We start from the raw sequence: 144179 nt of genomic DNA on the forward strand, positions 1-144179 counted from the left end.
GTTAATGTTAATTTTGAATTGTTTGAAGTACGGGTACAAATCGTTTTGTAGCCATCGCTAGATTTTGCTGACATGAAAAACAGATTATGAGCTATCTCCCTTCCATCGATTTGCATTCGCAAAACATCGGTGATTTCCGTACATCATACGTGATTCAATGTAATTCGCGGTAAAGAATTACTACCACGAAATGCCAAATGAGTTGCCATTGACAGCGAAATGTTACTCGCTTGTAAGTGGGGTACATTGAAAATAATAGAAGAGCGCTCAGCCAATCAGAAAGCGACATTTATGTGTGAGGTATGATAAGAACCAACGTGTCTCTTGCAAGTGAATACTATGTGGCTGTGACAACACAATAGACACCAAGAGAAACAAAATACTAAACATGCGCACAGCATAAGTGTGATAGTCAAGCAGGTCAGTTTGAGTGATTGGTCTTGGATTAGAACTTGAGGATTAAAACAGACACTTGATAATATGTGACATACTACTCCCGGCGCGACTGTAGTTTCTCAATGTCACCTTCTGTTTTATATTGTCCATTTTGAAAGACAATTTGATGTGTTTGGGGTAGCATAACTCAGCATAACTGATGAACTCCTGCTGCTGGGCAGAGTATATAGAGACTATTACACGAGCAAGTGTGTCATACGAAAAGAGTGTGAAATTTTGAATACGCTTCGTATACGTCATATACTACACATGCTGTAATAATTTCTTTATTATCCATTTGGTTCATGAACACTTTGTGCAGTAAAACACTGTAAGCAAGAGTGACGGCCCTCTTCATTGACGTCACGTTCAATTGTTTAATGGCGTCACAGACGACGAAACTCAGAAACCATGGTTGCAAGGCAAAAGTGATACGTACACATATGGTATATATGACATTAGTTTATGTTTCACCATATGGGTAATAAGGTTCATTACATGACAGGACTTCGTCAACTATATAGTAATACACTTTTGAAGGATGAAATCGGTAATAACGCCTGCGACTATTAACGCATTATGACGAAAACTGAGCTCTTTAATGCTGACTGTTATGTTGTGAATTCATATTACTAAAACTGTATTCGGTCTGGTTTAATCTTTGTATTCAGTGCTTTTATTGACCCCTCTAACTAAGACAATCACTGTGTTGGAATGCAACTTCTGATGTCAGTTCGAATCTATAGATGAACTTTATACAAACCAAGCTTTCAGTTTAGATGGTGGAATTTTAGAAAATAATGTCATTTTTGTCTTTTTGCCATGTTACAATTTCTCTTTGATTTCAAATAATCGTTAAAGATATTGTTTTCGTTTGTACATCAAACATTTTGAAGATTCCCCATATGCATTATTTATGCTACTTACTGTGTTTTATCTGTCACCTTGTCTTAACAACGTGGGATTATTCGTATTTACCTTTTGTTATGTGTGTGTATCACACTAACATGAAAACATCCTCTAACTTGTGATGCAACAAAACGTTGTTGTATTTAACTAAATCTTGTGAGCTCACCGACAGCGGAACAGAGTTATGCTCACATTACGTAAATTAATTATATGGTCTGAGAAATATGCTCATAGTGGTAGATGGCATAGATGGCATATCAACATGTTGCAACCAAATATAATCATATCCACTTTCGTGTGATAGGTTTCAACTTTTGATGTCTGGTGTATTCTCCCATGGCTGAAGAAGTGCGATATTATCACATCTACTTGAGTGTAGATTGCACATTAAAAAGTATTACCCACAAATCCATAGGCTTTACATAATTAGAGGTAGATGGAAAAACTTCCCCATTAATCATATACCCTTGCGTTTTGCGCTTTAGAACCCCCAAAAAAAAAAAAAAAAAAATAAATAAATAAATAAAGGAAAAAAAGAAGGCATCCCCCAACAATACAAAAAACAAACAAAAAAGTACATGTACATGTTGTTAAAAATGTTCTTGCCTAAATATATCTGATCCATAGATTGGAATCCAACTTATCTTTGTATCAGATATATGAATGTAAACACGTTTAATTTACTCATACACACCAAAGAGTTTTTATATGCCAACCAACTTTATTTTTTAAATATACACCAATGTATTTTTAACATAAGTCACCATCTTTGGCATTTCCTTTATACAGCTCGCTTTTAACTTTCTTGATAAGTTAAAAAAATATTTAAAACCTGCAGTAATGCTTATCCATATTTACAGTGACTATAGCTTCGAATGCAATGATTGCTTCACAGCCCGAACAGAGATGGCCGAGGTAGTGTAAATATGTGGGCGGATCTCACCAACAGGTGGATCACACCTATTGCCTATTAAGCCTAACTTGTAGGAAACGGCAATAATTACTGTTTAGTTCAGATGATCAGTATCTACAATGAGTTCTGAAATACACATCTTATAGTTTGGATGGAATTATATTTAATGGAAATACAACAACCGGACGCCGTATGGTAAATAGGGCTGCCTTCTTGCTTGCTATTGCAATATACGGGATGTGTTTACAAGGGCGTTTATCTCACTTACTTCCAACTGTCATATAATTAGATGTTAATCTGTATGTACATTTCATTTTATATTGCTTAATACATGCAACCAATGAAGCCACCCCTAGTATTTCTTAGGCTTCGTCGAGTTACACTACACATGCTATTTGCTGTATTATAATTGAATGTTTCACTATCTTAACTATTTAATGATCCGTCATAAACACTGGTGTCTGATATAGTCGGAATCGTACAAAGAACTGATTCAGCTTCATCGTATTTGTCATATAGGAAGGGTTTTGTTGTTTTGATATACCGAAGATGAACGGGAGTTAACCTGGCGCTATCAGTCAATCTTTATTCGGTACTTAAACTCCAGAGGAGTATAGTACATTCATATACACAATATTTACAACTGAGCAGCAGAATAGCATGTCAAATATTTACAGATTACAAATTTAAAATAGATATACTTGTACATTGACAGGTTCTGCAATTCAATAGTATGTTCATTTCTTTATTATTCCAATATAAGCTGTGTAAATAGTTCCGTCAGACATGCGTACTTTCTCAAGTGGGATATTGAATGGTTATGAGTTCCTTACACTTCAAGGGAAAGTCATCAAACGTCAAAAGAAAAGTTACCCTCTTTTCTTAATGAATTTCTTAAAATCTACTCAAGTGAGGATGAACATTTGTGCTGCATTGTGGTGCGTGGACGTCCACTGCTTGGTCTGTCTACGGTGACCCCAGTCTGTCTGTAGCGCTGAATAAGTTTATAACCGTGATACGGTGGCATCCCAGGGCGTTGGCAACATCATTGTATGTCGACCCCAATAGCTCTTTCTCTCTCTTCCGCTGTTACTCGTGGCACATTTCTCGTGCTTGTGTATCATATCATGCATTCTTGGCTCTCTTTATACCCTATAGAATCATTCTACACGGGAAATTGATGCAAAATTCTGTTTGAATATTGCTACGATTTGGCGACAGATATTGCTATGTGTAAACAGAAAATAGAAAATGTTACTTTGCAAGCACAAATGTTAACAAAGGTTGTTTTAGGTGTTCCTAAACACTTTCTCACAATATCAAAGGCACTTTGTACTTGTTTTCACTAATGCAAATCAGCAAAAAATGGTTTGAAAGACTGTTACATTTTTAAACATTCTACAACAGTTGTTTCTTGTCTTAATAGTTGAAAAATAGTGACTTTAAATGGTTCAGAATTTTATTTCAACCTTTCTTTTGAACATTTAAATAGTAATAGTCCGCTATTAAGGCACTCATATCCAGGCACATTACCTGCACACGGCACTACGTATATTACTATCCCCAGTCATAGGACACCACTGTTATTGGTTTATTTCGGCTTGGTCGAAAATAGGAATAAGATGCATTTCATTTAAATATCAATGCATTTGAGAATTGTTTTTCGTGATTTGCATAAAGCTGTGCTGTTAAGCTTTCTTGTATACAAATACCTTGTAACATATCTTTGATAGTTTTTAAGTAATTCATTAAGGTAGGAGTGTTACGTATCTTTTGGCGTTTCGTGTATGTCTGCCTAATGGCGGTACCTGTCGGGAGACTGTACGAGAACTTGGGGTAGCCTAGCAAGTTAAAGCGTTCGCTCGTCACACCGAAGACCCGGGCTCGATTCCCCACATGGGTACAATGTATGAAGCCCATTTCTGGCGTTCCCCGCCGTGATATTGCTGGAATATTACTAAAAGCGGTGAGACACTAAAATCACTAAAATATAATAGTGGCTGCATTATAGTGTTTGCTTCCACGTTTGAATTGACAGTTTGTCAAAAGTAGTACTTCTCAGTTTACAGTTAAGCTGTTTGCTTTACCTCGATATTTCATATAGTTCTTCAGTTTATTCATTTTTCTTATTTGTATTTAATAAAAACGATTACTTGACGTGTTAACCCTTGAGAAACAAAATCCATGCTCCTTTACAACATAACAAGCATAACGTCCGCATCTAAAACTCCAATGACGTTGGTTTGCAATGAATACAGGAGGAAATAGGTCATAGCGAGGGTACACGCTTTGATCTTGACTTTCGCTTTACATGACACGATATGCTATAGCTGAAATACTTCACTGAATTAACAACAACAAAACCGATCACTCCCTCTGAATGAGACGTGCCATTTCTTCAAACCTGAATATTATTCCGGATTGATAATGATTTTGAATAACAATGCCATTTGTCTCTATGACAAAAAGCGTAAAACTGGTCTATTCACGCCCTGTATTCACACCCTGTATTCACACCCTGTATTCACTTGGAAGATACTGTAATACCTTATACTTAAATAGGGACGGTGGTGTAGCCTAGTAGTTAAAGCGTTCGCTCGTCACGCCGAAGACCCGGGTTCGATTCCCCAGATGGGCACAATGTGTGAAACCCATTTCTGGTGTCCCCCTGCCGTGATATTGCTGGAATATTGATAAAAGTGGCGTAAAACTCACTCACTCACTCACTCACCCACTCACCCACTCACCCACTCACTCACTGATACTTAAATAGATTTCAACCGTATTCAAACAATCCGCGAAGAGTAATCTCTTTGTAAGGCATGACCGGGCGTGAAGTTTTCAAACTCAAATTTACTTTTACTAACGATAAAAAAGTAAAGTTTTTCAAGTCAATTTGCACATTGTGCTCAAAACAAATTAGTTACGGTGACATGAACCCCCGTAAAGCTTCCAGGTGTAAAACAAACAAACTACATACACACTTAATCATGACTGATAAGAAGGTCACACTGATAACTAAACCGTTGCACTAATCAAACACCCAAGCCAAGAGATGCAAGTATGCAAGTGTGCAAATATACAGCTACGAATACAATGGAACATGTTCCACATTAATCACTTGCATAAAGGGACAACCTGTTGAAATGTTTTCGATTCATAGCCTTACGGTCCTGTAATATCCATACATGTGAAGCACACTTCAATGGTGCTATTTTTCGTGACTGGGGCAGATCGCAGTCCAGGATATACGCACGAATCTCCGGTCGCCAGTGTAATCCGAAGTCTACGCCGCTACAAAGCTCTGTTTATCAATAGCGATCTCAGGTGTGAGGACTTCAACCATGGACTTGAAAAATGTTACCGACGAGAAGGAAGTGTTGCTGGTGAGTTTGTTTAACTTCTCGCAACAAAATAGCAAGAGCATATGACCCGTAGCGATCCATATTTAATAGCGTTAATAACAGTTAAAACAACACTGTCTCATCCTTATACTGTCGCCATTACAGAGATTATTAGAGGTTGGGACACGTTCTACCCAATATCGTTATAATTTGGGAGTGAGAGGCAAGTCACATAGCACACAACCTTGTCCCTCATTATTGCTATGTCACACAAACGTTATCGCTACGGTAATGGAGGTACGTGACACATCTTGATATCCTGTTACATACGGAACGAAAACAACTGACACAGTACACAACCCTGTCCCACCCACACCCGCATGTCTACTAAGGCACGTGTTATCGGCATATGGATATACTCACTGTCCACAATGAGGGCAATCACGGATCTAATTACATTCTGTAGAAATGTCACCCTTAGAAGCTGTCGTGTGAACGTTTTACTTCAATGGCTTCAATTATAATTCACAGTGAGCAATAGTTGAATAGCTTTCCATTTTAAAAGCTACGTATACTGCCTGGCTTGTTAATAATAACCTGGCATTAAAGCTGTGCACTTCACTGTGGCTCAGCAATTGTTCCCAATCAATACAAAGCATGCTATACCGACGAGCTGTCACACTGTGTGATACGCTCTATGTCATCCTACTGTATGGAGAAATATGCATGGGTTTATCTACCGTAGAGCGGTCGATGCTAGAACGACGCAGCCATGATCGGAGTCCGGGATTACGGAATACTGAATGAATAGGTTATTTAAATCCACGCCTGTGTAATGACACTGAAATATCAATGTTTGTGCACCCCTATGCAGGTTGAAGGGCGGTACGCGGGTTGAAGGGCGGTACACGGGTTGAAGGGCGGTACGCGGGTAGAAGGGACGGAGTTAGGCTAATGCATTGTCTGTGAAAGATATAATTTTGAAAGAAACGTGTATCTACTGAAAAAAGATCCTCAAACAGGCTGTTGAAGTTGTTGACAACCTAGAGCCCAGGAATACAGTGATGAGTAAGTGAGTGTAGTTTTACGCCGCACTCAACAATATTCCAGCTATATGGAGGCGGTCTGTAAATAATCGAGCCTGGACCAGACAATCCAGTGATGAACTGCAGGAGCATCGATCTACGAAATTGGGAACCGATGACATGTTTCAACCAAGTCCTGACCACCCGACCCCGTTAGTCGCCTCTTACGACAAGCATGGGTTACTGAAGATCGATTTTCACGGGTCAGTGAGGAGTTAGGAAGAGAAAGTAACATTGGTCAGGGCGGGAGCAACAGATTAGCATGGACAGTAACCGTCGTGTGTCTGTATGGATGGGGAATTTCTAAATGATTTTAGTTTCACGCCGCGTTTAGCAATATTCAAGCAATATCATGGCGGGATACCCCAGAAATGGGCATCACACATTGTACCCATGTGGGGCATCGAACCCCGGGCTTCGGCGTGACGGACGAACGCTTTAACCACTGAACTACCCTCACACCCCAATTATAATTGACTACATTCGACGTTCATGATACAACCAATTGTTGGTATTCCGTTTACATCAGGAACCTTTGCTTGTCGTGGGAGGCGAGACTAAAGCGAACGGGTTGTCAAACTCGCCGTGTCATCGTTACAAATGATATCTGGCACGATTTGTAAACAACAAACAAGTTATGTTATTGACTATATCATAATTATAACGGAGAATCGTGCTTAGGGATGGAATGGTCTTGCAAATACTTTGTATGATCACTATTTGATGATGATTCATATAGATATGCTTGAGGTATTTCCTAACAAGCAATGTTCTTTGACGAGATTTCGTATAAATATGGAAAGGTTTTGACGCCTGTATTTACAGTTCAGGACAAAGCTAACGCTGAGAGTGGTTTGAGTGCCACAGGGTGAAACGTGTATTCAAGAAAACCTACGTTTTGCAGTTTATTGTATGTTCGTTTTCACTTTTCCACCCAGAGATGTTGACAGATACATCTAGGTATATTGAAACAGTGACAGTATCCCCCAGTAACAGTAGATGTTCATCACATCAGTGATTGACGCTTTACACTATATACGTTACCATGTCACTCACCATACGTATTCACGTATAATCAAGCCCATGTATAACTGAAAAAATATAATAAATAAATAAAATAGGTTATTTTCATTCTTTAAACAAAACAAAATTCTTTAAACATCCATCAGATTTTTATGAACAAGAGACATATATAGCCCCTAAACATTAAAAACAAATATGATCTTAAAATAAAATCCCCACTGCTGTCAACCCCACTGAAAAAGAAATTAGTCTTCCCTAATATGTCTCATGTCTCATGCTCTAAACGTGTCAGTGACTTACATTGTATTGTCCGGGTTCAAATCCCACATTCCTTGGTTCAGCAACACAATACTCGTGTTGCCATAGCAATAAACGTGACCTGCATCACTTAAGTCTTTCCTCTCACAGCAAACTGCACGATGTGATGTAAATAACTCACTCACTCACACTCAAACAAACTCATATATTCAATTCTACCATGACTTCAGTAAATACTGGATTGTGATTGGTTAATCAAAGTCATTCAGAGGTATATAATCACGTTATATACCTCTGATTTTCCAAACAGTATGTATTTTTGCAAAATCTTAATAACGCGATTATGGTAGAATGGAGATAAACATACTGTGTTGGAAAATCAGAGGTATATAACGAAATTATAATAGCTCTAAATTTGATTTAATACCGAACGCGTAGCGTGAGGTTTAAAATCAAAAATTTTAGAGCTATTATTATATATACCTCTGATTTTCCAACACAGTATGTTTATCTCCTAATTTTACAATGCCTAATCAAAAACAGTGCTGTTAATTTATCGGCACGAAAGCTAAGGACAACGATAATACAACTCGCATTTCTACTGCAATATGACTAACTTCATGCTTATGGAGGTCTATGGAGGTATACTCGTGTTTAATCAGTACGAATTCCCATGTGCGTGAATCAAACTCTGCTTACTAGGCATAATATGTAAAGGAATATAATCGGTCACCGTTACAGCTGCAATCCCTTATGGACGAATCAAGTTCAAGGACTCTCGGTGTAAGGTTCAAAGATAACAGCTACTCAAGGAACAGATAACGCACATTTGTTCTAATTAAAGTCCAGATGTGGCAAGCTGGATTCACCTCAGGTAAGGTTGTCCTGAAGTCGACATTCTGGAGGACCGTTTGGTAAGACATTCAGCTTGCAAAATGCGTCCAGGACTGCTGTTGCTCCTGATTGTCTGTTGCTTTGTCCCGTCAAGCAACGGTCGAAAGAATGTTCTGTTCCTTGTGTCCGATGATATGAGACCGAACATCGGAGCGTATGAAGGGAAAGAGTATCCTGCCCCAGTGTCACCCAAGATGCACACTCCACATTTGAATGCTCTTGCCAAGAAGAGCCTGCTCTTGGAGAGAGCATATGTGTCCCAGGCGCTGTGTTCTCCGTCCAGGACTGCCTTGCTGAGCAGCAGACGCCCAGATACTACTCATGTGTACGATCTACAGCATTACTTCAGGATAGTTGGGGGAAACTTTACTACCCTCCCTCAGTACTTCAAACAGAATGGGTACAGGACCATGGGTTTGGGAAAGATATTCCATCCTGGGATGGCAGCGTCTGGTAATGATGACCCAATTTCCTGGACAGACCCTTACTTCCACGCTACTGATTCATATAGAGGTATGAAAGATATATGGTATGCTGTGCCGGAGAGCAGAGCCAAGAATGAGCCGCTTCAAGATACGATTTTAGCCAATCATGCTATAAAGGTACTTCAGGAAGTGGCACCAAAGGCGAAGTCAGGTGAGCAACCGTTCTTCGTAGCTGTTGGGTTCCATAAGCCTCATTTGCCGTGGATCTTCCCAATGCGCTTTCTCGACTATTATCCTCTGTCATCTGTGAGAGAACCAGAGAACTATTACGTTCCCGAAGATATGCCACCTGTTGCTTGGCACAATTTCAGCAACTTCGATAGCTTTAGCGATATAAAGAAGTTTCATTTTAAAGACGTTGGTTACATTAATTTCACATTCCCTCGTGAGTTGACTCTGGAACTGCGACGAGCGTACTACTCGGCACTCAGCTGCCACACAGACTCGGAAGTCGGAAGAGTTATTGCTGAGCTGGACAAACTCGGATTGGCAGACAACACAATTATATCCTTCTGGGGTGATCATGGTTGGCAGCTCGGAGAGCATTCAGAATGGGAAAAGCACACTAACTTTGAACTAGCTACACATGCTCCCATGATGATTCATGTTCCGGGGCTAACGGACCATGGTGTCAAATCGCAGCATCTTACCGAATTTGTAGACCTGTTCCCTACTTTAGCAGAGGCTGCGGAACTACCACCGGTTCCACTTTGTCCAGAAGATTCAACATCTGTGGAGTTGTGTACTGAAGGAATGAGCATGGTGCCTTTGATGAAGAACCCGAATGATCCCAATTGGAAGACAGCTGCATTCTCGCAGTACCCCCGAGAAGTCGGACAAAACAGAGTGATGGGATACTCAATCAGGACCGATCAATACAGGTACACAGAATGGCCAGAATTCCAAGGAAGCCCCCAATACCAACCACAATGGAATATAGAATTCGGGGCAGAGTTATATGATCATCACGTAGATCCTCAGGAGAATGTGAACAGAGCCAATGATCCAGCTTACCAATCGGTGAGAGATGAGCTCCGAGCTAAACTCATTGCTGGCTGGAGGCAAGCTCTGCCGCCTGGATATAAATAGCCACTGATGTTAAGATGTGTAAGACGGACAAACATGAAGCTCTGACTGAGAATCTGAACAGTGTATATGCTGCTTGGGTCAGATAGTAGGAGACATGTTGCTGTCCCTCTTGTGTATTCCATCATTGCTGTAATAAATATGAAGGGAATGATATCCGAACCGTGAGCACGGTAATTCTGAGACTAGTGACTCTTTGCAGTATGTTGAAGTGATTATTTTTATCTTAAACAAGATAACCAGGCTCCAGATATTTTGAACCACTTTTCACGTTGGTAGACATACTCATATATTTAACAATATTTTGAAATATTTGGTTGTTTAAAGCCAATACATTGGACATAAATTTTCTTCTTCCGAGAGTGTTCCTCTGTGTTCAGTGCTTCAGAACAGAAAGAGGTAAAACCCGAAGACCTGAGTCCACATTTGAGACGTTGAACGCTGGGATTGATTAGACTAAGGTGATGTCGACTTTGCATGTACTGTGATCCAGGTAGTGAGTTAGGTTTACTGCTGCATTTATTAGTATTTCGGGGAGGTCAGAGTGTCAGCTCATTGTGGGAGAAAAACCAAGGTGCATGTAGTGGAAGTTACGTTCAAGTCATTGCACAATAAACCCAGGAATATTGGGGAATATCTTATTTGGAACATTCCCTCTTTGTGCTTTCCAACATTCCTTGGTTTGGCAAAACATCCCTTGTTGGCAAAGTGATAAAGGTTTGGGGCTTGCATCACTTTAGGCTTTCCTTTCAGAGCAAACTTATACGCTGATATGTAACTGAAATCACCCACTCAAACTTACTTAAATATTCTCTATTAAAATACCCAATCAAATCTAAACAACATTGGTGTTAATTTATAGACAGTTTAGAATGAAAGATGATATCACAAGATATTTAAGAAATTTATCATATTTATTCCATGTTACATATGTTATATTTGGGATTACACTGTGTTAGTAAAGTACAGATTCTAGTACTTTTTGGGTTGAGTCCCATCCGGGATTCGAACCCGCACCCTCAGAGTCAGGCACCTAATCGCCAGCACTTTCTAAAATGGTATTGTGTATTTCATATTCCATGTTAATAAATTACTGACAGAGACACCTTTGGGCTAAGTAAGTGAGTGAACGAACAAGATTTCACGTGGCTTTGTATCACGGCATATGAACTTAATGTATGAGGAAAGCCCCAAGTAACGGGTCAGACATTTACCACTTGGTGAAACCCTCGATCGTGGATGTGGTGTGGCAAACCTAGAAACATAATCGTGCTGAATTACAAACCCACAATCATTGGTGTCTGGCGTGCTAAAGGGACGCAACTCTGCACTCCAGTGTCTTGGTTAGGATGAAGGTAAATGTGTCAGCAATAGAGGATACTAAACGACCTTGTTAATACTGTTATTTATTAAACGAGTTAATGATTTAGTATCAAACGAGCGAAAGCACAATGTGTAATAACATTGTAGATTTATTAAACAGTGATATCTTCAATGGGCGAGGAATACATTGCAAAATCGGATAGTAACTTCTTATCATCTACAAGCACACTAGCAGATTTGTTTCTTTTAAGACAGCTACCGCAACTATAATACGAATCGCATTTCTTCTGCAATATGACTAACTTCATGGTCATGAGGGTCAGTGAGGTAGACTAGTGTTTGAGGAGTTCGAATCCCCATGTGTGTGAATCAAACACTGCATACTGGACACAATATACAAAGGAATATACGTTTCTGTGCAGCTGCAGTCCCTTATGGACAAACAATTTCAAGGACTCACGGGGATAGGTAAAAGATAACAGCTATTTAAGGAACAGATAAGGCACATTTGTTCTATTAAAAGCCAAAACGTGGTGCGCTGGATTTCAGCTCAGGTAAGGTTATCGGGAAGTCGACATTCTGGAGGACCGTTTGGTAAGACATTCAGCTTGCAAAATGCGTCCAGGACTGCTGTTGCTCCTGATTGTCTGTTGCTTTGTCCCGTCAAGCAACGGTCGAAAGAATGTTCTGTTCCTTGTGTCCGATGATATGAGACCGAACATCGGCGCTTATGAGGGGAAAGAGTATCCTGCCCCAGTGTCACCCAAGATGCACACTCCACATTTGAATGCTCTTGCCAAGAAGAGCCTGCTCTTGGAGAGAGCATATGTGTCCCAGGCGCTGTGTTCTCCGTCCAGGACTGCCTTGCTGAGCAGCAGACGCCCAGATACTACTCATGTGTACGATCTACAGCATTACTTCAGGATAGTTGGGGGAAACTTTACTACCCTCCCTCAGTACTTCAAACAGAATGGTTACAGGACTATGGGTTTGGGAAAGATATTCCATCCTGGGATGGCAGCGTCTGGTAATGATGACCCAATTTCCTGGACAGACCCTTACTTCCACGCTACTGATTCATATAGTGGTATGAAAGATATATGGTATGCTGTGCCGGAGAGCAGAGCCAAGAATGAGCCGCTTCAAGATACGATTTTGGCCAATCATGCTATAAAGGTACTTCAGGAAGTGGCACCAAAGGCGAAGTCAGGTGAGCAACCGTTCTTCGTAGCTGTTGGGTTCCATAAGCCTCATTTGCCGTGGATCTTCCCAATGCGCTTTCTCGACTATTACCCTCTGTCATCTGTGAGAGAACCAGAGAACTATTACGTTCCCGAAGATATGCCACCTGTTGCTTGGCACAATTTCAGCAACTTCGATAGCTTTAGCGATATAAAGAAGTTTCATTTTAAAGACGTTGGTTACATTAATTTCACATTCCCTCGTGAGTTGACACTGGAACTGCGACGAGCGTACTACTCGGCACTCAGCTACACAGACTCGGAAGTCGGAAGAGTTATTGCTGAGCTGGACAAACTCGGATTGGCAGACAACACAATTATATCCTTCTGGGGTGATCATGGTTGGCAGCTCGGGGAGCATTCAGAATGGGAAAAGCACACTAACTTTGAACTAGCTACACATGCTCCCATGATGATTCATGTTCCGGGGCTAACGGACCATGGTGTCAAATCGCAGCATCTTACCGAATTTGTAGACCTGTTCCCTACTTTAGCAGAGGCTGCGGAACTACCACCGGTTCCACTTTGTCCAGAAGATTCAACATCTGTGGAGTTGTGTACTGAAGGAATGAGCATGGTGCCTTTGATGAAGAACCCGAATGATCCCAATTGGAAGACAGCTGCATTCTCTCAGAGTACCCCCGAGAAGTCGGACAAAACAGAGTGATGGGATACTCAATCAGGACCGATCAATACAGGTACACAGAATGGCCAGAATTCCAAGGAAGCCCCCAATACCAACCACAATGGAATATAGAATTCGGGGCAGAGTTATATGATCATCACGTAGATCCTCAGGAGAATGTGAACAGAGCCAATGATCCAGCTTACCAATCGGTGAGAGATGAGCTCCGAGCTAAACTCATTGCTGGCTGGAGGCAAGCTCTGCCGCCTGGATATAAATAGCCACTGATGTTAAGATGTGTAAGACGGACAAACATGAAGCTCTGACTGAGAATCTGAACAGTGTATATGCTCCTTGGGTCAGATAGTAGGAGACATGTTGCTGTCCCTCTTGTGTATTCCATCATTGCTGTAATAAATATGAAGGGAATGATATCCGAACCGTGAGCACGGTAATTCTGAGACTAGTGACTCTTTGCAGTATGTTGAAGTGATTATTTTATCTTAAACAAGATAACCAGGCTCCAGATATTTTGAACCACTTTTCACGTTGGTAGACATACTCATATATTTAACAATATTTTTGAAATATTTGGTTGTTTAAAGCCAATACATTGGACATAAAATTTCTTCTTCCGAGAGTGTTCCTCTGTGTTCAGTGCTTCAGAACAGAAAGAGGTAAAACCCGAAGACCTGAGTCCACATTTGAGACGTTGAACGCTGGGATTGATTAGACTAAGGTGATGTCGACTTTGCATGTACTGTGATCCAGGTAGTGAGTTAGGTTTACTGCTGCATTTAATAGTATTTCGGGGACGTCAGAGTGTCAGCTCATTGTGGGAGGAAGACCCAAGGTGCATGTAGTGGAAGTTACGTTCAAGTCATTGCACAATAAACCCAGGAATATTGGGGAATATCTTATTTGGAACATTCCCCTCTTTGTGCTTTCCCACATTCCTTGGGTTGGCAAAACATCCCTTGTTGGCAAAGTGATAAAGGTTTGGGGCTTGCATCACTTTAGGCTTTCCTTTCAGAGCAAACTTATACGCTGATATGTAACTGAAATCACTCACTCAAACTTACTTAAATATTCTCTATTAAAATACCCAATCAAATCTAAACAACATTGGTGTTAATTTATAGACAGTTTAGAATGAAAGATGATATCACAAGATATTTAAGAAATTTATCATATTTATTCCTTGTTAAATATGTTATATTTGGGATTACACTGTGTTAGTAAAGTACAGATTCTAGTACTTTTTTGGGTTGAGTCCCATCCGGGATTCGAACCCGCACCCTCAGAGTCAGGCACCTAATCGCCAGCACTTTCTAAAATGGTATTGTGTATTTCATATTCCATGTTAATAAATTACTGACAGAGACACCTTTGGGCTAAGTAAGTGAGTGAACGAACAAGATTTCACGTGGCTTTGTATCATGGCATATGAACTTAATGTATGAGGAAAGCCCCAAGTAACGGGTCAGACATTTACCACTTGGTGAAACCCTCGATCGTGGATGTGGTGTGGCAAACCTAGAAACATAATCGTGCTGAATTACAAACCCACAATCATTGGTGTCTGGCGTGCTAAAGGGACGCAACTCTGCACTCCAGTGTCTTGGTTAGGATGAAGGAAAATGTGTCAGCAATAGAGGATACTAAACGACCTTGTTAATACTGTTATTTATTAAACGAGTTAATGATTTAGTATCAAACGAGCGAAAGCACAATGTGTAATAACATTGTAGATTTATTAAACAGTGATATCTTCAATGGGCGAGGAATACATTGCAAAATCGGATAGTAACTTCTTATCATCTACAAGCAAACTAGCAGATTTGTTTCTTTTAAGACAGCTCCCGCAACTATAATACGAATCGCATTTCTTCTGCAATATGACTAACTTCATGGTCATGAGGTAGGGTAGACTAGTGTTTGAGGAGTTCGAATCCCCATGTGTGTGAATCAAACACTGCATACTGGACATAATATACAAAGGAATATACGTTTCTGTGCAGCTGCAGTCAGTTATGGACAAACAATTTCAAGGACTCACGGGGATAGGTAAAAGATAACAGCTATTCAAGGAACAGATAAGGCACATTTGTTCTATTAAAAGGCAAAACGTGGTGCGCTGGATTTCAGCTCAGGTAAGGTTATCGGGAAGTCGACATTCTGGAGGACCGTTTGGTAAGACATTCAGCTTGCAAAATGCGTCCAGGACTGCTGTTGCTCCTGATTGTCTGTTGCTTTGTCCCGTCAAGCAACGGTCGAAAGAATGTTCTGTTCCTTGTGTCCGATGATATGAGACCGAACATCGGCGCTTATGAGGGGAAAGAGTATCCTGCCCCAGTGTCACCCAAGATGCACACTCCACATTTGAATGCTCTTGCCAAGAAGAGCCTGCTCTTGGAGAGAGCATATGTGTCCCAGGCGCTGTGTTCTCCGTCCAGGACTGCCTTGCTGAGCAGCAGACGCCCAGATACTACTCATGTGTACGATCTACAGCATTACTTCAGGATAGTTGGGGGAAACTTTACTACCCTCCCTCAGTACTTCAAACAGAACGGGTACAGGACCATAGGAATGGGAAAGATATTCCATCCTGGGATGGCAGCGTCTGGTAATGATGACCCAATTTCCTGGACAGACCCTTACTTCCACGCTACTGATTCATATAGTGGTATGAAAGATATATGGCATGCTGTGCCAGAGACCAAAGCCAAGAATGAGCCGCTTCAAGATACGATTTTAGCCTGATCATGCCATTCAGGTACTTCAGGAAGTGGCACCAAAGGCGAAGTCAGGTGAGCAACCGTTCTTCGTAGCTGTTGGGTTCCATAAGCCTCATTGGCCGTGGATCTTCCCAGAGGGCTTTCTCGACTATTACCCTCTGTCATCTGTGAGAGAACCAGAGAACTATTACGTTCCCGAAGATATGCCAGTTGCTGCTTGGCACGATTTCAGCTACCTGGAGATGTTTAGGGATATAGAAAAGCGACATTTTAAAGACTTTGGTCATATCAATTTCACATTCCCTCGTGGGTTAACACTGAAACTGCGACGAGCGTACTACTCGGCACTTAGCTACACAGACTCGGAAGTCGGAAGAGTTATTGCTGAGCTGGACAAACTCGGATTGGCAGACAACACAATTATATCCTTCTTTGGAGATCATGGTTACCAACTCGGGGAGCATTCAGAATGGGAGAAGCAGACTAACTTTGAAATAGCCACACATGCTCCCATGATGATTCATGTCCCGGGGCTAACGGACCATGGTGTCAAATCGCAGCATCTTACCGAATTTGTAGACCTGTTCCCTACTTTAGCAGAGCTTGCGGAACTACCACCGGTTCCACTTTGTCCAGAAGATTCAACATCTGTGGAGTTGTGTACTGAAGGAATGAGCATGGTGCCTTTGATGAAGAACCCGAATGATCCCAATTGGAAGACAGCTGCATTCTCTCAGAACCCTCGGGAAGTGGGAGAAAATAGTGTGATGGGATACTCAATCAGGACCGATCAATACAGGTACACAGAATGGCCAGAATTCCAAGGAAGCCCCCAATACCAACCACAATGGAATATAGAATTCGGGGCAGAGTTATATGATCATCACGTAGATCCTCAGGAGAATGTGAACAGAGCCAATGATCCAGCTTACCAATCGGTGAGAGATGAGCTCCGAGCTAAACTCATTGCTGGCTGGAGGCAAGCTCTGCCGCCTGGATATTAATAGCCACTGATATTAAGATGTGTAAGACGGACAAACATGAAGCTCTGACTGAGAATCTGAACAGTGTATATGCTCCTTGGGTCAGATAGTAGGAGACATGTGTATGTCCCCATCTTGTGTATTCCATCATTGCCGTAATAAATATGAAGGGAATGATATCTATAGCTCGTTCACGTCGGTAGTTCAGGGGTTTATCAGTCGAAAATGTTGAAGTACTATTTTTGGCTTTAACAAAGGCGACAATTTCCAAATGCATGGTTTACTGACATATGAAATCAACCACTTTGTTAAACCTTATCAATAGATGATACAAGGGAGAGTATGTACGTATATGCTAAATACAGGTTTGTTAGTGAGTGAGTTTAGTTTTATGCCACACTCAGCAATATCCCAGCTATATGACGGCGGTCTGCAAAATAATCGAGTCTGGACCAGACAATCCTGTGATCAACAGCATGAACATCGATCTACGCAATTGGGAACCGATGACATGTGTCAACCAAGTCAGCGAGCCTGATCCAGGTTTGTGAGTATCGATGGCAACGTTAGCGCATGGACGGCTATTGCAAGTTTTACTTTGTTAAAGAACAGCCTTCATGCTCTGGCGCGTTTAAATGGCGACGTTAAAGGGATTTACGTAAATATGTCTTGGTAGTCGAATCTTGACACAATCAAAACTGATGAATAAAGAAGGAATCGAGACTAATTTTTACTTTGAGACAGGAAAATTGACTGTATGTCGTCGATTTTATCAATATTCCGAAAATTATATTTCGGCCTGAATGCACCTTCTCCAGGTTAGGGTGTCTACTGGTCTGGATCAAAACCAAGTTTAGACGTGAAAAGTAAGCTTTGATATGAACTAATGGACCCGCTCGATCCGGATAATGTCTGGTAATTAGGTAAAAGTGTACTTTATCTTTTAAGGCTGTTGATAAAATGGGGTCATGGTAACCAATCACTCTGTCGTTAAGCAGGGATGGGGTGTTGGGGATAGCTGTGTCGTGGTATGATGTACTAGGTATGTCACTGGTGCTTAGAACGAACGTCCCACTTCCATACAGCCACAACGCAGTGCAGGCACAGTGAGTGAGTTAGGCTTTACGTCGCTTTTAGCAATATTCCAGCAATATCACGGCGGAGGACACAGGAAATAGGCTTCACACATTGTAACCATGTGAGGAATGGAACCCGGATCTTCGTCGTGACGAGCGAATGCTTTAACCACCAGGCTACCCCACCGCCGTAGGGTGCAGCCACCACAGCAACTAACACGCACGTTGAGACCATTCAGATGGTTTTTGTTGTTGTTGCTGTTGGTTTCAGTCTTTCTTAAAAGAATTAAAAAGTGAAAACAAAGTAAAAAGTTACAGTGGTATTCAAAGTAATGCTGGTCTCTTGGCAAATATCATTAACTGCAGCAGGCAGTTAAATTAGTTAATCGTCATTTTCAACGTTAAGCTCAGTTTCAATGTCAGAGGTCGGTTGGTTGTAAATAATCAAAACCAGACCCGACAAATCGTTTGTAAAATACAACTAATGTATTGTTATTGAATTTGATATTTGCGAAATTGTAAACAAGGTGATTCTTTAGCATTCATTATTTTCGAGATGCACACCGGTGTTAAAAAATTATAGAATTATGAATGGGTTTTTATTCAAATAAACTTATGATAAATTACATTTACCCAGTACATATTTACTTTGAAGCATCACACCTCCCGATGGGCTCACACCTCCCGTTGAGAGTTTACTTGAGTAGTTCATGTTTGTATTTACTTTATTATTTAAGTGTGGCTAATACTGTATAAGTGTTATGGTGTGTTTTTATAAAGGGGCGTTTGTGGTACCCTCCCTCTCTTATGGCAAACTGATTCAGTCATACACAATGATCTAGTGTTCATCAGAATATATCATTCAGATGAATGTCACGTTATTCCTAAACATGTACATTGTATCTTGTTTTTACTTGGTAATATAGAGTTTGTAGGGTGAAACGTAACGCCCGAGATCTTTGAGACGTTCGTGCGCGTGCGTGCGTGCGTGCGTTAGCGTGTCTTACAGACCTGGGTGCCGTTGTACAAAGCGATGTTAGCGCTAAGGTGACCTTAACTCCCATACCTTAAGATAGACTTAATTAAGGTAGCCTTAGCGCTAAGGTTGTGAACAACGGCACCCAGAGCAACTACAAACCCCAGTTTGAAATAAAATAGAATTAATATGCCACACCTCCCTTCTTTAGAACAAGTCATGCTATCACTCGCAGAATCATTCTCATCACCATCCATCACTCATTCTTTCTCCCATCTATCATCTGATCGCGCACCTAACACCCAACTGTTCACCCGCTCTCACACAAACAGTTAATGCAAGTATATATCATACACAGCTTAGGGGAATGTCATGACCCCTGAAGATTCGGGTTAGAATTGATTTTCAGTAACCATGCTTGTCGTAAGAGGCAACTGACTGGATCGGGTGGACAGGCTCGCTGACTTGGTTGACATATGTCATCGTATCCCAATTGCGTAGATCAATGCTCTTGCTGTTGATCACTGGTTTGTCTGCTTCAGAGTCGGTTTTTTACAGACCGCCGCCATATGGCTGGAATATTGCGGAATGCGGCGTAAAACTAACCTCACTCTTTGTTTGAAGCTTCCCAGACTCCTAGTTAAACCTCATATTATGCACCAGATTTCTTTTATTTTTCAATTTTTATTGTACTAGCCCAGTCATGTCTGTCTGATATCCAGACTCGATTCTGTACAGACCACCGCCATATAGCTGGGATACTGCTGATTGCGGCGTAAAACAACAACCAACCGACTAATTTTGTCGTATCATTATGGACACATACATCATAAGAAGTATGTTTTAAACTCTTCAAAAAAAAAAAAGAATCTCACTGACCCAAACTAAGGTCAGTACCTGGTGATATCATCCCGTCACTGCTAGACACCGCCTTGGAAGGGATTGCATAAGTCGTCGGAGTTTGCTTGGGGAATTCTTCGCCATTCCTCCCGCAACGCGTTGTCAAGTTCTGCAAGTGTCTGAGAACAATAGTGACATTTACGGACGCGTCGATCAAATTAGTCCCTTAGATGCTCAATCTGGTTCAGATCAGGAGATTTGGGAAGCCAGAGAAGGACATTGACGTTTGCATTGGCGAGATAGGCACTTGTTACACGAGTTGTGTGGGGACAAGCGTTGTTGAAACAGCCCCTCTGGCGGTTAAAAAGTGGGAGGAGGTGAGGTCGCAGGATTTGTTCGATTTTGCGATTTGCTGTAAGATTGCCTTGCACCACCATTAGCTCTGAACTACCCGTGTAGGATATGGTTCCCCACACCATGACGCTCTCTCCACCAAAACGTTCGTGTCGACGTCGATAGACCGTTGTCTCCCACCCCGTCGTTGCAGGTGGAAATGCGATTCATCGCTGAACCAAACGTGTCGCCAGTTCCCCAGGGTCCATGCCTGTACCCTGTTGCACCTTTGGACACGTCGTTGTCGGTGTAGTCGTGTCAGGACAGGTCCAACTTTTGGACGATATGCTCGAATTCCCACTTTTCTCACATGATTTCTGATGGTTTGGTCGGAAATTCTTAGAAGACCAAACAGCTGTCCTGCAGTGTCCGCTGCTGTAGCAAATCGGTGACGTAGGTGAAACACCCGGGGGAACCGGTCCTGAGCAGGAGTGGTCACTCATGGGACGATCTTGGGTCAAATTGCAGAGGGTATATCGATGCCATAATCGAGATACGGTGCTGTGGTGGGCGTTGAAGTATCTTGCAACTGCAGACTAGGCTTCCCCTGCTTTCAAACGACCAATGGCGATATTTCGGCCAGTAGCATTCAATCTTAACATTTTCTTTATCTTTGTGTACGTCGTAAATTTCGTAATGAAATGATGAATTTGGTTTGGCCTTTTATGGTCGATGTCTCTACTCATGTTCCGACACATTGCACTTGGATCACGTGGAATACTTTTTCTGCTTGCACTTTTCGTGCATCGTTTTCCTCTGTTATGACAAACGTTTACTTACACATTTTGGGATGCGTTTGCGCCCAATACACAAAAGGCACACCATCATTAACGGGATTCAAACATAGGACGATTGCTGCCAAATTGTATTGTAATGAACTGCTGCAAACGGCTTTGCCTTTCTTTTGTTTTGAGAATGTATTTATAAGGGAGTACATTATCATCGCGCCAAAATATTAACAGATTGATATGATTTAGATTGTTATACTAAAATTTTGGCATTTTGTAGTTATTCCGTTTATCACTGGTGCTGATACGTTCCGTGTAACTCTTCCCATCAAACGAGGGTTATAAGTACACCATCAATTGTTGCATACAACCGGAAGTCGCTAAACATTACTTCCTGAGTTGGAGATAAGTCGGAAGTATGACAATGAAGTCCTTCCAGCTCTGGTCAGGGAGCCCTTGATTTTCCACTTAATACAGTGCACTATAAATACATACACACATAAATGCACAGTTTTACATTATTCCAGTATCTTTTGTCACAAGCTTGGGCTCAGTATGGTAAAGTAAACATTTTTATATTTACGCTCTCTTTATTTATGTATCGCTATGGTCATAGGATATACGGATATACGGAAAAAGTCAAAATAAGACTAATAGGTGTGCTGTTTACTATTTTTATACGTACTGATATTTGATACTTTTGAGCCATCAGACGAGAAAGACAAAAGTGCATGCAGTCTGGATTATATACGATCTCTTAGTTTTGCTCATTGTCAGCCTGGTTGTGTACTCCCCAAGGAGTTAAAAATGAATATCGAGTTCTACATTGATCCATTGACTGGGTAAATAGTGTTAGCGCTTTGAGTATACACCTTTCCGCAATTTAAGTTCCATATCATGATGAAGCTTATGATGATGGTGGTGGTAATGATGATGATTACGACGTTGATGATGATTATTATTGTTACTAGTGCTACTACCACCTTAGTTTAGAATAGAATAAGAGGGGAGCAGCAGCAAACAGCAAGGGGCGAATGATAGTTGTGCTCAAATTTCCCGAGCATGACGAATATGACGGACAATGTCATCTAATAATGTAAATATTTACCATCGTCGTGTTTTTCAAATTCTTGACATCAGGCAAAACGATCTCATACAACACGCTCAACACTGGCGACACAACGTAAGTCCGATGAACTGCGATACTGAATCCGCATGCTTAGTGTTAACTTGGGGGAAGTCTGTTCACGTTTAAGGCGATGTCCTAATTCTCGACACGTGCATCTCCTGACTGACTCTCTTTGATGGTGATTTCAGTGTGGCTTTGAGATTGTATAGGGTGTTAATATATTTGAGCAGGTTTAAGATAGAATGTCCTCTCGTGTTCATCTTGACATGTCACCGAGTAAAAATGATGTACAAGACGACAAACTGGCTAGTATTACATTGATTACGAAATGCCCAATTAGTACATAGTAACGTGATTACAAAATAACCAACAAATCCGTGCAGACTTGATAACAAAATAACCAACAACCACGTATTGGCTAGTTACGATATGACCAACATGTCCGTAGTGAGTTGTGACGTAATGACCAAAACGATTTGATTACGATAAAGCCAGCAAGTACGTAGTGACCTGATTACAAAATGGCCAACAAATACGTAGCGACTTGATAAAGAAATGACCAACAGGTACGTAAAGACTTGACAAAAAAATGACCAATAAGTGCGTAGTGACCTGATTACAAAATGGCCACAAAGTACGTAGTGACTTGATTACAAAATGGCCAACAAGTACGTAGTGACCTGAGTACAAAATGGCCAACAAATACGTAGCGACTTGACAAAGAACTGACCAACAAGTACGTAACGACTTGGCAAAGAAATGGCCAACAAGTACGTAGTGACCTGATTACAAAATGGCCAACAAGTACGTAGCGACTTTACAAAGAAATGACCAACGTGTACGTAGTGACTTGACAACGAAATGGGCAACAAGCACCTAGCGACTTGACAACAAAATGACCAACAAGTACGTAGTGACTTGATTACAAAATGGCCAACAAGTACGTAGTGACTTGGTTACACAATAGCCAACAAGTACGAAGCGACTTGACAACGAAATGACCAACAAGTACGTAGTGATTGACAACGAAATGGCCAACAAGTACGTAGTGACTTGACAACGAAATGACCAACAAGTACGAAGTGATTTGACAACGAAATGACCAACAAGTACGTAGTGATTTGACAACGAAATGACCAACAAGTACGAGGTGACTTGACAACGAAATGACCAACAAGTACGTAGTGATTTGACAACAAAATGACCAACAAGTACGTAGTGATTTGACAACGAAATGACCAACATGTACGAGGTGACTTGGATACAAGATAACCAACAAGTACGAAATGTCTTGACAACGAAATGACAAACATGTACGTAGTAACTTGACAACGAAATGGCGAACAAGTTCGAAGTGAATTGATACCGAAATGACTAAACGTTTGTTCAAAAGAGACCTAACCTATTGGCAAATAGTTGTTTTCGTACACACCTTCTTCCTTTTTAAGCAATAAACACGTGTGAACTGTAGCGAAAGAGAATAAGTTCAACTTGTCACATAAGATATGAATTGGCAAAACAGGGTGGTGGGGCAGCTCAGTGGTTAAAGCACCTGGGCCTCCTTTCACAAAGCAATAAGGTGATCGTAAGTCTCTACGTTAGCCTTAGTGCAATGTTAAAGAATGGGAGCTAAGGTTAACCTTAGTAAAGGGTGCTTCGTGAAAGGAGCCCCTGGTCCTTATGCTCGCTTCCCTGTATCGATAGAGTATTGCTGTAGCCGACGTTAGGGGCGGTGGGATAGCCTTGTGGTTAAAGCGTTCGCTCGTCACGCCGAAGACCCGGGTTCGATTCCCCACGTGGGTACAATTTGTGAAGCCCATTTCTGGTGCACCCTGTCGTGATATTACTGGAATATTGCTAAAAGCACAAAACTCAACTCACTCACTCATTCACTGTAGCCGACCTAAAGCACAATTTCACTCACATTAGAGAAGCACCACCCTGATGGTGTCAAACATCTAAAACACGCATCACTCCGATGTATCATTCCGTATCGACCTGGTCCCTAGACACTCACTTTGTAAACCATTAATTCAAAGCCCAAACAGACAAAACAAACAATTCAATGTAGTAAAGCGACACACAAATCTAAAAGAAATTGAAAGTACAGATACCAATAAATCGATTAACTGGGGAGGAGTTACAGCCGTGTGTTGAGGAGAGGGAAACCCTAGAAAAGGTTCTCATGATTCTCGACCCATGTGGCAATTTACGATGACAGAACTCAATGATAATCACCTCGTGTGTCAGAAAGAGCTGCTTGTGGCACAACACGGCTGAGAGGTCATTCACAGTAAGACGTTTCGTCCAGTGTAACATGTGTCAGCAAAAAGTGACGTATTGACCGTTCAATAAAGGACTTCCGAAGACGTTCCTATTCGACGCAAGCATATATATATATGATTTACATACTCTTCCAAAGAGCCAGTGTCCCATAGTTTGAAAGGCCATAACAGATGAAAGGCATCATTTGTAGCTGTTCATGGTTCGTGCTATTTACACAAATCTTGAAGCTTTTTGTGTATTCGAACTCCGTGTCTAAAAATAGGTCAACAATTTGTTCCGGTCGCATTTTATGACATTTAATCAACAAATGATACAAGTGTTACATTTAATGCAATAAGTATATTAGTTTACCTGCGGACATTTTTTCATGACCTCGTTTTTTAAACTGAACTGTGCCATCCTTTCGTTCCAATTGAGTTAAAAAGAGGCATTAATAAGTCTCATTCACAGTTTAGGCCAATGGAAATATGCAGAGTCACGAAGGTTTTCAATGCATTTTGGAGAACCACACTAGCATGAGGTGAATAGTCGCCCTGTCGTTTGTTATAAAGAGGTTGCCTTAAGAGGACAGTAAGCGTGCATACCCGATGGACTCGCGACTGGTGCTTGTATAGTACTCCGGTATATTATAAAACATCTTAATCAGAAAGACTGCTTTAATTTGGAGGTAAGTTGTCCATATTTTAATTATTAGTTCTTCATTTTGGGTCTGACACTTAGAGACATTCTGTCGCTTTTTTCTGTAGATATTATCTAAAACATCCAACTTTCAATCATCGAATTTTATTTCTCTCATAATGTAATAACTCAATTCTGGAGACAATATTTCTTAAAAATTAAAGTTATTCAGAATAGTGGAAATTATATTTGTAATGGGAAAAAATTATCCGGTTGGTCGGGTAAAGTTTGATTTTATGATTTTTTTTCTACATCTCCTACAACATTTTACGCTGAAGATCGTAAGAAAGATATATAATATAGAAGTATATTTCTAAAACAAAATACTGCGCCACTCAGATAAGGTTATGAGTAGCCAAAAACGAGAAACGGAATAGACAGCAAAGGCAGTTATCTATATAATAACTTATATCTGCGGTGTACTATTAAAAAGATGGTTTTTTTTCAGTATGATAAATCTCACCTTTGCATAAACAAATATTCTCATAACTTGACAGGTTTTGAAAAATGGGGATGGTGTTTTTTTAACTCTGTAACAAAATTATACCCAGGTATATATGACTAATTTCAGAACTTTCTGACCATTTTTATTTTACACGGGGAATAGTTGAGATTTGTTGACATGCCTTAGAAATCAGAAATCAGAGCGTGTTTTGAATAAATTGTGTTAATGTTAGCGGTACAATAAATATTTTTAGATGTTTCCATCTTGTGAAATACTGGTTACGTGGTACGATGTAATTTTGGTTGTTATTTTTTTAAAAATCAACTTACTTATGGTTTTACAAAATGTTCCCCTTCAAGGACCATTTACTTTGTTTCATAACTAGCTATATGTATCAATATCGCCATATCGTATCGCTGTGTGGAGAAGCCGGGTGGATATCTCACAGGATATCATAATAGCTTTGGCCTTTTCAGTTAGTGTATTATCAGTTGTGGGAGTTTCAGTTGGGAGACACATTGTACAATGTATGTGGTTTTATACGTCCCGCGTTTTTTTACCAAGAGCCGAGGAATGCATAAGGCAACATATACCCAGAGTGATACTGCTACAAGGAATTTCCCCTACCGATATGTTTCAATCTGCCGTTGTAAATGAAAAAGAGACAGAAAACAACTGTTCTATTGATCAATGAGCTTAGGGTTAACTTTCACCGCCGAGTAGAGAACGCAAAACGTTTTGATTCGCTGTACGATGTGAACGATTTTTGGTATGTTATGAAGATGACGTGAATTAGTGAGATCACATTTATCAAAACATTGATTACACAACAGTCTCGTTTTCTGCTGACCGGGTTCAGTCCTATTGCGCAACTTAGTACAATAACCAGTCCAGGATTTTGAGACCAAATCATTGAACTGGATGCATAAATATTAATCAGTATTATTTGATACATCTGTATATTGCAACACTACGCTCCTTATAATCCTTGCAAACATGTCGTGCAGCGTGCTCTGTCGTACAGCGAGCACTGACAAACAGAAACCTGGAAATCGTGGAAATCTCAAAACGAGGCTCTGCCGCTAGAAATGTTTGGCGGTCTGGTTCGGACTTGATATTATATCAATCACATTGTGCGTTACAGGACTACACCAAAAAACACATAACAGGTGTAACCAGTGAGCCAGATGCATTGTGAATCAGTTTACGACCTCATCAAACAGGGGCAGTCTGTGACGTCTTAGTTAAGGTCATGCTGCCTGCACCTCGCCATAAAATGTAGAAATACAATGTTATTAAAGTTTAAAATTAAAATCCATTTGTTAATACCATTTTCTTATAAAATAAGGAATTGGAATCCAGTGTAACCATAGTTTGAGATGTCTATTTCCACTTTCACACAGGAAAATTCGGAGACTCATGTTTCGGTTTGGGCATGAAGGCAACATTAATATCTACACAAAATATTTATTACTTTCATTTATGTCTGGAAGTTCATCAAAGATTAGGGGCGGCTGGGTAGCCCAGTGGTTAAAGCTTTCGCTCTTAAGACCCGTATCGATTCCCCACATGGGAACAAGGTCTGAAGCCAATTTCTGTGTCCTCAGCCGTGATATTGTTGGAATATTGCTAAAAGCGGCGTGAAACCATACTCACTCACTCATCATGGATTATCTTGCTCAGTTGTTCGATCAAGGTTACAACAATCAAGCCCTCAATGGAGCTTTCAAAACGTTTTATGGTAGACATGTACAGGACACTTCCAAATGTGACGCCTCAGTGGCAGAACATCACGTCCGAAACAATTCCTTAGTTTGATTTGGGGGGATATACAGTGACCACGTGCAACCACTCAGCTGTGGTCAGTCGTTTTATTGACCGTTTTCGAAATAGATTTAATCAATCGTGTATGCAATGCTGTTGCTTTATCCGTCACAATATACACCATGTCTCGCTGTCTCGAATGTCCGGAAGTTACAGTCCTCTAGGTTTGCGTTACCAGGGCAGAGACGGAAACAACTTTTTTGAGAAAGGGGGTGCACACTGGGGAGGGGGGAGAGAGGAGGGGGACACACTTCATTTTTCACAAGAGTTACGGTGGTCAGTTAATAAACTTTCGGGACAAAAAAGTGTGTGTGTGTGTGTGTGTGTGTGTGTGTGTGTGTGTGTGTGTGTGTGTGTGTGTGTGTGTGTGTGTGTGTGTGTGTGTGTGTGTGTGTGTTTGGAGGTGTATGTGTGTGCGCACCCCTGCACCCCATCTCTGGATCTGCCTATGCAGGGTCCGACTGTAGTGTTTTTCCGTAGCATTTACATTGCATTGGGTTGTGCAGTAGCACTCCAGGCAGGTGCTTGCATTTCAACAGAAGCATTTGTCTGACCCCCGGGCTATGACGTGACCCCCCAGGCTGCATGTTGCATGTTGACACAGTGAGACACCTGGCTTTCGGTTAAGTTTAAACGCATTTTATTCACAATGGGATTGCATACAATTTGTACAGCTTAGGACACATTCTCCCAGGTATTTACACCACAGATTTAAGTGTAGCGTTGTACTGGGACGGGGCGATACTTCAAGACACAATAGGAAAGGTAAGTGAACAGCGAGACCGATTTAGTCCACGCTAGTCTATGTATTACACACATATATCGGTTCAATCTGATTTGTTTTCTACGATTTCTAGTTATTGCAAATCATCTTTTCAATTTAATATCAGTTTGGACGTTTTGGCGTAGATGCTTACACCGTCATCAAGCAAGTGATATATCATCTACACCGAGACGTCCCATCTATTGCAATAAAAAAGAGGTGTGTCCATAAAAAAAATTGTTTATCTTCATCATATCAGCTTGAAATACCACTTAAATGAATAAAGATCAGTTGATGTATTTTCGGTCATGCTACACGTATTTTCAGTCAGTTTCTAAGAACAAATTCCTTTAGAGTACGTTTATAACGAACACCTGTATAACGAGTTGACGGATACAGCTAAATGTTTGGTGGGTCCTGGTCACCTTAAGTGAGTGAGTGACTTTAGTTTTACGCCGCTTTTAGCAATATTCCAGCAATATCACGGCAGGGGACACCAGAAATGAGCTTCACACATTGTGCCCATGTGGGGAATCGAACTTGGATCTTCGGCGTGACGAGCGAACGCTTTAACCACTTGACCACCCCACCGCCTCGGTCACCCTAATTAACAATTTAGCTGCTTATTATTGCAGTCTCTCAAGTTTAGTCTGTCATATTATTCAAACCGTAATTTGTGAAAATTCTAATTCGACTCTATTATAGCGGCAACTGGAGGCTGAACCGACACCGTGTGAACACAGGTCGCTTTCCCGACGGAGCATGTCAAATGCCAGTGTTGTGTGCCGTACAAATGTTGTTCGGGTTATGAAAACATTTACAGTTTCTGCAATATCATGTTTAGATAGCAAGAGTCATCGTTATTTTTTATTTAATGACTGTAGGGTTACTTAATAGGCAATAGAATATGAGACAATGAAATAACAAACAGGAAAGTTAAAATTAGCTGAAACGTGTTAAAGAATTCCCTTGTCAGAAGTTTGCTGAATAGGCGAAGTTACCTCTGTGACTGTGTCGTCGTTCCACGTCAAAGAGGAAATGTATTTATTATTTCATGGAAAGCTTTTTGCGTGTCGAATGTATGACGTTATACCCAGTAAGCATCCAAATTCATATGACGGGCGTATTCTTCAAATATTGGGCGTTATTTTGTTCTCGCACAGTTTCCACAAAGCTACAAATTAGAACAAGAATGTTGCACACTACGTTTTGCTTTTTTACGCAAAACGAATTCTCGGAAAGCATAGACTGTTTGTTATTCAAACCAGTAAAATATTTTACTCCCCGAAATTTTTATATTCAACAACTCTGCTCAATATCAGAGCCCAAGATAAGCCGCGATTCGCCCACAATTACAGTTACATTTTCCGCACTTTCAGGCCACACTGTTTTAAATACTTCGTTTACAGATCTTTTACAGCAATATTCCTGTCAGTAGGTGGTAAAATAAAATAAAATAAAAATGCTATTTCAGATTTTTTTAAAATGTCAGTCAAAAGAAAGAGTAGCCTCCCTTTACCTACCGTTTTTTTCCATCATTTTCACTCCGTAACGTTAATTCGGCGATTTTATTTGTTTGAATATTGAAAATTTTGCTTTGCAACGATGCTAAATTCGTAACAGAAAGTCGATTTTAATAAAATAGAATTTTAATTTATTTATTTTGATTTTATTTAGCGGTGGTATTTTAAAAACGTTTGAAACTTTAGGAAAAATTACGGTCGGCGGATCCGTAAACCAAGTAATAAAAAAGATGTGTCCTTAGCAACCCTTGCCGATGGATTCAAGGACAAAACCGAAATATCAGGAAATACAGCTATAAATTTGTTCCGATACATGCAATAATATATCAGTATATATTGAAATAAAAAAATTTTAATTGTTTTCAGATGAAACAGACATTAAGTCTCTAAGGCCTCCTTTTTGTGCTTCACAAAACTTCAATTCTAAAAATACTCAAAGAAAATTCTTATGTAAATTTTACCGGATAAGAAACATATACTCTTACACACTAACAGTTAAAATTTCCTAAAACAAGTTACACTCACGGTGAAACACAAATGAAATGTGTCTTTGTTTAGATTTTCGCCTTTTAGGTTTAGGTTGGGGATGAAAAATACGTGAATACACCGAAGGACAAACATGAACAAAACTACCCTTCCCAAAAATAATCCGGTCACTTTTACCAAGTCGGCAGACTGGGCCACAGTGGTTCAACGACCGGTGTTGACGCTGAACGATATTTGAGATTTTAATGAGGTTACTGAAAGACACGGGCGTTGTACAAATTCTAGAAACCAACATTCAACTGACGGTAATCAAACGAATGTTGAGGTAAGGTCTGGTCACCTAAATAAACGAAAATATCATTTAGTGGCAAATGCATACTTTGGAACTGACTTTCATTTCGCGCGACACATTTAGAGATTTAACCTTCAAAGCGTCAAACTGTATAACCGTCGGAGCTTTCTAGTGTCTGTTTTTCAAACGAGTCTTTTTTCAGTTTATTTTACTTCAGATAACGACATTAAATGTCTTATCTCTGTGTGATCCCAAATAGCGTTTTTACATAGCGTTCACTTTTCGAAAAGTACATTAATACTGTGAAGTAAAATACGTGAGAAAAATAACTGGGTATTCAGAGGTTGAAAACTACTCCGTGGGAAACCGATTATTTAATGCAGTTGACCGTCGACAAGATCCACCCCAGTGATTGAAATAACGGCGTGCCCGCCTGCCCGCCTGCCCGCCTGCCCGAGGCTGCCAACTTTCGTGTCGGGCTGCCTGAAAAAATCTCCACAAGCCCGATTGTCTGAATGATATTTTTAAATACCTCCCTTTTGGAAGCTACGTATGAATAACACGCGAGAAGATATATATATTTGAAGCGGGTATCGCTCTAAACATTCACTGTTAAAGTTTTTCAGAAAATATATCATTTTGATGATATAAACCGATAAGGTGAATTGCAAGTTTAACGGGCTCTTTTCAAATGTCACAGGCTGGGGATGTGACAGAGTATTTATTTCAAGCTTGTTGTTTTTAATTTGCTGAATTAATTCACATTTGAAACAATGATAAATGCAATTTATGAGTCAAACGTACGGACAGGCAACTTTCAAGATGGGCGGCAACATTTATGGGTCACCTGCCCGACTGTCTGGTTGAATGTGAAAATTATTTCGATCACTGATCCATCCCGCTATCAAATGTCATTATAACATTTTGGCCGAAACAGAATTCGAAATCCAAATTTCATGCAACTGCGATGTACATCTAAATCTGTTTCCCTGTCCAGCGCAACAACCTAACACTTAAGCTGCTTCCCGCCTCTCATATCGCCGTATAACCCAGTTTTGGTGCAAATTGACAACGTGCAAAGGGGAGCCGGGGACCGGCATAGGAGAACCGCGAATGAGCTATCGGAATGTGCTCAGCTAAGCTTGTTCCCTGCTCTCTTTGCGCGCTATATTGCAATATGCGAGACGAGGCCCAGCTTAGTGCTAAGCGACCTTGTTACGTCATGTTCTTCTGAATATTGTGACGTCACAATAACGACGTCATACCATCTGAAAATGGAGGACATAATGCAATGATTTGGATGTTTATGCCTGAGAAACACAGCCCAAACAAAGTGACACATTTGATGTAAGTAACAGTATATTGAACAGTTACAGGCCGACAACATTTGACTACGACAACATTTGACTGTACAGACTGTCGGTCTTGTGAATGTGATCAATGCGGAAGACGTCAGCTTCGCACCCAGTCACCAGCAACAAGTGGACAGCCCCGTAGATCACAGTGTTATTTCAGCCAATCATATGTCTTTTGGGAAATCCACAGCTGAAAACCTTTGCATTGCAGGCAATTAGGGAAATTGAGATTGTGAGCTGTGTAAGGCATCGAGATGGTGGAAGGTATCCGGTATTCTGTAATCTTACCGATGGTTCACGCAAAAAGAGAGCACAAAAGATTCGTTGGCAAAACAGATTGTTGCAAAAACCATGGAGGGCAGTTTATCCCTAAATTGAAATGTTGCCACCCTTTTCGTCATACCGCGACTTCTAAAGGTTCTGTACAAATATAACAATCGTTTTGAAATGTGCTTTAAACCGATATGCACCCTCTCTAACGAATGGATGGCGATGGATTTTTCATTAACTCAGCAATGATTATAACTCGCCACAGATATCAGGGATCACTAAAAGGCTGCGCAGTTCAACAAATAAATATCCTACATTTACATTTCAAAACATTTTCGAAATGTGTAAAACATGGCGACATTTTACAATGTACTGTATTTTCATCACATTTGTTTTGCCTAAAATGGCATTGGGCGATATCAAGAAACAGGAAATTTCCTGAATTTCCAAACTCAAAAACCGTTTAGATCACTTTGGTGCGTTATATATTTCGATTTTTATTCGTCTTCAAATTGGAGGAAGCATATGTAAGTCCCTCTGGTATTAAGAGGGTTAATCCGGTTAAGGAAACCTATGACACCATTCAACGCAGTACCTTGACGCAAGCCCCTCCAAGTTTTTGTCATGAAATAGCAGTGGGCGTTGCCTGTTTTTCCGGTTTGTTGAGTGAGTGAGTGAGTGAGTTTAGTTTTACGTTGAGCCATACAAGATATGCCTCTCAGGCAAATGCCATACAGGAACTTGTAATTTAACTAATTCAGATTGACATATATTTCTCAAATAATCGCCCCATTGACTTCTTGACATCCAGCACGTATAATGGTACACGCTTTGGCTTGTGCCACATCATAGCGCTTTTTTGATAAAAGAATATGTTTGCTTCTTGTATGTCCACGTGGCGGTTGGTAGCTTGTCAGACACCTTATGAGTGAGTGAGTGAATTTAGTTTTACACCGCACTCAGCAATATTCCAGCTTTGTGGCGGCGGTCTGTAAATAATCGAGTCTGAACCAGACAGTCCAGTGATCAACAGCATGAGTATCGATCTACGCAATTGGGATACGATGACATGTGTCAACCAAGTCAGCGAACCTGACCACCCGATCCCGTTAGTCGCCTCATACGACAAGCATGTGTTACTGAAGATCAGTTCTAGCCCGGATCTTCACAGGTCGCAGTGTGGCACTCAAAATGTTTAGAAGATAATTGAAGCATGGAAAAAATAATCGAAGCAACGAGAAAAAAGTTCATTAAACCTTCCTTGAAAGAAAATACTTAAACCTTTTGAGTGTTTCTCGTTATGTCGGTTATTTCCTTGTAGTTTCAATTATTTTTTCGTTGGTTTTTTGCTAATTTATAATCACGAGTAAATTATCAATTACAAAATATATAATCGTAGTAACGTGAAATAACTAATAATTGAAATAACGTGAAATTTGGTATAAAGCGGATTATTTTCTTCAGTAAAAGTTGGTCTGTAAGATATATGTACTTGCGAAGGTGACGTGACATCTGGAGATACTGATACAAGCTTCGTAAAATCATGCTGTTACGAGCGTGTTGATACCGAAGTCAGTTTTGTTGACGTGCTTATGCTAATACTTGGTATCATAATCAAAAGGTGCCATATACCCACAACATTCGTCACCACTCGCCCCTTTCCGTAATGTCCAAGAAGGCTCGTCCCTTCTCAATGAATTTTATTTGTGCGAAAAGACGAGAAACATAATTGAAGTACTTTGATAAAAATAATCCCAAATTAAATCGGTTATGGCATTTTGTGATTGTTAAAAAAATTGTGAAAACAATATATATCGTTGTTTTGTCATTATAAAGAACACAGCTAACAGAATAGGGCCATGAAGGGTGAGAGATTCAAATAAACACGTGCGTATGCTTACATAACGGCTCTGAGACGTTTCCAATTGAGTGTTTTCGCGGATGGTCTTGCCGACATACTTGCGATATTTTACGTGCGCTTTCCGCTTTTAGGGTATATAATTATAGGAGCTCCAAATTTCAAAACAATATATTTATGTGTGACTAATCATCTTTAATCTTAAGCACTGTATTTAAATTTCACTTCAATGGGCATATTTTAGGCTCACGATTCTTGGGGTCCTCATACGTTTTCAGCGTATTCACTTTAGATTGTATCTTTGACCGAGCAATGATTCCAAACGGCATTAGCCATTCAGAAAGCAGATGTACGACAGGAGATTCAAACTGGCTACCTTTCCGCGCTTCGCTCTGATATACATATTAACAAAATGTCCGGAAATCCAACTTGAGCGAACGCCCTTTACCCAAGGGAATCTACTCTAGTGTTTGTAACGTGAGTTAAGCTGCTATAACGTTACCTAACGTAGCGACAACATGGATAAAGGTAAAACCTCTGCACAAGTTTTTCAATTTGGGAAAAGTCCCCAAACCACTGAGGTTTACAAGCTTGTAACTAATAACGGGGTCACAAGTACAGATAAAGAAAACTGATTCCGCTGTCGTCCTCTCAACTCTGGCTGTTAATGATCGTTAATTCCTCCTGGCTGGTATGTTTTCTCTTAATATTCCGATCTGGATATTGATCGAGGTATGGGTGAAGTTAGTTCTGCATGACTGTAATCCAAAATATGACCATTTAATCGATCGTTAAATTAAATAAATATTTTCTTTCTTTTCATCTAGTCCAACGACAGCGTGTCACTGCCGGCTTCCTACATGGCAGACACACCCGCTTCTCCGCCTCCACAGGACGACGTCGTCACCAGCCTCACCCTCAAGCGCCGTGTTTACACGAGGCTGGAAATTGACGAAGCCTACAAAGACGAGACTCCTCCTTGGACCTTCGCTGGCTACTTCAAGTCGGCGTGCAGATGCTCCAAAGAAAAAGCCATCTCTGGCCTCCTGAGCGTCTTCCCTATCGTCACCGTCATCAGGAAGTATCAACTACGTCGGTACATCCTCGATGACTTCCTGTCAGGCCTCTCCACTGCTTTCCTTCATCTGCCACAAGGGCTGGGTTTCGGACTGCTTGCCTCTTTAGCCCCCCATCAACGGCCTGTATGCCACCTTCTTCCCAATCCTCCTGTATACGCTCTTTGGAACCTCTCAGCATGTAAGCATGGGAACAAATGCGGTTATTGCCCTCATGACGGCTAATATCGTTGAACGTGAGGGGGACATGTTCAAAGCATCGTTTGTCAATGGGACAGTTCCTGATGCGGAGTTTCTGAATCATAAAGTGGGGGTGGCAATGGCCGCGGCGTTCTTCAGCGGACTGATACTGTTAGTGATGGGAACTTTGCGCCTTGGCTTTCTTACCATGTATTTATCCGTGTCGTTCGTCGGTGGGTTCACCACTGCATCTGCTGTTCACATCGCCACAAGTCAGGTCAGCAAGATGCTCAATATCAAAGTAAAGGCGTTCTCTGGAGCAGGAAAAGTCATCCTTACGTACGTGGCCATCTTCACCAACATCGCAGACACCAACGCGGCCGACATCATCATTGCCCTCATTAGTGTGGCTATTCTTCTGGCTGTCAAAATAGGCATCAATGAACGATACGCGCGTAAACTGAAGATTCCAATACCCATTGATCTCATAGTAGTTGTAGTAGGGACAATAATATCTCATTTCGCAGAACTCAACCGACACTTCAACATCGCCATTGTTGGTGATGTACCGACAGGACTGCCTGTGCCCATGCTGCCGAATTTAGAAGTTATTCCCAGGATAGCAACAGATGGGTTCGTCATTGCAATCATAATATTTGCCATGACGATATCAATGGCGAAGCTGATGGCACGACAACATGACTACGAGCTTGACTACAACCAGGAACTAATAGCATATGGCATGAATAATTTTGCCTCCTCTTTCTTCCACTGCTTCCCATCCTGCACAGCTCCACCCAGAACAATGATCCTCAGCTCTTTAGGATCCAAGACAACCCTGAACGGTATCCCGTCAGCCCTCTTCATCCTCATCGTCCTGCTGGTCGCTGGTCAGCTGTTCGTCTCCCTACCGATCGCTGTCCTGGCTGCTATGATTGTTGTTGCTATGAAGAACCTCCTGCTGCAGATACGGCAGCTCCCAGGATTGTGGAGGTCAAGCAAGGCCGACTTCACCATCTGGCTCTTTACCTTCCTAGTCGGGGTGCTGGCAGATCTGGACCTCGGAATCATCGTTGGCATAGGAATATCTGTCCTTACCGTTGTCGTCCACACGCAGCTCACCGCGGGATTTGTCACGGGTGTCTCGACAAAGGAGGACGTGATGGTGTCTGAGGGAATCCGGGACGGGACAAGACCGATTCCTGGCATCTCGGTGTTCTTCTTCAACTCAATGTTGTATTTTGCCAACGCGGAGAAGTTCAAGAAGGAGATATTTGAGAAGGTGTACCATCCTGCTACAAGGGAAAACATCAAGAGAGATATCAATGCAAAAGCATCGGGTAAAGGTGAAACCTCTGACGGCGACGATGGCACGGAAGTCGACCATGCCGATGTTGTGGCTGTCGTGTCGGATGACGCTCACGTCCACAGCATCATCATTGACTGTTCCGCCATGTCCTTCATTGACATCGGTGGTGTGAATATGCTCCAGGTAATTGCGTCGAAGTATGGAAAGGTAGATACAAAGGTCTACCTGGCCTGTGTTGGGCAGTATATGTGGAAGACACTCCAGAGAGCTGGCTTCTTTGACAACTTCCCAAAGGAAAATGTATTTTTGATGTATGGGATGCCGTGACCGCTATTCAAAAGAAAGGTTCCAGAGGAACCACTTACCTCTGAACGCATGAGTCTTGTATCAAGACCTTCCTTGTTTTAGATTCTGGTATGGTAGATCCGTCTTTTACTGAGACAGTTCTGTTCTATACATTGTAAGGCTATAGGGGCGGTGGGATAGCCTATTGGTTAAAGAGTCCCTCACATGGGTACAATGTCTGAAGCCCATTTCTAGTGTAACATTAGTGGAATATTGCTAAAAGCGGCGTAGAACCTTACTCACTGACTGTAGTGCTGTAGCTAGTAGAACTGGCGTTGAAAAAGGTTTTCAAACAAGAGGTGCAGTCTCGATCCGATAGGGAAACCAGGGCCTAGATTTTCGAAGCTCTCTTAGCGCTAAGATAGTCGTAACTTCCATATATTAACATTAACTTACGACGATCTTAGCGCTAAGAGAGCTTCGAAAATCTAGGCCCAGGTCGACTAACATAGACAGATCATCATGATGTTCTCTTATTAACTGGAATGTAAGAAAATGGTCATGCGTGGAGTTTTAGCTCCCGAACAATCGGACAATTACATTGTAACAGGTATTTGGATAGGTGGTATAATGAGGAATAAACTTCCTAAAGTAAACGTACCTTATGTATGATTGTATGCATTTATGTTTGCTGTAACTTTGTGACAACAGTTCAGCTTTAGCGACTTCTAAGGCATATATCAGCTCTAGCGCTAGAATAAGTTTGTGGGACTGAATTCAGTTGAACATGCTGATCTATGCGCTAAGACTATCGTAACTGCCGTACTTGAACAAAGACTCTGAGTCCCAATACGTCCGTAATACTACAACATTCGTAAGGTTATGTTTACTATAGAGTTGCGACAGGTCGTAACCTAATGAACGCTCGGTTGATCGGGACCCAAGATAGTTTGGGCGCTCAGATAGCTTTGTGGGACGGGATCCTGGACCCAGTTCTGTTATTAACCCAAGATCACATGGTCCCGATTTCTCGAAACAAACTGAGTTTTGACTTAATTTAACGTTTTTACTCACATTTGAGAAAACGCAGGAAAACGCATTTCCCAGAATAAACTGAAATCGAGATTTAACTCAAACATAGTAGACAATTTAAGTCTAGTAGATATTTTATTTGAATTGTTTTGGCTTTTTTATTTTAGAAATGCAGTTGAGTTAGAAATTAAGCTATTTCAAATTGTCAAACTCAGTTTCGAGAAATCGGGTCCTGGGCCTAGATTTTCGAAGCTCTCTTGGCGCTAAGATCGTAGTAAGTTAATGTTAATGTATGGCACTTATGACTATCTTAGCGCTAAGAGAGCTTCGAAAATCTAGGCCCAGGACAGCTATTCTCGAAACGTTCGTAGCCCTACGAACTTCTCAAGCACATTCTCAACACATTGGCTACGATCAAAGTTAAGAATTCTTAGGGCTACGAACGTTTCGAGAATAAGGGCCCAGGACAGTTATTCTGCCTTATAGATAGAAAGTTTGATGTTACATTTCTTGTATGATTTGAGGAAAATGTGACATAAATTTCTAATGTATATGAAAACTCTGAACCATATTCACCTATAAGTCAGCTACTGGTATTGACTAAAAGCGAGGCGTTTTTCGTGTTCAGATGGTGCATAGCATATACTTATATTTTTGTTAGAAAAACCCAATAAATACATTACAAAATAACACTTGCGATTTTTGTAATCATTATGCACACGTTCCTGTTCTTAATCTGGGGATACTTCTCGTTATTACCTGAAGTTTCCAAAGAAACGGTGTTAATTCAACAGAGGGTACACTTTCTATAAATCTCATGAACTGATGCTTGGGATCTAGGGCCAGTCAGATGTAAAGTTTCTCAATACAAACTGGCTGGATTTCTTTGGCCCCCTGATGCGGGTACATTTTTACAATGGGGAAACCCTCAAAACAAATATTTCTTGGATGGACCTCCAGCTCAAGTGTAGATACCATGGCGCTCAGAAACGACCGGGTGTATAAAAGTCCACAACGATGAAATTCAGCGGTATTAGTTTACTTTCGGAACGGGTCGATCGGTTAGTTTTTTGAGATACAGCAATCAAAATTAATATGCGTTACATAATAACAATTGGCTTGATGTGGTCTCCAGCAGCCCATGCCTGACGTAAGAGGCGAAAAAACGGGACTGAGTGAACAGTGACGTAACGATGCATGTCATGATCATGTCACAACTGCGTACAGCAATCGATGCTCATGATGTTAATCTCTGGTCTGGTTCATGTTTATATATATCGCAATCATATACCTGGAATATTGCCGAGCGGGCGATACAGCCATCTTAATCTAGGTCACGCATTGTCGCTATTCGATCCTCGTTTTTCGGACGGGGCGGTGGGGCAGCCTATTGGTTATAAGGCGTTCACTCGTCACGCTGAACACCCGGGTTCGATTCCCCACATGGGTACAATGTTTGAAGCCCATTTCTGGTGTCCCCCTCCGTGATATTGCTGGAATATTGCTAAAAGCGGCGTAAAACCCAACTTACTCGTTATTCACCCTAGAAGAATACTAGTAGTGGGTCTGGCATTGATACTACCCCGGAATATTCACATGCAACTCCACCACTTACCCCAACATACTCCAAACAACCACACAGCTTTCGAAACTTACTGAAACGCTAATAAAATATAGAGAAAATTTTTTTTCAGTGAACACAGTTTCATGCTGCCAGTTTTCACAGCCATTATTTCATTCTGCGATCATATCCCAGATCGGCTCATGAATACAAGACCGCCTCCGTGGTGTAGTGGTTAGAGCGTCCGCCCGCGTCACACCAAAAGACGTTAAAATATGGTACTTGTTGGTCCCTGCCTGGCGCTCGGCATTAATGGGTACAACAAGGACTGGTCGGCTCGGAGTCAGTATAATGTGTCTGAGTGGGGTATTCATGCTTCACTGCGGCATGGTATCTCAGTGGGCTAGCACTATAAAACCAGCTTAAGTCTGGGCTAGTACAAGCAGCCGCACCTACACATACACACTCATGCACGTCGTCATATGAGCGAAATATTCCCCAGCGCGACGTTAAACCCAATTTCACCTCAACTCATGAATACAAGATTTTAGCTTCGCAAATGTTCCCAGGACAATCGAAGTACTTTATTGATTCATTGAAGGGTTCTGTGGACGGGAGAAAATATGGATACGTGGTCATTGATGACTCCCCATAATTTGATCAGCAACCCGTCAAGATCCGGGTTAGAATTGGTTCAGAAACCCAAGAGGCAACTAACGGGGTCGGGTGGGCAGGCTTGCTGACTTGGTTGACTCATGTCATCGTATCTCAATTATGTAGATCGGTGCCCATGTTGATGAGCACTGGATTTTCTGGTCCAGACACGGTTATTTAGCTTTTTAGCTGGAATATTGCTAATATTTTACGTACAGGGACATTTCCCGATGATGTGTGCACTGTGTACTTATATAACCTGTTGGAGCATGCAGCTTACACACCGAGAAAATCGGAAACTACATCACCGGAAAGTGTGGTATTCTCAGACTGTTGGTGAACTTCAATGTGTTTTAGCACGTGGCATTGACATTCCTAATTGTTGCAGTGGACCGTAATTATTTTGTGCTTAAGCGAACTAGGGCATTCAATGACTAATCTTATTCAATGTGACAAAAACATTGCATAAATATTCCTACTGGTTAATTGGGTTTTATTGCGCAGTTTACATGCGCCAAGACACCTGTGAAACATTCTGATTATAAAAAGATATTGTACGTAAAAGATAAACCAGTACATCTTGTACATGGATAAGTGAACTTCAATAAAATTGGATTCTTTGTAAATGTCCATTTTCACTGTAATAACATGTTTAACATTATTGAATATAAATTTTTGATTTGTCACATATCTTTTGTGTTGCTTCTTCACAACTATTTGGGGCGGTGGGGTAGCCTAGTGGTTTAAGCGTTCGCTCGTCACGCTGAAGACCCGGGTTCGGTTCCCCACAGGGGCACAATGTGTGAAGCCCATTTCTTGTGTCCCCCGCCGTGATATTGCTGGAATATTGCTAAAATCGGCGTAAAACTGATGTCACTCACTCACAACTATTTGATAAAGAAAAACAAATCCCATGCATGAAGGATGATAATAAGGGGAGAAAACTCATGTCACCTTGTCACACGTCCAAAAACCTTCAAAAAGAAACCAACAAAGAGCTTCGTTCGTTATTCAATGATGCTGTCATTCATAGCAATTCATAGACTTGCGGACCTTAACTAGCACTAATATATGGAATCCTGGAAGGGACATTGTCGCGTTGTCGCATTGTCGCGTTGTCGCCCTCTCAAATACAAGCAACATGAAGCAAAATTAACCAAAGGCGACACGCGACATCGCGACAACGCGACATTTCGCCCATTTGTCGCATTGTCGCGATGTCGCGTGTCGCGTTTTGAATAATATCTTTTTTTATTCCTCCAAAGGGCGACCCACGACATAGCGACAATGTCCCTTCTCGGATTCCATACTAATACCACGTCCAAGGTTTAACTTGTTCTAATATTGTACTGTTAATGCGTTATGCTGTATCACACGATATAAACTCTAAAACCAACAGGGTATAGACATTTCCCCTGCATTATGGAAACCTTGAATGTGCTTGGTTAGACACAACAAACACGGGTAAAGGATCAACCATGTAATCGATAAGCTATACAAGGACTTAAGAAAATTCCTTTAAACAATCCAGAAAGTCACTGGAAGTGTATTGGTGAAAATACAATAGTTATTACAAAAGCATGTTCGTAATAATTATATTAAAAATAATCAAAGAACGCTTGTTGTTATCATATTGTTTTTATAGTTAACTTGTGCATTTGTAGCAGGAGAACAATCTAGTGTCCATACAAAACCTCAAGAGTTAACATTATAGTTCAGCCTGTCTCTGTTTCGATGATGCGAATATTAACTAAACCCTTGATAAACCAAAACAGAATAATTGCACAGTGTCCATTATCTCTCCCACCCACTCTCTCTCTCTCTCTCCTCCGTCTCTCTCTCTATCCCCCCCTCTCTCGCACACACACAATTCATATGCAGCTGTTTTCTCTTGCCGATATAATAACGTCTTCAGTATTACTTTTTGTCACAATCTTTCTCACGCATCTGATGCTTTTTTCCCTTTTTGGAGGTGTTTTTTCTACTCTCTGATAAACCTGATAAAATCTTGAGATGTATCACTGCTATGTACACACATGCAAGCACATGATAACGCTGCTGCAGATGATGTATAGTATCTGCAACATAGAAACAAGTAATCGTAGATAGATTGAAACATCTACATGAAGAGGTTACTATCGCTCACAAAGAAAGGATGAGTAGAATCTGTGCATTATATATATATACTAGTGTGTGAATATATGGTAAATGAAGCTGATACCTGTATAGTTTGTGTTCACGTCCTAATTGTGACTGTATTGATTACGTTGTTTTGTCCGAATACATGATGAAGCCAGTGGTTATTATTTAATATAATTTCTAAATGAATATTGAAATGTTCAGCCTCGAAACTGACAAAATTGTTGGCGCAAGCATAAAGTACTTAGGGAAATATGTTTCACGAATTGAAAAAATTCGATCAGACATAAAAAAAACCCCGTAATTGCTCATTTCCCTTGCATGAGTCCAATACACATGGTTTACAACATAATCTACATTCTTCACTTAAATATCTGTTGGTAATGCATCTTAAGTCATAAAAAGGTAAATGGCAATTTTAGTTAGAATGGTGGAATCCTGAAAATGAAATAAAACAGACGAGACAACAAGAAAATCACTAAAACGATGTATAATTCTTTCTTGAAGTGATGAATTGTGAGGTGGGCTAATTTTTAGCATATTTTAGTGGATTCCAAAATCATATTCATAAAATCCCACACAAAGTACACTTTTACCCCTCCTTTTTCCAATTTTATGTGTTACTCTTCCAGAAAAGAAACACATAGGTGATTTTGAGAATATTGACTCGTGTAGCTGCAGATTAAACAACACAAATATACTATTTCCTTCCAAAACGTCATCTGTGTGTGATTGTAAACAGCTTCAGCGCCCAAACCCGGCAATTTTATCATTTGCTCTTGTTATAGAAGCGTTTGAAGGAATATTTGCCAAAACGTCACCTAGTAAACATGCAAAGCAAAATGCACGTGCAAGTAGGCGGAAAAGCATGCGGTATCGATCACTATACAAAGGCAAACATTGTGTTTAATTTTGTCATTCGTTTTGGCCTGGAAAAGAGGAAATTATCATGCCACGACTGACAGCCGCCAATCGAAACAACGCCAAAGGCCGCCTTGAAGCTGGGGAGTCGCAGTCTGCAGGCAAAGGTCATTCGACCATAAACAGTTCACACGGGTGTTGATTTAGTTCAAGGTCAAGGAAAAGTGCACTCAAGCAAAAGTCATTACAGCTTGTTCACCTTGACCTGACCAAGTGAATACTAATGCAATGCGTGACCGTGTCACAACTAGTTGGGTCTATTATTGTGAAGGGGTGCACCTTTGTCAGTTGAGTCTCAACATGTCAAGGTCTGCGTTTGACATCTCAGTGTCGAGAATTCGTCAGCAATGTCCCAACTTTCTTTAAATATATATATATGAAGCTACAGATGGATTAATGTTTCCGATTCGGGCTTTTAGGCGACTACTGGGACAGCAATATTCCAGTTGAACATGAAATAGAAAAAGTGATAATTGAACTGGGTGTAGAGAGTGGTAGCGAGAGTGAATCAGATTGTGAAAGTAACTGACGTCTGTACGTTGTAGGTGAGGTGAGGTGAAATTGGGTTTAACGTCGTGCTTGAGAATATTTCGCTCATATGACGACGTGCATGCGTGTGTATGTGTAGGTGCGGCTGCTTGTACTAGCCCAGACTTAAGCTGGTTTTATAGTGCTAGCCCACTGAGATACCATGCCGCAGTGAAGCATGAATACCCCACTCAGACACATTATACTGACTCCGAGTCGACCAGTCCTTATTGTACCCATTAATGCCGAGTGAGAGGCAGGGACCAACAAGTACCATATTTTAACGTCTTTTGGTATGACGCGGTCGGGGATGGAACCCGCGACCTTCCGCTCTCCGGGCGGACGCTCTAACCGCTCCACTACGGAGGCGGTCCTGTACGTTGTTAAGCTGTAAACCAAACTAGATAGAATATGACTGTGTAAACAATTCAATTAAACATGACATTATTGCTTTTTAGAAGTGTTGTTTTCCGGGACAAGTTCTGTAACGAATTCATGCATGCATGCTTCGCACAAACGCCACATTAATCACATTCTCTGCCTCCCTATTTAATGAAGTTAACTCGACCTGCCGTTTGTGCCATTTGACCTCCCGGGTCATGCATATGTAGAGTAGCTCAGGTCAAGCTGAACAAGCTGTAGACTATAGTACCACAATTGCTACTTTTAACGCCCTTGTTAAATTATATATGTGCATGTCTGTCTGTCCGTCTGTGTAATAAATATATTATACAAATCAGCTTTCTGTTGTTTTTGCAAGGAGCGTTTTAAACATGCCATGTCTGTTTATGGAGCCGAGCGTGTCAACGAGTCAATGCTTGGGTGAAGCATTGTTTACCATCCCCGCTATACGGCGCTCGCTATACGATGACTGAACACACCTGTGTCATGCTACCTATCTGTTGTTTAAAAATGCAGCTTAATAATGGAATGCCACATGCTAGCAGTTATCAAAACAGTTTACCTGACCTATTGCAAATGTGCTTCCTGTGTGCGTGTGTGCGTGCGTGCGTACGTACGTCTATTGCAGTGGCAGTTTTAGAGCTCTTTGGCCCCTGATATCACAGCTCGGGACAAGAAATAGCTTCATTGCACCCAATTAGGGAATAGAAAACGGGTCTCCGGCGTGACTAGCTAGTATTGCAACCACATGGCTAAACCCCACCACACACACCCCTACTCACGGAGGGGAAACAACAAGTTCCACATTTTAACGTAGGCCTACTTTGTACTGACGCGAACCAGGATCGAGCCCCTGACCTCCGGACCCCGGGATAGTACATGTTTTCCTTCAGCGGCTTTGTAGTACAGACTGAGTTGATATACTGCTGTGTACCAGAGCTCATCTGCGCCGGGCTACACTTACAAATTGTATTGATCACATCCTGTACCGTTGTGACGCATGGACTAGCAATCGACAAGAGATGCACAACTCGTACCAGGACAGGAACTACGTGCCGTTTTCGCCTTGGGTGACCTACGTCGCCCACAGTCCGACGCTAGTCGGGCACGTTGTTTATTTAAGGTGTAAGAGTTCAGTTATTACATTGCTGTTCTCCATACAGAAGAAGAAGAAAGAAGAAAAATATTTTATTAGAGTGTCACACACTTCATAAAAGTGTCCGGCCAACATTGACCTACGAGACACTAAATACAACGTTGTATATAAAATTAATATATTAAAAGGTTAATACTGTAAAATATCATAAAAGGTAAAAGATACATAAAATACAGTACGACCCAGTGAGATGATATTAAGTGGCTCATTTGTGAACATTCCTATAGGAAAACATGGACAAACCCGTTGCGGCTATGGATTTTATATGGCATTCGTTGGATAATATGTAAATTTGCATGTGCGATTTTCTAATGGAGTTATGGGTCGGGTAAAACGTCCCACTTCCACTTCCAGTGGCAATGATCCGCATCGTAACTTGATTTTTGAGTTGAATTGTTTTCATTTCCATGTATGGAGAACAGCAATAATTAACAATGTAAGGTATATTAGGTGCCATGTCGACCCAGAAAACGAAAATACATAGAACTTAACGATAGACTACGGAGAGAAAAAGACTATGATAGAGTATGGAGATGCTGTTTCTCATCTTGTTGGACTTTAAAGTCAATTGTGTATGAACCCATAGGCGGATCCAGAAGGGGGATGCAGGGGTGCGCAACCCCCCTTTTGTACTGAAAGTTTATTCAATGACCATTGAAACTCGGACGAAAATGACATGTGCACCCTCCCTTTTCTCAATAGTATGCACCCCCCCTTTTTAAAAAAGCTGTATCCGCCCCTGGAACCATCATTGTGGACATGATTGTGAATAGAACTTTATCAATTTACGCTCAGTTACATAATGCTACACATTGTGTGCAGTTATGTATTATGTATGATTGTGATAAGTAATTTATCAATTTATGTATGCTGAACATAAAAATACAAATGATAGTCCACTTGTGTCTATCCGTCCGACTTTCAAAATAAATAATATTGCTTCAGTTTGTTCATGTGTTTTTATTTTGACTATTTCATTATAATATGTAGGTAACAGGTAGTAGATAATCTGTTCACTGAACCGTAAATGTTATTGTTTTAAGGTGTCTGCGAACTGGCTGTCTGCGTAATGGGAGGACATCCGTCCGGCGGGCGGTGGGGTAGACTAGTGGTTACTCGTCACGCCGAAGACCCGGGTTCGATTCCCCACTAGGGTACAATTTGTGAAGCCCATATCTGGTGTCCCTTGTCGTGATATTGCTCGAATATTGTAAAATTAAATGCACTCACTCATCCTACACTCCGAAGTGCACATCGTGACTAATAAATATTTAATCTGAACAGTTTTGCACAGCTTTGTGTACGAAGCTTCCTCGTTAACTGACTTCCTCGTCCCGGTATTTGTATGGTTTCATTCTGTTTGTACATGGGTGTGTAACCCTTACTCATATTTTATCCTTATTTAGATGCAAGTGTTTCACGTGATCTTGATAGACTAAGTATGGTTATTACCTGGGTGGGATATATATTCCAGCCACGTGACACAGGGCAAGTTAACCTATAGCTTTTCTTTCTGTGTGTATCACACCATGAGCCGGTGGTGTAAGATTACACCCAGTCAGTTCCTGCTCACAGGTGTGTGTATTATGTCACTTGTGGGGTAGCCTAGTGGGTAAAGCGTTCGCTCGTCACACCGGTGACCCTGGTTTTATTCTCCAAATGGGTACAATGTATGAAGCCCAATTCTATTGTCCCCCTCTGTGATATTGCTGGACTATTGCTAAAAGCGACGTAAAACGAAACTCACTCACCCCCTTACATTCAAAGAACACAACGTCTAACATCCAATTGTTGATGGTGAAAAAAGAGTGAAGTCAGCGAAGTTATTGTTGTTTTTATTTACAAGAATTGACTGCAATGTGGTTGAACAACAGTTCCTAATTTCAATCTCGTCATATTGTGCTATACATATTTATGACGCACTTATGTGTTTGAACAACAGTTCCTAATTTCAATCTCGTCATATTGTGCTATACATATTTATGACGCACTTATCAAGACATCTGTACTCAAAAGGGGTATCCCTTTCCAGTGAATCCGAATGTAGTCATTCTCAACACCCTTGCCAACAGGCTTTTGGAGATGTTTTACTTCCACCCATTTCCTGTTGGTCGAACATAGGTATAATGAACTAAGTCACGTGCCCACTGTGCCCACCGGATAGCACGTTCGAGTTATGCGTGGTATGAACACACACTCCCCCAGATAGCATTCGGATGTAGGCCCAACGTTGGCAATGTTGGCAAAACCATTGCCAACGTTGGGCCAACGTCTGAATGCTATCTAAACCACCCCAGCATGACGCCCTGTCCTGTTTTCAGCCGAGTAATGCTTTGATGATTTTTTATATTTTTTTAAGGCCACATAAAATAATTTCTTGCTTCTCATTACCGTCCGACTCTAAAATTTGTCCCGACCCTAATCTGTAAAATATTATTTTCACTGGTAAATTTCCGTGTATAAAGCCGGCAGACTTCAGAAATCCGTCCCAGCTTCCGGCGTTCCAAGTTTTCGACTAATACATTTCCCCTGAATGTCAAAATATAAAAATAAAATCCACCCTGCCTACCCAGTTTTTAAAAATTGATGAGAAACAAGACATTTATTTTACGTGGCCTAAACCATGTATAGTTTCTTTTACCCGCTAGTATGTAGGTTTGGAGTCGATATGCAAAAATATTGCCTTTCAGAGATGTATTTCATACTCCAGTTGCTAGCGTTCGCTTAAAAACAACTTGGAAATGGAATTGCTTTTGATGAGTCTACACAGCTAGGGTCATTTCTTTATCAATCCTCTACAAATAAAGCCACGCAACGATAGTCATGAGTAAAAGTCCTTTTTCTCCGCTCTGAATGTTAGCGAGTGCGCCACATGAAATACTCATACAGACTACACATTGGAATTTCAACGCTTGGTTGAAGCACTGTTTACCATCCCCGCTATACAGCGCTCGCTATACGATGACAGAAGACACCTGTGTCATACCACCACCTGTTTTAACATAGCACGCTAAACACTGGAATGTTACATGCTAGCAGTCATGTTATCAAAACAGTTTACCTGGCCTATTGCAAACACGCAGGCTTTCGACTGGGGACAGTCTGAACGAGGAAATAGTTGCGTCTAGGTGTGTGCGCCAGTGGGTTACACACACAGGTATGGCGCATTCCAACAAGGGACTGTCTCAAGCCCAAATCACTAACAACATACATCACTCGCCCATTCGCATATCTAAGGAAATTATGAATTTTCAGTGCAAAACATGGTTACGGATACATGAAGCAATGACTTTATTACTAAATCATCTGAATGATATGGTTTTTAATATATGTATTTGAATCCATTATTAACACAACGTCTACTTGATAACAATTCACATTCAGTTATAATATATGAAAAACTTTACTTACAGAGTCATAGGTAGTGCCAAATGTTTTATAACGGAGGTGATGGTTCAGACAAGACCTTTGATATTGCAGAAAGTGAATACAAATGATAATATTGTTCAGCATACAAAGTCAACATGTTCTCCGCCGAGCATCACATCCTGGTAATGGTTGTCCCTTATCAGATGAGGAAACGTGAACGTATACCAGTGATGAAGATTATACACTAATGGCATTCAAATTAGTTAACACTTAGGAATCCGTAGAAAAGTAAAGTTTGTTCTGTCACAGTTACCCCTAATTCGAAAGCTTTTTCTGTGGATCTTCTGCTTGAAATATGTCCTGTGGATACTGGAATTCGTCTTCAAGCATCAGCTTCGTTAATTTACCTCCAAGTCTGTTTCGTATGACATTCTCGGATGATGCATAAACCATCCGGATGTTAACTTTAGCATCTGGTCCTAACCTGGAAAACATTATATGAGGAAAAAGGTGTAACGAACAATTAAACGTATTCCCTGCATGAAACAGCCATGGCCTTCCTGAGAGAGAGAGAGAGAGAGAGAGAGAGAGAGAGAGAGAGAGAGAGAGAGAGAGAGAGAGAAGAGAGAGAGAGAGAGAGAGAGAGAGAGAGAGAGAGAGAGAGAGAGAACAATGGACACTGTGCAATTATTCCTTGTTTTGGTGTATTTAATAGGGTTTAGTTAATATTCGCATCATCAAGACTGAAATAGAGACAAACAGAACTATAATGTTAACTCTTGAGGTTTTGTATGGACACTAGATTGTACTTCAGCTACAAATGCACAAGAAACTATACAAAAAAACACCACTATTTATATTGAAAAAAATATGCAACTATGTATTTTGTGTGATTTTTAGTGAGTTAGACGAATGTATCAAAAGTACTACTATCGAACTCTCTTTGATCTCTGGCTCCCTCTCCCAAATAAAAACAACAACATATCAGCTTTATAATTACTATAACCATCAAATGATTTGTACTACTGCTCCCTAAAAGCGGCGTAAAACCATACTCACTCACTTCTTACTTACAACCCTCACTCACTTATTCACCCATGTCAGTACTAAAAGTATTTACCACCTTATCATCTTTAATCTCTCTCTCTCTCATTCAAGCTCTCAATCAATCAAATATATACGTACTATACTTACCATCTAATGAGACTCCTCTGGTAGTTATTGGTCTGATCAACGTAGGTGTACATGATATATCGCATGTTGTCTTTCGGCACGATCTCGCCTAAACGCTTAAACTCCTCCTTGTCTGCCTCGACTGTTTTACAGTCAGCGCCCAAATCAGAAATCAGTCGTATCTGGTCCAAGCAAATCTTTGTTTTCTTGTCATTAATTTTGAAAATCACATATTTGTAAACATGTCCCTTGGTATCTTTGGCGATAAAGTCGAGAGCTTCCTCATCCAGAGTGATGCCAGATGCCATAATTGAGTCGATTTAGGATACACGAAGCGAAGAGATGAATGTCCGCCCTAGTCGTCCACCTCACCGTAGCTTACAACGGGTTGCTTTTGCACACGGAACAGTCTCATTATGCTATGACTAATACAGCGATTGGTCTTCCTTATAAGGCCTCAGGAAGAGCTGGATATATTTAGCTTACAACTGGTTGCTGTTGGACACGGAGCAGTCTCATTATGCTAGACTAATACAGCGATTGGTCTTCCTTATACGGCCCCAGGAAGAGCTGGATATATTTAGCTGCAAATGTAAAACTGGTTTCAAACTCCCCTCATACTGAGTGACTGTTCAAAGCTTCCCTATTTCATACTGTCTTTGTCGAGCAGATATTTAAGACCGAGAAGTCCTGACGCCATGTATGCACATGACAATATAGATTTTTGAGTAAGTGCGTTCAGTGTAGTATAGTTGCGCTACCTAACGAGAATAGAGATCCATGGCGCAGAGTTGTGTTTTTGCTTGTGGGCGTGGAAGCTGCTTCGGACCTTCACGCAACGCAACCCATCATATAACGTGTGACTATCGCTCGTGTGTAACAGTGCCAAGTAGAGTGTAATGTCATGTGTAATGTCATGCTGATAGAAAGATTGAAATGGTTGCTGGTTTGGAAAGTGCACACAGGTTGAGAAAATACGTATATTCATGAAGGTATGGGGTCACGAGTCCCAAGCTGGATCACCACGAGAGTAACTGACACAGTGTAAATCGCGATAAAGCCGATACGATATGCCGATTACAATAGTGGTGGAGGAAGAGTGCTATCAAGCCCACGTTTCTCAGACTCATGGAAACGCCCAATGGACCGTGTACAGGATCGCCAACGATAACAGAATTGTAGTGGAGAGTCAAAAACCAAGATCTGTTTCTTTGGAGGATACAATTGGCAAAGCTGCGGACAGTATCAACGCTTCTGTAAAGACACTGTGGTACGAGCTGATCCATAGCATGCCCGACCATGATGGACGTTATGCTGTGTTTGACTATGTGAAACTCCAGAAGGATGGTACATGGACCTCGGCATCATCTTTCGTGTTTTGGTAAGTTGGTCCTTTGGCAGACCGGTGCCTCATGTCAGATTAATGCTGCCATGTGATATATAAACGATATCGTTATCATACATTTGGCCGTTTAACTCCGAATATACCCTCATTTTATTCGTTGTCTAATTTCGCACTCTCCCTCCCAACCACTCCCCACCCCCAAATTTGACTGTCGTCTGTAAATAATCAAATCTGAACCTGAAGATCCAGTGTTGGACATGGGCATCGACCTACGGAATTGGGATACCATGACATGCATAAGCCAAGAAAACGGACCTGATCATTCAGTCTCGTTTACCACCGCTTACGACCCGGATCTTCACAGGTTCACATTTTCTTTGAATCTGGAAAAGGCAAATCAAACATATCATTGCTCTGACACTTTTAGTTTTGTTCACATCCAGCATGTCCAGAGAACAAGTAGTTACAGCTTTGGGGTTAAAGCCAAAAACAACAATGCAATACATGCAGTCCCTGTCAACAGTGGCATATATATCCATGGTAGAAAGACAGGTTCGTTATTACATAGACATGCAGTGTATATCTACATTATTGTCTTCATTAGTTAATGATACATTCAGCAGCACCTACTGATATGTACACATGTACACGTTTGCCAACAGTGATATAAACCTTGTCATCCTCATGATCATTCATCTCAGTTGTTGGTCAAAAAACGTACATCCATGTAATGTGATCGCACGAAATATTCCTACTCTCTCTCTTTGCGATTTGTTTACACAGAAACCATCTTCTGACTTTTGGTCTTTTTATGCTCATGCGAACATCATAATTTGAATATGGTATCTTTATATCTGGACCTGACCTCGTCGTGTTTGATAACACAAATGCAATTTATTTATATCACTGAATTAAATTTGCTGTCTCTTTTGTCACAAATTTAATAAATGGTAATAATACAATAAGTATTTATATGGCGCCTTTTCGAACATCTTTGCTCAGAGGCGTTCAGGCAAAGGCACTGTTAAATAAGTGAGGTTTCCAGACACGTTTGAATAGTTCAAGATCTTCGATGTTTTGAATGTTTGGTGGCAAGTTATTCCACAGACATGGTCCTGCTTTGGAAAAAGCTCAGTCACCGAGATTCTTTTCTCTCGTCAGTGGAATGTCTAGTACTCGCGAGTATCAAGATTCAGGACAAACAAAGCACATATCCGGACCTCGCTTGAAATGACACGCTTGCATCAAATGTACCAAGTTGTCCGACTCCCAAATGTTCTTGGTGCCTTAGGTTTGGTACCGCCCTTTCATTTTGAGACTACCCGGTATTGCTGCCAGGAACACAGCCCTTCTGATACCCTGGGTAATGCAGAATGCTGTGGTGTTGTGGAGTCTTTACATCTTCCGAAAAGTTCTCGTTGGGCTCGACTAGGCAGCGCCTCTTTTGAAAAATCCCATTTACTGTCTTGGCTGCGTGAAGAGGAATCAAGGGCCCTGAGCACATTATGAGCCCATCTAGTCAGAATGTGCCAGGATCACCCGCACCATGTTTACCGCATCACTGTGTTTTCCACAGTTCAGTATTACCCCGGTAAACCCAAGCTGCTAGAGGCGCTAGAAGGTTATAGTCACGTGACTTATCCCACCGGGTACCCATTTTCTCCTGGGTGAACAGGGGAAATTTTGAACAAACTCACTTGCCTAAGGTGAGACCACATGTATAACATGTGGTTCGTTGTGGACCAGGACTGAATCCTAGAAACTCTCAGGAGTCAAACTGTCAAACTCGGTCACCCATCAAAGGACTCTTCGAGCCCAAAGTTGCTTAACTTCAACTGATTAGTGTCCTGAGCTCTTGGAATAGGACCACACACCAAAATGACAAAACCTGCAGGGACGGTACTCGGAGGCGGTATTCACAAAGTAATATTAAATCAACCAGTGGAATAGCCATAATTGTATCAGAAATATGAAACCGTTATAATTGTGATATCTATTTTCAGGTTGCCGGAGGAAGCCAGTCCGGAAACGAAAAGTATATATACTGCTGGCAAGGATACACTGAAAACAGCCCTGGATATATCTTGACATCGTGCATGTTCGTGAGCCTTGACCTACTCCTTAATGGGTGACAATTTACCCCTTCTTCTCAAAAAGATGCATTTATTCATTCGTAGTATGGCGTTCTTTCTGGGGGCCTTTTTACGCACATTTTTCCACAGAACCGCTCACATCTAAATAACGTTTTAACTACAATTTACCTCTCTGGACTGAAGAGGTTTTATTTTTTTGAGAGAGAGAGAGAGAGAGAGAGAGAGAGAGAGAGAGAGAGAGAGAGAGAGAGAGAGAGAGAGAGAGAGAGAGAGAGAGAGAGAGAGAGAGAGAGAGAGAGAGAGAGAGAGAGAGAGAGAGATTCCGGGGGGTATACAGTGGCCATTTCCCTTGTCACTGAGGTAGATATGTGGGGAATCGAACCCAGGTCTTCGGCGTGACGAGCGAACGCTTTAACCTCTAGGCTACCCCACCGCCCCTGATACATGTATGTAACAACACTTACAGGTATGGAGAGAGAGAGGGGGGGGAGAGTGTGTGTGTGTGGGGGGAAAATAATGGACACTGTGCATTTATTCTTTGTTTTGGTGTATCAAGGGTTTAGTTAATATTCGCATCATCAAGACTAAAATAGAGACAGACAGAACTATAATGTTAACTCTTGAGGTCTTGTATGGACACTAGATTGTTCTTCAGCTTCAAATGCACAACAAACTATACAAAAAGTATAGAAGGCATTCGTAAGCCTTTGATAAACTTTACGTTTACGATAACAGGTAAGCTACGAATCCTTTTTGGATCGGGGCCCAGGCCGTTGATTCTTCCCGGTGGATGGTGTGAATTTGATATTTGATGAATAAATATCCTGTTTTAACAACTGAAAATATGTTCGTAATCAAGTGTTGCCAAACAAATTAAATTGAGTGTGTATGGTCAAATATCGTTATGTTTGACAGCCATTGTACATTTATTTTCATAAATATTATTCAATAAACTATTGTGCACATAATTGATTGTATCGTGAATGCTATTTTAGAACATGTTCGGCGTTTATACAATACGAATATTGATATTTAGACAAATATACAATACAATATTGATTAAGAGATTATTATTCCCTCACTGAAGAATGATATATCTATGTATGTTTTAATAAATGGGGTTACTCGGTGGTGAGTTATATAGTGTAGCGGTCAACATGTCTGCAGCAAGCAATATCGTTCCTCCATGCATGTGAGGACAGCCCAGTGGTTAAAGCGTTCGCCCGTCACGCCGAAGACCCGGGTTCGATTCCCCACATGGGTACAATGTGTGAAGCCCGTTTCTGGTGTCCCCGCCATAATATTGCTGAGATATTGCTAAAAGGGCGTAAAACCATACTCACTCACTCCTCCCTGCTTAAGCAAAGATCCTCACCATGGCACAGGACGACACACAACTAACTACCAACATACTATACCTCAAACCCAATGTTTTGTGGTGACTGTGGATTTATTCTGAAATCTCAATCGGGTAACTGTTTGATCTAGCTCAATGACAAATGGCCACTGCAACCTCGCGATGACTTTACCATGCACGTAGGGGCGGTGGGGTAGCCTAGTGGTTAAGCGTTCGTTCGTCACGCTTGAAGGCTCGAGTTCGATTCCCCACATGGGTACAATGTATGAAGCCTATTTCCGGTGTCCCCGCCGTGATATTGCTGGAATATTGCTAAAAGTGGAGTAAAACCAAACTCACTCACTCACCATCCCCGTAATATATACTATAGGTAACGTTGCTGCTTCTGGGGAATAAAACAGGGATTTACTGCTGTAGCAGGCTTAACACGGGCTTAGTTCATCCATATGGTACTTGTTGGTCCCTGCCTGGCGCTCGGCATTAATGGGTACAACAAGGTCTGGTCGGCTCGGAGTCAGTATAATGTGTCTGAGTGGGGTATTCATGCTTCACTGCGGCCTGGTATCTCAGTGGGCTAGCACTATAAAACCAGCTTAAGTCTGGGCTAGTACAAGCAGCCGCACATACACATACACACGCATGCACGTCGTCATATGAGCGAAATATTCTCCAGCGCGACGTAAAACCCAATTTCACATCACATCACATAGTTCATCCATAGTTACAATCAATCTTGAGTGCATTCAGCCTTGTTTTGGTCGATTCTCAGTCTTTGGCCCAAAACACTCAGATCAGCCTCATCTCAATTCCATTCCCAAGGAGCATCAAGTCGACCCCTTCAAAATTTCAGACCAGGGGCTGTTTCACGAAGCAACCTTCACTAAGGTTAACCTTAAGGTTATCTTAGTGACTTACGATCAACTTAGTGCTTTGTGAAAGGAGGCCCAGGATGATCTAATCCTAAATTGCAAGCACTCAAGAGTGCATTCAGCCTAGGCTTGGGCCAGTCCTACTGGTTTCCTACACACACAGTGCTATCAAAGTTCAAAGTCAAGTCTTTTTATTGTCTATAGGTCACAGGCCGTATACAACATATGTACAAACTTTACATACATTTACACATGTATACAATAACAAAGATTGAGTTTACAACACATATATATAACGACATAGTACACGAAGAAATCATACAAAAATATATATCTTACTAAATTGGCAGGTATTTTTATTCACTTAGTTCATATGCATGGTATACATATGTACATAATTTTCTTAGAAGTGTTTCGTTATTAGTAGTTAATAGGGATTTCAACTTATCCAACACCGCCTATGGCAAAATGTTTTCGAATATGTGCCTGTTGTGAAGGAAATCTCGATAATTGGTATTGTAAACATGGCAACTCTGTCCGATCGTATCAGGTACTAGACAATACATACCACTTGATATCTCTTAATGTAACACAAGAGGTCGTTTGCATTTCAGATGCAAGTGAAGCAGATATTAGCTTCAGAGACTTACTGCTCAGTATATGCTGCATTGCGCTTATACGAATTAAAAAAACACAAGTACTGTTTTGAGGTGAGGTGAAATTGGGTTTAACGTCGTGCTTGAGAATATTTCGCTCATATGACGACGTGCATGCGTGTGTATGTGTATGTGCGGCTGCTTGTACTAGCCCAGACTGAAGCTGGTTTTATAGTGCTAGCCCACTGAGATACCATGCCGCAGTGAAGCATGAATACCCCACTCAGACACATTATACTGACTCCGAGCCGACCAGTCCTTGTTGTACCCATTAATGCCGAGCGCCAGGCAGGGACAAACAAGTACCATATTTAAACGTCTTTTGGTATGACGCGGTCGGGGATCGAACCCGCGACCTTCGGCTCTCCGGGCGGACGCTCTAACCACTACACCATGGAGGCGGTCTACATGTTTTGAGGGATGAAAGGCATAGCAGTTATTGTTTGTTGGGCATAACCTTCCCTTTTATGCATGGGAGAAAGGAAAACGGAGAAAGTGCATACGATGCAAGACGTTTGGTTAACCCGATCCTAAACATGCAATCATAGAGAAAATATGTTGTGCAATTTTGTTATTCAGTTATGGGAAAACGTACATTTTACAAATCAATTAGGCAACAAAACACATCACTCAGTGACAACATAAAGACAACTTTAGGATAAAATTGGTTGGTTGCTTTGTTGTTTAACGCTGAACTCAGCAATATTCCAGCTATATGGCGGCGGTATGTAAATAATCGAGTCTGGACCAGACCATCCAGTGATCATCATCATGAGTATCGATCTACGCAATTTGGATACGATGACATGTATCAACCAAGTCAGCGAGCCTGACCACCCGATCCCGTTAATCGACCGTTAATTCTGAAACTTCGAAGCCATCTCCGAAACGAAAGCCCGAAGTTCAGCTGATCTTGGTGGCAAAGTAGAGCAGCAGTGTTTGGAACCAAAATAATGATAAAAATCAACTGAGAACTAGGAAAATATTATTTAAAACCCCAGTCTATTGAACATTACTATTTTATATAACTTGTATATATATAATTACTTGTAACAGTATAATTACATATACGCTAATATTTACCTCCAAAAGCATGTCATCTCTTTATTGTTTGTTAATTCACTGATAAAATGAAAAACATGCTGTCGTCCAATTCGTTCCACATATACAGTAACTGAGACAGTTTTTTTGGTATCCATTTTAAAACCGGATGGTGAAACCATCCACTCGTTCATAAAACTAGAAACCATGTATCCGAAACTAGACACTCGTTTATAACAGGAGAAACCAGTTTCAAAAACCAAAACCAGTTTCGCAATAATCGAACAGGCCCTAAGTGTCCTTGGCCTACACAGCATTCTTTTCCACAGCACAAGCTTCATAATAGGCTTCAAGTTAGTGAGTGAGTGTAGTTTTACGCCGCTTTTAGCAATACCAGAGCAATATCACGGCAGGGGACACCAGAAATGGGCTTCACACATTGTGTCCATGTAGGGAAACGAACCCGGGTCTTCGGCGTGACGAGCGAACGCCTTAACCACTAGGTTACCCCACCGTCCCGAATAGGCTTCGATGTATGGCTGATTGGTGTACATCTCATTTGAAGCGTTAACTGCATTTTTGTTGAATGATTTAGAAAATGGTAAAATGTAGCATATCATATTTGGGATTACACTTTCTCAGTAAAGTACAGATTCTAATTTTGGGGTTGAGATCCCATCCGGGATTCGAATCCACGCTCTCTGAGTTGCGCACCTAAATTGCCAGCACACAAAGATTTTAGGGTCACTGCATCCTTGGAGTCAATAGCTGCTGTGAAGCGATTTGTTTGCGGATGCATCTGTGCGTAACATGAGATTAAAATGTATCTGTAAGGAGGCCGGACGAACACTTTGACACAACGCATATACACAAACCAAAAGGCGCGGGTTAATTTAGTTCGTATAACTAAACAAGCAGACAAAACGAACGCTGGATGCCCATCAAATGGTGTTATTTGTTTATATCCCTGGTGGGTTAAGCTTGATTTTAAAAAAGGTATCCAAGCTGCGGATGATATGGTGATGGGAGATTGATTTGGATCCCATTAAGTTCTGTAGGGCGGTGGGGTAGCCTAGTGGTTAAAGTGTTGGCTCGTCACCACATGGATACAATGTGTAAAGCCCATTTCTGGTGTCCCCCGCCGTGATGTTGCTGGGATATTGCTAAAAGCGGCATAAAACCAAACTCAGTCAGTCAATCAGTCCTAGTTCTGTATGATGATACATAATCATGACATGTTATTGACCTATAATATTAAAACACAAACATTTGATCTATTAAGGACTTAAATAGAACCGACAAAACCCTTTTTCATAAGAAACATCCACCAAAGGCAGATTGTACAATTGTGCCTATATCATGAGCAGATATTTGTTTCAGCAGTATTACAGCTGTATGATATTGTTTGGTCTGAACCAGACAATCGAGTGATTGTCACATGCGATGCGATGACAAAGCATGAATAACTATAAAATAGTGATGATACCAGGTGTTCGCGAAAAGGTGAGCGTATCCTGCCCCGTCGGTGGCACCCGTCATAAACCTATGCTGAGTCTAGTCATTTGTTCACCTGAAATAATTCGGGAACTAATTCATCCTCATTTTTCCTTTGCTGTAATTAAAATTTCAATTAAGTAAATATGTATACACAATTATAAGCTTTAGTATACATACAATGCGTATACATGTTATTTCTACAACAATGAAAATCCGTTCGTATTCTCAAAACAGGCAACTAAATTTCATACAGTCTAACGATGAATACTCCCTTATTGCCATCCACGTTTGATGGTATGAACCGTCACTTGTTTTTTGTGCTTATCTTTATGGGTTTCAATGTAAGAATTCACTTCTAAATGGCGTTCAAAGACACTTTGTAAGTTTACTTATGCAGACGTTAAACACCATTATTAAATTATCCTGTCATAAAGTGCCTATGTAAAAATAACGTCCTTTGTTCTAAGGATTAACCAACAACACGTTGATTGATCGTTCATTGTTGTCTAAATATTAAGAAGCATTGACATCATGAAAATGTATACACAGGTCTGCTATCATGGATGACCAATGAGAATCTTCGTAAAAACTGAAAAAATAAGTTGAGAAACTATCACCAGTTATGATACCCCAAAACGTACTATACATAGGACACATGGCATTGTACACGTTTCTTTGTCAGATACAGGTGTATTGGATATAGTTCCTTTATGTTTATATCATTGGACATTCTTCGAACAGGTAACTGTTAGATATTACTGAGACAAATTTTGTTTTCATTCAATTGTTGGTATTGTCTGGTATACAAACTCCAGCGTGCAGCTGTATTACTGCTGACACAAATACATACTCGTGGTATTGTCAGAATTGTACAATCGACTCTGCTTTTAGCAGATATTTCTTATGGATGTGGAAAGGGTTTTGTCGCTACTATTGCAACATTTGACCTCACTTCATTTACGTCGTCGTTGGGAATTTCTTTGATGTGTTTTGTCTCCAGAAATTGTATTCTGGAGTATTTGTTCAAAATGTCAACAATGAACATGGTATAAAAGGAAGGGGAGCGATGTGACCATGGAGAATCGATTGGAGCGAAATGAGTGGAGTGCTCTGAGCTTACATGGAGGTGATCCATCTAGGTAGGCCCAAAACGCCTAAGAGTGATATCAGCAGACGTTTCCTTGACCTGGGCCTTCCCTGAAGCAAGGCCCTTCAGTCCGCTAGTCCAGTAACCACGCCATACGCCCGAACACACGCACGCACGCACGCACGCACACACACACAGAGAAAGAGAGAGAGAGAGACACACACAGACAGACACGTACGCGCACGCACGCACGCACACACACACGTACACGTACGCACGGACAGGCACGGACACGTACACGCACGCACACAGAGGCGCATTAGCTCTCCCGGGATATGTGAAATTTTAAGCCTTCGGCCACGACACCTACATGGTCCTGATGATATACCGCAGTGCTGGCATCTTGCCAACAATGGTGCAATACTATACCGACCCACTGCCTGGTGACATGAGGCGGAATATATTCAACACCTTACAGTGAATACCAACGTCGGTAATGCCCGTCAACTGCAACAACTCCAACCTAGATCAGATTAGCATAAAGAAATAGTTTGCAAACTGCCATTCGGATAAGCAACATGAACTTAGAAACGGATTGGGGATTCGAATCTCCAAATCCCAATCCCGAATCCGTTTCTAACTTCATGTTGCCATTCGGATAAGGGATCGGATGCAATAGGCTACTGGTGTAACAGCCCCTGCCAAGACGGTCCATCCGATAGTGGCATTGGTATTGCCGTCAGTGGTATTGGGCACTAAACGACATTTGAATCAGAGTGAGTGAGTGAGTTCAGCAATAGTCCAGCTATATGGCGGCGGTCTGTAAATACTCGAGTCTGGACCCGACAATCGAGTGATCAACAGCATGAGCATCGATCTGCGTTATTTACATTGGCACATGGTGTTGGTATGGATGACGTAATGAGTCAGAGAGTGAGTTTAGTTTTACGCCGCTTTTAGCAATATTCCAGCAATATCATGGCGCGGGACACCAGAAATCTGCTTCACATATTGCACCCATGTGGGGAATCGAACTTGGCTCTCCGGCGTGATTAGCAAACGCTTTAACCACTAGGCCACCCACCGCCCCAAAGGATTTTCTAGACTTTGTATACAGCACTGATGAAATGACATCTATCTTGATTACTATGTAATCGTATTTACGTAAAGTTTGTCGTTATTGATTCATTATCCTCATTACTGCTGACGAACTGAAAACAATTTTGAGGCGAGCAGTCTCCATGGTACAAACATCTTCTAACTTGCTCATGAGGTTTGCTTGGCTGTCCCTAGGCTAGCAGTTGTCCTCTCTGTGCTTCCAATGTATTCTTAAACATTGGTCTGACATTGTTTCTATGTCCGCTCAAGGTTTATATTGAGAGAGAAATTGTTTAGTGTATTCTCACCCAACACATTTACAGATATACAGAATGCTGCCTTAGTAAAATGCATTGGCCACCATAAAAGGTTATGAGAGAATTTTAAAACATAGTAGGCCATATTAAAATATAATATAAAAGATACACTTTTACCCCATAAGTAAAATGTTTTGTTTCAATCTTTCAAATTCTTTCATCCGGTTAATATAAAGATATCAAAACCATTCACACTTCAACAGTGAGTGAGTGAGTGAGTTATTAGTTATTAGTCAGCGTCACACAGGCCCTATTTCAGCCATATTGTGACGAGAACAATCTAATTGATATCAAAATTAAGATCAATAAAGTTAGAACATAAAAATCCTATCATCGAAGGACAGTAAAAATACTAGAGTATCACAGATGTATAGTAAACTAGTACACTATCGTAAAATTAAATATTTTTCGTGTTTAATTAATTCCAGTTCATCATCCCACAGGGAGGCTGCTGACTTTTTGGTTGACCATTGTAACCGGACAGTCTTTTGATGTATTCTGCAGCGTTTGGATAAATAACTGACAATAAAGGTTACTGTTGTAGATCAGTATTGGCCAACTGGGAGATATATTCATATTGCTCTAATAACACATGCTCAAACTGGTGCACGGTGTCCTTCACTTCTCCCAGATGTTTCCATCTTCCTTTTCCGTATTACAGTCAGATTCACAATGGTTGGAGCGATTCTTTGTACCTATCCCAGCGTTGGAGAAATATGAAAGAGAGAGGATGAGGCAATCATATAATCAACAACACTAGATCCATTATGTGTAAAACATGCGAATTCACCACTTTTACCTTTAAATATTCTGTCATTTAATGTGTGAATACCAAAGGTCCTACACAAATCAACAAGGCGTTTACCTCCGGTAACGCTGTCCCATAAAATCTTATATATACTGAGTCAAAAAAGAAACTTCACAAAATGTAATTTGAAAAATAATGAATATTTTTTTTCTCTGATGATACATCTATGTATCCGAAATGGGATCCCTATCTTTCGACTCTAGAAAAACGTTAGCAAAACCCACTCAAACCCATCCATTCGTCGTGCAAATGACGTTAGTGCCAAATCAGGTTTTGCACGTGCAGTCGATCACGTGATCTTCGCATCGAAGTTTTCTTCATATGCACGTGTTTGCACTGGCCTCAAGAATTGAAAAAACACTTTTAAACCACAGTTCTAACGGTACTTGAAATGCCACGATTGTCAGATGTGCAACGTGAACGTGCCGTTGGCATGTTGCAAGCGGGAAGATCAGTTATTGACGTCGCAAGAGCAATGGGATGCAGCCGTCGTACTGTGTATGACTTGCGAGGTCGTCTACAACAAACTGGCACCACTTCTGATCGCCCAAGGTCGGGTCGTCCACGTGTGACGTCACGAGCAGAAGACCGTCAAATCGTCCTACGTCACCTACGTGACAGATTTCTGCCGGCTACACGAACCAGGGCTGAGATGTTTAGAGGTCGACTGTCCTCACAGACCATTCGAAATCGGTTGCGGGCTGCCAATCTCCATTCTCGACGTCCATATCGTGGGCCAATATTGACGCCGTTTCATCAACGTCAACGTAAGCTGTGGGCCCAACGTCACCTCCGATGGACCCAGAGAGACTGGAATCGAGTCGTCTTTAGCGATGAATCCAGGTTTACCCTCAGATTCGCGGACGGCAGGCATAGAGTCTGGAGACGACGTCGTGAACGGTATGCCCAATGTTGTGTACAGGAAGTCGACAGATTCGGGGGCGGAAGTTGCATGGTGTGGGGTGCTTTCTGTGGGAACAACCGTTCCCGACTTCTGGTCATCCGTGGAAACCTCACAGCTGCTGCTTACCGCGACCACGTGCTCACCCCTGAACTCGTTCCTTTCATGGCGGCTCATGGCCCAGGTCTACAGTTCCAGCATGAAAATGCTTGGCCGCATACCGCGATGTTGACACGAAATTTCCTTCAAAACGCTGGAATCAACGTCATGGACTGGCCATCGAGGTCCCCTGACCTTTATCCAATAGAGCACGTTTGGGATGCACTTGGGAGAAGGCTTTTTGGTCTTAGGAACCAACCTCAGAATTTGCAGGAACTTGGCGCTGCCTTGCAAGAGCAATGGCGCAGAATCCCCAACCACGTGTTCACAAGCATCAGGCAGTCGATGAGGAGACGGTGTTTGGCAGTGGTGAATGCGCGGGGCGGCCATACACGATATTGAACTGAGAAATTTCGCATTTCTATTCTTGTGACTTGACATTCTGTATACCCATGTTTTGGAACGGCGGTGTAGCCTAATGGAACTGATTATGGCACTGTCAATGAAATACTAACAATTTAACCATCTTACCATCTCTTGTTCTTTTATAGTGCCCTGAAGAAAGAATGTGAAGTTTCTTTTTTTGACTCAGTATATATAAGACACCACAGTAAAAAAAGATTTCATCTTTGTTGATCAGTCAATACTATCAATTGCGCATGAGGGTGGCGCAGCAGAGGTAACAAACCAGTCATGAATTCTGGGATATCATCCGGGTACTCACGGGAGAAAAACAATAACAAAAGCAACAACCAGTCCGCGGAAATTGCTCTGGATCAGTGGCCCTTTAGGTATTACATGGATCATCCCTGTAGACCCTCTTCTCTCACAGTCGGTCTTTTTCATATTCCCTCCACTATATATTAGCATGGAGCGACCCCGACCCCAAACTTAGCTCTGCTAGAAGAGATTGTTAAAACCGAGACACTGCCATGGGTCAACCATCCAGTGACTGCGAGGAAACTGAAGTCTTGATCTGGAAACTTGGGTGCAGATTGAGTAAGTTCTGTTTTCGGTACTGCTGTTGTTATTGATTATGTATGTTCAGGATACGTGGTTTTATAGCAGTTTGTCTATAATGTTAGATTATATATATTTATAGATCAACGTCACCGGACCAAGATATTTTCTTTGTAAAGGGAATATTTTGTCGTGCTTTCATTATTCACGAAGGGGTAATTTGCCGATGTTGCTGTACATCATTTACTCTCAACGAAGCATGTTCAGTGTCCCTTTATTGTGTAATATTATAAACAATTACTAAGTCACCCAAATGGTGATAGTTAGGCCGTAAATACCCCGACAATTAATTTATTGTGTAATATTATAAACAATTGGCCGTAAATACCCCGACAATTAATTTATTGTGTAATATTATAAACAATTGGCCGTAAATACCCCGACAATTAATTTATTGTGTAATATTATAAACAATTGGCCGTAAATACCCCGACAATTCATTTATTGTGTAATATTATAAACAATTGGCCGTAAATACCCCGACAATTCATTTATTGTGTAATATTATAAACAATTGGCCGTAAATACCCCGACAATTAATTTATTGTGTAATATTATAAACAATTGGCCGTAAATACCCCGACAATTAATTTATTGCCTATCTGGGTATTTCTGTAGAGCGGCAGGTTTAGCTGTTTCTGGTCAATATATATATTTACCTCCTATCAATGTAGCTGAAACAATTTTGGAATGTACTGGCTTAAAATATGCATGAATACCTCAAACTAGTTCAAGTAAGAGTTGTTAAGTCTATATTATGTAACCGGTTTTATCAACACTTGAACGAATTCAAATCAAAATTTTCTAAAAGCCACTATTATAATGTAACATATGATATATTTGGGATTACACTTTCTTAGTAAAGTACACCCCCCCGGATGGGACTCAACCCAAAAAAGTACTAGAATTTGTACTTTACTAAGAAAGTGTAATCCCAAATATAACATATGTTACATTTGACCACTTTCTAAAATGGCATTGTGTATTTCACACTATTATAATATGTTTAAGTTATCTCCATACCTTGAAAGTTATTAATTACACTTCCGGGGCGGTGGGGTAGCCTAGTGGTTAAAGCGTTGGCTCGTCACGCCGAAAACCCGGGTTCGAATCCCCACATGGGTACAATGTGTGAAGCCCATTTCTGGTGTCCCCCGCCGTGATGTTGCTGGAATATTGCTAAAATCGGCGTAAAACCAAACTCAGTCAGTCAGTATTACACTTTCCATTAAATTACGTATTTGGCTTACCTGTATGAGAACTTGTAACCATAAACTCCCAATAGAAACAGATAGATGGTATAATGTTGTTAAAGAAGAATGAGTATGCAAATTATGTAAAAATACAATAGGAGATGAATTTCAATTATTTAAGACATGTAAGAAATTCATTCCTACCAAACTATTATTGTAATTATCCATCATTAGATAAATTTATACCCCTCATGTCTTGTACGCATAAAGCACTACTGTTAAAAATAAGCAACTATGTGAAAACCGGACTACGTATGCTCCCATAAACAAACATGTACATTTGTACTTTTCTCTATGTCATTATTGTGATCTTCATGAAAATAAACCATTCATCCAATGGTCATTTGCGTTGTTCTGCGAGTGAGTGAGTTTGGGGGTTTACGTCGCTTTTAGCAATATTCCAGCAGTATCACGGGCCGGACACCAGAAATGGGCTTCACACATTGTACCTATGTATAGGGAATCGAGCCCTGGCCTTCAGCGTGACGAGCGGACGCTTTAACCATTAGACGAAACGGTGTCCTCCCATTTGTGAGAACTCCCAGTTGTGAGACACATTAATTAATGGTTCAGTGCACACAGGTGGTGCTTCCCCATCCCTACGATGAAAGTGGGAACAGCCCTGTTGGTGAAGAGTACCCGCAGGAGGCATAGTTCATTAATGAGTTAATTAACACAGAAGACATTGTTCGTTGAAGAGCATTTATTGTTTTCAATAGATACTGAAATACTTAAAAAGATTATCGTGAACTGGTGATATATTCTACTTGTTGAAGGCCTGCCATAATGGTTACCTACACAAAGTGTTTATTTTTTAAAGCCATTTACCTGAGTAGGTTAATTACTTTATCTTTTAGAGTTCCATTAAGTTACCTCCACAAGATTCAGTTAAATAGCTAATCCATAATTAGCTGGGGTTAATCCATTCTATCAGATAGGGGAGTAAGGTGTGTTTTCTTTGCTAATTACCTACTCCACTGTCTCACAACTGGGAGTCTCACAACTGGGAGTTCTCACAAATGGGAGTAGACCCCTCTGCTTGATCAACTAATTCGGGTAATTAGACTAATCACTAAAGCAGAGAGGCGTTGGTTTCGTCGGTCTACTCCCATTTGTGAGAACTCCCAGTTGTGAGACTCCCAGTTGTGAAACCAACGCCTCTCTGCTTTAGTGATTAGTCTAATTACCCGAATTAGTTGATCAAGCAGAGGTGTGTTTTGAGGTTTCGCCGGGGGCACTTTTCTTGATTGATTGTCCACGTCACTTTGACTTTGCATTTCTAGTTATTTTCCGTGAGCATAATGGTCCCGAATTTGTCCCGAATTCGATTCGATTCGATTCTTTATTCAGTAAAGACTTGGGCTATATGCCCCTCGTCATCATTTTACACTTTATACATGATAGAATGTGGTTATCCATTGAAATATACATATTTTTTTACATTACAAAAGGAGGCTGGACAAAACATTTCGGTACTTATATGCATAACTTTATGTATTTACATAATTTTGCAATACTATCTTTAGATGGGTTTGTTAATAATTCCAAAAATTTCAACATACTTGGTTTCTTCCAAAAATAAGGTTTAATCAGCTGTTTTCGATGTACAGTATGTTTTGGGCAAATTAAAACGAAATGGTATTCATCTTCAATAACATTTACATTATTTTCTTTAGAGTAGATACAATATCTTTTCTCCCTATCAATATTTTCATTACGCCCAGTTTCAATTTTTAATTAATGACACGAAATTCGTAACATATAGTTAAATACCTAACAGTTTTGGATGTAAAGCATCTAAGTATCATTCATATCCAAATTCACATTTAATATAATGTCTAGCCATAATTTACTACTTGAAATAATGTCATGGTGCCATTTTTTAATAAAAACGTCACTTTGACTTTGCATTTCTAGTTATTTTGCACGAGCTTAATGGTAAAGGTAGTTGTCACCGCGACATTGGGTCATTTTAACCCGGAAAACCACGGGTTGGGTCATATTTATCTCTAAGGTAACATGACATTGTCAAGTGGGTTAGACTGTTATAGTGCTAATGCAGCCAACATTTATATAATACAATTGGTAATTCTGGGACCTAAAGAACAAAATCAGATTCATTTGATATCCAACATGAATATATCTGCCTATCCATCAGTCCATCAAACAACCAACTATCCATTTGGGGCCCCATTCTTCCACCAGCTACCCATCTTAATCCTTGCTTCAATCCAGGGGCGGTGGGTCAGGGGCGGTGGATTAGCTTCACTCACTCTCTCACTCACTCACTCACTCTCTCAGTCACTCACTCACTTACTCACTCACTCACGCACGCACGCACGCACTCACTCGCAGTGTCGTTAAATGTTGTACAGCAACTCAATTGTGTAGTGTCATTGTACATATAATGCAGTAATTTGTATTAAATTGTTACCTTAGTTGATTGTACACAGTTGTATAATATTTATTTGTTGTTGCTTTCACTTCTAGTTCTGTTGGGATTTCTAAGGGTACCTCATTGTTTCAATTTTTACTCCGACACCTAGCGATTGCACCCGTGAAGATCTTGGTTAGAATGGTCCTCAGTAACCCATGGTTGTCGTAAGAGCCGACTAACGGGATCAGGTGGTTGACTATTGTCATTGTATCCTAATTACTTAGATCGATGCTAATGATGTTGATCACTGGATTGTCTGGTTCAGACTCGAATATTTACAGACCGCCGCCATATAGCTGGAATATTGTTGCGTGTGGTGTTAAACAACAAACAAACAATAAAGATTCCAGACCGGACAATTTCATCATGAGAATTCACATGATCAAGACCGCCTCCGTGGTGTAGTGGTTAGAGCGTTCGCCCGGAGAGCGGAAGGTCGCTGGTTCGATCCCAGACCGCGTCATACCAAAAGACGTTAAAATATGGTACTTGTTGGTCCCTGCCTGGCGCTCGGCATTAATGGGTACAAGGACTGGTCGGCTCGGAGTCAGTATACTGTGTCTGAGTGGGGTATTCATGCTTCACTGCGGCATGGTATCTCAGTGGGCTAGCACGATAAAACCAGCTTAAGTCTGGGCTAAGCAGCCACACACACATACACACGCATGCGCGTCGTCATATGAGCGAAATATTCTCAAGCACGATGTTAAACTCAAATTCACCTCACCTCACCTCACATGATCAAAAGCTTATGATGACATGCATCAGCCAAGCCACCAAGTCTGAACCCCCGCATTGCCGAGTGCGCGTTACACAACAACGAACCAATACATATTCAGAGTTCATATCCATTTACAGCAGATGAAGGCAATCGTTGTTGTCTGACACCGCGCCTAGTCAGCCTTAACCGTCCACCGTGCTCTACTAAACACGCCACTGTGAGCCAAATCGATGTCCTTGGCCTAATAGAAGATGACAAGAGATAGACTTTATTCATGCACCGGATTGAAGCTATAGAGCGTGACTGTTGTCAAGACAACGCTGACAGTTAATTGAGTGCAGTATCGTGACTGTGCAACATGGAGACTTGAATCAATGTCCTTACGGTATTATGTTATGAGTTGGACAATAAGGTTGGGGAGAGGGTCACAGACGCAATCGCTCATTGGCCCATTGGATCATCACACGACAGCATATGCCATTTTGACCCGGAATACCGGGTGGAAGTTCAATGTTTCCAGTTGCATGCATGGTTAAGCCCATGCTCGGTGTAACACTTTGCAGAACCCCGAGCTACAACGACTACGCCATTGTTCAGGGGTTGGCTCGGTTTTAAGCCTTGTCTGGATGATAAATCATGAAAAGCAGCGATTTGATAAATCAGTGTGAGATATATACTGTTTAAAAAAGTCGGGGAACCTGAACTTTCAATTTGGATGGGAAGTATAGGCGTTAACAAACTTTCCAAAGACAGACACCTTATGAACGCACCACCATTTCTCTTTATCAGCACCCATTATGACTACTCCCAGTTTGACTACCCGTCCAATACACAACCTGTTCTAGTCGAGTGGTTTTTAATTACTAGCTCTCTCCCCTCCATCAGGTAGACTGTCCACCAACACTTATAAACAATTATAGCTGGTTCATACAATATTTATACAGCAACATGTAATTACATAGGTCATTGTTGTGGAAGAGTTCAAGTATACACATATACATGTACTGAGTTACACGATATATACTCATGCCAATAATGGTTGTCACCCCCTCCCCACCCCAACCCCACACACACCTCACACACTTCCACCCACACCCCTCTCCAATAAAAAATTGAAGGGGGTGACAACCATTATTGGCATGAGTATATCATAAAAACTACATAGTAAGTGAATTAAGAAGTTATTGTGCTGTATAATATTTTTAACTATGGGTAGCACAAGAGACACAGACTTTGTAAACAATGTGATGGGTCCGCCATGGACAGCTCAATGAAACTCTGGTACTTTAATATGTTTTAAGCATAATTTTATTTCGTCAAAGCAGAAGCCTGGATAGGCGAACAAGCCTAGTGGCTTATATAAACGCCGCTCCAGTACATTGTTCCAATAACTGGAACAAAAGAATAATATACTGAGTCAAAATAACAGACAAATGTTTAAATAATAAATATGTCAATATGGTGTTGGTTATGCCGAACAACGAAATGAGCTGCCGCAGAAAATCAAGTTATATAAAACTTGTCTTACATTGAATATATAATTATGTAGAGGTGATAATCACTGGAAGCGGTTACCTTCAGAAATGAACTGGTGTAATGAGTTAAGAATGTCGCTATTAGTTGGGGTTATTCAATGCACTGTTACCGTACAAAGTAGTTTTAACATCGTATCCTTGAATATAAAAATACACACTTGTTCTGAAATTATGTTAGTTCCGACATGTAAAAAGGTAGTGAATAACGTCTTCGTTATAATAACCACATGAACACTTAGATGTGTCCGATATATGTCGATTATATCTGTCTGCGTTTAGGTCACTACAGCCGAGTGGGATGATTTGACAAAATCTAGTCCCAAAATTTAAATCAAAGTAATTGCGAGTTTCTGTTCGGTTTATCATGGTTTTAATTTGATTCAGGGAAATAGCGTTAACAGCACCATCGGGCAATAAATTCCACGACATAATCGCGCTCGGTAAAAATGACTGAGAATACGTTTGCGTTCTACAGTTAATATTTTGAATGGAAGTTGGAACAATCAACCTGTACTATAAGTTTACAAAGTTTTAATCCAAATATAAAAACAAAACAATGAATGATCACAAGATCCCCGATTCACTTGGCTTCTAATCATTATAGGTAGGCCCTGGGAGTCTCCCTGATAGATTTATTTCAAAGAGTAGGCACACTGAGAGTAATCAGCTATACAGGTACACTACATTATTAAGTGGAGGGGTGCTCCATTGTATGTTTATATTCATGGGTAGTCAAACTGGGAGTAGTCATACTGGGAGTAGTCATACTGGGAGTAGTCATACTGGGAGTAGTCATACTGGGAGTAGTCATACTGGGAGTAGTCATACTGGGAAGTAGTCATACTGGGAGTAGTATATACTGTGTAGTCATACTGGGAGTAGTCATACATACTGGGAGTAGTCATACTGGGAGTAGTCATACTGGGAGTAGTCATAACTGGGAGTAGTCATACTGGGAGTAGTCATACTGGGAGTAGTCATACTGGGAGTAGTCATACTGGGAGTAGTCATACTGGGAGTAGTCATACTGGGAGTAGTCAGTGAGTGAGTTAGTGAGTTTAGTTTTACGCCGCACTCAGCAAGATTCCAGCTATATGGCGGCGAGTCTGTAAATAATCGAGTCTGGACCAGACAATCCAGTGATCAACAGCATTAGCATCGATCTGCGCAATTGGGAACCGATGACGTGGTGTCAACCAGGTCAGCGAGCCTGACCACCCGATCCCGTTAGTCGCCTCTTACAAGCATAGTCTCGGTTAAAATAATCGAGTTTGTGATCAACAGCATTAGCATCGGGTTGGGAACCGATGACAAGTCAACCTCATTCTGACCCCGCCGATCTTCACGGGTCTATTAACCTTAAGTTTTACATATCGGTGGTTAAATAAAGCATAAATTGATACAGCATGAATTGATACAGGTTGACGGGATTGATAATTTTGGTGGAAAATGCAAAACAAAGTGAAACTCGTCTTCAATATGAGAATTACAATTGATACACTTTCTTTCATTTACTTTTACATTTTATATCTACCACACTCAATTGATAAATTATGGGCGGAAAAGCAAGTATAAGTATTTTCTACAAATTAGTGGAATAGATTTTGTTAAATAATATTGCAGAGTACAACAATCTATGATATGCTTATAGATAATACATTTCCTTGAACTAGATATCTGTCCAACTATACATTGAAAAGCTTGATCGTCAATTCTTTGTTTGATTACAGGTAGAAAATTTGGGTAAAATTCTTGTTTGTACCATATTTCAGCAAAACCAATAGTATCCAGTTGATTTAATATGATAAGCCCAATGTAATAACTGAACAAAAACCATTCCCTCTACTGGTGAAGGCCGTATGGGATTAGTTAAACAAACAAAGCCAGTCTTCCTTAAGTGGCATTTAGAAGCTGGTATGATGAAGTGGAACACTTTTTATGGATAGACATCTTCTTTGTTGCAGTAGTTGCGACGTTTCGGTGTAGATCCTAACACCGTTATCAAGCAAATGATACTCAACATTTGCACAAGGAGAAATATAGTATGACCAGAAATTATTGAGAATTTTAGGAATATGTTTAATTGGATTTCTAGTATAAACAACCTTGACCAGCTATCAAGTGCTTGGTTTCATTCAAGAGAGACAACTCCGTTAATCCTTTTCATTAGTTTGTGAAGAGTTATCCCCCTTTGTTTACTTGCTAGCAGACGACATTTTCAGTGATCCTCAGTATGGATGATTTAGAGAAGAGGAAGTTGATTTTAGAGTATTATAACAAGGACATCAGATCAGCTAAAGTGATTTCAAGTAGAACAGGCATCCCTTTGTCCACTGTTTATCATGTTTTGAAAAATATTGCAAATGGATATGGCATTGAGCACCAGGGAGGCGCAGGTAGGCCCAGAAAATTGACTGTCGGTGACAGGAGGCGGCTTGGTATTCTTGTTTCTAAAAACAAACGAAGGAGTTTAGAAAACTTAAGGCTGGATATGATTGATAGAGGAACTGTGGCTGTCTGTAAGGAGACAATTAGAACTGAGCTGCATGCAATGGGTTGGCAGAAAAGTCGAGGAATTCCATCACCGATCATGAAACCTGAACAAAGGAGCGAAGGTTGAACTGGTGCTTACAGCATAGAAATTTTAACTGGGACAATGTGATTTTCTCAGATGAAAGTTCTGTGTGGCTGTTTCCTAATACACTGAAATTCTGGACCAAACAAACTGAAAAACCTTTGTATCAGCGCCCAAAGTACAGTCCGAAATTTAACGTGTGGGGTGGCATATCTGTGTTAGGGGCAACGCCCCTCTGTGTATTTGAAGGGAATATGAACAGTGAGCGGTACACAGATATTCTCGAGGGACATTTACTTCCATCTGCTCACGTGTTCTATGGAAATGTTTTGGATTTTCCAGCAGGACAACGACCCAAAACATCGTTCAAAGCATTCACAGGCCTGGTTTCGGACCCAAAATATGACATTATTAGATTGGCCAAGCTATAGCCCTGACCTAAATCCAATAGAAAATGTTTGGGGACTTATGAAGGAAAGTGTCAATAAGAAAAATCTGACAAATATTGCTGAAATGAAAGAAGAGGTGGTCCGATATTGGGACAGCATGGACCACGACTTTCTAACTTCTTTGATCAGTAGTATGCCCCGCCGCATTGAAGCCTGCATTGCTGCCCATGGTGACTTGACAAAATACTAACTGTTCACCTGTCTTTGAATCTGGAGTTATGTTCTGCTAATATTCACATTTAATACGTGAGTAATGAGTGAAAAAAAGAAAAGAAATTACAATCTTTAAATTCTCAATAATTTCTGGTTGTACTGTATATACATGTCTCTGCCTTTGAATGTTTATAATTATTTTGAAGAACCTCACGCGACGGTAGTTCTACGTCAGCACATATTCAAATGTTCAACTGTGACTGAAAAATACCATGACATGCATTCGAGCCTGCAGCCTTGAACAGAGGCGTGTTCAACAGAACGAATACTCGTTTAGCGAGTACACGCGAACGGCTGCTGAACGGGGAATTGGCTGGCTAGTACTTTTCAAGATGGCGTCGAAAGAGGAAATGCACACAGTCTTTTTCGCTACCAGAAAATTTCAATTTGTTACGATTCATTTTAAAATCGGGAGGTATACTTAAATTAGGCCTACACCAGTCAGTGAATTTCAATTGAATTTGAGTTTCAAATAAAACTGCGACAAGTCCTGTTTAAAGGCTTTTGGCAGAGACATAACGGTTTGCTATTAATATTCCTTGGCTACAGTTCCTGGACGTAAGTATTCGTGATTCAGATTGGACGTAATTTTCATATGCTTGCATGCTCAGTTGGTGTATGTACTTTAGGATGGATCTTTGTCAAATACTGTACCAGTGTGAGGAATCATTTTAGCGCGAACATAAAGAGTCCAGGAAATTAATGTTGAACGGACAGTCATCCTGTAAAGATTGAAATTTGCCAAAACCAGAGATGAGTTTCATATTTTTCTTTAATATTTCAAACTCATCCTGCAAAAAGAACTAAATGACAATTATTGACGCAACCAATTATTTTGCAAGATCTGTCGGACAATAAACCAATCACGAAACTTTTGTGTATTTTAAACACTTCTGCGAGCACCACTGTCCACCGACTAATATATATCCTATAAGCAGTACTGGACGGCAAATATTACGAAAACCTTTCACAACCTAAAACCTCACCAGTAAGGCATCTCCTGTGGGCGCTGGGCAGTGGTGTTCCAATGATCGATTATAATCGAAAATTGATTGGTTACCCTTTCCAGACGCGTCAATCGATTGCAAAATTGTAATAATTTTTACGAAAACAGTAATCAGTACCCAACTCAGACCACAAGACAACTGGCAGTTACCGATAGTGATAACTTCTATCCGCATTATTCACAGAAATTACAATCATATTGCGTCTACTCACGCCCCCAAATGAAGTGTAGTTGACAGAAAATGGATACATACATATATTTTGTTTTGCTAAATGTCATATTTATTGGAGCTTGCGATCACAACAAACTGACACGTGTATTTCACCTCATTCCATGCGCATACAACTTCCGCTTACCATGTTCATGAGGGTACGCTTTTCGCTCCAACCGTGATAGCACCAATTTTTGTTTTCCTTTGTTTTGGTTCTTTTGTTTTCGTTTTTTTAATTACTAATAACGGTACGTGGTATTTTACATTTCATCAGGGTAATACAGATAACATAACGCATGTTACAGTTGATGAACTATCGATGCCGTTATTAATAACTTGAGAAGAAAAAAGATTAAAAAATAAAAAAATAAAGAGGATGGGTAAAGAGAGAAGTAAGGGAAAGTGAGAGGTAAAGGGAAAGAGAGGTAAGGGAAAATGAGAGGTAAGGGAAAGAGAGAGGTAAGGGAAAGAGAGAGGAAGGAAGGAAAGTGAGAGGTAAGGGAAAGGTGAGAGGTAAGGGAAAGAGAGGTAAGGAAAGTGAGGTAGGGGAAAGTGAGAGGTAAGGGAAAGTGAGAGGTAAGGGGAAAGTGAGGGGTAAGGGAAAGTGAGAGGTAAGGGAAAAGAGGGTGGGGAGAGGTAAGGGAAAGTGAGAGGAAAGGGAAAGAGAGAGGTAAGGAAAAGAGAGAGGTAAGGAGAAGTAAGGGAGAGGTAAGGGAGGAAAAGAGAGAGGTAAGGGAAAGTGAGAGGTAAGGGAAAGAGAGGGGTAAGGGAAAGTGAGGGAGAGGTAAGGGAAAGTGAGAGGTAAGGAAAAGAGAGAGGTAAGGGAAAAAGAGAGGGTAAGGGAAAGGAGAGAGGTAAGGGAAAAGAGAGGGTAAGGGAAAGAGAGAGGTAAGGGAAAGAGAGAGGTAAGGGAAAGAGAGAGAGGTAAAGGGAAAGAGAGGTAAGGAAAAGAGGAAGGGAGAGAGTAAGGGAAAGAGAGAGGTAAGGGAAAGTGAGAGGTAAGGGAAAGTGAGAGGTAAGGGAAAGAGAGAGGTAAGGGAAAGAGAGAGGTAAGGGAAAGAGAGAGGTAAGGGAAAGTGAGAGGTAAGGGAAAGAGAGAGGTAAGGGAAAGTGAGAGGTAAGGGAAAGTGAGAGGTAAGGGAAAGAGAGAGGTAAGGGAAAGAGAGAGGTAAGGGAAAGTGAGAGGTAAGGGTGCAGAAGAGAGAAACTCACCATGCTAATCTAAAGTTTAGTCGACTTGAAAGAGACATAACCATTTTGTTATTAAGTCAGAGTGGTGTTCCCCGAAAATATATTTTTCCAAATGGTAGACTTGTTTTTTATGAGGTAGAAGAGTTGATCAAAATTTAAATCTGCGGAGGTATATCTTACTTTATTAATATATTCCTTGGTGATAATGAAAATATGATTACTAATACACCTGCTTCAGGGTCCCTCAGTAGAAACTTAGTAATATCCATTTGACGCAAGAGCCAGTCTTGGAATTGTACTGGGAGATTAGATGTTTAGTTTTCTCACATAAAAAGAATAAGTGCTCAAGAGTTTCTGTTTGTCGGCCACACAAAGTACAAAGATTATCGTGATTAATACCTATTTTACATAGAAATGACTTTGTTGAAACTATTCGGTGCATCAATTTAAACTGGAAGTTCCTAGCCTTATGTTCTATAGTAGTAGTATTTATCATTGAAAAACAGTCAGTGAGATAATTCTCTGATAGAATAGTATTAAGCTTGGATTCCCATCTATGTTGAAGATTATCTAATGATATTCCATGATTGTCACACAGCTGTGAATAAACAAATTTACAATCAGCCGAGTTACATAAATTACACTTGTTTAAGAATAGTACAGCTTCTTGTAACTAATTCATCAACAATAGGTGTAGCCTTAAGAAGATTAAGGCATTGTTTAGGTACGTATTTCAAAAATCTAAAGTAGAGAAGGTATGTTTTCATGGAGATTAAAATCTTATTGTAGTATTTCAAAAGGTTTAAAATCACCTGTAATTGATATGATGTCCCGCATATTTTCATTCCTTTTCTATACCACGAGACAAACAAGCCTCTGTCACCAAATGGTACAAAGTTCAAAATTGGTAGACAAATAAAGTCTCCGATGTTTTCAATATGGTTTCTATTAATACAAGAGTAACATACTAAGGCATCTTTCCAAAAGTAATTTTTAATGTTTTGGGAGTATAATAGTAATTTTTCACGTTGAAAGTTAAATGGATCAATGTCCCCAAAAGGCGATAATGATTCAAATGCTATGTGCTGCCATAATCCTTTTTGCTGTGAATAGTCTTTTGATCCATTTGATCTTCAGATAGTTGCAGAAAGATATGATATCTATCATTTTCAGACCCCATTTATTAACATATTCCTTTTTGATTGCACCAATTTTAACATTATTCTCAACAATCACAAACTGATTACCGCCTCGTCATCCATTTTCTGTCAACTGAACTTCATTTCAAGGCGCATTTTAGTCATGTAGTGTTTTTATTACATCTGACAAGATCTGGTGTTTGTTGAATGGTTGGTAATTGATGCTGTTGATGGTAAATAATAAACCGTAAAAGAATAAAAAAATATTTTCTTTTGGTACCTCTACATGTTCAACCATCTGTCTCTGAACTGTACTTGCTTACCTTCAGGAGTCTGAGACAATAACAAACACATGGCCTTGTGTAATATATTTATTATTTAGAGGGTATTCTTGTGATTTAATTTAACCGATCATTAATCGATGATTGATCGGTTGGGCCAATCCGATTGTAACTGATGATCGATTATGAAATTACAATCAATTCCCACCACTAGCGCTGGGTAGCAGCATAATGGTGAACATCTTGGAATTATCTTCCATTTGTAGCCGGATTTGTTCAAGATTTACAACGCGGGACGCCATCTTGGCTCGCCAGGCGTGACTGCTCTAAAGTGGTCACGCATGTATCAGCAGGTACGCGAGACCTCGTTTTCGTTCAGCAGCGGATATTCGCGAATACTCACAGGTATTCGTTCTGTTGAACACGCCTCTGGTGATCAATGGGTGTTGTCTAATATCTAAGTGACGTCAATTGTGCATGCATCACGTGGTCCATCTCTTGTCCGCTTATTCTCGAATTCGTTTCATACTGCGCCTACGGTATCGTTTCACTATACGTCAACTCGATGTTTATCTATGCTATTCTCTGACTTTTACCGTTAATCCGTATTTCACACCACCCCTTTGATGAACGACCAAAAATACATTCATACCATCATTAACTGGCCCTGGCAGCTAGCGTTCCACAATTCTCCATGACCCAAGCTGATCAGAAGTTCAGGACATCCTTGCATAACCAGATGTTGTGACGTTCATTATAAGCTGTACTAAGTAAGCAACGTGCGTGACATCCCGAGCTCACACCAACTTACCTCCCCATGAGTTACAAGAAGACAATCATCCTCACGGAAGTCAATAAATACAAAGTTATCCTTTTAGACAGACAGACATTTTATTTCAGTAATGTAGGCCATTGACCCATAATACCACATAGTGCATATATAAAGACTGACTGACTGAGGTTCTACGCCGCTTTTAGCAATATTCCAGTAACATCACGGCGGGGACACCAGAAATGGGCTTCACACATTGTACCCATGTGGGATTCGAACCCGGGTTTTCGGCGTGACGAGCCAACGCTTTAACCACTAGGCTACCCCACCGCCCCGCATATATAAAGAATACATACATGCTGGATATAGGATAACGATTGGAATACAGGGTCAATTAGTTGTAGTAGTGGGTTTACTTCTTAGTTTTAATACAGTGGAGGGAATGTCGTTAATGTTTTTAGATAATTTATGTTGTTACAAGTAATTAAACGCACAAAAGTTTCAATTGTTGGAGGGTGGGTCTGGTGGGTTGTGAAACACTTATTTATAATAATAAGGGTTTGACATCAAGCAAAGAACGTTAAAAAACGTTGTTTCGGGTACTGTAATACGTTTGGACACAACGGTGGTTATTTATTTTACTTTATGGACTTTTATAACAATTTAAAAAACACAAAAACTTTATTTCTGGGACTAAATGTGAGTATCTTTGGAAATGATAATTTTAGTCCATGGGATTTATGGATATTTGATGAAGACTATGTGTTTCAACAGAGTACAGCAGCCTATCTTGTTCCATGTAATTACAATAATAAGTGTTTGACATCGAGCAAAGAATCATTAAAAAACATTGCTTCAGGGACTGTATACATTTGGAATACAACTGTGGTTATTTATTTTACTTTATGACTAAACTGTTTGTATCAATGTTTAATGCAGAAGGAATATTTGCTGTAACCGAGACACCTGGTTCTTTGGTTAATAATGATGTATACAATATTGTGCAGCACTATCTCCAGACCCTGTTCGAATACTAGAGAATAAATCTATGTTATAAACACCCATCGCAGCAACGGTATCCTCCCATTTGTCAGACATCCCAATAGTCAGACAGGTTAAAACAGCTAATCCCCTGCCTGTTACCTCTTAATGAAATAGGAATGGCCCATAAAATAAATAACAGAACAGAACTTTATTACTCTCATGCCGATATCAGCATATGAGGTACAAAGGAAAAATAAATATTATGGAGGAATAGTAGTTAGCCGGAAGATTTTACAATTTGCATGATATATTTACAGAATTTACTGAGATGATTTTTCATAACAGATATCTTTTTACATGTAAAGAGTGATTTGATTTTGAACATATTTGGTCTGATTATAAAGGAAGCTGGTGTATGCATTGATCTTTCTTTTCTAAAATATTTGCATTTAAGAATATGATGAAACTCATCACCCACATCATTCATACAACATAATTTACATTTTCTTTCATTTATTGGTATGGTATTCCATCTTCCTTCTTCAACTGGTAAATGGTGGGATGAAGTACGAAACTGGAGTAAGGGGATAACTTTGTTAAACGGTAGGGACGTTAGATAATTTTCAAATACAAATTGAGATTTCAAAAGGGAATGGAATTTTCCACCTCTGAGCCCCTGAGTATGAAGATTACATAGAATAGAATAAAAGATTGAAGATAACTTAGATGAATTGTTTGTAAACAATTTAGAACAAAAAGTTAACTTACGAGTTTTAACATCAACAGAAAGTGGGACTCTACCTCATTCATCATAAAGCATATACAGTGGGGTACATTTCTTTACAGGTAATAATTTGAAAAGAACATTTTCTGTCAAACAAAACTCCAACATATTTATACACAATAACAGTTTTCCTTCGTTCAACGCCCGGAGAGCGGAAGGTCGCGGGTTCGATCCCTGACCGCGTCATACCAAATGACGTTAAAATATGGTACTTGTTGGTCCCTGCCTGGCGCTCAGCATTAATGGGTACAACAGGGACTGGTTGGCTCGGAGTCAGTATAATGTGTCTGAGTGGGGGTATTCATGCTTAACTGCGGCATGGTATCTCAGTGGGCTAGCACGATAAAACCAGCTTAAGTCTGGGCTAGTACAAGCAGCCGCACATACACATACACACGCATGCACGTCGTCATATGAGCGAAATATTCTCAAGCGCGACGTAAAACCCAATTTCACCTCACCTCACCTTAGGGGACATTCCCATTTATATAGTATGACCAAAAAGTATTGAGAATTTTAGGAATATGTTTAATTGGATTTCTAGTATAAGCAACCTTGACCAGCTATCAAGTGCTTGGTTCATTCAAGAGAGACAACCCCGTTAATCCTTTTTCATTAGTTTGTGAAGAGTTATCCCCCTTTGTTTACTTGCTAGCAGACGACATTTTCAGTGATCCTCAGTATGGATGATTTAGAGAAGGGGAAGTTGATTTTAGAGTATTATAACAAGGACATCAGATCAGCTAAAGTAATTTCAAGTAGAACAGGCATCCCTTTGTCCATTGTTTATCATGTTTTGAAAAATATTGCAAATGGATATGGCATTGAGCACCAGGGAGGCGCAGGTAGGCCCAGAAAATTGACTGTCGGTGACAGGAGGCGGCTTGGTATTCTTGTTTCTAAAAACAAACGAAAGAGTTTAGAAAACTTAAGGCTGGATATGATTGATAGAGGAACTGTGGCTGTATGTAAGGGGACAATTAGAACTGAGCTGCATGCAATGGGTTGGCAGAAACGTCGAGGAATTCCATCACCGATCATGAAACCTGAACAAAAGGAGCGAAGGTTGAACTGGTGCTTACAGCATAGAAATTTTAACTGGGACAATGTGATTTTCTCAGATGAAAGTTCTGTGTGGCTGTTTCCTAATACACTGAAATTCTGGACCCAACAAACTGAAAAACCTTTGTATCAGCGCCCAAAGTACAGTCCGAAATTTAACGTGTGGGGTGGCATATCTGTGTTAGGGGCAACGCCCCTCTGTGTATTTGAAGGGAATATGAACAGTGAGCGGTACACAGATATTCTCGAGGGACATTTACTTCCATCTGCTCACGTGTTCTATGGAATTTTTTGGATTTTCCAGCAGGACAACGACCCAAAACATCGTTCAAAGCATTCACAGGCCTGGTTTTGGACCCAAAATATGACATTATTAGATTGGCCAAGCTATAGCCCTGACCTAAATCCAATAGAAAATGTTTGGGGACTTATGAAGGAAAGTGTCAATAAGAAAAATCTGACAAATATTGCTGAAATGAAAGAAGAGGTGGTCCGATATTGGGACAGCATGGACCACGACTTTCTAACTTCTTTGATCAGTAGTATGCCCCGCCACATTGAAGCCTGCATTGCTGCCCATGGTGACTTGACAAAATAGTAACTGTTCACCTGTCTTTGAATCTGGAGTTATGTTCTGCTAATATTCACATTTAATACGTGAGTAATGAGTGAAAAAATAAAATACAATCTTTAAATTCTCAATAATTTCTGGTTGTACTGTATATGGGTGTTGCTCTAATTAATCCCTTGTCCAGTGTCTGACTATTGGGATGTCTAACTAATGGGACGTCTAACTAATGGGAGTGAAGCACAGCAACAGTGACCTATCATTAAAGATGTATTCACTTATGCTTGGTGAAAAGTAGTAAATGCTGGTTCTGGTTTCATAAGTTTAATTTATAGGTTCAGGTATCAAATACAGCTGCATAGCATCAAGGTGTCAGCCCCATTCCTCACTCAAGAGCACATGTTGTACATCCTACATGGCCTCCAGATACAAAAAGTCGGATTCAAGGGTGGAAGGTTATATTCCCTACAGTTACTGGGTGGATTATGAAAAGGTATCATGGAGCGGAATCGGATTCACAAATTACTTCTCTTTAATACGCCCCCAAATTTTGTCACAAAATTTGAAATAATAGACGAAGAAATTCTTAATTCCAAACTACAAGTCTTTCATCATTTTGAAACAAAAGACAACTGGAAATTTCAGCTTTTAGTCTCTGAGCTGATACTCAAAAAATGAAAACTCTTTAGTCATGTATGTCATCTTGACATTATTATAGGTAATCTTTCAACATTGATAGTCTTTCAGCATTTGAGTCACTCATTGTCCAGATCTAAGGCAGCTTTACCAGTCTGGATACTGGTCTCCGATAGTCTTGTTCCCCACTTGACGCTGGCAGAGCGCACTCTTGAACTCTGAACTCTGGAACCACTGAACACGTCAGTGACTCGTCCAACCAACCACTTGGCACGTATCTGCTGGGGTCCAACGATCATAACTACATCACCTCTTTTACATTGTCCTGATCTTTCTGCCATTTACCACGACACACCGTAGTGGATGGCAGATATCTACGTATGAAGGTCTTCCAAAACTGATCTGCCAGTATCTGACTATGCCTCCAGCGCTTCTTCCCAAGTAATTCATCTCCTCAGGATAAACTACCTGAGGGAGTGACGCATCACATCTTCCAAGCAAGAGTGAATTGGGGTGATAGGGTCAACATCAGCTATATCACTCGACACGTAACCTAGAGGTTTTGAATTCAGGATGGAGGCAATTGTTCTAAGGACTGTTCTAAGCACAGGTTCTGTGACGGTTTGCTCCCCTAATATGGCATACAGTCCCTGTTTCACTGACCTTATCTCCCGCTCCCACAGGCCTCCGAAATGTGGAGCATATGGCGGGTTGTACCAAAATCGGATTCTCTGTGAGGACAGCTGGCTGGTAATCTCAGGATTCATTGCAGTGAATGCATCGTGAAGTTCGCTCTCTCCACCTTTAAAGTTAGTGCCACAGTCTGAGAGTAGCTCATATGGTTTACCATGATGTGCGATGAATCTTCTCACTGCCATCAGGAAAGCGTCCGAGTCCATACTTTCCAGGAGATCAAGATAAACTGCCCTAGTCGTCATACATTTAAAGATTACTCCCCATCTTTTATCCTGTCGACGACCCAGTTTTATCCTCATAGGCCCAAAGCAGTCAACTCCAGTGGAGTAAAAGGCTGGTTTATGTAGGCGAAGTCTCGCTATTGGCAAATCTGCCATCTTGGGCAACTTTGGGCTTGCTCGTAGCTTCTGGCATCTCGATGCACTTCCTTTGGTGTTTCCGGACTGCTTCTCGACCTCAAAGGATCCACACCTTTCTGCGTAGTTCTGCAAGTAGTCTTCAGGCCCATAATGGTGAAGTCTAGCATCAAAATCCTTGATCATAAGCTTCGGGATTGTGCGGATTTGGGTCTAACACAACTGGATGCTTGGCATTTTCCGGTATTTCTTCTCTGCTAGCCTCAGTCTGCCGCCTACTCTGATGATATCATTCTCCGCATCATACTCTTGTGCTAATTCTATCAACCTGCTCGTTGAGAGAATAGACTTTCCTGACGTCAGTGCTACTAGTTCCTGTGGAAGGTCTCTTCCTGTACCTTATGTAATAGCACAGTTTCGGCAAGTTCCATACAGTCTACTGTGACTTGTGTGGTATCAACAGCCGCCCGATCAAGGCAACGTGCAGTTGCTTTGACTAATGACTCAAATGTAGAGTGCTTCGAAACGTTCTGGTGGTTCACCACTCTTGCTCGACACACAACTGTCTTTCTCAGTTCTGTTTCAGACTTCATGGTGATTTTATCACTTAACGTAGGAGGATATGAGGGCCACTCATCAGAGGGACTCAAGGAGGAAGAACGGACCACTTCTCCATCTGGAATCAACGCACAGTTCATGTAGGAATTAACCTCTTGTGATGTCATCGGCTTGGTTTCTTTGTGTTGACATAGGACCAATTGTCAACTGGAGTCAATGACTGATCTCGGTGACACGAGTGCCAACATACACCTTATAGTGGCAGGAGTCAGACTGTAAACCATTTGAGAACTGTTGTAGAATCACTCCAGAGGTAGGTATCACTGATAGGTAGGCTCAGTTCCTTTGCTTAAGGTATCAGCAAGTTAGTTCCGGTCAGAGCTGCACACAGCCCAGTCTTGGCATTGAGATCTGTTTCATAGGAGCAACACGGCTCCGTGCAGCTACAAAGCTCAGGCAGGCATCATCATTTTGGTTCACAGTTTTGAGGTAAGCTACCGAGCCATAAACTCGTTCTGACGCATCACAGAAGACATGAAGTTGTTTGTGGGTTCTTTGTGGTATCAAAATCAGGAGGTACATAGCAGCGTGGCATGTGAACTTCAGAGATTCTGCTAAGCTCCGATTCCCATTGTGTGAATTTTTCTCTAAGTTCTCCATTGCTGATCTCATCTTCCCAGGTTCTCTTGATTTCCACATGTCTTGGATCAATACCTTGGCACGGCAATGAATGGTGTCAGGTATCCAATGGGATCATATTGCGGCAAGAACTTGATATACTGCTTTCATGTTCAGTGTGTCATAGGAGACAGATCGGTATTTGTAGGACAGTGAATCAGAGTCACATTTCCAACAGAGGCCAAGAGCAGCTTCATCTGCATTATCCTGATTCAGGGGTCGACCAGAGTTCGAAGGAGGTTGATTTAGCCTCGCCAGGCAGGTCAGCTAACACTTCAGGTACATTGATGCCCATTGGCGGATGTTGAATCCACCTTCTTGTAAAACACGTCTCAGATTTGTGACCAGTTCTTTTGCTTTCACTGGATCTATTAAACTGTCAAGACAGTTGTCGACATAAAAGGCTTCCTTCACACACCTGGTGACTTCTGGGAATTGTTCTTGTGCGGTGATGGCGTGCTTCAGCAGTGCGTATGTTGCTGCAAGTGGTATTCGAATGGCAAAACTTGCCACTGGTATATGGTAGGTTCAATGTCAGTATTCATGTGTCGCCAAATGAATCTCAGTAATAGCTGGTCTTTAGGCAGGAGTCGAACTTGGTGAAACATAGCTTTTATGTCACCTGAGATAGCAATCTTGTTTCTTCGGAATCTCAACAACACACCTAGTAGAGAAGATCCAAGAGTGGGGCCTGGTATCAGTTGCTTGTTAAGACTTTCTCCCTTGTACTCATAAGAACAATTGAAAACGAGACGAGATTTCCCATTATGCTCCACAATATGGTGTGGAATGAACCATGATTCCTCAGACTTATTTGCTTCGTCCCTCTGATCGCTCTGACGTAGTTGGAATTGTCAAGTTTCTGATCTCATTGTTGTGAATTGTGGACAATTCTGGTTTGTTCAGATGGTGTTTTTCTGTTCGTTTTCAGGGCTTGACATCACAGCTTCTTTGCCTTCATGAAGGGTAGTAGCGTTGTTCCGTCGAAGTAGTGGAGTGGCATAGTGGATCTCATCATCAACTGTCATTTTGACTGTTTCACTATCCAGGATAGACAAGGCCTGTTTGTCCTCCCTTTGACCTAATGACCTGCTTGCTTGAATAGGGTAATGTATCCATTTTCCACAGGTTCTCAACATGATGCATCAATTTCTCACTGTCCCTGGGCAGGCTTGTGAGAAAACAAGTAGTATGGGCGTTACTGACTGGCAACTGAGTGGGTCCCTGTACTGCCCATCCAAACTTGGTAGGCACTGCGACCGGTGTAGCCTGGAGGGCCAAACTTGACCGGCTCAACTGGAAGAATGAGGTTGGCATTATCAGAGCCAATTAGAATGGTTGGACATACATTGTGTATGTCGGGAAGGGCTGAACCTTGAGATGAGGGTACTCTTTGAAGGGAATCAACATCATAGGAGTATTCAGACAGGGCAATATGGTCAGAAGTATACACATCTCGCATTGTGAATCTCTCATTTGGCTGATTACGCGGGAAATGTCAAAACTCATAGAATGGCCATGGCAGTCAAAAGTTCCACGCCGGATTGTAGACAGAAGAATGCTGGTAGGTGTCCTCGATAACTCAAGCTGATTTGCTGTAGACGAAATAATCATTGTCCCTCATGGACCCATCGTCAAGAATAGCATAAGTCTGAAAACTGCAGGTAGGACCATGGAGAATGACTGGTACTATCTTCACTATGATGCTTGCTGGATTGGTTGGCTGATCCACAAAAGTTGCTTGACTTTGGTATGCTTGAAACTCTCTTTGATGTGATTGTTTGCATCATGTAGTATGGTGAGGTGAAGTTTGTTACATTTCATGCACAACTTCTTCAGGTTACACTGTTTAGCAGTATGCGCACGTCCACAGTTCCAACACCTGCGCTATCTCTCTCATCCAGTTGACAACTTCACGCACAGATAGTTTCTGGAAGTCCGAGCATGTGCTAATGTGATGCTGTTTGTTGCAGTAAGCACAATATCCTGTTCGTTGGTTCCTTCTTCCTCCATCACTGTTATGGCTAGCCTGTTGATCTAACTTTGGAGGTATTTGAATTGAAGACTGAGGTGGGCATCTGTGGTAAACTCCTCATTACTGGAGTCGATGTATCTCGTACAGGCTTTGAGGCTTGATACAAACTGGCTGCCTTATGAGCAATCTTCTTGGCCCGAGCTTTCAGCTTCAACCAATCCGAGAAGTGAAGAAGATTGTAGGTCCTGTCCTTATCCAGACTCAGAATACCCTTTGTTCAGGCAGTATTCAATCAATCCATCCCGGTTGGTTTGTGGCAGTTTACTTAAAAGACGATCTACATGCGACCCACATCTAAGTTCAAAACCGTTGTCACCCACAAGGGAACGAAGCATTCCAACAAGTGTATGTACAGAAAGAGCGAGATTTTCAAATGTGTCAAAGTCATTGCATCTCACAGTAGGAAGGTTCATGATCATGGCTAGTTCACTTTGGACCAACTGTCTTGGCTGACCATACGTTTCTTTTTTAGAGCTTGCATAGCACTAGTATAGGGCTTCAAGTCATACAAGAAAGCCTCGGCAAGGCGCCTTGAGAACCACCCAATCTATCCAGCAACACCTGAAACTTAAACTGCTCTGACAAATGGACGTGGCTATCTACAATACTGTCAAAAGCCATCTTGAGGGTAGCAAAGTCTCTCTCCTTACCATTAACAAACGATGGAAGTGTAGGCTGGGGATTCCGTAGGATGAGGAAACTAATCGTTCTGTCATGTAATGTTGATTAGGAGGCTGTGGCTCTTGGTGGGAAAAAAGCTTTGCTGAGTATTGAGTCAAACCTTGGGGAACGTGTCACATGCTGGACTTGAGGAAGTAAACCGGAATTAGATGGCAAATCGCCAGGTGTATGAGTGTAATTGTCAACAAGTCCAGTCTGGGTTCCACGTTGAGGATTGATCTCATTACTCAATTCATTATCTGAAGTAAGGATGTAAAACACCGCTGCGTTTGGGTCCAGCAGAGACTCGTGAGACAACGACAGCTCAGTTTTAGGTGTCACAATGGCAGAGTTATGATCAAGCAACTAATCAACCAGTTCTACTTCTGCTAACATCCCTCTGCTTGACGTACCTGCCTCTTACGGGAGATTTCCATCTGAAAACGCCTCTTTCTTCAAAGCTTTCCTTTCTTGCATCTGTGCCTGAATTCTAGCATGAATTATATCTTCCTCTGCCCTCTTTGTGCCTCAGAAGCCTCATCTTCTACTCTAGCTATCAAAACATCTAAGTGTCTATCTTCACTTTGTCTACGTCTTCAACTCCTCTAATTCAGCACGTTTTCTTAATTTTTCAAGCTTTGCAGTTTGCTGTCCTGATAGACTGCTTATAACAGTGGTAAGACTGTTTGAAGAGTGTTTACTCACATTTGAACTTCCAGACCGATGTGAAGACTGAGATTTTCTTTGACACTCTAGTTGACTTCTGTGACATTAGACTGAGTCCTCCCACTGCTCCTAAATCCTCTTCCAATCTTTCAGTATGAACACTCTTGTCCTTATTTACATCCTCAGTGTTAAGGATAGGCAAAGTTTCACACACATAGTCCTCAAGATAGGTTGGTGGCCTCTCTCTCTTTACTGGCCATAATCCCAATATTTCACAAAGTTCACAAAGTTCAAAATATTCAGCAATCCGGCTCGCGGGACCATGAAAAATAGTAAATGCTGGTTCTGGTTTCATAAGTTTAATTCATAGGTTCAGGTATCAAATACAGCTGCATGGCATCAAGGTGTCACCCACACCTCACTCAAGAGCACATGTTGTACATCTCACATGGCCTCAGATACAAAAGTCGGATTCAAGCGTGGAAGGTTATATTCCCTACAGTTACTGCTCGGATTATGAAAAGGTATCATGGAGCGGAATCGGATTCACAAATTACTTCTGTTTAATACTTGGTCCTGACTCAAGGAAATTGTCTCTCAGACTCCCGAGAATAAATTAAATAGGAGTCTTACTCAAGTCTAGAATGATTTTATTGGCAACCTTTATAGATAACAAAACATTTTATTTCGTGAGTGCGACGTTTCATACAGGTTACTGTGCCGTTGTGCATCAGCAATGAATGAGTGCGTAAGTGAGTTTAGTTTTACGCCGCACTCAGCATTATTCTAACTATATGGCGGCGGTCTGTAAATAATCAAGTCTAGACCAGAATACAGTGATCAACAGCATGACCATCAATCTACGCCATTGGGAACCGATGACATGTGTCAACCAAGTCAGCGAGCCTGACCACCCGATCCTGTTAGTCTCCACGATAAATAGAAGAATATTGTTTGACACTGGGGCTCTAGTAAGTTCTCACATCTTTCACACTACATATAAAGAAACTGAAGAGGAAAAGGCAACCGTCCAGCAATATCAGACAGACATGACTGGGCTAGTACAATAAACATTAAAAAAATAAAAGAAATCTAGTGCATGATAATAGGTTTAACTAGGAGCCTGGGAAGCTTCAAACAAAGAGTGAGGTTAGTTTTACGCCGCATTCAGCAATATTCCAGCCATATGGCGGCGGTCTGTAAACAATCGACTCTGAACCAGACAATCCAGTGATCAACAGCATGAGCATCGATCTACACAATTTGGATACATGTGTCAACCAAGTTAGCGAGCCTGACCACCCACCCGATCCCATCAGTTGCCCCCTTACGACAAGCATGGGTAATTGAAGATCAATTTAAACCCGGATCTTCGCGGGTTTCAACAGAGAACGGCAGCCTGTCTCACGCTGTCTCTTATTATGACAACTTCACCGGTGAAGCTCAGCCGGTAATTCAAATAAAGGACGCCTCTTCAGGAATCTTTCGGGTTGTTACAAATATGAAAATAGCTTAAAATACGCAATGGCGCTAGGTTTCGTTTTCCCATTTTCTTTCTGGGCCATCGTATTATGCATCACACTTACTACATACTGGTTTAATGAAGTTGTATTACTCTTGTTCGGTTTGACCTGTCTCCCGGTAAAATGTATTTTCGTTTTACGCTTTTAGGCAGCATGATACACAATTAAATGCTGTTACGAATCTTTGCATGGAATTCTAACGTTTTTGCGATTCTCTGGAAGACATTTTCAACTGAGGGGAGTGATTACCGTATGTCCAACTTTCTGTATTTCTCTGGGTAACAATATCAATTATGATTTATGATTTTATAACTGAACATTCATGTAATCCGATATTCCACACATTACTATATAAATGCCTGTTCTCTGTACATTGGCTCTTTGCATCACGGTTATCTTGTTTAGACTTTACAGATATCGACATTGTTCAACGTTGGACGGACACGGGGCTGCGACCACAAGCTCTTAACATGCCTTTGCAAATACATCGCTATAAGGAGCTAACAAAACACCGGATGTTGTAGAAGTTGCTTCCCTTGGACAAAGAAACGTGTTGTGAAATCATTTTCTCAGAAAGTAAATTGTCAAAGGTTTGTGTCATTCATCTCTTTCTATTTACAACATTTATATGATCACTTGATAAAGTCAGAGGTGTCTTTGGCCCGTGTCTTTTGTCTTGTAAGGTACACAAGGGGAGCTGTTTCAAACGAACGTTTAGATGTGTGACAGATCCTCGATTTCTGCGCATGCTTTACATGAACTATCTCTGAAGAAAACTGGAGTAAAAACGTTTATGCTCACACTATACGATTTCGGTAAGAGTTCCGCCCGTAACCCCCGCTTGAGATATATTCTATTTTGTAGGACTGTTACTAGGGGTTAGGGTTTAGGTATAGGGTTTGAGCATTATGTTAGGGTTAGGGTAGGCTTTCTATTAAAAAACATATTCTAATCATAGAGTGATGGGCTACTGGTGGAAATCCTCCCCCAAATACTACCCTTCTTTTGTCAGATGATCCATGTTTCATTGTCTTGCCCTTCAATTGGTGCTCAGTTAAATCCTTTATTAATTAGTGACAGCAACATTCAGATTACCTGGCAAAGATAAATAACTATGTGGATATAAAGTGATCTGTGTTTCACATTTGTCGAGTCCAGTGTAATTATTCGATCTATGATTGGGTTATGAAAGGGCTTGATGTGGTGAATGTATTACATGTCATGTAATATGCACGTGTCAGCGCTGCAAGAGAGGAATGATGATTTTGAGTTACTTAATTACATCAAAGAATTACCCAATAATACGTTAATTGATCAATTACTGTTATCTTGGACAGTTGATATGTCAAAATTGTTATATTTGTATTTTTAGAAGATTCGATGCTGTCATATCTACCTGTGTAACAGTTTACTTTGTTCAAAAGATAAGCCAGTAACATTGTTTTTAAACCAATGGGGTTGTTTTAACATGTTTAAGGAACCAAAGATGTCATAGACTTAGATGTCACCTGTGCAATCTCAGCTGACCATTGAGACATGACACTGATGTGACCCACCCAAAACAAACCTACGCGATCAGTTGAGAGACATACACAGCTTATAATATTTCGGATGTTGTATATATTTTTAAATATTAGTACGTTACAAAGACAAGTGAAATCAAACAAGATTCTTTGGACAGCTTGAGATGTATCGGAGATTATTCCTTCGAGTGTTTTTTGATGGATGTATTCCTCGAACAAGGTAACTGCTTGATAGTATTTTCTTTTGGTTGTAGTTAGGTATGATATTTGCATTTTGTTTTCGTTTATTTGCTGAAGCAGGAATGCCTGAGGCCTCAACAGTTGCAGGTCAAGCTGTTCCATGAATAGTAATTATCCATCAATAACAATCAACTATTCCAATTCCAAAGTAGATATGTGGAAAGTGTGTATACAGCTGATTGCTAGATTCTTGCTTAGTTTACAAGAACATACACAGATCAATCTTTTTAAGTTAACTATAAAAATGTCTAGCAGAACAGAAAATAAATGAAAATGTAAATCATTATGTCTGGTGATATTACATTTTATGGAATGATTTTGTTGTCACCTGTCCATTTACCTCAAGACTCTGAAGGGATACTATGTAGATGTTCAGCATTGACACAATGATTGAAGAACAGAAAACTTAAGTTTAAATTATTGAAAAATGGTCTGCTTTTTTCTTTGTGGAATCAGTATTTGCTTTATGGACAACAATTTTGACTGGTATGGCTTGTGTTGGAGGATCGAAGAATGAGAAGCAGTATATCTACAAAAGTATCTACATCGAAGAAGTAAACTGACATGTTTTTGTTGTAAATTAATGCTTACAAAACTTATGGTGGGAAGTTATTGGTGGACGTCACTGTTATACACAGAAAAAAACTACCGGCACCTCTTTACCTGACATTTGTGATTTATTTCTTAACTGTATTTGTTTTTGTATATAGAAACATCAATTTCTGGGGTACATCGTGAGTAGACGGTACTGCAGTGACTTGGTTTAACTAACTCTGAATTGTCCATAAAGCAGTGTAGGAAAGATGTCGAAAATCTAGCCTGTCCACAGGACTGGCAGGTCAAATGTTTTACCAGTCCTGCCAAAATCTAGCCTGTCCTCCAAATATAAATAAAACACCTTCGGCAGTAAATATTCAAAAAGGTTATAATCATTATATATATGTCATTGGTTTGCTAAAATTGACCCGACATGAGGAGAGACTAGATATTTTTTTAACCCGTCCTCCACAAAATTCATCCGTCTCGGACGTCGGGAAGGGCTATCTTTCCTACACTGCATAAAGCATGTACTATCTGAACCTGCTGGAGTGTCGACAGATGTTTTACATAGCAGTTGATAGTCTGTCTCACAGCCCCTGAACTGCATTATTTTCCTTCCCTCTTTGCAGTGCTAAAGCCCTAAATGAAGCAAGTACTCAGGTTCAGGAATTTTTCTCATCACTGGGGCTCATTTTCAATTTATAAGGAATTGTTTGTTTTTGTCCAAATTATATATATTCAGATACCAAGCGCTAGTTGAAGCAGTGAACATAGGTTCCATTATCAATACAAGTTAAAGGTTTTTAACATATTACTTTCGTATAATTTTGTGTGCACTATTATTATTAATATCAGAACTAAGACTGCTTCGTGTTACCGGTATACCAATGTATTGCAATACGCTTTTCAAACGATCTGTATTGCAATACTTTTGTGAGAACCGATATATTGGGTAAAGAACATATGAAGTTTTTGTGATTATGTTTATGGTTTAACTTAAAATGTACACATACTTTCATTCAGAACAAATGTTTTCCTTTGTTAATCAATGACAAAACTGCATACTGCTGCGATGCTATAAATTGGATAAAAACGAAAATAGAATTCTTGACTATGCAACCTAATTTTGAGATTGCTGTTGTCAGAACCATAACATATATGTTTAGGGACTTATGATGTAGAAAATAGGACTGACATGCATTCATTGTCAAACACTTAAGTTCCAATATATTGCAATATGTATTGCAGTACAGGTACATGAATTGCAAAATATTGCAATACAATTTATTTGCCAATACGCAGCACTAATCATACACACATGCAGAGCTCCAGATAAGATTTAGCTCATGTGGGTACTGTACCCACTGTATTTTTTAAGAGTGGGTATTATGAATGTTGAGTGGGTATTTCATTTTCCGTTACCCACTGCTTTCAAATATGTGCGTATTTCAGTCATATTACTCACCTAAGTATTATGTCATTGAGTAAGTTTACTAAGCAGGTATGTTCTGCCTTATGTCATACCTAATCAAAACCAAGTTAAATATAATGGAAATGATTTCATAAAAAATCACTCATCCTATACTAACAGTACAACTTGATAGCAATCGATGTCTTTTTCATTTACGCAAGCGATTTTTATAAATATATACCGTACGCATTTGTTTTAAACTTTTTGCGTATCTAACATTTTCAATGCGTAATTGGTACGAACAATTATTTTTCAATGCATAATTGGAAATTTTCCATGCATATTTTACCGGGATACACAGCTTATCTGGTCCTCTGCACATGATTTTGTGTTATTGCTTCTCAGTTGAAATAGTCTGCAACCAACGTAGCACATATTGTTGCTGAATATTGAATATTTAACTCCACCAGTGCAGTACAGCAGATGCTGCAGCTGATAGAATATGGCAAATTTTAGATGAAATATTAGTAGTATATATTTCATGTGATCAAGGTTTTACCTTGACCAACAAAATTAGGGTTCCACAGGAACCTCTTGCTAAGTTCAAGGGTCCGTACTAGTGTTGGGAATTGGTTAAAATCTCATAATTGATGATTGGTTCATTACAACCGATCAATCATTGAAAATAATTGGTTAGCGTCATTTATCAAATTTTCCTGGTTATGTTTGTTAATGCACAAAAAATAAAGACAAAAGCTGTAGTTCTTTCGTATTTTTTTTGCAAATTGCACTAAATGCATTGGCAAATTTAACATGTTTAAAATTAAAGGATGACTAGTATGTTAGGAACATAAATTTCCTGAAGTCTTTAAGATAAATTCAATCATGACTTGGTACGAACTCATAGTGCTTATGAACATGATGAAATGTAAATTTAATGACAGACAAAACCAACCTTGTGAAAAATATTGTTAATGCAAACATGTGTTCCAAAATTGTTTGTGTTCGATTATTGACTGCTTTGTTATTTAGTCGTTGCGACCAATCTTTGATTATTTCAATTAGTTGGACCACCACTAGTCTAGTGTTTGGAATTGGTTGAAATCTCACAATTGATGATTGCTTAATTACCAACGAACAGTCATCGAAAAAAATTGGTTAGCATCATTTTTCAGATTTTCCTATCCAGGTTGTTATTGCAGATATGTATAACATGTTGAACTTGCTACTTAAAAGTGATGACTAATATATCATGAACATAAACTTCCAGGAGTCTTCAAGAAATATTCAGTCATGGCTTTTCAGTTAGTAAAGTGAGTTTTGTAAGAATTAAACATGTTTTCAGGCCCTGACAACTTCTAAGATATGTTCCATTGTCAAGTATTCAAAGACTAAAACAGTAGTTCCAAAATCGTTTATGTTTGATCATGAGAAAATGTGATCGATTGCTTGGTTGTTTGGTCACTGTGGCCAATCTTTGATAATTGTCCCCCGCCGGAACGGGGGACTATGTATTCAGCGGCGTATGTGTAAACGTACTCACGTCCTGATTCTTGTTAACGCGATATATCATGAACTGTTGTACCCAATGTCTTCACATTTGGTGACAGCCTACATTGGGGTATTGCACAGACACCAGTTTATTTGGGTGACCTTGACCTTATCTTCAAGATCACCACGGCACTTTGACTGCTTGTCAAACTTATTTAAACGCGATTAATCTCATAAAACATTGCACCCCAATGTTTTCAAGAATGTCAACAGTCTACATTAGGTGATTATGCAGACACCAGTCATTTCAGGCATCTTGTATGTGACCAAAAAATAAAAAGTAGTAAATATAGATATTCCATTCTTTAGCGGCGGAGGACATTGCCATATCAGTGGCAAACACTTGTTTCAATTAATTGGACCACCACTAGTCCATACGTGAAATACGGAGGTCCTGGATAGGGATGTACTGATACAGCAAACTGTACTGAATGGTATAATGATTACTAATACTATAATAACATGAACTCAATGCTTCTTGTCACAAAATTTGAACAGTGAATGTTATTGTGCATTCCAGGGGACACAGTATATGTATTTTTGTGCATCCATTCTATATGTACAGTAGTTGGCCATATGTGAGTCATCATTAGTGAAATTTCCATAGACTTACATGTTAAGGCCAGACCAATTTTATTTCTTGTTTTGCAGATTTTTGTCCTCCGAAAACCTAAAGGCAGGAGGGAAAAAAAAATAAAATAGAATCACCAGTGAGAGTAATATTCCTTCTAAATATTAAAAGTGTTTTGCTTCTGGCAATTTATGAAGTGTATATGGGGCAAAAACAATCCCAACAAATATTTCTTCAAAGTTTACACTTTTGGCCAATAAAAACATACAGATTTTATTTTTGGGGGAGGGGGGATTAATTAAAATGTTTTCTTATTCTTTGAAAAATACAACTGGCAGATCCGTAAAACAAGAAATAAAACTGGTCTAGCCTAATTAACTGTTGCAAGAATAATTTTCATAAATTGAGTAGAAGTCATTTTATTTTGATATTTTGCAAACATCTTGGAAATCATCTTCAACTACGTGTACACAATTTTCTTTCATCTTTCCGTTGATTAGTTCAACTTTTTATCTATCCCATAGGCAGCCATGTTGAAATTGATTGGTATGTCTAATATATGTTGTTGAAGTAGTTGCAGTTTTCTTAATAATCATCGGAAAATTGAATGGAAATTATGTGTATGTAGCTGAGATGATTTCCCAGCTGGTAGATAAGTATTGAAAGCAAATCGTCTGAAACTAAATTTGTGAAAATTATTCTTGCAAGAGTTAATTAACATGCAAGTCTATGGGAATTTCACTAATGTTGACTCACTTATGGCCAACTACTGTATGTGTGTATTGGACGCAGATTTCTGCATCACTTAAAACCACGTGTGAGGTTGTATATATACATAGGGAATTTATCCAGACTCGCCTATTACTTGAAGTACACAATACACGTAGGTATCTGATTTCAATGTATGATTCATTTCTGTAATGAGCATGAAACACCTGTTGGGAAGCTGATATCTTGCAAAGTATCACATATGATATAAAAAAGCTTCATGTCCTTGACACTGTGGTGAGATTTCAACTCACATGGATGAAACTCATGCTGATATACAGAAATATGTTCTCTGCTACTGAATCTGAGCGATATTCAAGTGGTATGTAAATACCTGAGTGTGGACCACTTTCAACCATATTCCAGCAATATCACGGAGGGGACACTGGAAATGGGCTTCACATTGCACATGTGTCGGGAATCAATTCAGTTCAATTCAGTTCTTTATTTCCTTGAAATATTACATTTCATCGTAGTTCAAAATATATTATTTCAAACATTTGATAGGATGGTACACTGGGCATGAGAATATACAACAAGAATTTACCTAAGTTACATGATTGTGTAGTATTTTGGATAGTAAATAATTGTGCAAGTTTATATACAGAAGGATATTTCAAGTAATATTGTTTAATATGTTTATGTCTTATTTCATTATATTTAGAACATTTAAAGATAAAAGGAAATTCAACATCAATATCTGTAGTACAAAATTTACAAAATCTTTCATTCATATTGACATTATAATATCTACCTGTTTCTATTGATAAGTTGTGTGATGATAAACTAAATTTTGTTATATATTGTCTGTAAAGCAGAGGTAAAACTGTAGCTATCTATGAGATTAATATATAAAGTGCAATTTAAGGATTGGTCGACTGCAACCCATGCTTGTCGAACCGGCGACCAATGGGATGAGGTGGTCAGACTCACTAACTTGGTTGACACATCATTGTATCCCAATTGCTTAAATCGCTGCTCTGATGTTGATCCCTGGATTTCTACAGTCTAGACTCAATTATTTACAGACCACCTTTTTGTAGAATATTGCAGAGTGCTGCATTAAACTAAATGCCTTTTGGCTGGAATATTGCTGAGTGTGGTGTTAAACTAAGCGCCTTATAGCTGGAATATTGTAGAGTGCTGCATTAAACTAAGTGCCTTATGGCTGGAATATTGCAGAGGGCTACATTAAACTAAGTGCCTTTTGGCTGGAATATTGTAGAGTGCTGCATTAAACTAAGTGCCTTATGGCTGGAATATTGCAGAGTGCTGCATTAAACTAAATGCCTTTTGGCTGGAATATTGCAGAGTGTGGTGTTAAACTAAGCGCCTTATAGCTGGAATATTGTAGAGTGCTGCATTAAACTAAGTGCCTTATGGCTGGAATATTGCAGAGTGCTACATTAAACTAAATGCCTTTTGGCTGGAATATTGCTGAGTGTGGTGTTAAACTAAGCGCCTTATAGCTGGAATATTGTAGAGTGCTGCATTAAACTAAGTGCCTTATGGCTGGAATATTGCAGAGTGCTGCATTAAACTAAGTGCCTTTTGGCTGGAATATTGTAGAGTGCTGCATTAAACTAAGTGCCTTATGGCTGGAATATTGCAGAGTGCTGCATTAAACTAAATGCCTTTTGGCTGGAATATTGCAGAGTGTGGTGTTAAACTAAGCGCCTTATAGCTGGAATATTGTAGAGTGCTGCATTAAACTAAGTGCCTGATGGCTGGAATATTGCAGAGTGCTGCATTAAACTAAATGCCTTTTGGCTGGAATATTGCAGAGTGTGGTGTTAAACTAAGCCTTATAGCTGGAATATTGTAGAGTGCTGCATTAAACTAAGTGCCTGATGGCTGGAATATTGCAGAGTGCTGCATTAAACTAAATGCCTTTTGGCTGGAATATTGCTGAGAGTGGTGTTAAACTAAGAGCCTTATAGCTGGAATATTGTAGAGTGCTGCATTAAACTAAGTGCCTGATGGCTGGAATATTGCAGAGTGCTGCATTAAACTAAGTGCCTTTTGGCTGGAATATTGTAGAGTGCTGCATTAAACTAAGTGCCTTATGGCTGGAATATTGCAGAGGGCTACATTAAACTAAGTGCCTTTTGGCTGGAATATTGTAGAGTGCTGCATTAAACTAAGTGCCTTATGGCTGGAATATTGCAGAGTGCTGCATTAAACTAAATGCCTTATGGCTGGAATATTGCTGAGTGTGGTGTTAAACTAAGAGCCTTATAGCTGGAATATTGTAGAGTGCTGCATTAAACTAAGTGCCTTATGGCTGGAATATTGCAGAGGGCTACATTAAACTAAGTGCCTTTTGGCTGGAATATTGTAGAGTGCTGCATTAAACTAAGTGCCTTATGGCTGGAATATTGCAGAGTGCTGCATTAAACTAAATGCCTTTTGGCTGGAATATTGCAGAGTGTGGTGTTAAACTAAGCGCCTTATAGCTGGAATATTGTAGAGTGCTGCATTAAACTAAGTGCCTGATGGCTGGAATATTGCAGAGTGCTGCATTAAACTAAATGCCTTTGGCTGGAATATTGCAGAGTGTGGTGTTAAACTAAGCGCCTTATAGCTGGAATATTGTAGAGTGCTGCATTAAACTAAGTGCCTGATGGCTGGAATATTGCAGAGTGCTGCATTAAACTAAATGCCTTTTGGCTGGAATATTGCTGAGTGTGGTGTTAAACTAAGCGCCTTATAGCTGGAATATTGTAGAGTGCTGCATTAAACTAAGTGCCTGATGGCTGGAATATTGCAGAGTGCTGCATTAAACTAAGTGCCTTTTGGCTGGAATATTGTAGAGTGCTGCATTAAACTAAGTGCCTTATGGCTGGAATATTGCAGAGTGCTGCATTAAACTAAATGCCTTTTGGCTGGAATATTGCAGAGTGTGGTGTTAAACTAAGCGCCTTATAGCTGGAATATTGTAGAGTGCTGCATTAAACTAAGTGCCTTATAGCTGGAATATTGTAGAGTGCTGCATTAAACTAAGTGCCTGATGGCTGGAATATTGCAGAGTGCTGCATTAAACTAAATGCCTTTTGGCTGGAATATTGCAGAGTGTGGTGTTAAACTAAGCGCCTTATAGCTGGAATATTGTAGAGTGCTGCATTAAACTAAGTGCCTTTTGGCTGGAATATTGCAGAGTGCTGCATTAAACTAAATGCCTTTTGGCTGGAATATTGCAGAGTGTGGTGTTAAACTAAGAGCCTTATAGCTGGAATATTGTAGAGTGCTGCATTAAACTAAGTGCCTGATGGATGGAATATTGCAGAGTGCTGCATTAAACTAAGTGCCTTTTGGCTGGAATATTGTAGAGTGCTGCATTAAACTAAGTGCCTTATGGCTGGAATATTGCAGAGTGCTGCATTAAACTAAATGCCTTTTGGCTGGAATATTGCAGAGTGTGGTGTTAAACTGTTTTATAGCTGGAATATTGTAGAGTGCTGCATTAAACTAAGTGCCTGATGGCTGGAATATTGCAGAGTGCTGCATTAAACTAAATGCCTTTTGGCTGGAATATTGTAGAGTGCTGCATTAAACTAAGTGCCTTATGGCTGGAATATTGCAGAGTGCTGCATTAAACTAAATGCCTTTTGGCTGGAATATTGCAGAGTGTGGTGTTAAACTAAGCGCCTTATAGCTGGAATATTGTAGAGTGCTGCATTAAACTAAATGCCTTTTGGCTGGAATATTGTAGAGTGCTGCATTAAACTAAATGCCTTTTGGCTGGAATATTGTAGAGTGCTGCATTAAACTAAGTGCCTTATGGCTGGAATATTGCAGAGGGCTGCATTAAACTAAGAGCCTTATAGCTGGAATATTGTAGAGTGCTGCATTAAACTAAGTGCCTGATGGCTGGAATATTGCAGAGTGCTGCATTAAACTAAATGCCTTTTGGCTGGAATATTGCAGAGTGTGGTGTTAAACTAAGAGCCTTATAGCTGGAATATTGTAGAGTGCTGCATTAAACTAAGTGCCGATGGCTGGAATATTGCAGAGTGCTGCATTAAACTAAGTGCCTGATGGCTGGAATATTGCAGAGTGCTGCATTAAACTAAATGCCTTTTGGCTGGAATATTGCAGAGTGTGGTGTTAAACTAAGAGCCTTATAGCTGGAATATTGTAGAGTGCTGCATTAAACTAAGTGCCTTTTGGCTGGAATATTGCAGAGTGCTGCATTAAACTAAGTGCCTTTTGGCTGGAATATTGTAGAGTGCTGCATTAAACTAAGTGCCTTATGGCTGGAATATTGCTGAGTGTGGTGTTAAACTAAGCGCCTTATAGCTCGAATATTGCAGAGTGCTGCATTAAACTAAATGCCTTTTGGCTGGAATATTGCAGAGTGCTGCATTAAACTAAGCGCCTTATGGCTGGAATATTGCTGAGTGTGGTGTTAAACAATAAACCACCAGAATGAAAAGGGTTAGGCCACAAGGAAATTTCCTGAGTACTTCCTGAAGTATTCAAGGCCAGGACTATTGGACTTAATTATTTCGAATTGTATTGTGCCCATATGAAAGGCAGGGTATGAAACTCCCAAAAATTTCTGCCAGATTTCAGGGCTGGTTAGATGTAAAACTTGCCAGCCCTGACCAAAATGTACCTGCCCACAAAAAATACTAATACAGAATTATTTTTAGATGGATCAGAGGCCTGAAAAAAATAATACCAATGCAAGAAAAGAATTAACTGTTTATTTCAGATTAGTGTTTAATGCTTGAATTCATGTTATCACTTCATGTTTTTTTATCCTGAAATATGTTGAATATCTTCATGTACATCTCTAAATGTTAACCCGACTGTCGGGCAGTTGAATTTGAGAATCTGGCAGTCTGTGTTGAAAATAATCCGCCCTGGGCGAATGAAACTACTTGAAGGTACAACTAGGGCTTCAACGAGTCCATTTTCTTGGACTCGAGTACTCGAGGGGTGAGACTTGACTCGGACCCGAGTACTCGAAATTCATACCTTTTAAGCAAACGGTAGCATAACTTGCATGACATGTGTTCCGATCACACAAGTGAACATTTACTTCATTCCGATTTCATATCGTCGTGTGACTAACATTTCCTATTGGTCAGAATCAGTATTTGGATGTTTTCTTGACAAATATTTTTTTTCACCTAACTAGCTGGTTGTACTGCTTGCATAGCGCAGTGATATACCGCACAGGCGGCATTGGGTTATTTTGCTCTTTCCACTATCCAGATCAAGATATGCCCATACATTTTTTTTTATCTTTCTCCATGTCTATCAATTGTCATGATAGTTAGTATTAGTTACCTAATCATTTTAAGAAGTGAAATCTCAAACGATGCATAATATTTACTCTCATCTGCAGACTTGTAACAACTAATACCACACAATCACACCTTATGAGGAGTAAACTATTTAATCTAGGTGTTAATGAAAACATTATCATATGGGTTAAAGAATTCAGGGTACATAGAACTCAGTATGTCAGTGTGAATGGCTATTAATCTTCTTTTCTCTCAACCTCTACTGCAGCTCCACATGGCTGTGTAACTTCATCCGTACTCTTCGTTTTGTATACCATTGACTGTTACTTGTCAATAAATGACTTGTTTTAACTGTGAAATTCGCAGATGACGCCACTGTTACTGGCCTAATTTCTGATTCTGAACATTATTATCGTCAAGGCATTGACAAAACCGTAAAGGTTTTTTATCAAACCTTTATTCAAAGTTTGTTCACCTACAATTTTTTATGTTGGTATGGGGGTATGCCTGATTGCAACAAAAACAAACTTTTCAAAATTGTTAATACTGCTTGCAAAATTGCTGGAGTGTCTTTCGAGCATATTCCCTTATCTATGAGCGCCAGACTGTCAAAAAGGCAACTAAAATTAGATTTGATAGTTAACATAGTTTATCTCACCATTTTGAGCTACTTCCTTCTAAACGCTGCTGTCGATTACCTTCCCTCAAAACAAACAGAGTTCGACGGTCTTTCATACCATCAAGTATTCGTGAATGCAACAAATATTTTGAATCATCATCATATGATTACAACTAGAATTATTCAACCTCTTTCGAGTCTTTACCTATGTGGTTAATTGAATTATATCATGTCAGTTTTATTGTGCAAATAGCATTCATTTTGTGCATGTAATTATTGTGTATATTTTTGTGAATTGTGTATATATTCGTTTTGAGACAGTTTGAATGTATAAGAATTTCCTCCGGGATAATAAATTTATATCTTATTATAATATTAGACTTTAACGGCCGCTCATGCTTAGCATATGGCTGACAGACAGTCTGTCAGCGTTACCCAATAATTCGACTTGTCTGCCCTTTTCGAGTCCTCGAGTCCTAGAAAACGGACTCGAGTCCAGCTAAACCCGACCCGTACTCGAGTACCCGTGGAAGCCCTAGGTACAACGCAATGTTTGTAAGGGACCGTTCATAATTTATGGCTAAGGGGATTGTGATGATTTTTATGGAGAAGCATGTACAATGTGAATGACCCCTCCTAAAATTTATGTACAAAATAAGTGCCCCCTTGCATGTCATGTACAAAATCAATGACCCCCTCCCTTCCCTTAATTTCTAAGCATAATTTTAAACATTTTTATATACAAAATTGCTGACACACACCCCACCCCCAGTATGTGTGTACAAAATTGCTGACCCCTTTAGCTCCCCAGAACAAAATGGGTGACCCCCCTTAAAATCATCATCACCCCCCTAGCCATAAATTATGAACGGTCCCTAATCTAACATATACAGGGTACTGCTTGATGTTTGTGATCTGTAGTAACACTTTTCAGAATCCACATGACTGGAAATTGGAATGATATCACATGAACATTTATTCATTTTATGAATATTATAGTTATAATGCAGAGCTCCAGATAAGATTTAGCTAATGTGGGTACTGTACCCACTGTATTTTTTGGGAGTGGGTATTATGAATGTTGAGTGGGTATTTCATTTTCCGTTACCCACTGCTTTCAAATATGTGCGTATTTCAGTCATTTTACTCACCTTAGTATTATGTGACTGAGTAAGTTTACTAAGCAGGTATGTTCTGCCTTATGTCATACCTAATCAAAACCAACTGAAATATAATGGAAATGATTTCATAAAAAATCACTCATCCTATACTGACAGTACAACACTTGTCCTATAGTAACAGTACAACTTGATAGCAATCGATGTCTTTTTCATTACGCAAGCGATTTTTATAAATATATTCCGTACACATTTGTTTTAAACTTTTTGCGTATCTAACAATTTAAATGCATAATTGGTACGCAACAATTATTTTTCAATGCATAATTGAAAATTTTCTATGCATATTTTACCCGGATACGCAGCTTATCTGGGCCTCTGATAATGATATTACATGAACACTTGTTTTTGTTATGGTTGTAATAATATGTAGATGGTTACATACAACATCCAATTTATCTTTTCAGATCACAATGATTATTCCCATCCGCTGTTTCACGTGTGGGAAAGTGATTGGCAACAAGTGGGAGGCCTATATTGGGTTGTTGCAGGTGGAATACACTGAAGGGTAGGTTCTATTTTTTCAGGGTGTGGTTGGGTAGCCTATTGGTTAAAGTGTTTGCTTGTCATGCTGAAGGTCCGGGTTCTATTCCTCACTTGGGTACAATGTGTGAAGCTCATTTCTGGTGTTCTTTGCCGTGATATTGCTGCAATATTGCTAAAGGCGGCGTAGAACTAAACTCACTCACTCTCTATTTTCAGCCTGCAAACACATAAATTCAGGGTTTTACTTCTACAAAAGTGGGGGCGGTGGGATAGCCTAGTGGTTAAAGCTTTGGCTCGTCACACCGAGGACCCGGGTTCGAATCCCCACAAGGGTACAAAGTGTGAAGCCCATTTCTGGTGTTCCCCGCCGTGATGTTGCTGGAATATTGCTAAAAGCGGCGTAAAACCAAACTCAGTCAGTCAGTCAGTCAGTCTACAAAAGTGGATGTTTAGGGGACCCTCATCAGTACAATTTATGGGTCCTTGCAGGTAGTATGAGTAATGAGTGCATGATATTTCAGCTATATGATGGTGGTCCGTAATATGAGGGTCCTGTAAAGTATTGAAATGGTGTAGGCAGAGGGACAGATAAGCTGCGTAAATTACACAAATATTTATATGAAAACTCCTATTAAGTCTGTTGCCTACAAGTACGCTTGAACTTTTGTAAATACTCAATACATTTGATCTTACATGCGTACACTAAAAAATGTGATAAAGATTACCGAGGACAGATCAAATAACTATGGTATGTTGAGAGGTCCTATTTCCGCACATGATCTTAGCAACTTGCAGTCTTTCTTATTGTTTTTCATAATACAGATCAAATATAAATAACAAACACGTAAACCAACATTTAAACTTTATTATATTTATACAATTAATGAAAAATGGAAAAATACCCAATTGAGTTTGAGTGAGGTGGGTACAATTGATTTGGTTACTCAAAGGAAAATTAGGATACCCAATTGAGATGAACACAAGCGAGTACATAACTCATTGACCCAAAAAGTTATCTGTAGCTCTATGTTGGGTATGTAGGGTGTTGAACTTTACTTAAGAGCTTGGAATGAATCAGTTCTCATGTGGACACTTGCCATGACTGATGGGTGAAATAGACACAGATAACTACCCTTGATTTGCTGTAGGTATGCTTTCGGAATTTTTGTGCGTCTCTCCATTTCTGCGTTCTCTACATTTGTGTGTTCTGGATGCATATTTGTGCATCGCATAAAACCCTGCTTTTAATTTATTCCAAGTAACTAAACAGATCATGGCTGAAAACTGCTGTCAAGAAAACCACATTTTACGTTCGAAACCTGGTGTAAATGTTTTATTATCTATACTGACACCATTGTTTCTTAGACCTGTGAAGAACTGTGCTTCAACAACTCATGCTTGTCGTAAAATGCAACTACCGGTAATAAGATTGGGGGTCAGGCTCACTGACTGGGTTGATACATGTCATCGTATCCCAATTGTGTAGATTGATGCTCATTCTCTTGATCACTGGATTGTTTGGTCCAGACTTGATTATTTCCAGACCGCCGACATATAGCTGGAATATTGCTGAATGTGGTGTGAAACAACAACCAAACCAAACCAAGCCATTGTTTCTTAGATGGCTGACATTGATATTTTAAACTGGTGACTACATGTGCAATAATGTGTCACTATTGTTTTACATTATTACATGTGTGACATAATCACCATTTTCAACAATTAATGTGCTACAGTCTTTTGAATGTCAATTAGAATTCATGCACATGAAAGAGCAGGCCTATAATCTAGAGTGGCTGTATTCCCCATTGTGGAGCAGTTGACATTGTGGTCTGCAGAGTTATTCCCCTTTGAAATCTTTTGGCTGGATTTAGCATGCTTGGTCACCCAGAATATTATAACATGTTGAAGAAAGAGTTAGCATAACAAATGTTGCAAACTGAGCCCTTCATCTTTCAATGGTTTCTCCTCAAATTTCTACTAACAGGCTGTATATCTGAAATACTATTTTAAGCTGCACTGGACAAGTATTTCACCACCTAAATAAACAGGGTTCAAATTGATATTTGCTTGTCATAGGACTGAGTGAGTATGGTTTTACGCCGCTTTTAGCAATATTCCAGCAATATCACAACAGGTAACACCAGAAATGGGTTTCACACATTTTACCCATGTGGGAATTGAACTGAGGTCTTCAGCGTGGTGGGTGAATGCTTTAACCACTAGGCTACCCCACCACCCCTGCTTGTCAGAGGGGACTCATGGAGTAGGTGGTCAGACTTGGTGGCTTGGCTGATGAATGTCATTGTCATCATGTCCCAACTGGGCATGTGAATTCGCATGATGAAAATCACTAGATTGTCTGGTTCGAGATTTTTATTGTTCGTTTGTTTCTTTAACACCACACTCAGCAATATTCCAGCAAGTATGATATGATAACGTGTGTACCTGATCCAATTAGTCACCTCTGATGACAAACATGGGTTGCTGAAGGTTTTCATGGGTCCTGAATGTTTGACAGATTGTCATCAAATAGACTTAATATTCCCACATTAAAACAGCATGACCTTAAAAACAACCTTAAAAAGCGTAATGTGAGTGATAGAGTCAAACCTACACTAGTTTGGGGCTGGTCAAATCTGAAATTTGGTCAAGCTTGAGAAAACATCCACAGGCTTCTTGTCATGGCATTAATGTCATAAAATCTAAGAAGGTTAAACGTTTGGTAAGCAGGGACCCACATGGGTACAACTATGAAGCCTGTTTCAGGTGTTCCCCACTTTGATATTTCTGGAATATTGTTAAAAGCAACGTAAACCATACTCACTCACTTGTATTTAGGGATTTCCTTTTGAAGAGTGGTTATGCAATAAACATTGAGTTGTAATGTTTCAGGGATGCCCTGGGGTTGAGCGGTAATGCAATAAACATTTTGTTGTAATGTTTCAGAGATGCCCTGGATGCCCTGGGGTTGAGCGGTAATGCCATAAACATTTTGTTGTAATGTTTCAGAGATGCCCTGGATGCCCTGGGGTTGAAGCGGTACTGCTGTCGCAGAATGCTCCTCGCTCACGTTGACCTGATCGAGAAGTTGTTGAACTATGCTCCTCTGGAGAAGTGAGGTGGAGGAAGTCACGTCTCGTCAGTCCACACTAACAAGTTCATCATCCTTCGTCCCTGGACCTTCTTGAAAGCATCACAGCGACTGCAGCCCTTCAATACAGATTGTTCCAAACCACTGATATTTTGATGTCAGCAATTCTTCAATATCTGCTGATGTGGTAAAACTGCAACCTGAAGCTGTCAGTGATATGAATAATTCACTATCAATTAGTTATTTTTTTAAAACAAATGTTCCAAGTAAAAATCTCGGGGAAACTACCTTCATTACCATTGTAAAAATCTCATGAGGAACATTCTTTCACTACCAAAATTAAAATCTCCGAGAAACCTCCTTTCATTACAAACGTATTAATTTTCAATTCATGTTCCTGAACTTTGTCACTGAAATGTTGTACAATATGTTCCTGAATTCAACATTGCTGTTGTACTGATGACAGAAAACATGTTCCATACGTCTCATCTGTATATTACCATGACCACAATGTAAATAAAAACTTATGTCATTGACTTTCTGGTCTAGAATTGCATATTTACAAGCAGGCCTCACCCTATAGGGTATATTGGAGAGCACCACGTGTTGAGGATGCGCCCTATGGATGCATTGAGTGTAAGATAATGTTTTAATACTGTCACGCTTTTTGTTCATCCAATAAGCTAGTTTGTTGGTTTGTTGTTTAACAATGCACTCAGCAATATTCCAGCTATTTGGCGACGGTCTGTAAATAATCGAGTCTGGACCAGACAATCCTGTAAACAACAGCGTGAGCATCGATCTACGCTATTGGGATACTATGACATGTGTCAACCAAGTCAGCGAACCTGACCACCTGATGCCCTTAGTCGCCTTTTACTACAAGCTAGAATGCCGATCAAACAGTCACAACCATTGGTTACTGAAGACCAATTCTAACCCGGATCTTCACGGGTTCATCCAAAAAGCAAAACTTATGGTTGGACATGGTGAATTACAGGATGAAATTAACTTTGAAAAATACTACTTGACAAGACTGTTGATGTATAAGGAAACAGTTGTGGGCCTTATTTGTTATAGCTGAGATAGAGTTTTCATGCTATCGACTTGTGAAGGTCCGGGTTAGAATATTGATCTTCAGTAACCCATCCTTGTCTTAAGAAGCGACTAACGGGATCGGGTGGTCAGGCTTGCTGACTTGGTTGACACATGTCATCGGTTCCCAATTGCGCAGATCGATGCTAATGATGTTGATCACTGGATTGTTTGGTTCAGACTCGATTATTTACAGACTGCCGCCATATAGCTGGAATATTGCTGGGAGGGGCGTAAAAGTAAACTCACTCACTCACTCTTCATGCTATCATCAACTGGTTTGGCCAATATTATTGTGACTGAGACCGGGGCTGTGGGTTAGGCTAGTGGTTAAAGTGTCATCATGCCGATCACTCGGGTTCGATTCCACACGTGGGTACAATGTGTGAAGCTCTTTTCTGGTGTCCCTGCCGTGATATTTCTGGAATATTGCCAAAAGCAGCGCAAAACCAGATGCACTCACTCACTCACTCCGATCAAAATACAGAACCAAACGTAACAGTCACCATTGATTGCTTACAGTCACCAAGCCAGTGTCACAACACCACCTGTTATAAGGCACAATGTCACACCACATTTCTGTAAAAGTTCATAATGCATTTCTCTCCGTCATACCATCAGCCCTCAGGGAAGCTACCATATAATTTATTCAACCCCCCAAAATACGTATTTAGATTACAATATTAAATTAGAAAGTTCGAATGAATTAATGCAACGTTGCATTAAATGGACTCTCGCGCCATCTGTCGGTCGAACATTATTTCGAGCGAAGCCTATAGAGTTATGTCCCTTGAAGCGCTCTTCACGAATATCCAACGCACAACTTCTGATTGAAACCATTTCGGCAAACACCGACATCACCGCGTGCGACAGTTTCCAATGTACGGAGCAATTGTTTACAGCTATATATGGCAAGTGTTCTCTGTTTTAAGCTGTTCGCCTCGAAGTTTCAACTATCGATTTCAGACAAGTCGTAAGGGATAATATGTATTTTACTGCATCAATAGGAAGCTAAAGTGAGTGCATATGCCCCCAATATATACAATGCATGTAGAGGCCAAAATATTGTCGAAAATGTGTGACCTCTACACCTCTGCATATCAAATGATTGAAACAACACATTTCATTATAGTGCAAAGAATTGTCAGAGATACAGGTGACAACACCTTCGGCAAACACCGAGGTTAGAATTGATCTTCAGTAAGCCAATCCTTGTAAGAGGCGACTAAAAGGATTGTGTGGTCAGGCTCGCTGACTTGGTTGACACATATCATCGTATCCCAATTGCGTAGACCGATGCTCATGATGTTGATCACTGGATTGTCTGGTCCAGACTCGATTATTTACAGACCGCCATCATATAGCTTGGATGCTTGGATATTGCTCAGTCTAAGTAAACTTAGGCTTAGTAGTATTTGTTACACTGCTTTACTGAGTCTAACGAAACCTAGTAGAAGGTCGCGTCAGCTAACCTTTGAGCGACCTATGACCGTCCAATCAAACGCGAGACAGCCGAACGGATATAACCAATCAGACAACTACTACTTGTTAGGGTTCGGCGGGACTTACAAAACGGTTTTTAGATGTTCTCTTCCCTGGTCGCTGACATTGATCTATCAACAAACGAAAATCCGCCTAAAACACAGATATTGGACCTGCAGTATAGACGCTTATGGGTTTCTAATGACATTGTTACTATTTGCTTATATTTTCGCAAGATGACATCCTTGAATATTGACAAAAACGCTATTTTCAGCGACCGTTTACTCATTGCGTGTATCACTCGGAAGCGATCGTGCGGAAAATAGCATTCGGAATCGTTCGAGTTTTTTTAGGTAAAGGTTCAAACGGTATGTGCGAATGTTAACTTTCGCGATTTGGTAAGCTGTGTTCTGATTTGTCAGTCCAAAAGGTTAGCTGACGCGATCTTCTACTAGGTTTTGTTAGACTCGGTATAGCAGTGTAACGAATAATACTGAGCCTAAATTTACTTAGACTGGGATATTGCTCTGAGTGCGGCGTAAAACTAAACTCACTCACTCACTCCAAATTCATTTATCATACTTACAGAGTCATAGCTAATGTAAATCTTTAAAACTAAACTGTATTCATAGCTAAGGTGATAGCTCGTTCATAAAAGCCCAGTGTTATCCATGGCCTGAACCAGGTTTTACAGAGGAAGGCAAATACAAACGATAACATTGCTCAGCATACAAAGTCAACATATTCTCCGCCTGCATCCGAGCATCACATCCTGGTAATGGTTGTGGCATCCGCAGTTTGCTGTTGCCCTCAGATTAGTTCCTTTGAAAAGCCGACAACGTCTTCAACCTTCAGACCGCCTCCGTGGTGTAGTGGTTAGAGCGTCCGCCCGGAGAGCGGAAGGTCGCGGGTTCGATCCCCGGCCGCGTCATACCAAATGACGTTAAATATGGTACTTGTTGGTCCCTGCCTGGCGCTCGGCATTAATGGGTACAACAAGGACTGGTCGGCTCGGAGTCAGTATAATGTGTCTGAGTGGGATATTCATGCTTCACTGCGGCATGGTATCTCAGTGGGCTAGCACTATAAAACCGGCTTAAGTCTGGGCTAGTACAAGCAGCCGCACATACACATACACACACATGCACGTCGTCATATGAGCGAAATATTCTCAAACACGACGTTAAACCCAATTTCACCTCACCTCACCTCACCTCACCTCACCTCACCTCACCTTCAACCTTCAACGACTTATATGGTTTTATTTTCATTCGCATGTAAGAGGCTGATGATAAATATGCCACTGATATCAGGTAGTGTTCCAGGCCGTTCCTGTAAAGCAGAATGTGAGGGAAAATGTTTTGAACCATTGGGATCCAGGTCAATCCTGGTTCATTTATGCTTTGCTTCAATTTACCAAGGGTTTTGTTAACCTTAATTATACATGACTGTAGTAGAAACCAGTAGAACGTCAATGGTAACTGTTGTCTTCACTCCATCTCTCCCTCACAGTAATTAACCATATAAGTATGCTACAAACAAAAAGTATGGGAACACTCTAAAATTTGAGTCATATATAAACTGTACCTTGGTGAGGTCATTTATATAGGAAAATACAACTTTTTGTGTACTTAATTGGCACTTTAAACGACATGTTGGAACATGCAGTGAAGCAACTGATTCAATGTTCGTTGAGTTTGAGTGAAATGACAAATTGTCAAAAACAGAGAAAAACAAGGTTGTTGAAACACACCAGCACCGCGTTTGATTCAAACGCCCAAACACAACAGCCTACAGTCCGTTTGAGTCAGAAACGGACCGATGAATTGCAAAATTTATCATTGAACAAAATTGCCACATAAATATAAATAGTACACATGTTCATCATTGACTAATACCCAACAGCTTTCTTATATTTGAAAATTGTCCGGACTCCACCAAAAAAGTTGTTTAAGAAACTATCATCATTGAAAACGCAAAAGTTGTTATCTGTCGCGGCGGGGTGAAACCGCAGAAACGGAACAGCCACTATCTCGTCGTGCAGGGGATACACATGCCTGATGAAAAATGAAGTTGAATGCTGACGTGAAACAGTTGACGATTAAAGTGTACGATTTTTTCCGTGCTGAAGCAGAAAGGGGCAAACCATTTCATGTCATTAATAAATTCCGTAAGCGGGCAGCAAAAGCTTTTGGAGTATCAGCAAGGGTACTGACAAATGTTCTGGAACTCAAACATTCTGAGGGTGATGCGAATCAGGTAGGGGTCGTGTCAAAATCACACAAATTAAAACATTTGGACAACTTTCAAAAAACCTTGTAAGGCAGTCTATCAGCAAGCTCTATTCTGAAAACAAATAAATGCCGCTGAAAATTTTTAAAAAGCATTTGAAGCAAGAACACAACCTCAGAGTATCAAAGTACAAAGTATTTATGTGGCAATTTTGTACAATGATAAAATTTGCAATTCATCGGTCCGTTTCTGACTCAAACGGACTGTAGTGCATGTGACAGACTTCCCATGCAGCTTGTGGCAACTGGGCACTGGCAGTTGTGAATCGGTTTCGAAGTACTTGGAGCAGAACATATCGGTCATCTGCCCTTGATGTTTTTTTTGGTCTTCCAGAGCGAGGTCTATCCTCTACTCTACCAGTGGCCTGGAATCTGTCCCACAGTCTGTGAATGACAGAGGGAGACACCTGAAGACGGCGAGCAACACTTCTTATGGATTCACCATCCTGTAACCGGTTTATGGATTTTTGAATCCCCTGTTATTGGTATAATGTCCAATGGACAGGACGTCGACCTTTTTTCTTTCCTGAACCGTGGCATTTCACCCAAAGGTCGACGTCCTGTGCAGACACCCTAGTCTGTCTCACAGTCCCTGAACCACATTAATTTCCCTACTGCCAAGCCCTCTCTGCAGTGCTAAAGCCCTAAATATAGCAAGTCTAGATTTCCTCAGGTTCAGGGTCTGTTAACATCTGCAAGAAAACTAACTCACTTTGGGGGTCGGATTACAAAGTAAACATATCTAACTACCATGGCTGGCCGGACCAACATCCTCACCAGTTGTCTGGAATCTTGCCTCACATTTTCATCTGTCAACTCTTAATTAACAAGCACATTGGGTGACATGAAGCTATAGTGGAGGCCTTGTGCACAGTTTCTGGTCTTGAAGAGACAAATCAAGCAAAGTCTTGGGGAAAGGTTCCTGATTCTCTGGTCTCCCTAGGGCTCCTTTTCAACATAAATGGGCTTGTTTGTTACTATCAAAATTATATATATTCAGAGACTAAGCCTTAGTCTACAGACACCCCTGTAACCATGCAATGGCCCTGCTTCTATCGCGGGCGCTTAAACGGTCTGCGCTGTGGCTTCAATACTGTCTGTAGCGTCTTTTAAGGGAAACGTTGCCACAAGCTGCATGGGAAGTCTGTCTTCCCACATGCACTAGTCTGTAGTATATTATAAGTACATATTATCTAATGTCTTGATCTCTCTCTTTCTTGTTTTCTGATCCCTTGTTAAATGCCGGTATTGTTACCTCATCAACCATGCCTAGATTAACAATCCCTGTCTTCCACTTGTCCATCTACCATTTTGTGCCAATTAACTACAGGTTTCCCTTGTTATCTCATAACTGTTGTTGTTTTAATATGCATATATATATATGTCTGTTTCCTAAAGGTTTCATTCAGAAATAAGTAAGAATATACATCGAAACGTCGTGTCCATCACAATAAAGAAGTTGACATCCATAAACTTCTTTCCTTTATATACGAACTATACTTACCATAAAATTAAACTCTTCTCGAAGAAACCCTTAGCATCGATGTAGGTGTACATGATGTGTCGCATGTTTTCCTGAGGCAAGATCTCCACTAGAAGCCTGTACTCCTCACGGTCTTACTCTTTGCTTCCACTGTCTGCGCCCAGTTCAGACATCAGCTTCACTCTATCTACGCAAATTTTGGTTTTGTCATCACTGAGTTTGAAAATGATATACTTGTAATTATAGTGAGTATTTTTGGCAATTAGTTCGCGAGCCTCCACGTCCAGAATGATTCCGACCATTATTGTTCAGATTTATGTTAAAGAGATATATATCCGCCGTTGTGGTCCACCTCACTGCGGCTTACAACTGGTTGCTGTTGCACGTGGAGCAGTTTATATATACACACAAAAATACAAGGGGGTAAGCGTAGTAGTTGGAACAGTGAAACAAATGCACGTGCGGTATGTGATGAGCGTTAACTTAGACCAACCATACTTGATCTAGGTGTTTCATCTAATGTGCATACCCCCTTGTAATACAAACCAACAATAGCGGTTTGAAACCATGATCGTTTGTTAAACAATTTTTTATCCTAAGTTGAATAAAATTCTGAAATTTAAATGTCCAATTGGCAAGGTAAAATTATGAGGATTCGCAGTCTTATTTTCACTTTATTCGATTTACTTTTTTGTTTAAAGTGGAATTCATCGGTATGTTTTCACTGCAAACAGACTATAGTTGTGAATAATACATCGACTGGTATTCCTTATAACAGCTGGATATTTAGATGCAAATCGGTTTCACCCCCGCTCATATGGCGTGATACGAAGCTTCTCTATTCCATAATGATCTATTGTCGATCTATGCCTGTACAATGCATATGACTATGTAGATGTTTGAGTTAGTGTGTTTGGATGCTTTGTACTTGCGCTGCCTTGGTTGCATTGGGTTCTACCTTGTGAGTGTGGGGATTTTTAGGCAACGCGCAATATCATATAGACCATGACTAACGCTTCTGTGTAACACTGCCAATTATGGCATTGATGATAGAAATATTGTGGGTTTGAAACATGAAACGTGGTGAAGAAAATAGATATATTTGTGAAGGTATCGGGACGCGGAAGGTCATGACTTCATAATTGGGCCATCACGGGAATCACTGACAGAAACAGTTTACCACGATTAAGACGATACGATATGCCAGATACAATAAATGCAGAAGAGGAGTACTATCAAGCCAATGGTTTTCAAACTCATGGAAACGCCCAATGTATCGCGTGGAGGATCAACAACCGTAACAGTGAGTGAGTGAGTATGATTTTACGCCGCTTTTAGCAATGTTCCAGCAATGTCACGGCGGGGGACACCAGAAATTGGCTTCACATATTGTACCCATGTGGGGAATCGAACCCGGCCCTTCGGCGTGGCGAGCGAACGCTTTTCACCACTAAGCTACCCCACAGCGCCTATAACAACGGTAACAAACTTGTGGTGGAGAGTCAAACGGCGTGTAGTGTTTCTGTAGAGAACACGACTGGCTAGGCTGCGGACATCATGTGTTTAGTGTGACAGTGCTATGGATAACATCATGCCTAACAAGGATTGACGATCCTCCAGTCAAGGATTGACGATCCGCCCTATCGCCAGGTGGAGAAAAGTAATGATATTCATTATACTGACGGAAGTTAAAAGTAACTGTCTGCTTTAGATACGTTTCTTGTAAGCATAATGCTGAAGGTTTACAGTCTTGAACTAATAGGTAGAATTCATTAAAGGCCACATGCAACGCAAAACACAACTTTGCAGATTCTGATACCTTTGGGTATGGACTTACAGTAACAAATTATCAAAAATGCAAATTCAACTAATAAAGTGAAAATCGGAGTTCAAACGGTTAACTAATTTCACTCCAGCGCTGGGGTGAAAAGTGGTTTCAACAGCTGTGCTGCGCTGCGCCCATAGCACATGCGCAGTGATTAGGTTCGCGCGGCTTGAACCGGGAAGGCGACTCGTAAAAACACAGCAAGTGATGCGTGCAAGGATTATCGCTGTGATCGAAGTTGGAAGAAGAAGAAGAAGTTCATACATAGAGAACATACAGAGATAATTTACAATATGAACAGTATGAATTTATACATGGGAACAATAACAAAAAATAAATTACAATTATGCACATGATAAATCTCATTTGTACAAACATAAGCCCTCGTTGATGTATTTGGATAATTTCACGGCGAGTGGTTTATAACTGGATTTCATAATTGTGGTGAATGTATCTATTGATGGATTATTACAAAAATACTTAGGCAGATATTTATTTCTTGGTGTTGCTAGATATAGGCATGTTAAAAGGAAGTGGTATTCGTCCCCCACTGCTTCATTACATAATGTACATTGTCTGTCGGATCTTACAACGTTAGTACATCTTCCAGTTTCTATGGGTAGTCTATGGTTAGGTGTTCTAAAGCGTGTGCACCATATTCTAAGATTTGGGGGTAGTTCTTGAAGATAAGAATTTAGATGAGGTAATTCTTTATAAAGATTGTAATATGTACCTTTTGAGGAAGCATTTACTGTGCATTCCATGACTGATAAAATTGATCAATAAGAATCCTTTTAACATTGGTTTTTAAAGCATTAGGAGAAACAATATGCTGGGACATCCACACATGATATAAGCCAGTATCCTGTAGGATATTTTCTATTGCCGTAAGCAGGATTAAAGTTATAATTAGGCCAGGTTTACTTCATGGTGTACATGAGAGAATATATTTTGTATGACAGCTTGTCTGGGAATACTAACATTTTACACCAATGAGAAAGCATTCGGATTTTACAGCGGTATTTAGCGGATGTCGACCCAGCTCGCCGTATACCATGTAGTCAGGCGTTGTCATTTTAACCTTGAGAATGAATTTAGAACTTTAGATGCAGACGTTCTATAATTTGTGTATTTGCATATCCCCACATTTCTTAAGCATACAATAATATAGGTTGTACAAGTTGGTCAAACAGTTTTAACTGGCAATCTAGTAGCATCTCTAACATTCTTATTTTTCTCAATACTACATACATGGCTCTGGAAGCTTGGGAATGTAGTCGTTTAATACCTTTACAAAAACGTCCATTATTTTGAAACAAAATATCAAGATAAATCTATTCTCTTACAACCTCATTATTTTCATCATCAAGTTTAAATATGAGACTTTATTGGCAACTTCCTCTAGAGAATATTACAACCTTAGTTTTTGATATATTAACTTTCAGTTTCCATGTTTTGCATTATTCTGAGAAGGTATTCATTGCATACTGAAGATCATCACTGGATTCAGCAAATATTACAGTATCATCTGCATACAACAATAAAAACAACTCAAATGTACAAACCCATATGATCTTTGAGTTGACTTTAATCCAATATAATTATGTTCAGCAAGGAAAGATTCGAGGTCATTCAAATACAGGGCAAATAAATATGGCGACAAAGTTTCGCCCTATCTGACTCCAATATTACAGGAGAAGAAAGGGGACTCAATCCCATTATGTACTATACAAGATTTTATATTTTGATACATGTCATAAATAATGCGAAAACATTTCCCACCAATATTATTCCTAATCATTTTTTGCCAGAGACCATAGCGCCAAACGGTATCAAATGCTTTACGAAAATCTATGAAGACAATTTCTTCCTCATATTTTGGTATATATCTATCAGAGCTTTAAGAATATATATATTATCTATTGTGGAATACGATTTCCGAACCCAGCTTGTGAGTCACTTATCAAATTCGCATTATCCGAAAACGTTTGTAGGCGCTTGGATAGGATTGCTGTGAACAGCTTGCCTAAGAAACTAACTATGGATATTCCCCTGTAGTCATCGAGGTCGGCTTGGCTACCTTTGTTTTAAAAATGGGCTTTATGTAACCATCTGACCAAACTTGGGGAAAAAACCCGTGATCTAGTACCAGGTTAAACAAAACGGCTTCCGAAGTAAAAGGAGTACAACGGAACACATTTATAGTTTATACACTACTGTGAAGAACCGAAAGTCTGTTAATCTCCCGACGTATGTTTGTTATATCGATGCGATGAAAGCCTTTGACCGTGTGAATCGCGACTGTCTGTGGTATAAGTTACTCAGATTGGGAGTAAACGGAAAGTTTCTTCAATCGGTTAAATCGTTGTATGATAATAACACCTCTCGGGTTTTTGTAAACGGTTAAATGACCGGTAGTTTTGCTGTATTTAGCGGTGTAAAACAAGGCTGTGTTCTGTCACCGACACTTTTCTCGGTTTTCGTAAACGATTTAGTTGAAGAGATTAATGATCTAAAGTGCGGGGTAAAGGTAGATAACTCCATAATCAGTATTTTGCTGTATGCGGACGATGTCGCGTTCGTTGCCCCTGAATCAATGTTAAACTGTGTCGCCAACTGGTGTAAGAAATAGCGTCTCCAAATAAATAGCCAAAAAACTAAAATTGTTCATTATCGTAACATGTCCTCTGTTAGATCATCTCATCATTTTACTTGTGGTGAAGAAAGTATAGAGATTGTGCATTCTTATACGTATCTTGGGCTTTGGCTTAATGAATATTTGGATATGAATTATACAGCAAAAGAAATAGCTAAGTCAGCTAGTAGAGCTCTTGGTGTAATAATCTGTAAGTTTAAAGCAGTGGGAGGAATGGACTATAGTGTATTTAATACTATATATGATAATTTAGTCCAACCAATTTTATCGTATGGTTCGGCTGTTTGGGGCACTAAAGAATTCAGTTGTATTAATGCTATTCAAAATAGGGCTTTACGCTTTTCCCTCGGAGTAGGCAATAAGACACCCAATCTGGCAGTTAGGGGTGAAATGGGTTGGACATCTAATTTCACAAACCAAAAAATTGAGATTTTACGTTTTTGGAAAAAAACTGAGTTTGGCAGATGAAAATAGGCTAACGAAGATTGTACAAAAATGGTCTCTCAAATTTCGGAAATCATGGGAAAATGCCATTATGAAATTATTTGAGGTGCAGTCAGTTACTCAAGTGGTAGATAATTTATTATCTCATAATTTTGTCTATGCAAGAAATGCGCTTATTGATACTGATAAGGATTTATGGTTGAAGCAAATTTGGGATGATAAAGGGTTAACTAACGGTAATAAACTGAGAACTTATCGACAGTTCAAAATGTCTCTTAATACCTCCCAGTATGTGATTAATGTATCCAATAGAAAACATCGCAGTTTATTGGCAAAGTTTAGATGTGGCACCCTTCCTTTTGAAATTGAACTCGGCCGCTTCTCGAAACCAAAACCCCATTAACTGACCATATTTTAAACATTGTAACGCTAATAGCATTGGAGACGAGGTCCATTTTCTAATATCATGTAACCTTTATGTAGACTTAAGAGCTTATGTTTGGGACCGTGCTTCGTCTCTTAATCCAATTTTTGTCCTGTAGAACAGACCATATTTCTCATGCAGTGCGACAACCTATCCAACACCGTAGCGCAGTAATTAAATCTATGCGTAGGCGCAGGTTATATCACAATCCCTTTGTCACAAATGTAAATGGTAAATATTAATACGCTATCTAGTACGTTAATATATATGAACGTGTATTTTAATTGATTATCAAATGCCCTCGTGTATTTGTAACGCTTGCACGTAAAGTGCTTTTAAAAAAAAGGTATACATGTATTTTAGCATCCTGGTGTCTAATAGGCCCATGTTGGCCTGGTGTTGTGTATTTTTACACTATTTTATCATTTTATGTGATTTTCATCTACACAGCACTGGACACCCGAATAAACTATTTTCTTCTTTCTTCGTTAAACAATTTAACATAGGCTGGTAGCATTACATCAGCAGAGGCTTTGATATATTCGTTACGTAAGTTATCTAAATCACAGGCTTTGGTATTTCATAAGTCTTTAATGCATTTCAGCTTCAGTGATCCGGCTGTCTAACACGGACATGTCAACTGACTGACTGGCTGACTGAGTTTAGTTTTACGCCGCTTTTAGCAATATTCCAGCAATATCACGGCGGGGGACACCAGAAATGGGCTTAACACATTGTGCCCATGTGGGGAATCGAACCCGGGTCTTCGGCATACTTACCATAAAATTAAACTCTTCTCGAAGAAACCCTTAGCATGTAGGTGTACATGATGTGTCGCATGTTTTCCTGAGGCAAGATCTCCACTAGAAGCCTGTACTCCTCACGGTCTTACTCTTTGCTTCCACTGTCTGCGCCCAGTTCAGACATCAGCTTCACTCTATCTACGCAAATTTTGGTTTTGTCATCACTGAGTTTGAAAATGATATACTTGTAATTATAGTGAGTATTTTTGGCAATAAGTTCGCGAGCCTCCTCGTCCAGAATGATTCCGGCCATTATTGTTCAGATTTATGTTAAAGACATATATATCCGCCGTTGTGGTCCACCTCACTGCGGCTTACAACTGGTTGCTGTTGCACGTGGAGCAGTTTATATATACACAAAAAAATACAAGGGGGTAAGCGTAGTAGTTGGAACAGTGAAACAAATACACGTGCGGTACGTGATGAGCGTTAACTTAGACCAACCATACTTGATCTAGGTGTTTCATCTAATGTGCATACCCCCTTGTAATACAAACCAACAATAGCGTTTTGAAACCATGATCGTTTGTTAAACAACTTTTATCCTAAGTTGAATAAAATTCTGAAATTTAAATGTCCAATTGGCAAGGTAAAATTATGAGGATTCGCAGTCTTATTTTCACTTTATTCGATTTACTTTTTTGTTTAAAGTGGAATTCATCGGTATGTTTTCACTGCAAACAGACTATAGTTGTGAATAATACATCGACTGGTATTCCTTATAACAGCTGGATATTTAGATGCAAATCGGTTTCACCCTCCGCTCATATGGCGTGATACGAAGCTTCTCTATTCCATAATGATCTATTGTCGATCTATGCCTGTACAATGCATATGACTATGTAGATGTTTGAGTTAGTGTGTTTGGATGCTTTGTACTTGCGCTGCCTTGGTTGCATTGGGTTCTACCTTGTGAGTGTGGGGATTTTTAGGCAACGCGCAATATCATATAGACCATGACTAACGCTTCTGTGTAACACTGCCAATTATGGCATTGATGATAGAAATATTGTGGGTTTGAAACATGAAACGTGGTGAAGAAAATAGATATATTTGTGAAGGTATCGGGACGCGGAAGGTCATGACTTCATAATTGGGCCATCACGGGAATCACTGACAGAAACATTTTACCACGATTAAGACGATACGATATGCCAGATACAATAAAGGCAGAAGAGGAGTACTATCAAGCCAATGGTTTTCAAACTCATGGAACGCCCAATGTATCGCGTGGAGGATCAACAACGGTAACGGTGAGTTAGTGAGTATGATTTTACGCCGCTTTCAGCACTGTTCCAGCAATGTCACGGCGGGGGGCACCAGAAATTGGCTTCACATATTTTATCCATGTGGGGGGAATCGAACCCGGCCCTTCGGCGTGGCGAGCGAACGCTTTTAACCACTAAGCTACCCCACAGCGCCTATAACAACGGTAACAAACTTGTGGTGGAGAGTCAAACGGCGTGTAGTGTTTCTGTAGAGAACACGACTGGCTTGGCTGCGGACATCATGTGTTTAGTGTGACAGGGCTATGGATAACATCATGCCCGCAAAACACAACTTTGCAGATTCTGATACCTTTCGGTATGGACTTACAGTAACAAATTATCAAAAATGCAAATTCAACTAATAAAGTTGAAAAATAACGCGATGAACAAAACCCCGCGAAATCGGAGTTCAAACGGTTAACTAATTTCACTCCAGTGCTCGGGTGAAAAGTGGTTTCAACAGCTGTGCTGCGCTGCGCCCATAGCACATGCGCAGTGATTAGGTTCGCGCGGCTTGAACCGGGAAGGCGACTTGTAAAAACACAGCAAGTGATGCATGCAAGGATTATCGCTGTGATCGAAGCTGGAAGAAGAAGAAGAAGAAGTTCATACATAGAGAACATACAGAGATAATTTACAATATGAACAGTATGAATTTATACATGGGAACAATAACAAAAAATAAATTACAATTATGCACATGATAAATCTCATTTGTACAAACATAAGCCCTCGTTGATGTATTTGGATAATTTCACGGCGAGTGGTTTATAACTGGATTTCATAATTGTGGTGAATGTATCTATTGATGGATTATTACAAAAATACTTAGGCAGATATTTATTTCTTGGTGTTGCTAGATATAGGCATGTTAAAAGGAAGTGGTATTCGTCCCCCACTGCTTCATTACATAATGTACATTGTCTGTCGGATCTTACAACGTTAGTACATCTTCAGTTTCTATGGGTAGTCTATGGTTAGGTGTTCTAAAGCGTGTGCACCATATTCTAAGATTTGGGGGTAGTTCTTGAAGATAAGAATTTAGATGAGGTAATTCTTTATAAAGATTGTAATATGTACCTTTTGAGGAAGCATTTACTGTTGCATTCCATGACTGATAAAATTGATCAATAAGAATCCTTTTAACATTAGTTTTTAAAGCATTAGGAGAAACAATATGCTGGGACATCCACACATGATATAAGCCAGTATCCTGTAGGATATTTTCTGTGCTGTCTGCGCTCTGGTGTAATGACTTCAACGCAAACTGCTTGTCAGTGTCGTATTTATTCCAGTCCTCAGATTGAAATTACACTGATCACTTATATATAGTAAAAAGCTGTAAACAAAACAAGGGCCTGAATTACAATGGAGTTCCATAAATCCTATGTCCTATTTCAAAGTAACTGTACCTTATAACATGAAGCAAATAGGATAATATACGAAATAAGACTACAGTAATTGATACAGGTTGAAAGGTGAAATATATCCTAATTACAAACCTTTAACAATAGCATAAGTTGACGAAGTTCAAAGGGTTCCTTACATCAAATTTATCTCCATTGTAGCCTAGGTAAAACATACACACAAATTAACTACATGTATCTTTCCTGACAGATGCACTTTACAGAGTGAAAATAAACAAATTCAAATTAAATGTACGGAAATTAATGCAATCGAGCCTATATGTAGATAAAGCGTGTGACTAAAACCTGTGCTATTTTACCGATAGATGAAATCACTTTAATTTACACTGCGTGACGAGCCAACGCTTTAACCATTAGGCTACCCCACCGCCCCGATGTGGAAAAGAAACCATATTGAATCGAAAGACTACACTGGCCAGGTGAAAGTACCCTCACACCCCTACATCACACAGAGATTTAATGCCTAATATTATTCCATTTGAAGGGTTTCTCCCTGTCCAGAATCTAGTGTAGGATAACAACATCTGTGTGTCCCCAGATGCTTCATCTTAGCTTAACTGGAAATTGATGGATATCTATCAGCTTAAGCTGTCACCTGGTCCCATGGTGTAATGGTTAGCACTATGGACTTTGAATCCAGCGATCCGAGTTCAAATCTCGGTGGGACCTACCTTTTTAAAGCTGAATATTGTCAGATTCGCCCAAATGCACGATAGATACGCACTAATGACTACAGCATAAAGCCATTCTCATTGATGATTTTGTGCGTATATACACTAATCAAAGCGCCTGCAACATATTTATATACATGTACATACATTTCTCCATTCTGGAGCAAACGTAAACAGTCGGCAGAAAATAGTGTCCATTAAATAAACGTTTTAAACATCTGCAGGAAGAGAAATGATAGAAATGAAATAAGGACGAAAACCACTGCTAATTGAGTTTGTGAGGTACCTTATATAGTGTAGTATCTACGTCCTGACAGTGTAGCACGTGCTCCACACCAGAACTACACCTTGACACATCACACATGAAATTTGGCAGGTGTCACAGTGGGTCAGTCAAGACACGCTCAAAGGAAGGGATTATCGGTAACTTTGTAATGCCCAAGACTTTCACCCTGACATGTGCGGTTCTATGGTGTAATGGTTAGCACTCTGATCCGAGTTCAAATCTCGGTAGGACCTACTGCGCTTTTTTGGGCAAGATTTTCAAGGTTGTCTCCCTTGATTTGATTGAGGGTGGACGTGTTTGCCTGAGCTCTGATGACAGAAGTTAATTTACAGGTGCAGATTATGAAATCTGTGGCTGTATTCTACACACAAGTTATAGATAGTATTCTTGCAGAATACATGAAACTGATTTTCAAGTTTCGTGTGTTTTGAGGTGTTTTGAGACTGCGTGTGTGCATTCTGTGCACTGCACGAGATAAAATGGCGAGAGAAGTCCCGGGTACCAGTCACAGTGGGAAAGTTGATGTTGGAACTGAAACTGAAGTGGAAGATGTTTTTTCAAAGGATACAACTATCATCGTCGATGTTGGAGATACATCTAAGATTCGAGCTGAGGATGTTATCAGAGGAGCACTGGATATGGTGGGACATGTAACCGGAGTCGTTTTGAGAGGTGGGGATTGTTTTGAATTATCGTTGAAAGACACCGTTGATGCAAAACTCATTGTAGATGAAGGGCTGGAAATTGATGGTGTCACTTATCAGTGCAGTTTTCTCTACAACCCAACTGTAATGGTCTCGTTTATGCATTTGCCTGTGTATATAACAGATGATAATATCAGAGAAAAACTTGAACAGAAAAACATTGAACTTTTGTCACCAATCAGGAGAAGAAAGTACAAGGGCACTGATATTGTAGATGGGACAAGGTTTGTGAAAGTCAGATTTCCAAAGGATTGCAAATGTTGTTGGGCAACAAACATATGTGTGATATATGGAGGTACAGAAATCCCAACAAACGGGAATATACAAGACAGCAACTTGTTGATGGTATCATGAAACAGTCACGGATAGATTTGATTCTAATATCAAGATCACTCATTTCTTTTGCCATAAATTGCTACATAAAATATTCATCTATTAGTGACCATAACATTATTTGTCTTCATGTCAACTTCAGCAGAGTTGAAAGGGGGCCAGGTCTATGGATATTCAACAATAAATTGCTCGAAGATGCTGAATTTATAAATACAGTTCGAAACATTGTCAAAGATAATATTGTTTTGCCAAACTTACCAGTCTAAACCATTGGTTTGGTGGGATTGCTTGAAGTACAAGTTTAAGAGATGCGCTATCTATTATTCCTGTAAAAGTCTAAAAGGAGAAAGCTGAATATTTTAAACTCCAAAACATGTTGCGCATTGAATATGACAAATTGTCAAAGTTTCCAAGTCGGGATATCTCCCATATTCAAAATCTTGAAAAAGATTTAGAGATTTTTGAACATACAAAATGTCAAGCAGCTATTCTGAGATCCAAAGTTCAGTGGTCTCTAGAATCAGATAAAAATACTTCTTTTTTTCTAAACCTGGAAAGAAGTAAGCAAGAAGCAAACTGTATCAAAGAACTTGAGACAGATTCAGGACTCGTTCAGTCCACGGAGGACATATTAGATCATGTCTACAAGTTTTACTCCCATCTGTATTCAGCAGTAGAAACTGATGCTGATAAACAGAATGAAATTCTTGGTTTAGTAACTGATTGCATATCAGATGAAGATAAAAAAAGACTGGATGATGGAATCACTGTTGAAGAAATTACTGTAGCGTTAAAAGGAATGAAGCGTCATAAATCACCGGGTAATGATGGGCTTACTGTTGAGTTCTACCTTACATTTTGGGATGTACTGAAACCAATTTTTGTCAACATTATAAATTGTATATTTGAAGAGAAACAGATGTCGAGAACAATGAAAAAAGGGGTTATCAGTGTTTTCTTTAAGAAGAAAGGGAACAAAAGAGATATTCGTAATTATAGGCCTATTTCACTTTTGAATGTTGATTCAAAGCTTATTTCACGCACACTGTCCTTAAGATTAAAAAGTGTTGTGTCTAGTTTTATTTCACCCGAACAAACTTGTTCCATTCCGGGAAGAGATATATCTGATAATGTCCACTCCATCAGAGATGTTATTGATTTAGCAGGTGAAAATGAAGATAATGCTTATATTATCACTATTGACCAGGAGAAAGCATTTGGTAGAGTTTCACATTCCTTTCTGTTTAAAACACTAGAAAAGTTTAACTTTGGTAATAACTTTGTGTCATGGATAAAGATTCTATACACTAACTTGAAAAGTAGTGTTAAAATTAATGGTCATCTTACACCATATTTCTCATTAAGTCAGTCTGTTAGACAGGGAGATCCACTTAGCAGTTTGTTGTATGCCATCATCAGTGAACCCCTCAATTTGCTTATTAAGAATAATGCACATATTCATGGCATACAAATTTCCGACAACTGCAAATCACTCATATACCAACATGCAGATGACACCACTGTTACAGTGTCTGACGCACAATCTGTTTACAGTACTTTTCATACAGTGAATGAATTTTGCTCAGCTACAGGGGCCAAAGTTAATCTTTCCAAATCGGAAGTTTTGTGTGTAGGAACTAATCGCTTGAATCATGTTTCCTTCAGCATTCCGGTTGAAGTTAAAACAGATTGTGTTAGAATACTTGGCATTTTCCTTGGCCCAGATAAAAAAAATGTGTGACAACATTAATTGGAAAAGTAAAATTGCCAAAATGAAATCATTGTTTGGTTTGTGGTCACAAAGAAATTTATCATTACAAGGGAAATCCATTGTTGTAAATACTTTTATTCTATCCAAATGGTGGTATACCGTATATGTACAACCGGTTCCCGAGTGGGCAATCAAAGAAATTGAATTGTGTATTTCAAGCTTTGTGTGGAATAATAAAGTTCCACTTGTAAAACAATCAACATGTATTGGTCACTTTTATCAAGGCGGATTAGCCATTCCTAGCTTCAAATTCAAAATATTTGCCTTCAGGGCTAAAATCATCAAAATTATTCAATCCACATTTTCAAACAGTATGGAAGAATACATGTTGGTTGTTCCTTTCAAAATACCTGAACATGGGTCTCAACAGCAACATTTTTTAGCATTGTTTACAATATGGTATTGCTGACCCAGATACACCCTTTCTATGCTGAGGTGTTGTTAGCCTGGGACGAAATCACGTGCAGCAACAGACATTTTCCGACTGAGCACGAGGAGATCATGAACCAACCTTTATTTCAAAATCCACACGTGCGTTTTCAAGGGAAAACGCTGCTCTTTCAATCGTTTATTCAAGCTGGGTTAATTGAAGTTAAAGACATTTGTTATGAATTCATCCCTGGGTTTTTATCTCGTTCCGCTGTTGTGGAAATACTTGAGGAAAGACAGATTGATATACCATGCTCAGTTGCTGAAAATGCATATAATGTTATTATTTCATCTCTGCCTGAGGAGTGGTGTAACAGCATAAATACCAAAGCACGAGAGATTAATAAAAATATTCATCATGAAGTATATTGTTCTGCAGATAATAGGTCAATTTCGTCCAAAGAGCTCTCGGTAAGGTTTACTTATGATTTGTTTTAAAGAGACTTTTGTTAGCCCAACGTCTATAACATACTTGGATAAGTTTGCAATTATTGTGGATTGGGATAAAACATGGAAGTGGGTATTTCAAAGTGATAAATCTGCAGAACAAATTAACCTTGATTTTAAGATATGTCATAACATAATATATACTTATGACAAGTTATACAAGTATGACAAAGTTCCTGCACGTGAATGTATTGTGTGCAAGAATGAAGTTGAAGACATTTTCCATATGTTTGTGTTTTGTGACGAATTAAATGACACTGTTGGTGTTTTCAAAGAATTGTTCACTGAGCTTTTAAAAACGTTGGTTACACTTTACAGCAACTTACAAGTTGGCTTCTATTTGGATTTCAATCAAAAGAAGTAAAAACAAGCGAAGCATGCATCAACCTTTTGCTTTCCATTTATAGAATCTCAGTATTTAAGAGATGAACTATTATGACTCTGCAACAAGGTCGAATAGACCTAAATAAGCTGTTCAAAAGTTACGTTCGTCATCATTTCAAATTGTTATGGTCAAAATACCAACGTGACAAACAATCATATAAATTTATTGAACGCCATGTTCTCCCACTAGATTGTATAAATGTTGATGGTGACAATTTAATCTTTAAACATCCGTTTGATGCCTAGGAGCATCAGCGATTACTTCAATGGAAATCTGTGATCATATCTCTTAACATAATTTATTGTACATATCTATGACATGAATAAAAAGTTTATTAAAAAGAAAAAAAAGCACTCTGGACTTTGAATCCAGCGATACGAGTTCAAATCTCGGTGGGACCTACATTTTTTAAGCTGAATATTGTCAGATTCGCCCAAATGCACGATAGATACGCACTAATGAATACAGCTGTTGGAGTAAACTGTAGTTATATTGCTTTGTGAATATTGTACATACGCATCAGTCACTTTGCTCATTTGTTTTTAGCGGTATGTAAAATACAAAAACAATTAACTCCCTTTTATCTTCCGGAAGTACCTGTACATGTGTTCCCATGCTCAGTTCAAATGTAACCGCCGATGTGCGAAGAAGGTATATTATACTTTTAACCCCAACTTGGATGCCTCTGTCGTTTATGAGTGAGAAGCACGATGTCAACAGGTTATGGGCCCAGGCAACGGTTGATGTTCGACGGAGAGGAAGAAATATGAACTATGGAGGTGAAATTCCTCGGACATATGCGTTTGCAGAAATTATATGACGTGATATTACCGACCGAAGAGTCGTCAGAGAGCCCCTCTGCTAGCAAAAATGCTGATGCTTTTGCTGAGTTGGTGCAATGCCTGGACGATAGAAGCTTAGCCCTCGTAATGAGGGATGCTAAGGATGATGGAAGAAGAGCACTGAAAATTTTACGAGAACATTATTTAGGGAGCGGAAAACCACGAGTAATCTCGTTATACACAGAACTCACATCGCTGAAGATGGGAACGGAGTGTACAACTGACTATGTAATCAAGGCGGAGACTGCCGCGAATTCTTTAAAAATGGCAGGTGAGACAATTAGCGATAGCCTCTTGATAGCAATGGTACTTAAAGGTTTACCTTCTTCATATAAAACCTTTGCTATAGTGGTAACACAAAAAGATAAGACCATGACTTTTTCTGAGTTTAAAACGGCTCTGCGAAGTTATGAAGAGACTGACAAAATACAATATACACGTAAAGGTGAAGACAGTATTATGACCTTCAAGTGTTATTCATGTGGAAAGCCAGGACATAGAGCATCAGAGTGTAGAAAAAGGAATCAGCAACAGACACAAGGACCAAAGAAGTATTATCCAAATGGAAACAAGAAACAAGGCCGATGGTGTGACATATGCAAAAGTCCAACACGTGACACAAGATTTTGCCGGAAGAGAGATACTGCCAAAAGTGTGAGTAATGAGAAAGAAAATTGTGAGCCAGAACATTCATATTTAGCATTCAAGGTTAGTGTTCAAGATGAAACTGGGGATCTTCTTAACAATCTTCTTGTGGACTGTGGAGCTACAACACATATCATAACTGACAAAGACAAGTTTGTTAATTTTGACGAGACTTTCCGCACATCTGAACACTACATCGAGTTTGCTGATGGAAGTAGAACTAACAGGATTGTCCAAGCTAAAGGTGAAGCATGTGTTTCTTTGTGTGATGTTGATGGTAAGCAACACAAAGTGATACTGGAGGATGCGTTATATGTTCCATCGTTCAACCAAGACATTTTGTCTGTGCAGGCAGCTACAAACAAGGGAGCAACCATCAATTTTAATCCTGACAGAGCATGTTTGAAGGCTCCAGACGGTACTACCTTCAACATACTAAAACATTGTAAACTTTATTACTTGAACAACACTGTTTCATCTAAATGTGTTACTCATTCAGCCCAAGACTGGCATAAGATTCTTGGACATTGTAACATGAAGGATGTCATGAAACTAGAAGAGGCAGTAAATGGTATGAAGATTGCTGGTAAGGCACAGAATGATGTATGTGACACTTGTGCTAAGGGAAAGATGTTCCAGTGGATAGATAGGAAACCTGACAAACGAGCAACTAAGACATTTGAGATGGTTCATTGTGACTTAGCGGGACCCATTGAGCCAACAGCTCGTGGTGGTTTTAGATATGTTCTATCATTTGTTGATGATTACTCAAGTACTGTTACCTTGTATCTCCTGAAACAGAAAAGTGACACACCAGCAGCTACAGAGAAATTCTTAGCAGATATGGCACCATTTGGAAAAGTGGTCACCTTGAGGACTGACAACGGGACAGAATTCACCAGCGAGAAATTTAGGAACATTCTCATCAAGAACAAGATACGTCACCAGAGGTCAGCACCGTACTCACCCCATCAGAACGGAACAGTAGAAAGGGCATGGCGTTCCCTATTCGACATGGCGAGATGCCTCATCATTGAAGCCAAGTTACCCAAGACTCTGTGGTCATATGCTATCATGACTTCAGCGTACATTCGGAACCGGTGTTACAACAAGAGACTGAACAAGACACCATTTGAGGTTATGACAGGTCAGAAGCCAAATCTGTCAAATATGCATGTTTTCGGCACAGCTTGTTTTGCTTATGTTCAAGGGACGAAGAAACTGGACAATCGCAGTGAAAAAGGTGTTTTCATTGGATATGATCGTGAAAGCCCAGCCTACCTGGTCTACTTCCCTCAACAGGATGAAGTCAGAAGAATAAGATGTGTGAAATTCACCGAAACATTTACAGAGACTGTTTATGAACCTGACTATGAGGAAGAACAGGAAATCTACAAGAGACCTGAGGCTGAAGAAACTAAAGAACAGGAGAAAGAAGAAACTCAACATGAAGAGAATAAAGGTCCAACGACAGAAGGAAACCAAAAGCAACAAGAAGTCGAGCCAACGCGTAGATATCCCAAAAGACAAACTACAAAACCCAAACGCATGGAGGACTATGTATGTGAATCAGACATATCTGAATCTGAGGATAGTGCAATGTACACTGTACACTACTGCTACAAAATGGCGAGCATTCCAACTACATATGATGAAGCAATGTCATCGCCTGACAAAGAGAATTGGTATCAAGCAATGGAGGAAGAAATGACAGCATTACGGGACAATGAGACATTCAAAATCACCAACCCACCAGCACGTAAATCGACAGTGGGGGGAAGATGGGTGTTTGACATAAAATCTGGTCACGGTGGTGAGAGATATAAAGCAAGGTATGTAGCCAAGGGATATTCACAAGTTCCAGGCATCGATTACCATGAGACTTTTGCTCCTACTGCCAAAATGACCTCAATTAGGACTCTATTACAGCTTGCAGTTCAGCGAGATATGGTAGTTCATCAGATGGACGTCAAGACAGCATACCTGAACGCATAATCGACTGTGAGATATGTTCACCAACCAGAAGGATTTGAGGTTCAAGGTGAAAATGGTGAAAAGCTTGTGTGGAAATTGAAGAAATCATTATATGGTCTGAAGCAGAGTGGTAGAAATTGGAATTCATTGCTTCATACATTTCTCATAGAAAATCTGAAGTTTGAACAGTCACTTGCAGATCCCTGTGTGTATTGTCAGAGTATGGAGGGTTCTCCTGTGATTATGATAGTGTGGGTGGATGATATCATAGTTGCTGCTGAAAATGAGACAAACCTTCAACATGTGAAAAATGTATTGTGTGAAAGATTCAATATGAAGGATCTAGGGAAACTGTCAAGTTTTCTTGGAATTGAATTCAGCTGGGAAGGAAACAGTGTGGAAATGAAGCAGACGAAACATATGGAGAAGATGTTGGAGAAATTTGGTATGAAGGACTGCAAACCAAAGGCCATTCCTTGTGAACAAGGTGTCGATAAATCAGGTGACGAGCTGACGACACAACTTGATGATCCGAGACTGTACCGGGAAATCATAGGAAGTTTGATTTATATCATGACTTCGACAAGACCAGACCTATGTTATGTCGTAACTAAACTCTCTCAATATATGGCCAAGCCAACATCAACTCATCTTGGTATGGCTAAACAAGCATTGAAATACATCAGAGGCACCAGGGACAAAGGTTTGAAATATTTTAAATCATCTCTTCCACTTGAACTTGTGGGATATTCAGATGCAGACTGGGGATCATCACCTGATAGGAAAAGCATTACTGGGTATGCATACCGGTTGAGTGATAATGGAGCTCTGATTTCATGGAGAAGTAAGAAACAACCAACTGTGGCGCTGTCAACCTGTGAGGCGGAATATATGGCCATGGCAGCCTCAGTACAGGAGGTAAATTTCTCCGACAATTGTGGAAAGACATGAGTGGAGACTGTGACTCATTTACTGTAATGGTCGATAATCAGGGCGCAATTGCATTAGCGAGAAACCCTGTGACCCAGCAGAGGTCCAAGCATATAGACATTAAATACCATTTCATTAGATCTGAAGTCCAGAGCGGTATGGTAGAACTTGCATACATTGCGTCAGAACTGAATGTGGCTGATGTCTTCACCAAGCCGGTGTCATCAATCAGACTGAGAAGACTTGTCAAACTCAGTAACCAGTAAGACATTGATCATGTGTATATAGTACATAACTACAGTTCAAGTGGGGTGTTGGAGTAAACTGTAGTTATATTGCTTTTGTGAATATTGTACATACGCATCAGTCACTTTGCTCATTTGTTTTAGCGGTATGTAAAATACAAAACAATTAACTCCCTTTATCTTCCGGAAGTACCTGTACATGTGTTCCCATGCTCAGTTCAAATGTAACCGCCGATGTGCGAAGAAGGTATATTAAACTTTTAACCCCAACTTGGATGCCTCTGTCGTTCATGAGTGAGAAGCACGATGTCAACAACAGCATAAAGCCATTCTCATTGATGATTTTGTGCGTATATACACTAATCAAAGCACCTGCAACATATTTATATACATGTACATATATTTCTCCATTCTGGAGCAAACGTAAACAGTCGGCAGAAAATAGTGTTCATTAAATAAACGTTTTAAACATCTGCAGGAAGAGAAAAGATAGAAATGAAATAAGGACGACAAACACTGCTAATTGAGTTTGTGAGGTACCTTATATAGTGTAGTATCTACGTCCTGACAGTGTAGCACGTGCTCCACGCCAGAACTACACCTTGACACATCACACATGAAATTTGGCAGGTGTCACAGTGGGTCAGTCAAGACACGCTCAAAGGAAGGGATTATGGGTAACTTTGTATTGCCCAAGACTTTCACCCTGAAATGTGCGGTTCTATGGTGTAATGGTTAGCACTCTGGACTCTGAATCCAGCGATCCGAGTTCAAATCTCGGTAGGACCTACTGCGCTTTTTTTGGCAAGATTTTCAAGATGATTGTGATATGGAAAAGAAACCATATTGAATCGAAAGACTACACTGGCCAGGTGAAAGTACCCTCACACCTCTACATCACACACAGTTTTAATGCCTAATATTATTCCATTTGAAGGGTTTCTCCCTGTCCAGAATCTAGTGTAGGATAACAACACCTGTGTGTCCCCAGATGCTTCATCTTAGCTTAACTGAAAATTGATGGATATCTATCAGCCTAAGCTGTCACCTGGTCCCATGGTGTAATGGTTAGCACTCTGGACTTTGAATCCAGCGATCCGAGTTCAAATCTCGGTGGGACCTACATTTTTTAAGCTGAATATTGTCAGATTCGCCCAAATGCACGATAGATACGCACTAATGACTACAGCATAAAGCCATTCTCATTGATGATTTTGTGCGTATATACACTAATCAAAGCGCCTGCAACATATTTATATACATGTACATATATTTCTCCATTCTGGAGCAAACGTAAACAGTCGGCAGAAAATAGTGTCCATTAAATAAACGTTTTAAACATCTGCAGGAAGAGAAAAGATAGAAATGAAATAAGGACGAAAACCACTGCTAATTGAGTTTGTGAGGTACCTTATATAGTGTAGTATCTACGTCCTGATAGTGTAGCACGTGCTCCACGCCAGAACTACACCTTGACACATCACACATGAAATTTGGCAGGTGTCACAGTGGGTCAGTCAAGACACGCTCAAAGGAAGGGATTATGGGTAACTTTGTAATGCCCAAGACTTTCAGCCTGACATGTGCGGTTCTATGGTGTAATGGTTAGCACTCTGAGGTTACCTCCCTTGGTGAGGTGGTGTGAACACGGTGATTTGCAGTGCTCTGATATTTTCAGTAAGTACTTCATCGGTTGTGAAGATTCCTGTCTCATCTCTTGCACAAATGGTACATTATGTTTTATGGTTATTCTGAAAAGTTTGTTTATTGAAAAAATAGACTATGAGCCACCAGGCTGGGGGGCAAAGGCCACCCCCTAGTCAGGTAAACAAGGAAAATGGCCGACCTCGTGTCTATCAGAAAGAGAACGTTATTCGAGTGCAGTTTGGGAGTCATGTTCGCCCGAAAGCGTTTGACGTATGCAAGGCTCTTGAACTTGAATTGGGGGACAACACTGTTTATTGTTGCACACCAAGACACAATTATTATGAAATTACCTTAGCGGAGAATTCGCTCGTAAAATCACTGGGTGATGGGCTAATTGTCAACAATGAGGTGTATGATATCACACCTTTAGTAAATGACAAAGTTGTTGTGTCATTCATGAACTTGCCCAGCTACACAACAGATGGAGAAATAATGGAAGTTCTACATTCGTTTGGAGTATATGAAGTTGACACCATCCGCAGACGAAAAATTCCTGGTACTAACTGGGAAGATGGAACCAGGTACACACAGGTAAAGTTTCCCACAGGAATTCATAGTCTTCCATACAGCATTAAATTTAAAACGCATGGAGGATTTGACTTCTTCAGAGTTCTCCATAATGATCAGGTGAAAGTATGTCATCATTGTCTTTCTGATCAGCATGAGAAAAGGAACTGCCCGAACATTGTGTGCAGAAACTGTGGATCCGCAGGACATGTTCAATACAATTGCCGTGTTCCCAAATGCCACAGGTGTAAACGTAAACCTAAGGACTGCAACTGCTTTGGCTATGATGATATGTCTGAAGAAAATGATGATAATTGTCAAGGTGGTGATTATGAAAATGAGGATGACATGAGTGACATGGAGGCGGATGCGACACTAGCCAAGTGGCCTATTCTTCAGGAGCTGGAAGAAGATGGCGGAGAAGAAGAAGAGGAAGAAAGGATTGTGACAACCACTGAGCTGAACATTGAAGAATTGGCAGAAGATGTTTCTGTGTCACAGTTGGACAAAGAAACACATGACTTTGTCTTTGACATTTTACTAGAAACAATTGATAGGAGCATACATGTTGGTAAGTGCAGGAGTGATACCAAACAACGTGTATCTCCTTGTGATAACAGTATCATAGATGATGTCACAAGCACACTGTTAAACATGATAAGACTAGTTGAGCATGAAACAAATGACAATTATATACATGTTGATGATCGTGATGTGATGGTAGTTCCCACAGAAGACAATCACAATGTTCTGGCACAGCCTTATAGAGGAGATGGTGCTCCAGGAAGTGTGAGAGGCAAATGGAATGTCTTGAAACCTAGTGAGGATGTTATTAAGGCTCATGTTGGGGGAAGGCCTCCTAGAAAAAAGAAGGATGTGATAAAATCCAGAAAGGGAAAAAGATCACGTTAAAACAAATCTTGATGCTTCATATGTATTTATTACTTCTCATCATGTTGAACATATGGTCATGGAATGTAAATGGTTTAAGAGATGAGAAAGTTTGAACAAGTATTAGCACTTATCAACACGTCACATGTAGACATAGCATTTCTACAGGAGACGTTCTGGGATGAAAATTTTGTCAATAGCTATAAACATATGTTCCCCGGAAAAATCTTATTTTGCAATTCAACAAGTGTAAATCGCAGGGGTGTAGCTATTTTGATATCACAAAACTGTCAATACCAAATTAACATGGTAACGAGAGATTCTGAGGGCAGACTATTAAAAGCAGAAGTTGATGTGGATGGTAAAACATATTACTTATTGAATGTATATGCTCCTAATGGCCTCGATGAAAGGTTAACATTTTATAAAGAACTGGAAAAGTGGATAGAACCAAATAATATGATTGTGGGAGGAGATTTTAATGATATACTAAATCCTACGTTGGACAAGGGCATAAACAACAAAACATTTAATCTTAAAAGCAGTGATGCTCTGACTTCTATCATTCAACAGCATAGCATGGTTGACGTTTGGAGACACAAAAATTATGATAAAAGGAATTCTCCAGAATCCAAAGTGTAAATGGTGTTTTAAAACAATCCAGAATTGATTTTTTTTTCTTTTGTCTAGACATCTTTTAAACAACACCATAAATTGTTATATTAAATACTGCAAGATAAGTGATCACAACATTGTGTCACTTAAACTTGATTTGAGTGATATCGAAAGAGGTCCTGGAATTTGGATTTTTAATAATGAGCTTTTGGAAGATGGTATATTTTTTATAAAATTCATAGCATTGTTGAGGAAGCACAAACTTGCCCACTTTTGAAACAGAACCACTCATCTGGTGGGACAACTTGAAATATCAAATGAAAAAGTTCTCAAAATATTATTCTAGTAAACGAAGTAAGTTGGCAAAGACTGATTATTACAAAACTCAAAATAAACTTCGAAATGAATATCACAAATTAGCTACTATACCTGGTTATGAATCTACACAACTGTGTGATTTAGAAAGAAAATGGAAGATTATGACAATATTACTTGCAAGGGTGCTATTTTAAGATCAAAAGCACAATTGACTCTTGAGTCAGATCGATGCACTTCATATTTTTGAATTTGGAAAAATCCAAGCAACAAGCTAACTCGATCAAAGAGCTCATTGCTGAAGATGGAACATTGTTGCGAACGACGGAAGACATTGTAAACGCTGCACAATCTTTCTATGAAAAGTTATACACAGATGAAGCACTTGATTATTATAAGGAACAGGAAGTTGTAAATATGATACACAAATCTATCAATGATGAACAGAAAGAACATTGTGATCTTCCTATTTCTGTAGAACAAATGACAGATGCACTGAAAGGAATGAAACGTAACAAAACTCCAGGTCCTGATGGTCTGACTGTTGAATTTTACCTGAGGTTTTGGGAGATTTTATGTCCTCTTTTTCATCATGTTACTAAGAGTATTTTTGAAGAGAAGGAATTATCTCGTTCTATGAAATCTAGCGTCATTAGTTTGTTCTATAAAAGAAAGGTGATAAAAGGATATAAAATGTTACAGACCTATTTCACTAATTAATGTTGATTGTAAATTAATATCACGCACATTGTCATTAAGACTAAAGTCTGTATTGTCAGATATTATCTCCCTGAACAAACATGTTGTGTACCTGGGAGAGACATTGCGCACAATTTACATTCTTTGAGAGATATAGTTGATATTGTTGATCATGAAGATGAGGATGCGTTTTGATCAAAATAGATCAAGAGAAAGCTTTGACAGAGTTTCACACAGGTACATGTTAGATATTTTACAGAAATTCAATTTTGGGAATCATTTTATAACTTGGGTAAAATTTTATATACAGACATTAAAAGTTCTGTCAAGTGTAATGGACATTTAAGTCCATATTTCAAATTATCACGTGGAGTAAGGCAGGGAGATCCGATGAGCTCGATGTTATTTGTTCTTATATCAGAACCATTAAATTTGTTGATAAAACACAACCCTCTCATTCAAGGTATCAAAATCAAAAACATTTCATCTTTAATCTATCAACATGCTGATGACACCACAATCACTGTCTCAAATGTGAGCTCTGCTACTGAATCTTTTCGCACAGTCAACTTATATTGTCAGGCAACGGGTGCCAAAATCAACATTGAAAAATCTGAAATTTTGTTATTGGGCAAAAATAGGTTTCGTGATTTTTAATCCAACTCCCGGTTAAAGTTAAAGAGATTGTATAGAAATACTAGGCATTTACTTTGGTACGGATAAAACACTGTGTGAAACACTAAATTGGGAAAAGAAAATACTAAAAATACAAATGCTATTAAATTCTTGGCTTCGAAGACAACTGACTTTACAAGGCAGAGCCATTGTAATAAATGTACTTATGAGCTCTCGCTTGTGGTATATGTTTACTGTAATACCTGTTCCACAGTGGGTTGAAAATAAATTTGCTCAGATGTTTAGGAAGTTTTGTGGCACAATAAGACTGCCAAAATAGCATTTGATACTTGCATTGGTGTTTGTGTTGATGGAGGTTTAAATCTTCCAAGCTTACGTTTAAAAATATGCATTGAGGCTAAAATTGTTGAGAGCTTTCGTCAATAGCCAGCTCAGCTGTATTTGGAAACAAACCATGGAATATTTTATGTCTCATCTCCTGACAATGAACTTGGGAGTTCATGCCTTATCTCTTGAATATGATAAGTCTTACTTACAGAATATAAGCCCTTTTATGCTGAGCTTTTCGCTGCATGGAATGAAATTAATGAAGGAAAAAGACCATTACTTCGCAATATAATGGATATAATGAATCAACCACTGTTTAAAAATCCACTGATTACATTTAATGGAAAAACTCTCATGTTTCAATCGTTCATTTCAAGTGGGATTATTTGTATTAAACATATTTGCTTGGAAGTCATTCCCAAATTCATGTCTGAACAAATTATTGAGAAAATAGTCCATGACACCTTACCTGAGATAGACACAAGTACAATACAACAATGTTATAGGATTATTTTATATGCGCTTCCGTCAGAGTGGAAAAGGATCATTTTATCTGTTGTTGGCAAAAACTTCCCTCAAGGGACATTATCTGCACAATTGCTGAACAGGATGTATCTGTTGAAGTATTTACAGCTAAATATTGTTATGAAATTTTCAGGAAAAAATATTTCAAGGAACCAGTAGCTATCTGCTGGTGGGATAACATTGCCTTAGATATTAATTGGAAAGATATTTGGCTAAATGTATGGCAAACAGATAAATCATCAGATTCTGTAGAGTTAGATTTCAAAATTGCTCATAATATTGTCTTTACATATGAAAACTCTCGAAAATTGGACTGTCAAACACAGATGTTTGCCCAGTGTGTCTAAGTGAAACAGAAGACATTTTACATCTCTTCATCTATTGCAAAGAGTTATCTTCCTTGCAAACAATAGTAATTGAAATGTTGACAGATGTGTGCCATGATTCAGGGTTTACCTTTGGACAGCTGTCACTCTGGTTACTGTTCGGATTCCTACCAGAAAAGAAATTATCATGTAAACCATTCATAGATATTGTATTATCAATATATCGTCTGTCTGTATTTAAAAGGAGAGTTATAATGACAAGTCACAACACCATCTCATTTGATGTGAGGGCATTATTCAAGACTATGATAAGGCGCCATTTTAGATATTTGCTGTTTAAATATTCGAAAGTAAATCAATCACACATCTTCATTCAAAATACATTATGACCAACACATACATGGAGTTGAACGGAAATGAGGTTGTTCTAAACGATCCGTTAGATTAAGATGCTTTTCACCGTTAAGTATATATTTCTAAGGAGTAAAACTGTTTGCACTTGAAATGTGTTGTATAGTCATAAATGCATATTGTTATAAAACTGTACAAAACTATTCAATATCTTTCCTGCCTTTAGAAATGAACTGTTAGTCGCTGCCACCTAAACTCTGTGATAACTCTTTTAAATTTTGGGTGGTAGTGTCAGCACTGTCTGCATCTGTAATAATCTCATCATGTGAATAAATGTTTTAAAGAAAAAAAAAAAAAAAAAAAAAAGCACTCTGGACTCTGAATCCAGCGATCCGAGTTCAAATCTCGGTAGGACCTACTGCGCTTTTTTTGGCAAGATTTTCAAGATGATTGTGATGTGGAAAAGAAACCATATTGAATCGAAAGACTACACTGGCCAGGTGAAAGTACCCTCACACCTCTACATCACACACAGATTTAATGCCTAATATTATTCCATTTGAAGGGTTTCTCCCTGTCCAGAATCTAGTGTAGGATAACAACATCTGTGTGTCCCCAGATGCTTCATCTTAGCTTAACTGAAAATTGATGGATATCTATCAGCCTAAGCTGTCACCTGGTCCCATATGTAATGGTTAGCACTCTGGACTTTGAATCCAGCGATCCGAGTTCAAATCTCGGTGGGACCTACATTTTTAAGCTGAATATTGTCAGATTCGCCCAAATGCACGATAGATACGCACTAATGACTACAGCATAAAGCCATTCTCATTTGATGATTTTGTGCGTATATACACTAATCAAAGCGCCTGCAACATATTTATATACATGTACATATATTTCTCCATTCTGGAGCAAACGTAAACAGTCGGCAGAAAATAGTGTCCATTAAATAAACGTTTTAAACATCTGCAGGAAGAGAAAAGATAGAAATGAAATAAGGACGAAAACCACTGCTAATTGAGTTTGTGAGGTACCTTATATAGTGTAGTATCTACGTCCTGATAGTGTAGCACGTGCTCCACGCCAGAACTACACCTTGACACATCACACATGAAATTTGGCAGGTGTCACAGTGGGTCAGTCAAGACACGCTCAAAGGAAGGGATTATGGGTAACTTTGTAATGCCCAAGACTTTCAGCCTGACATGTGCGGTTCTATGGTGTAATGGTTAGCACTCTGGACTCTGAATCCAGCGATCCGAGTTCAAATCTCGGTAGGACCTACTGCGCTTTTTTGGCAAGATTTTCAAGATGATTGTGATGTGGAAAAGAAACCATATTGAATCGAAAGACTACACTGGCCAGGTGAAAGTACCCTCACACCTCTACATCACACACAGATTTAATGCCTAATATTATTCCATTTGAAGGGTTTCTCCGGTCCAGAATCTAGTGTAGGATAACAACATCTGTGTGTCCCCAGATGCTTCATCTTAGCTTAAGTGGAAATTGATGGATATCTATCAGCCTAAGCTGTCACCTGGTCCCATGGTGTAATGGTTAGCACTCTGGACTTTGAATCCAGCGATCCGAGTTCAAATCTCGGTGGGACCTACATTTTTAAGCTGAATATTGTCAGATTCGCCCAAATGCACGATAGATACGCACTAATGACTACAGCATAAAGCCATTCTCATTGATGATTTTGTGCGTATATACACTAATCAAAGCGCCTGCAACATATTTATATACATGTACATATATTTCTCCATTCTGGAGCAAACGTAAACAGTCGGCAGAAAATAGTGTCCATTAAATAAACGTTTTAAACATCTGCAGGAAGAGAAAAGATAGAAATGAAATAAGGACGAAAACCACTGCTAATTGAGTTTGTGAGGTACCTTATATAGTGTAGTATCTACGTCCTGATAGTGTAGCACGTGCTCCACGCCAGAACTACACCTTGACACATCACACATGAAATTTGGCAGGTGTCACAGTGGGTCAGTCAAGACACGCTCAAAGGAAGGGATTATGGGTAACTTTGTAATGCCCAAGACTTTCAGCCTGACATGTGCGGTTCTATGGTGTAATGGTTAGCACTCTGGACTCTGAATCCAGCGATCCGAGTTCAAATCTCGGTAGGACCTACTGCGCTTTTTGGCAAGATTTTCAAGATGATTGTGATGTGGAAAAGAAACCATATTGAATCGAAGACTACACTGGCCAGGTGAAAGTACCCTCACACCTCTACATCACACACAGATTTAATGCCTAATATTATTCCATTTGAAGGGTTTCTCCTGTCCAGAATCTAGTGTAGGATAACAACACATCTGTGTCCCCAGATGCTTCATCTTAGCTTAAGTGGAAATTGATGGATATCTATCAGCCTAAGCTGTCACCTGGTCCCATGGTGTAATGGTTAGCACTCTGGACTTTGAATCCAGCGATCCGAGTTCAAATCTCGGTGGGACCTACATTTTTTTAAGCTGAATATTGTCAGATTCGCCCAAATGCACGATAGATACGCACTAATGACTACAGCATAAAGCCATTCTCATTGATGATTTTGTGCGTATATACACTAATCAAAGCGCCTGCAACATATTTATATACATGTACATATATTTCTCCATTCTGGAGCAAACGTAAACAGTCGGCAGAAAATAGTGTCCATTAAATAAACGTTTTAAACATCTGCAGGAAGAAAAAGATAGAAATGAAATAAGGACGAAAACCACTGCTAATTGAGTTTGTGAGGTACCTTATATAGTGTAGTATCTACGTCCTGATAGTGTAGCACGTGCTCCACGCCAGAACTACACCTTGACACATCACACATGAAATTTGGCAGGTGTCACAGTGGGTCAGTCAAGACACGCTCAAAGGAAGGGATTATGGGTAACTTTGTAATGCCCAAGACTTTCAGCCTGACATGTGCGGTTCTATGGTGTAATGGTTAGCACTCTGGACTCTGAATCCAGCGATCCGAGTTCAAATCTCGGTAGGACCTACTGCGCTTTTTGGCAAGATTTTCAAGATGATTGTGATGTGGAAAGAAACCATATTGAATCGAAAGACTACACTGGCCAGGTGAAAGTACCCTCACACCTCTACATCACACACAGATTTAATGCCTAATATTATTCCATTTAAAGGGTTTCTCCCTGTCCAGAATCTAGTGTAGGATAACAACATCTGTGTGTCCCCAGATGCTTCATCTTAGCTTAACTGAAAATTGATGGATATCTATCAGCCAAAGCTGTCACCTGGTCCCATGGTGTAATGGTTAGCACTCTGGACTTTGAATCCAGCGATCCGAGTTCAAATCTCGGTGGGACCTACATTTTTAAGCTGAATATTGTCAGATTCGCCCAAATGCACGATAGATACGCACTAATGACTACAGCATAAAGCCATTCTCATTGATGATTTTGTGCGTATATACACTAATCAAAGCGCCTGCAACATATTTATATACATGTACATATATTTCTCCATTCTGGAGCAAACGTAAACAGTCGGCAGAAAATAGTGTCCATTAAATAAACGTTTTAAACATCTGCAGGAAGAGAAAAGATAGAAATGAAATAAGGACGAAAACCACTGTGCTAATTGAGTTTGTGAGGTACCTTATATAGTGTAGTATCTACGTCCTGATAGTGTAGCACGTGCTCCACGCCAGAACTACACCTTGACACATCACACATGAAATTTGGCAGGTGTCACAGTGGGTCAGTCAAGACACGCTCAAAGGAAGGGATTATGGGTAACTTTGTAATGCCCAAGACTTTCAGCCTGACATGTGCGGTTCTATGGTGTAATGGTTAGCACTCTGGACTCTGAATCCAGCGATCCGAGTTCAAATCTCGGTAGGACCTACTGCGCTTTTTTTGGCAAGATTTTCAAGATGATTGTGATGTGGAAAAGAAACCATATTGAATCGAAAGACTACACTGGCCAGGTGAAAGTACCCTCACACCTCTACATCACACACAGATTTAATGCCTAATATTATTCCATTTGAAGGGTTTCTCCCGGTCCAGAATCTAGTGTAGGATAACAACATCTGTGTGTCCCCAGATGCTTCATCTTAGCTTAAGTGGAAATTGATGGATATCTATCAGCCTAAGCTGTCACCTGGTCCCATGGTGTAATGGTTAGCACTCTGGACTTTGAATCCAGCGATCCGAGTTCAAATCTCGGTGGGACCTACATTTTTTTAAAATGAATATTGTCAGATTCGCCCAAATGCACGATAGATACGCACTAATGACTACAGCATAAAGCCATTCTCATTGATGATTTTGTGCGTATATACACTAATCAAAGCGCCTGCAACATATTTATATACATGTACATATATTTCTCCATTCTGGAGCAAACGTAAACAGTCGGCAGAAAATAGTGTCCATTAAATAAACGTTTTAAACATCTGCAGGAAGAGAAAAGATAGAAATGAAATAAGGACGAAAACCACTGTGCTAATTGAGTTTGTGAGGTACCTTATATAGTGTAGTATCTACGTCCTGACAGTGTAGCACGTGCTCCACGCCAGAACTACACCTTGACACATCACACATGAAATTTGGCAGGTGTCACAGTGGGTCAGTCAAGACACGCTCAAAGGAAGGGATTATGGGTAACTTTGTAATGCCCAAGACTTTCAGCCTGACATGTGCGGTTCTATGGTGTAATGGTTAGCACTCTGGACTCTGAATCCAGCGATCCGAGTTCAAATCTCGGTAGGACCTACTGCGCTTTTTTTGGCAAGATTTTCAAGATGATTGTGATGTGGAAAAGAAACCATATTGAATCGAAATCACTGGCCAGGTGAAAGTACCCTCACACCTCTACATCACACACAGATTTAATGCCTAATATTATTCCATTTGAAGGGTTTCTCCCGGTCCAGAATCTAGTGTAGGATAACAACATCTGTGTGTCCCCAGATGCTTCATCTTAGCTTAAGTGGAAATTGATGGATATCTATCAGCCTAAGCTGTCACCTGGTCCCATGGTGTAATGGTTAGCACTCTGGACTTTGAATCCAGCGATCCGAGTTCAAATCTCGGTGGGACCTACATTTTTTTTTTAAATGAATATTGTCAGATTCGCCCAAATGCACGATAGATACGCACTAATGACTACAGCATAAAGCCATTCTCATTGATGATTTTGTGCGTATATACACTAATCAAAGCGCCTGCAACATATTTATATACATGTACATATATTTCTCCATTCTGGAGCAAACGTAAACAGTCGGCAGAAAATAGTGTCCATTAAATAAACGTTTTAAACATCTGCAGGAAGAGAAAAGATAGAAATGAAATAAGGACGAAAACCACTGTGCTAATTGAGTTTGTGAGGTACCTTATATAGTGTAGTATCTACGTCCTGACAGTGTAGCACGTGCTCCACGCCAGAACTACACCTTGACACATCACACACATGAAATTTGGCAGGTGTCACAGTGGAGTCAGTCAAGACACGCTCAAAGGAAGGGATTATGGGTAACTTTGTAATGCCCAAGACTTTCACCCTGACATGTGCGGTTCTATGGTGTAATGGTTAGCACTCTGGACTCTGAATCCAGCGATCCGAGTTCAAATCTCGGTAGGACCTACTGCGCTGTTTTTGGCAAGATTTTCAAGATGATTGTGATGTGGAAAAGAAACCATATTGAATCGAAAGACTACACTGGCCAGGTGAAAGTACCCTCACACCTCTACATCACACACAGATTTAATGCCTAATATTATTCCATTTGAAGGTTTCTCCCGGTCCAGAATCTAGTGTAGGATAACAACATCTGTGTGTCCCCAGATGCTTCATCTTAGCTTAAGTGGAAATTGATGGATATCTATCAGCCTAAGCTGTCACCTGGTCCCATGGTGTAATGGTTAGCACTCTGGACTTTGAATCCAGCGATCCGAGTTCAAATCTCGG

At 40.0% G+C, this 144179-nt stretch overlaps 3 protein-coding genes, 2 long non-coding RNA genes and 15 other non-coding genes across 20 annotated transcripts in view; 19 read left to right on the forward strand and 1 right to left on the reverse strand.

Moving 5' to 3' along the window:
* The first annotated feature begins 5367 nt into the window (after nucleotides 1-5367).
* LOC124258461 (pendrin-like) lies at nucleotides 5368-38307 on the forward strand. The gene is given in 3 exon segments (XM_046692561.1): nucleotides 5368-5643; nucleotides 35092-35451; nucleotides 35453-38307. Coding segments are annotated over 3 exon segments (2106 nt in total). The 5' UTR covers nucleotides 5368-5601; the 3' UTR covers nucleotides 37157-38307.
* A 2862-nt stretch (nucleotides 38308-41169) lies between these two features.
* On the forward strand, nucleotides 41170-49850 carry LOC124258464. Its single transcript, XR_006893603.1, has 3 exons — nucleotides 41170-41179; nucleotides 45261-45265; nucleotides 49525-49850. It is a non-coding gene; the product is annotated as an uncharacterized LOC124258464 (long non-coding RNA).
* Nucleotides 47328-50461, reverse strand: LOC124258462 (cofilin-like). The gene is made up of 2 exons (XM_046692562.1): nucleotides 50071-50461; nucleotides 47328-49360 (listed from the first exon to the last, which is right to left on the reverse strand). The coding sequence occupies exons 1-2, from the start codon at nucleotides 50355-50357 to the stop codon at nucleotides 49192-49194; spliced, it is 456 nt and encodes a 151-aa protein (XP_046548518.1). The 5' UTR covers nucleotides 50358-50461; the 3' UTR covers nucleotides 47328-49191.
* A 179-nt stretch (nucleotides 50462-50640) lies between these two features.
* On the forward strand, nucleotides 50641-53656 carry LOC124258463 (cofilin-1-A-like). The gene is made up of 2 exons (XM_046692563.1): nucleotides 50641-51430; nucleotides 53398-53656. The coding sequence occupies exons 1-2, from the start codon at nucleotides 51120-51122 to the stop codon at nucleotides 53480-53482; spliced, it is 396 nt and encodes a 131-aa protein (XP_046548519.1). The 5' UTR covers nucleotides 50641-51119; the 3' UTR covers nucleotides 53483-53656.
* Nucleotides 53657-89762: 36106 nt separating this feature from the next.
* Nucleotides 89763-106346, forward strand: LOC124258460. Its single transcript, XR_006893602.1, has 3 exons — nucleotides 89763-89816; nucleotides 103290-103390; nucleotides 106318-106346. It is a non-coding gene; the product is annotated as an uncharacterized LOC124258460 (long non-coding RNA).
* Nucleotides 106347-122257: 15911 nt separating this feature from the next.
* Trnaq-uug lies at nucleotides 122258-122329 on the forward strand. The gene has a single exon. It is a non-coding gene; the product is annotated as a tRNA-Gln (tRNA).
* Nucleotides 122330-132039: 9710 nt separating this feature from the next.
* Nucleotides 132040-132111, forward strand: Trnaq-cug. The gene has a single exon. It is a non-coding gene; the product is annotated as a tRNA-Gln (tRNA).
* Nucleotides 132112-132372: 261 nt separating this feature from the next.
* On the forward strand, nucleotides 132373-132444 carry Trnaq-uug. Its single transcript has one exon. It is a non-coding gene; the product is annotated as a tRNA-Gln (tRNA).
* A 6991-nt stretch (nucleotides 132445-139435) lies between these two features.
* Trnaq-cug lies at nucleotides 139436-139507 on the forward strand. Its single transcript has one exon. It is a non-coding gene; the product is annotated as a tRNA-Gln (tRNA).
* Nucleotides 139508-139766: 259 nt separating this feature from the next.
* Trnaq-uug lies at nucleotides 139767-139838 on the forward strand. The gene has a single exon. It is a non-coding gene; the product is annotated as a tRNA-Gln (tRNA).
* Nucleotides 139839-140302: 464 nt separating this feature from the next.
* Nucleotides 140303-140374, forward strand: Trnaq-cug. Its single transcript has one exon. It is a non-coding gene; the product is annotated as a tRNA-Gln (tRNA).
* Nucleotides 140375-140631: 257 nt separating this feature from the next.
* Trnaq-uug lies at nucleotides 140632-140703 on the forward strand. The gene has a single exon. It is a non-coding gene; the product is annotated as a tRNA-Gln (tRNA).
* Nucleotides 140704-141168: 465 nt separating this feature from the next.
* Trnaq-cug lies at nucleotides 141169-141240 on the forward strand. Its single transcript has one exon. It is a non-coding gene; the product is annotated as a tRNA-Gln (tRNA).
* Nucleotides 141241-141498: 258 nt separating this feature from the next.
* On the forward strand, nucleotides 141499-141570 carry Trnaq-uug. The gene has a single exon. It is a non-coding gene; the product is annotated as a tRNA-Gln (tRNA).
* A 466-nt stretch (nucleotides 141571-142036) lies between these two features.
* Trnaq-cug lies at nucleotides 142037-142108 on the forward strand. The gene has a single exon. It is a non-coding gene; the product is annotated as a tRNA-Gln (tRNA).
* A 261-nt stretch (nucleotides 142109-142369) lies between these two features.
* On the forward strand, nucleotides 142370-142441 carry Trnaq-uug. The gene has a single exon. It is a non-coding gene; the product is annotated as a tRNA-Gln (tRNA).
* Nucleotides 142442-142909: 468 nt separating this feature from the next.
* Nucleotides 142910-142981, forward strand: Trnaq-cug. Its single transcript has one exon. It is a non-coding gene; the product is annotated as a tRNA-Gln (tRNA).
* A 257-nt stretch (nucleotides 142982-143238) lies between these two features.
* Trnaq-uug lies at nucleotides 143239-143310 on the forward strand. The gene has a single exon. It is a non-coding gene; the product is annotated as a tRNA-Gln (tRNA).
* A 473-nt stretch (nucleotides 143311-143783) lies between these two features.
* Trnaq-cug lies at nucleotides 143784-143855 on the forward strand. The gene has a single exon. It is a non-coding gene; the product is annotated as a tRNA-Gln (tRNA).
* Nucleotides 143856-144115: 260 nt separating this feature from the next.
* Nucleotides 144116-144179, forward strand: part of Trnaq-uug — a 72-nt gene continuing 8 nt past the window's right edge. The window contains exon 1 of the tRNA in view: nucleotides 144116-144179. This exon is cut by the window's right edge and continues 8 nt beyond it. This is a non-coding gene — a tRNA (tRNA-Gln).

This window comes from Haliotis rubra, unplaced genomic scaffold (genome assembly GCF_003918875.1).
Source record: "Haliotis rubra isolate DU_JTF1 unplaced genomic scaffold, ASM391887v1 Scf694, whole genome shotgun sequence".
NCBI classification, from domain to species: domain Eukaryota; kingdom Metazoa; phylum Mollusca; class Gastropoda; order Lepetellida; family Haliotidae; genus Haliotis; species Haliotis rubra.

What these genes read in the sequence shown, in the direction of transcription:
- LOC124258462 (XM_046692562.1), bottom strand. Translation starts at nt 50,357, where the DNA reads ATGGCATCTGGCATCACTCTGGATGAGGAAGCTCTCGACTTTATCGCC. An exon ending in CAGAGGAGTCTCATTAGATG is followed by an intron (nt 49,361 to 50,070) that starts GTAAGTATAGTA and finishes AATGTTTTCCAG; the next exon opens with GTTAGGACCAGATGCTAAAG.
- LOC124258463 (XM_046692563.1), top strand. Translation starts at nt 51,120, where the DNA reads ATGCCGATTACAATAGTGGTGGAGGAAGAGTGCTATCAAGCCCACGTT. An exon ending in GCATCATCTTTCGTGTTTTG is followed by an intron (nt 51,431 to 53,397) that starts GTAAGTTGGTCC and finishes ATCTATTTTCAG; the next exon opens with GTTGCCGGAGGAAGCCAGTC.